We start from the raw sequence: 128,805 nt of genomic DNA, 5'->3' as shown, positions 1-128,805 counted from the left end.
AGGGTGAGCAGCCGCGCAGCCGGTGAGGCGCCGGGCGGGAGGGGTGCGCGGGTCCCTGCGTTACAGGCACGCGGTGAGAGCGGCTCCCGAAGCTGCCCGCGCGTCCTCTTAAGAACCGCTATTAAGAGCGGGCGGTGCGCGGCAGCCCGGTGCCGGCGATGTGGCGCTCAGGGCCGTTCACCCGGCTGCGCCGCTGACAGCACGACGCTGCGTTTTCAAAACTCAACGGCGGCCGCGACCAAGCCAGTGCCAGACGCGGCTCAGCGCGGAGCGGCGCCCCGGGTCGCGCTGTGGGCAGCGGGGCGGCCGCCGCGCGTCGCGCCGAAGAGAAGCCCTGCCCGGCGACGTTGCCGTGCTCCTGGAAGCGCCTCCCGGTGGCGGCTCTCACCCCGCGGATCCCCGCGTCCTCCGTCGAGTTACTGAAATGCGAGCGCGACCATCCCCCGATTCCACCGAGCCAGTGCCGTATCGTACACGTAGTTGACTCGATGCCCACTCCCAGAGGGCTGGATGCGATTTGTGAAAACGCCACCAGTCACACAGTAACTAACCGTTCACTTTGCTGTTGTATGAACATCCATGCCGTATGCCTACAGTGTACAAATGTTGAGGCTCATGTATTTTCTGTTCATCTTTTGTCGGGCTAGCTAGCAAGTCAGCAGCTCACACTGTGTCCACAAACCTGTCAGAGCTGACTGATAATTTGAAGACTTCACACATGCCATAATAATTAAAAAATCTTAGTTAGAGTTGGAAGAGACCCTTAGAGGCCATCTAGTCCAACTGCCCTGCAATGAACAGGGACTCCTACAGCTCAGTCAAGGGTGCTTGGGGCCCCATCCAGTGTGGCCTTCAATGTCTCCAGGGATGGGGCTTCCACTGCATCTCTGGGCAACCCGTGTCAGTGCCTCGCCACCTGCACTGTAAAAAACTTATTGGATCCAAACTAAATCTCCTCTCCTTTAGTTTGAAACCATTTCCTCTTGTCCTATCACAACAGACCCTCTGAAAGAGTCTTAGAGCCCTCCTTCAGATACCGAAAGACCCCTCTCAGGTCTCCCCGAAGCTTTCTCCAACCTGAACAGCCCTGGCTCTCTCAGCCTGTGCTCACAGGGGAGGTGTTCCATCCCTTGGATCACTTTTTTGTGGCCCTCCTCTGAACGCAGGTCTATGTCTCTCCTGTACTGAGACTCAGCACTCCAGATGTGGTCTTACCAGGACAGAGCAGAGGGGCAGGATCACCTTCCTCAACCTCCTGGCCACACTTCTGATGCAACCCAGGATATAGTTGGCTTTCTGGGCTGCAAGGTCACAATGTTGGCTCATACACAGCTTGCCTTGTGCAAACACCCACAAGTCCTTTCCAGAAGAGCTGTGCTCTATGCTTGACATCCAGTGTGGCATGGAACACAGTGTGCCTCCAGGTGCCAGGGCCCATATGCACAGAGCAATCTGCAGCCTGAGACTCCAGGCACCTCCCTTAGAAAAGTTCCATTTTTCCCATGGCTGAGCTACTCAGGTGTCCAGTCACTTTAGAAACTTGCAGGGACTGGCAGTAGATCATCATTTAGATGTCTAGATTCCATTGGTTCCAACAGAAATCAGACTCCCAAGCATTTCTTACTAAATGAGGGGTTTTGCAATTCAGAATACACTCATTTTTTGGTGTTAAACCATAATATACTCTTCCACAGTAGTGTGGAGCTGAGGGTATAGCATTCCTAGTAAATGGCAACAATGAATACACTCCGTGTATTTTGCATTTTATTATTGTCAAATACTTAACTTTAAACTGAATGTGACTTTACATGATTTACATGGAAGGCAGGGAAGATGCAGTGATCTGCTGTCAAAGCAGTGCTAATTGCTCCTTCATCAATGTGGCAAATACACTGTGTTTTATAATAATCACAATGCATATTTCTGCTTATATCTGTCTTTAAAAACTTACACAAAGGCACTTGAATTAGTAATAAGCAGGAAAGTTATACAATTCTTAAAGGTAGGCACCTAAAACAATATATCTCAATGAGCCCATGTGTGTGTAGTTTCATTTCCATAGGTACTGCACAGAATCACAGAATTGCAGGGGTTGGAAGGGACCTCAGGAGATCACGGAGTCCAATCCCTGTTCTACAGCAGGCACCTTACAATACGTTGTAAAGGTTCATCATAGAATTGCCACAGAGTGACTTGGGTTGGAAGAACTTTAACAGTCACCCAGTTCCAGACCCCTATCATGGGCAGAGCTGCCACCCACCAACTGGCCTTGAAAACCTCCAGGGAAGGGGCATCCAGAGCTCCTGTGCCAGCACCTCACTGTCCTCAAGGTGAAGAATTTTTTCTAATATCTAACCTAATAATATCTAACTTATTTTAATTTAAAGCCACTGAATATGTTGAACACAATCACGCTCTTGTTCAACACAATTATTTCCATACTCAGTGATTGTAGTACCAGCCCTAACAGCCTTGTTTTTTGTCTGTGTATCCACAACTTTATACTTCAGGACTACAGAATGCTGCCCTAAAATATTCAGGTACAAATATTGTGTTAATAAGGAAATTATGTTGGAGACACTGCTGTTCAAAATCCCAATACATATCAAATCCTGTCTTCAATACTTCTTGCTGGCTAGAAAGAAAATCCTTTTGCATTCCTTCTCTACATTCCTGGGCAACTCTTCAAAGACTTCAACTGCCTGTTTTTCTTTCCCTATTTACATAATGGTTTGACATCATGAAGAATATATTTCCTATTCTCTGGGAGAAATTGGGGCCACCATCTTTTTGTGTAACAAATTATGTTCTTTTATGGGGGTACCACCTAAAGATAAAACACCTTTTTTTTTTTTTTTCCCCCAACTCATTTTACATGGAAAAAAATAACACAGAAGAATTCTGTGTATGAGTCATCAGAGTTTTGTATGGCACAGTAGGACCAAGGCAGGCAATCAACACAGTTAAACACAAAAAGAAACTTACCATTTCAGTTAGAATATTTCTAATTTCATTCCACCTCCTTCTTGCCTTTTTTCTTTTGGAAAGACTTGAATTATCCTTTCCAAGCTTCTTCTGGAAATCCTTATTACTTAATATAAGCTTTGTGCCTATTCAGATTGATTACTTCCTTTTCATAATTACACAAATGACACAGCAGTAGCTTTGAAGAAATGTCACAGTGGGCCTGATCCTAAATGTACATTCACTTGTCAGGATCCATTCACAGTAGGAAAGGAAGAACCACTTTCCATCATAAAGGACTTCAGAAATGATTTTATTCCAAGATGGTTATTATCTTACAAGCTAAATCCATGACAACACAGTTTTAGGAAATATATACTTGCACATACACATTTATTTGCTATGTTTTTCTCAGAAGGCTGTAAAGACAGGATTTGTTTTCTTTCCTCCTGATTTAATAATTTCTGATAAACGAACAATTGTCTAGCAGTATCAAATCTACATACTGCAAAAGAGAATATGTCAGGCATGTGGAAGAACTGTAGTTTCCACAACATCTAGGTTTCTGTGCTCCTGCTAATGTTTATGTTGAAGAAAAGTCCCTTCTGAATCTCTGCGGATTTTTCCTGGAAGGCATAAAACTATAACCACTTTAATGGCAGTCTTGTCTTGTTACTATATATCTTTGGTATTTTTGTTTCACCAGAATTAGAGCATAGGGATTTTTACTGGTAGCTCCAACATAGCTACATCAGAAGCTGCTTGATGAGAGAGAAGATGTCCAAGTAGTAAATAGTATCCACTACACTATACGAACAGGGTTGTGGCATTTTTAATTTTCACCCATGGAAGAAACAAAGAAGAAAAAAAAAAGTCTACTTCTTAAGCAAGATGTTTTTTCTTGGATGGTTCTAGTTTGTGTTTCAGTTGAAAACAAAATGAAAAAAGGTTGTCAGGCAATAACTGGAAAATTCAGATACTAATATGTGACATATATGAGAGACAATTCCCTTTTCTGGACTTTCAGTTGGTACACAGACTCACACACCATACGCATCTCTATAACTCAGGATTCTACAGGAAGGAATGTGTCCTCTGGTGTCCTTCATGCTGATGTTTATTTCTTATTTGTTTGGATAGACAAAAGTGTCTTCCTCTTGACTTAGAATAGGAGTAAAGCAATAAAACTAGTACTGAATGAATACATACTGACTTGGTGTATTGCACATAAGCGTAATAACGGAAATGCTTCTAGCACTTGACTTTATTTGCTTCTGTCATCTTTATCTGAGACCAGTTAATTGATTAATGATTACAAACTCCTGAAGATTTAGGTTCAAATTTGGAAGAGAGAGTTACTTAACGTGTCAGCTGTGAAGCGGTGTTGCATTTCAGACAAAAAGAAAAAATGTTTCAAAAAACAGCAATTGTATTTAAGCTGAAATGGGTTACGATACAATTATAGTAATTTTAAAAATGTATTAATTTTACAAACTTCAATATAAGCCCCACTTATCAGAGGCAGAATCAAAGAATGATCCTGAGCCACTGAACTGACAAATTGGTGCAACCACTTTCTTCATTTTGGATCAAAAGTTAAAACAACCATTCTTTGATCTCATCACAGCAGATGGATGCAATTATGCGCATATAAAAGTGCAGAGACTCTGGGTCAAAGACATACAGAATTACAAAGGTGACAGCAATTTTCTAGTATTTCTGTGTAGCATTGTTAAACCAGAGCTTACCATGGAACAATTATACAGCTGCAGTTTCTCTTTTGAAAATAGGAGACACTTGTGACATATTCTTAACAGAATGTTACTACTAAGGGTTTATGCAAGCAGTCACTGCAATGCTAGAAATCCTTACACATTTTATGTCTGCTGAGATACCTTCTGTGGCTACAGGCTTCCCAGTAGGCACCAGACCCATATTCAGATATCTTCACACATACTGTATAATGCATGCTGTGATGCACAGATCCCAGGTTGCTGTCTTAGAAGGAAGATGAGAAAACATTTTGGTCTGGTGCACAGCTGACTTTGGGTGCCATGTAGCTGTGCTAGTGCAGCACTGTATCTGACCCAACAAGGGACACATTTCACAGCCAAACTCTTGTTGATTTCACACAAAGCTGAAAAGAATACTGCCTTTCTCTATTATTTCCTAAAGGAGATAGAAATGTTTTATGCCATTAAAAATGAGAATATTTCCCAAGTTACTTGGACACATTAAATTGCATTCAGTATTTCAAATACAGATGTTTAAAGTTAACTTTTCCAAATTCACATTCTATGACTCAAATATATGGGCCAACTTTTACGTGGGCCTTGGTTTTAAAAGTTTAAAGAAAGCAACTAGCTGAAACACCTAATATCACCAACGATAAAGGAAACCACAATGCCTTTTAAATATATCATCACTCAGAATTTCTCTTTATTTGAGATCACAGAATCATAAAGCCATAGAATATCTCAGGTTGGAAGGGACCCATAAGGATCATTGAGTCCAACTCTCGGCTCCACATTGGACCACCCAAAAAATCAGATCATATGTCTCAGAGCTTTATCCAGATGCTTCTTGAACTCCATCAAGCTCGGTGCTGTGACCGCTGCCCTGTTCCGTGCCCACCAGCCTCTGGTGAAGAACCTTTCCATAACACCCAACCTGATCCTTCCCTAAAGCAGCTTCATGCTGTTCCCTCCTATCATATCACATCACCAGAAAGCAGAACTGCACTGTCCCTCTGCTCTCTGTGAGGAGCTGCAGACCACTGTGAGGCCTCACCTCAGCCTTCTCTGCCCCAGACTGAACACACGTAGGGATCTCAGATGCTCCTCATGTGTCTTCCTTTCTAGATTCTTCACCATCTTCACAGCACTCCTCTGGACACTTTCTAATAGTTTTATGTCCTTTTTGTAAACTACACAAGCTCAGGTCACATCACTATAGCGCAGAGTGGGACAATCACTTCCCTTGACCTGCTAGCAACACCATGGCTCATGCACTCCAGGATAAAAAAGTGGAGGGGCTACTACTGCTTAAAATGGCAAAGGTAGAAGAATTAGATGAGAATTCTCCAGGAAATAAGACTACTTCCATAATGCCACAAGACAAAAAGGATTTCTTTCCCACTGTCCATTGCTCTACCATCCCTTTTCTCCATAGTTAGGTTTGGGAGATCAGTCAGCAGGATGGATGAACCACAGAGCCCAGTGGAGCAGCTGTATCCAATTGGACAACAGGATATCTCTCCTGCTAGGGGCATTTATCTGTCTGGCCAGCTTCTCAGAAGCAGTCTTCTTAAAGGCTGCTCAAAATAAAGCACCTTCCAGATGTGAATTCCTTCTAGTAGCAGCCACAGGTATGCCATACAAGCCTGTCACTGTGGAAGCCACATCCATCTTCCTGCTGCTGCAACAAGCAGCAGGACCCAGTGCCCTAGGAATTTAACATCATCACTATGTTCACTTTGGACTCCATCAGTGACACATTCACACAATCTGCTGCTTTTAGACGCACTATTCATCGAATGCCATGTTTCCATTAAGGGGGAGAGAACTTTCCTGATGCTCTCACTCTCTCATGGCATCTGAACTTCCCTGAATCAACATTTTTGACAGAATCACATAACAGCAAACACAGCGTGCTAGCTCCTAACCAAGAAGACACTGCAAGCATAATCTGAGCACCGGGGTACTTCTTTACACTGAACTGTGCTCTAATCCAGCATGTGAATTAAAAACAAAAGCAGTACATTTGCTTCTTGGAACAGATATCCAAGCTACCCAGACAAAATCATAGATTCTTGTACAGGGGTTATTAAGTAAACAAGGTACCCAATAGTCTGTATTTTTAAAATGCAGTAAAACTGAGCTTTTAATGCAAGCAGTTCTTCAAAATAAATAAAAAATTCTGGGCTAGAATTGTGCTGGAAAATAACACAGTTCTGTTCCAAGCCAGATACTCTGATTGCAATCTTAAGATGCTCATCTGAACTGAAGCCGAAACTCAAACTGAACCTACAGCTGATCTTACACATACGACAAAGAATATGTATAAGCTGCTTTGTAGTGCCAGGAACTAATGGCAAAATACTCTCATTGGGTTGGCTCTTCTCTGATTTAGCTACATAGGCTGGACAAGCGCCAAGCAGCCCAGTCCAAGAGCATGCTTGTTTTGAGGTTTTATTGGCTTGTACTTTTCTATTCACAAATCAAAGTGAAAATAAGCAGTTCAGCTGGTAACATATTAACCCACTACTCAATGGAAAAGATCTTTAAGAGCAATGTCTTCATGTTTTAGAAAACAATATAAAATGGTTTATAACTTACCACCAGCTACCTCAGAGGGAGGTGGTAATGACAAAGGATAAATGTAAAAAGGAAGTTTTGGCTGTGCACATTATTGTAGTATATAATGTAAAAATAAATAAATATGTAAAAAATAAAGGCCTCTAGGGACTCATAAGGAAATCTCTTTGGAGTGGAAAATCTTGTTGAGAGACCTACAAGGAAGTATTTAGTTTTTTATTTCCCCAAAACAATGTAGCCTCTAGAGGAAATACTCATCTTATACAAAGAAACAGTCAAATTCTGGAGAATGCCTGAGTTCAGAGAACCAGTTCTGGATTTCCAAAAGGGTAGCAAGGTCAGAATCTGATCACACATGCAAAGACGTCACTAAGTAGTAACTTTATCTAAATTGGTGTGCTCAATTCTTTGCCTGTCAGATCTCCTTGCTGGAAATAAAGCAAAGATTTAAAGGATTTATGGGACTGCCCTCACTCTGCAACAGGTTCTTTTCACGGCCATTATATCATATATTTAAGCAGATCATTGTCCATGGTAGGAATGTATGCATATGATAATCATTGTGTCTCAGTCGTTGACTACTTATTCTATGGTAGAGAATAGTTACAGGAGTATTAGAGAGGCTGAGGATACTTTATTCACATTTTTTGGGCCCAGAACTAGAGAACAACAAAACTGTCCTGATTCTGCATATCATTAGAAAGTGATTGAGATGCTAGAATGGCTTAACATTACCCTAGGGAGAAATTTATGATGATAAGCAGATTTATTTATCAGTGACAGGTACTGACATACACATAGGGTCTTAGCTGTCCTCATCTCTAATGAATGCATCATCATTGTCACTACTAACGTAATTACAGCCCCACTTAATAGATGGGGAATTGAAACAAAAAGAAATTAAACAGGTTGCATAAAGAAATAAAACTAACAAAGTTATAAAAGTTTTGCAGTAGAGCAAGTAATTAAACCCAAATAAATCCAAATGTTTAGGGAAAAGTTAGGCCCTAAGGGGGGAAAAAAAAAAAAAAAGGAAAAATTGAAGAAATGGGAAAAATCTGTACTCAGAAGTAGCACAGAAGAACAGAGAGATTGAAATTTGGAGCCAACTCAACAATAAGAAATGCCTGTGAAATATGAATTTCAAGGAATATTGCAACGTACATGAAATATATTATGTATGTATTTGCAGAAGGTCTTAGCAGCTATGTAGTCATATATCAGAAATCTAAACAGAGTTAATGTGAGTAGAAGATAGATGTTTCTACACATGATAAAGTTGTAAAGCAAGACTGCTCAGCATGTGGATGTTTGGGAGCCAGACAGTAATCACAGCATTACAAGAAAGCTGGATCTAATGTTTATGAAGGCACTGTGGGAAGCAAGGCAGAATTAAAATGGGGTGGAAATGCTTTGCCATTGGAATGTAGAGTTTCAGCCTCTACATTCTTGCCATGGAGATTTCAGAAGTCCTTCCATACAAGCTCTGTGTGGTCCACTGAATCCAGCAGATCTTAGCAGCAGAGCAGCTGCACTCTGTTTATACTCCTCCTAATTGTAGGCACTGCTCAGTGCACAATGAACTTCCTATCAGAAGAGTTTCCATCACCAAATGACTTTAACTCCAGATACTTTTCCATATACTTACCATTTCAGACACAGTTCTCTAGCTCTCCAGAAGATACAAATGAAAAAACACGGTGTCCTCATCAACTACATATTCCATATTGCATATTCTAAACTGATCACAGCAGTTATTTTCATCTTCTTCAAACTGCAAACATATACAAATACATGTGTGATACATATATACTCTCTTCATACAAGTATTAAGTGAGAACAATTTTTTCAGTGCATCACTGATCATTGCTCGTTTTTTGCATCGTCCTCTGACTAGAACTATTTGAGGGTAAGACATGGCACCACTACCTATTAAAATAGATGCCAGGAGGCACACAAGTCTTTTGGGGGTGTAATTGGGTCACAAATAATCTGCTTTCAGAGTCAGGAAGAAGGGAAAAATTCCAGAATTTGCTTGTTCTAAAGGCCTCTCTTGAATTGGAGTAAGTTTCACAGATACTCTATAGTGCCAAGAAAGTTTGGGTTCAAGCAGTGTTCAAACTGCTATAATAGATACCAGCACATTTCAGTACAAGTGACAGTATAAAGAATGAATGAAGGTTCCAGACTGCTGTTTTCAAATGCAGCCAGAGGAACTGTTAACACAAGGGAGCTCAGAAAAAAAAAAAAAAAAGCCATCAGAAATATTGTTCTAAAAGGTCCTAAAAGGTCCTTGAAGGATATAAAAATAATGAGATGGAAAGATAGCAAAAAAAAAAAAAAAAAAAATTATAACCAAGAAAAAGATATAAACACAATAGCACCTCAGGAAGTAAGAAGGCATGCTTCACTAAACATGTGAATTTATTCATGTCATAGTCTTCTCTTATTGAGAAGACTATTATATACTCAATTACAATTGAGCATATGAAAATAAGTGTGAATATTCAGAGAACTTGCAGAGAAAGGCTCACACCAGGTCTTAGTTTTCATCTTTGCATTGATGGTTCAGGTGAAAATCAGTGGATTTCAATGAGAACATCAAAACTAAACATTTGTCTTGTAAACACTGAGTAACTTTAGATGAGTAGTCATATTAACCTCAGTGTCCATGACTGGAACACTACTTTAAATTACTCTTCTCGCAGGATTCTAGCCATAACTAATGTCATTTAAATAAAGAGCCTAATTGTTTTATGTTTATGGAAAAAAAGAGTGCTAAAATAAAAATTTGGTCTGTCAGCAAGAATGAATGTATTGGGAGGACCAAGGGGACTGATATTAAACCACACTTCCCTTCACAACAGAAGCATCATCTGCCATTGTTGTTTACTCTATGCAGCCTGACTCTGGCTGAAGGGAAGCAAAGAAGAGTGGTGACTCTGTGCAGCACCCAAGGCTACATCTTTAGATCTGTGTCACAGTTCTGTCCATACAAAATTTGGCCCTGAGGTTTGTACTAAGCATAGGAATTCTCAGTATTGCCCTTCACTTCAAATTGGAAGCTACCCATAAAACAAATCCAGTTTCAGAGCTTTCTGAACACACGGCAACAAAAACCATTATTGGCATATTTTGTAAATTAAGCCTTTTATTCATGACATTCAAGTGCTGCTTCACTTTCACCCTTGGTTGCAGAGCTGACTAGCCTACAATATTCTTGAAAGAGAATCATAGAGCATTATTCCTATAATTCTGACATATCTGTACATCTGCAATTGGCAAAATTGTATAGGCATATTACTCTGAGTTGAGCTATCCAAGAAATTAAAGTTACGAGATGACTACTAGGACATTAGGCAAGTTGATAGTGAAGCCTGTAAGATTAATCCCTCGTAGCCCAAAATGAAATAAAATGAAAAAAGAAAAAAAATATATTTTTTGCAAGTGGATACCTTTATATTTCAAAACATAAAAAGTACAGTTGAGGCATAAAACAATATAAAACGCATTCTTAAATGCACTGCTTGAATTCTGCCCAGATCTTGCTCTCATGCACTGTGTATGTGAAAGAATGCAGTTTGTTATCTTGACATCATTTGTACCCCAGTCTTGTACCATAGCTTGCTGTAGCTGGCAAAGTTTTATCTTGACTAAGGAATTTCTCTCATTTTCTGAAACATACTAAGAACTCAATAAAGCTGGAAGCATAACTACTCCATCATACTCAAAGAATAAGTACAAAACTGCTCATTGGAGTAATTTTTTGTTTTTTTTTCAGAGAAAATTGAGTGTAAATATTATATGCCTGTGAAAAATATACACATCTCTGCAATCTCTCCACACCCAAATAACTCAAGAGGAAAATGCTGCTAGAACTAGACTGAATATCTTACCTCCACTTTATTTTACTGTAATTTTGTTGTAAAATGAAATATGAAAATTTAAAATGCATAAAATGTACATGAAATTTTTTTCTCTTCTTTCCTTGAGCTTCCCACCTCTGAAATGGGATAAAAATATTGCAATTAGCATCTGAACAGTGGCTCAAAACATAACATTAGATATTATTTACTTCCCCATACTAGTTTTGAACCATAACTGTGCATTTGATCCCATATTCAGGATGTCACAAAGTGGTGCTATGAGTAAAATTAGATCCTGTCTATTACTTTGTTCAAGCTTTTGGCCATAGAACAGGAATACCTAATATGGCAATTCCCATGTGCACCTGTGTTATTATGCACTTCAAGCCCCAAGATCTCTGACAATATGCAAATGCATTTCTAAGATTACAGAAAAAGATACAGATGTTAAACAGACTTCAGCAGAACTACATTTATTTACAGCAGCTGAAGATCTTTCTAAAAGCTTCGTGTAATCATTAATCAGCAGTTTTTATAAAGTATTGAAAATATTTATCTAAGTTAATATTGGGATAGACTGTGCAAGTTTTGTTCAAAAATCAATTCAGTATTAGGATATTTTAAATGTTGCTAACAAGATAACAAGCACATTTCCTTGTGGCCACTCTCTTCAGAAATTCCACATCACTCCCAAAGCCAACAGCAGCTTCACAGACAGGAGCAAGGAAACCAAATGAGAGCTTTTCAAAAATAACAGACCACAAAATACAGAAAGGAAATATTTAAAACGAACTTGCACAATATTAAAAGCTTCTTCAGATTCCTTTTATCTTAGCCAGTCATGTCTAAACAATCAAAATCTTCTTCCAGTTTTCATTCTTACGTGCTCAAATCCAAAGTCAGATTAATAAACCAGTAAATGTATAAGTAATAGGAGATTGCTCAGACAGATAAATGACTTAGCAGTGTCACTCAAAAGTAAAAGCAAATGACAGAAATACCGAAGGAGTAGAAAGAAAATTTTCTCATGCAACATGCAGCAGGCATCAGGGCCTTCCCCCTCCCTGAAGGTCTGAATATGTCCCCTAGCTCCACGGCAGAGCTTCAGAGCTGCATGCCAGCATAACCCAGATGCTGAGCCTCACTGAGTTTACCATGCAGCCTCCCCATTTCCTGACTAGACCTTATGACATGCAGGCTTGACTTCTGCCTGCATCCAGATTCACCACATCACTGGGGATAGATGTGTCTGACACTGACCACCCTCATCAGCCTTCCTGCCCAGACACTGTGGCATTTCTGCTGTATCTGCTCCTTGGCTGCATGTGAAGCCTTCTTTCTACCAAAGAAACTGCTGATTACTGAGCAACCATGTACCCTCAGCTCCATCCAGGGAATGGTGATCTCAAGTACTCAGGATCTCAAGGATGCGAGGTTTATTGGTGTTTGAATTACAGCACACCTGGTCATAGCTACGCTGTTGGATGTACAGCAAACAGAAAATATGTTACATTATACATCTGAACGTTCTTTTGAATATGTACATATTATCTTCCAAAAGGGCTAGGACTAAAAAGGGCTTTATCTGTCTCTTTCATATTTAAGTCAGCCTATGCAAAACCTAAACGTCTTTCTGCTGTCAGATAAAAAAAGCTGCAGGTGTGAAAGGTCCTGACCATAACAAGAAAGCTGAGGATCTGCATATAGTGAGCAATGCAGAACTCTGCTGTTCAGGACCTCTCAGTGCCTAGCAAGTAGAGACTGAGCCCAGTGGCAGGACAGGGTGGGTGACTAGCTCATGGGTGTCTAACTTTTTGGCTTGCCTGGGCTGCACTGAATCACGAAGAATTGTCTTGGGCTGGATATACATAGGTCACTCTGGAGGTAATGCCTCCGATGTGAGGCATATATTTCCATGAAAACTATGACAGATAAAAGGAGCACAATAACGCTATTTAATACAGCAAATTCTCAGCTACAAAACACTGTTTTCCTTCATAGTCACCACCATTAGCTCTGTATTTTCACCAGTGATCAACAAGAGCCTGCAAGCTGCTCTTATAAAAACCAATACCAACAGAAGTGACCCACAATTGCGGTCGCCACTGCTGAAACACATCACTCACTGCCTCACAGTGCTCACATCCACTGTTTCATCCTTCATTTCAGGAACTGGAGGGTGGTAGTCCTGTCTGTCAGCAAAATCCAACCTGAGATCTACTTTTATGCTCTTTTGTGTAATAGGTAGACCACATTAAGACTAGCAGGAAATAACATTGGAAACACCTCCCAGAGGCATCACATTTCTTTCAAGTTTGACTAGTGAAAACAGATTTGACAGCATAATCTGCAGCTAGTATGAGTGGCTTTGAATTAAACCCAATTATAACTCTGGCACTGATGCTGCCTTAATGACTCCCAAGTATTTCTTTGGTAGGAAGACTTTGGAAGCTGAGGATACTGCTCAATGGAACTATTCTAAATATATCAAAAAAAAAAAAAAAAAAAAAAAAAAGCCAGACTCCAGGAGACCTGCAAGCTGGGAGACAAACAAAAACATATTCATGAATTAAAGCAAGTGCGTAAAGATTTTCTGCTTTTTTTTTTTTTTTTTTTTTTTTTTTTTTCTGCTTCTGAAATCTGAACACAGAAGAAAATGGTATTAAAACAGATAAAGACCATAGGACAGTAAAGGGCTCCATATGGTTTAGATAGATCCCTTTCTTGTCAAGCCAGAAATGACCACCAATTGCCAGCAGTCCATCAGCCTCCCTTTTTCTTGTCCTTCTTCCTATAGAGCTCAAGCACTGATTACAATAGCTCTTAGTGTGTTAAATATTTGTGGGATGTTCAAACCAGGGTGATCCTGCTGCTATGTGTTGTGAAAGTGTTTCAGGTTATGTTTAAGATTAAACAATTATTTAAGAATATCATCCAGAAATCTGCCCCAAGGAAATATAGTTCTGAGAGGCAGGGAGTGTAGGGTGGTATGAGCAGGCGTCTAGAGCAGTAGGCACCCTACAGCGGTTTATACCTTCACCTCTGAACAACTGCAGACTCATGAAAAACAATTGGAATAGTTGGAAAAAGTCTGCTGTTACCTTGGTAATCCTTAAGAGATACAAATCTATGCAGCATGCTGGGGCCTGACCCATGCCTACCAACCTCTGTTCAACACTATTCAGCATCTTCAAGGGGTAGAGAACACTTCTGAATCTGATGACAGTACAGCAGACTCTCTAACTCCAATGACAGACTCTGCAGGAACTCCAATTTCCGCAACCGGTTCTGTGGTTGCTCGGAGCATTGTGACAGATCCTAGTGTCACTCCAACCTTCATGGTGAGCGCTGCAATTGCTCCTGCTACAGATCCTGTGTCTGCTTCATATGTTGCGATGAGAAAAAGAAAAAAATTCCTCCTGAGGGAGATGCAACATGCCCAGAGATGCAGTCCTGTGGCTGCTCCACTCCCTACGAAGAGTACTGTGGCTGCTCCAACTCCTGTGACAGGCCCTGTGTTTGTTCTGACTTTTTTGACAGACCCTACAGTTACCCTAACACTTCTCACAGGCCCTGCAGGTGCCATGACACTCACAATCAATCCTGTGGTCACTCCAATTCCTCCAAGCCCCATACTGGGTGCCGAAATGGCTGCTGTGGTTCAACATGGCAGACTGCTGAGCACCACACAGTTGTTCACTCACTCCTCCACTTCCCAGAGGGAGGGGAAGAGAAATGGGGGGGAAAAAAAAGAAAAAAAAATTAGAACTCATGCATTGAGATAAAACTGTTTCGTAAGACAGAGAAAAGGATAGCAGTTACAACGGATATATAGAGAGAGAAATGTATATGGCAAGTGATGCACAAGCAACTTCTCGCTAATCCCCAACCAATGCCCACCTAGCTCCTCAAGCAGTGAAAGAAAGAGATGAACTTCCACCCCTTTCAAATTCCTTTCTCTTCATGTCATATGATAAGGAATACCCCTTTATATGTTTTAACTGAGCTGTTCTAATTCTGTTCCCTCCCACCTTCTTGGCCCTTCGCTGAGAATGGCCTTGATTCTATGTAACAGCGCTTAGCAGAAACTATAAACATTGCTGTGCTATCAACACTGTTTTTCTTACAGAACGAAAACATAACATCATACTAGACACTCTGAAAAAAACAATTCCATCCAAACTGAAACTAGGATACTTAGGAATGAAACAGAGCTGAAAGACGCCCAGAGAATTTTTTTGTTTAATATACTTCTGAGATAGCCTTTACTTGCCTAGGCAAGCCCTGCAAGATGCCAGTTTCAAAAAATAAATAAATAAAAGAAGAAGAGAAAAGCTGGTGCCCAAAAGGCTTATATGAAAATAAGAAAAACAATTTTTTTATATAGGCAAGGAAACAAAATGGATAACAAAACAATACAGGAGCACACCAGATGCATCCACATGTCCACCATCTACCTGCTGCAGCTGGACTGTACCACGCAGGCCCCGCAGCATGCTAGACATCACAGAATCACAACCCCCCACATAAATGCAATGAAGTGAATCAGGAGCCTTGCAGAAGGCAGTGCTTCACAGGAGTTCATCACTTAGACTATGTCCTCTAAGCCTTATACTTCAGGTTGAAGAAGCCTGAATGATATTAATACAGGCTGTAGCTTACAACATCTTCGGGAAACGTGATGGATATGTGGATCAAGGGGTGGAATGCAATGATCCTGACCAGGACACTAATGTACACAGATGAGTCAGTAACTCATACAACAGTAGACTCCAATAGGTGCAGATCTGTGCTGTACTATATGTTCAGAACAGACCTGTGTTGTGCTGCACAGATCTCCTAACCAAAGGATAACCTCAGCCAGCTCATCATAACAAGCGTTCTCTTCTATCACATCTCTGGAATATATTACAAATTCTCTTATCCTTTTCAACTCAAGATGTAATGTTTCTATATGTGTTTTTGGATTTAAGCCAACATTTAACTCTGAATTTAAGAGCCCAATCGACCAGAAGACAAATTCATCCCACCACCACCCATATGAAAGCCTGGACCAACAATGCCCACATAAGCCAGCACCTGGGCCAACGGACAACTGAGGTTCCCCAGCCCTTGACACCAGAAGCAGACCCAGAGAGGTGTGGAGGTCAGGTAAGCCACATCACACTCAGTCTCTGCTCACACAGCTGCCATAAGCCAAATACATCGCAGCAAAGTGTTGTGGTGGCATGACACTATTGTGGCTGTGCAGCACATTTATGGTGGCATGGCACTGTCCTCCTTCCATGGCACTGTTTAAAGCCAAGATGGATCTATGTGGCTGCAAGCAGGGTCAGACACTTGCCCAGGGCAAGTTGCTGCTCAAAGCCAGCTGTCCAGCCACCCACCAATGGATCACTACCTGTTCCACAGAATCACAGAATCATAGAATTGCTCAGGTTGGAAAAGACCTTCAAGATCATCAAGTCCAACCATGACCTAACCATACTACCCTAACAATCCACTGCTAAATCATGTCCCTAAGTACCACATCAGGTTTTAAACACATTCAGGGATGGTGACTCAACCACCCCCGAATGTGGGGATGCTTATTCCAGTGAATAGGGGAGCCTATTCCAGTGCTTAACAACCCTTTCTGTAAAGTTGTTTTTTCTGGTATCCAACCTAAACCTGGCACAACTTGAGGCCATTTCCCCTCATCCTGTCACCCATCACCAGTGAGAAGAGACCAACCCCATTCACACTGTAATCACCTTTCAGGTATTGGAAGAGAGCAATAAGGTCTCCCCTCAGCCTCCTCTTCTACTAACTAAATGGCCCCAGTTCCTTCAGTCTCTCCTCACAGGGCGTATTCTCCAAGCTCTTCACCAGTTTTGTTGCCCTTCTTTGGACCTGCTCCAGCATCTCAGTGTCCTTCCTGCATTCACCTGCCCCAAAACAGAACACAGTACTCAAGGTGAGGCCGAGTACAGGGGCAGGATGACTTCCCTAGTCCTGTTCACCATTTCTGATACAAGCCAGGATGCCATTGGCCTTCTTGGCCAGCTGGGCACACTGCTAGCTCGTATTCAGTTGACTGTCCATCAGTACACCATGGTCTCGTTCCTTCAGGCAGCTTTCCAACCACTCCTCCCCAAGCCAGTGGGATTACCTAGGGTTGTTATAGCCAAAATGCAGGACCCGACACTTGGCCCTACAGAAACTCATACCTTGGCCCATCAATCCAGTCTATCCAGGTCCTTCTGTAGTGCCTTTCTACCCTCCAGCAGATCAACACTCCACATTCCCTTCCAACTTGGTGTTGCCTCCAAACTTACTGAGGATACACTCAATCTCCTCATCAAGATCACTGATAACAATGCTGAATAGGAGCGACCCCAGTACCAAGCCCAGAGGGGAAATCACTCATGACTGGCTACCAACTGGACTTTACTGACCACAAATCTTTGGACCTGGCCATTCAGCCACTGTTTCTCCCAGCAGAGCATATGGCCATTCAAACCGCAGGCAGCCAGCATCTCCCTGAGAATGTTATGGGGGGCAGTGTCAAAGGCTTCACTAAAGTCCAGGTAGACCTCTTTGACAGCCTTACCTTTATCCACTAAGTGTGTCACTTTGTCATAGAATGGAATCAGGTTTGTCAAACAGGATGTATCATTTGTAAACCCATATACTGACTGGCCCTGATCCCCTGGTTGACCATTAATTGGTCCATGATGGCTCCTGAGATTATCTTTTCCATAACCTTCCTGGGCACCAAGGTGAGACTGGTCGGTCTGTAGCTCCTGGATCATTGTTCTGGCTGTTTTTGAAGATGGGCATCACATTTGCCAGTCTCCAGTCCACTGGGACAACCGTTAGCCAGGACTGTTGAAGGATGATGTAGAGTGGCTTGGCAACCACATCCGCCAACTCCCTCAGCACCCTCGGTAGCAATCCATCCAGCCCCACGGACTTGTGAGCACCCAGCTTTGGGAGCAGGTCCAAAACCATCTCATCATGGATCATGCAGCACCTATTCTGATCGCCATCCCTACCTACCAGTGCAGGGGGCTGTGTTCCCAAGAAGCAACAAGTCTTGCTATTAAAGGCAAAGAAGGCATCAAGCACCTCAGCCTTTTCCTGATCCTTGGTCACCATGTTCCCCACTGCATCCAGCCTCCTGCTGTTTATGTATTTATAAAAATACTTATTGTTGTCTTTCACCTTAGTGGCCAAGTTCAGTTCTAGCTGGGCTTTGGTCTTTCTAATTTTCTCCCCGAAGCCCCTCCATGACGAACTTCAGGCTCACAGCCGCCTGCTCCCGCACCACCACGGACTCGAACCCACCTCCCACTCCCCGCCCTTCCGCTCCCTGGGCCGCCCAGGCGGAGCAGCAGGCCTGGCGGCAGAGCAGAAGAGCCCGCCCTCCGAGCCGAAGCGCAGGCGCCCGTAGTCACGCAGGCGCCTTTCGCTGCCGGGGCCGCTCGGGGCCCTCGCCGGCGTTCGCCTCCGAGAGCCGACCCTGGCGCTGGGCGAGGTGAGGGCAGCGAGATGGGCAGCCGGGTCGCAGCCCTCTTCAAGAGTGCGGGTGCGGAGCTTGTAGTGGAGAGGCGGGCTCCTTAGTGGCCTGGAGCCGCCCGGCACAGAGCACCGGCCTCGGCTTTGGGTGGGGGGAACCGCCCTTCCTCTGGGGCGGCGTGCGGGGCCGCCGGGCTCCGCGTCTGCCTGACTACGGGGCTGACGGCGCCGAGGAGCGAGCAGTCGCTGATGCTGTCATTACTCAGCGCTTTTCTTTTCTGAAGTCTTCTCACGCTTAGAAGCGCTGGAGTACTGGATTTGCGCCGTTGTCGTGTCTTTGGGCTGTTAGTGGGTTCTGGGGTCCAGATCAGGAGTGCTGCTTATTCTTGTGCCTGGTTGGCGTCTGTCCCCGTGAGTTGCCTAGACTCGGATTGTAACGGGCGCCAGAGGAGGTGAGCAACCCTCTCACATCCTGTGGTGCCCAGTCATTGACATGTTGCTGTATTACATTTGGAGATGGGTTTGTCACCTGTAACCCACCTTTGTCTCTCCCTTTGCCAGGTGTCCCTGTGTGTGTTGCTGTAGCTGACAGGACCAGCACAACCGTGTTTTTGACAGTACTCCATTAATACAAGCAGTGTGAGTCCTTGCTGGTGGGTGCCTGTGTTCACTCTGTTTTGGTTTGAGAGGATCACTGGTTTGAAGTGGGAGTTCCTTCGTAATAAGCAAACCACAGCAAATATAAGAAATGTAGTCAGAATGGAAGTTCTGTGTTCTGTTATTTAGTTTAGCTTAACTTGTAATAGTGACTTGGAGTAAACTTGTAGTGTGGACCAAATCTGAACATGTAACACCAAGGGAACCCTTCTCTGGTTCCAGTGTGTAAGTATTGCTTATCCTTTGCGTTGGGATGTTTACCATGTCAAAAACTGGGCTCATGAGATCCTCATGAAGTTCAACAATACTAAGCACAAGATTTTGCCCTTGGATCAGGGTAATCCCAGGTGCATGTACAGGCTGGGAGAACTCACAGGGAGCAACAGCCCTGCCGAGAAGGATTTGGGAGCTGTGATGGACAAAAAGCTGGACATGAGTCAGTGGTGTGCTCTTGCAGCCCTAAAGGCCAACAGTATAGTGGGCTGCTTCAAAAAAGGGGTTGCCTGAAGGGAGAGAGAAGCAATTTTCACTTCTGAGGCCCTTTCTAGAGTAATATGTTCAGGCCTGGGTCCCCCAGCACAAAGATATTGAAGCTCTTGAAGCATGTCCAGAGGAGAGCCTCAAAGCTGATGAGAGGGCTCAAACACGTCTCCTACAAAGTCAGGCTGAAGGAGCCAAGCTTTCTGAGCCTGGAGAATAGAAGAATCCAGTGAGACCTCTTTGCATCTTTCCAGTACTTGAAGGGAGTTATAAGCAAGATTTTTTGCATGGTTTAATAGTGATAGTCCAAGGGGGAATGGTTTTAAACTGACAAAGGGAAAAATTAGATTAGATGCTGGGAGGAAATTCTTTATTCAGAGGATGGTGAGGCCCTGGCAGAAGCTGCCCAGAGAAGCTGTAGTACCCCATCCCTGGGGAGGTGTTCAAAGACAGGTTGAATGGAGCCCTGGGAAACCTGACCTGGTGGGTGGCTAACCTTGGGCCAAGGAAACAAACAGTCCTTATCAGGTCAAGAATGTAACTTCTTAACACTTAGCATGGCAGGCTTCTGGCCTAAAAGGTTTTAGGATTTGTAGTGGCCAGTTTATCCCTGCTGGCATGAGCTATTTTGGCGTGGCTCTAGTAACACATTAGGAGTTGTTTGCTGTGAGAATCTGCAAGATTTTGTAGCATACCTGTTTTTTATTTTTTATTTTTTTTTTGTGGGCAGGGAAATGAGACATTGATCACATTGAACCTTTTGCAAATGAATGGATTTTATTCAGGGTGATGTTGCTTCCATTGAAAGATTGTTTTGTGTGCAATGCTAACAATCTGTCAGCTGTAACACGGAAAGAACAGCAGTATTGGAGTTATTGCTGTTAAGGGAGATTCTGCAAGGTGTGGATATTTTTGAGAGGAGCAGAGGGTGGTGGGGGTTGAGGCAATACTATCCCAAATTTTGTAGAGTAAAGCTCTAGAGGGCTAGTAGGCCAGAGATTTGTGAACTACCATGACCCTGGCCTTCCTTTCTTTTGTGGTAGAAGGCTGATAAAAATAGGAAACACTTCTTCGTTGTTGCTTTTGCATTTCTTGGGATGATTCTGTGGCAGTTAAGCCATTCATGGGAAGGAGAGAAAGGTGTTGCAAGAAATACTGATGTTTATTCTTACTTATAGTAGTGGCTTGGCATGCTGATTGTCAGCTGTTGCTCCCTCTGAGTTCTCCCAGCCTGCACACATGTCTGGGATTACCCTAATCCAAGGGCAAAATCTTGTGCTTGCCATTGTTGAACTTTATGAGGTTCTCATGAGCCCAATTTTGGCATGGTAAACATCTCAGTGGAAAGGACAGTGGCCATCTCTCTTAAGTGGGAGGAAGGAGTTGTTCAGAATTTCATTTAACTAATAGCAAGTACTCTCCAAATTAAAGTACTTAAACTTAGAAAGGGAAGAAATTTCACCTTTTTGTTTTATTTGTTTTCACTGCACCTATCTTGTCTTACTCTCATTAGATTTTACATCTTCAGTGCCAAAAACCAAGGCAGAAGGTTGAGAAAAAAGGCTCTGTGGCAGCAGTGATGGTAGTGTTAGTTTTTCTTGATGTTTTTTTTGTTTTTGTTTACTTAACTCTGGTTTTTGGTAGTGGTGAGATTCTGTTTTATAAATCATATTTGGAATTGTCTGCAACAAGATTTTGGCTGTTGTCTCTTCAGTTACTGTTGAAACTTTATATTCATGGAAATGATAAATGTTATTTTAGAGTCTTCCTTCTGTGAATGGAATTTGCTATGGTACATAGTGCATTCACACATTTCCAAAGTTTGATCCTGTTGTTTGGAGAACTGGTGCCAATGTTCTGATTGCACTGCACCAATAGCATATGTTGAAATTGGAGTACATTGTATGCATATTTTGTCTCGGTTCTTTTTGCAGGTGATTAGAGTTAGCTCTTCAGCAAATGCTAGATTGTAGTATTGATTTATTTTTTTTCTTTTTTTAAGGAAGACTTCTGAAATGACTGAAGATGTGTTTATAACAAATGCAACAAACAATTTTGTTGTAGCAGTGGTGTGCAGCAAAGTAAACTGAGTTCTGATTCTTTGAGTTTTGGTTCCTGTGTGCTGGGAGATGCATATATATTCAACTTCTAGAGAAATTTGGCTTTTTTTTTTTTTTTTTTTTTTTTGTCAACTGTTCCAGTCTCTAGTTGCAATTCTGATATACGGTCTTACAGATGGATTTTTGTTTTATTTCTGTTTTTGCATGAGGTACTTGGATGTGGGGAGATATTTGCCTTTTAAATCATGTTTGAAATTGCACACTCCTGAGCTGTCCCATTTTGAAGTCAATGAGATTTACCCTAAAGAGCATTCTTAACTTTATACTTTCAGAGTTTGCATATGCTGTGCTGTATAGAATTGTATTTGATCTATCTTTATGAAGTATTGGTCATTCACTCTTCACGTGAGAGCAAAAGGTGTTCAGGATTTTAGCTGTTTTCAGGTTTAAGCTTATAAAGTGAGGTAAGCTAATGTGGTACACTTAGGAGATGAAATGTTCACAGCTGCTGTTTAAGCATGTTTAAGCATTGTGCTGTTAAGCATGTTTTCTAGCAAATATCAAACTGTATTGCCCAGTCCCAAGCATATTTTTTGTTTAATCTGTGTTGCAGGGTATGAGTTAGTGTCCTATGACAGAGCCAAAATGTCGGATGACATCAAGAAGCGGTTTGAATTCCCTAACGCAGTTATTCAATCACAGGTAATTTTATTTTAAATGTTAAACAAATGGAATAATGTGTAAAGAGTTTTTTTCGGTGTTCTGCTACCTGGCTCCAAGGAGGTTTTAAGAAAGACCTTTAGCTTCAAACCAGAAAACCTAAGTAGTTGTTATACTTCAGATGCAAACAAAAGCTAATTGCTGAGTCTGTGTAGCCTGAACATAGTACATAATCACTCATCGCTGTAAAGTCTCTGCATAAAAATTAGAAAGCTTCCAGTTCTGGAAAGTTTAAGTAGGGCCAAATGCTTTCTAGTAGCCCTGTCAGTTGGAGAGAAGCAAAGAGTTGCCAGACGTCATGTGTGAGTTGGAAGTTCTTGACAATACTTCATGCAGCTGTCTTTAGGATTGATATATTTTTTCCTCCTGTGTGATGACAGCTGAACTACTGCTGTCTTGTCTGACCTTAGAAACTCTGTAGAGATTCAGTATGATCAGCAGACAAAATGCCTTTATTTTCATATCATATGAATAAACATCTGCCTTTAACTTTCTCATTTAAATAAAGTGTTTTTCATAGTATCTTTAACAAGCAACAAGGAAGAAAGTAATAACCTCTATTTCCAGAGGTTCTGGCTTCCACTTCTATTCTGTGACCCCTCAAAAGACACTGACATCAGCTGTCCAGGTATTTTTCTAGCTGTCATCAAACATCTGCTCTGCAGATCATGTTACCTGTATAAACAAGGATTGGCAAAGTGAGGGACTTGAGCAGGGTTTTTTAGAAGAAAAGGTTTTACTGATGGATCTTGGAATGTGGTGGGCTAATCTGTATTTTGACTTTACTTTATGTAGCTCACAGAAGCCCCTTTTTATTGATAAGCCTTTTTGTCCAGTAAAATGGAACTTAAATTTTTAAGGACACAGTTGTTTATTTCTGAAGTTTCTGATCATAGAATGGTTTGAGTTGGAAGGGACCTTTTAAGATCATCTAGTTCCAACCCCCTACCTGCTATAGGCAGGGACGCCTCCCACTAGACCAGGTTGTCAGAGTCCCATCCAGCATGGTCTTGAATGCTTCCAGGGAGGGGGCGTCCACACCCTCACTGGGTAGCCTGCTCCAGTGACTCACTACTCTCACAGTAAATAATTTCTTCCTATTATCTAAACCCCAGCTCTCAGCCTGTCCTAGTAGGGAGGTCCTCCAGTCCTCTGATCATCTTCATGGCTCTCCTCTGGACTCACTCCAAAAAATTCATGTCCTGTTTGTGTTGGGGCCTCCAGAATTGGATGCAATAATCCAGGTATGGTCTCAGGAGACCAGAATAGTGGGGCAGAATCACCTCCCTTAACCTGCTAGCTGTGCTCTTGAAGCAACCCAGAATACAGTTGGCTTTATGGCATGCAAGCACACACTGTTGGCTCATGTCAAATCTTTCATCAACTGACACCTCCACATCCTTCTTTTCAGGACTGTTTTTAAGCCATTCTCCACTCAGCCTGTATTTCGCTTGGGATTGCCCTGACTCAGGTGCAGCACCTTGCACTTGGTCCTGTAGCATTTCATGAGGTTGGAATGGGCCCACCTTTCAAGCCTGTCTAGGTCCCTTTGTAAGGCATCCTTCCCTACCAAGCTGCACCACTCAGCTTGGTTTCATCTTCAAACTTGCTGAGGGTGCAACTCAGTCCTACTGCACACACTGCCTACAGAGATGTTAAATAGCACTGGTCCCAGCACTGATCACTGATGAAAGCCACTTGTCACCGGTCTCCACTTGGACACTGAGCTGTTGACCACGACTCTCTGAGTGTGACCATCCAGCCAATTCTTTATCCAGAGAGTGGTCCACCCATCAAATCTATTCTTTTCTGATTTGGTAGCCAGAACGTCATGCAGGTCAGTGCTAAATGCTTTGCGTATGTCCAGATATGTGCAATGAGGTCTCCTCTGAGCCTCCTCTTCTCCAGACTGAACAATCCCAGCTCCTTCAGCCGCTCCTCATAAGACTTGTGCTCCAGACCCCTCACCAGTTTCGTTGCCCTTCTCACTCCAGGGCCTCAATGTCTTTTTTGTATGAGGGGCCCAAAACTGAACACAATACTTGAGGTGTAGCCTCACCAGAGCTGAGTAGAGGGATGATCACCTCCTTGCTCCTGCTGGCCACACTGTTTCTAATGCAGGCAGGGATGCTGTTGGCCCTCTTGTTCACCTGGGCACATTGTCAGCTCATGTTCAGCTGAGCATCAGCCAACACCCCCAGGTCCCTTTCCTCTTCACAGTCATCCAGCCACTCAGCCCCAAGCACTGCTTTCATTCGCCAGTTCACTCAGAACCCATGGATGGATCTGGTCAGGTCCTATGGACTTGTGCATCTTCAGGTTCTTTAGATGGTCTCAAACCTGATCTTTTCTTACAGAGGAAAAAGAAAAATAATAGAAGGCTCACTTGTTCTCCAAAAAGCTGTTGTAAGGCTGTGATCTGAGTGGGCAGGCTATGTTACTGCTCTTTCATTGAAATAGCTGCACAGAAGCAAAGACCTGACTTAGTTCAATTTTCTCATTCTCATTCTATTTCCATAATAAGCTTTTTTGTGCTTTTTTTTTTTTTTTTTTGTGTGTGTGTGTGTGTGTGAAGAATGGCAGAGTACACATTGAAACCTTTGAGAAGTGCAATCTTGTAGTCTAGGAAGGTGTGTAGATTTATAGTGGCACTGTTCTTAGAAATGTTACCTGCTATCTCAGAGTTCGTCATATCAGACTAATGGCCAGCCTTTGAAGGAATTGCAGATAAATCCTAAAAAGAGAAGAAACCCGGAAGCATTTAAAGTATTTTCCTGTATTTTTATACACATAACAGAAACGTTAATCGTGTGGTTTGTGGTTTTTTTTTGTTGTTGTTTTTTGTTTTTCTTTGTTTCCTCGTTTATTTTTGTCCAAAAGTAAATATCTGTTCTTACCATTGGAGAGCAGATGGAGCTGTTGTTCTGGTTGTGTTGATAATCTGAAAAATTGTTTTTTTTATGGAGAGCCTGGAAAATCAGTCATCTTGGTTGGGTTTTTTTGCCACTGAATAGCTTTATGAGAAATACAGTTAAATCCAAATGTTTGATTTAAAGTAAATCAAACATTTCTGAGTGTAATTGTGCTGTCAGGTATGCTAAGGGTTTAGGTTGTGAAACCATGTTTTCCTAAAGCAGCGCTTCAGAACTTCGCGTGTTTCTGATCTGTGTTCAAATCTACTTGCTTTCACTAAGCAAGTTCAAGACTTGCTTTCACTAACTTGAGTAGTAAAGAATATAATAATGGCCAGTGCTGTAAACATAGGTCTATTACAGCTGATAAAATGTCTGCAATTCCTGAGTACATGAATAATCCTAATCTTACAGGAAGCTCTATAAAAAGATGCACTTATTTCTGTTTTTTTTTTTCTCTAGTGAAGAAGAAAAAAATAACATTTGATCTGCATGTGTTTTTTATTTTTTATTTAGGCAGTGGGCCATCTGATTGCTGCAGTACTGAAAGAAAATGCTTCTTCAGAGAAGATCAAGCAGGCCTCTCACCAGGTCTGTGCCATTCTTTGACTTCTGCCTTCTTTCCCATCCATGAGTGCCTACATTTTTCTGTGGATTCTTACTTCCTATGTGTTACTTTAATAAATTCTAGAAGTTAAGCATGCTGACACCATGTGTTTGGGTGTACAGGTATAACTCAGCCTTCAGGGTCAGAAGGCAGAAACCTTAACTCTGCATAATAGCAATATCTCGCTCTGCTCAACCAAAGAGAGTTTTGAATTTATTTACATTACCAGAAGTGACATGTGGTGAGATGCTGCCATTTTGTTAACAATAAATAAATAACAGCAATACGGGCATTTAGAAAGTATATACTTTCTAAAGTATACAATACTGTACAATACTGTACAATAGCTGTATTGATGTTTTCTTATATATTAACTATGAAAGAGCTCACATTTATGTTAGAGAGCATGGTGTAAAAGCATACTTTTAATTAAGTCAAGCTCATGTAAGTATGAATCTATCTTATTAACCAAGAGCCATATTATGCAGTGCTGGTGTTTGCAGGTGTCAGAGCCGTGTTAGGGAGGCCCTAGGATTTCCTCTGTTTTTCCTCTCCGGTGCTAATTTGTACTGAAATGAGCAGGAAAAAAAAGTGTGGATTTTTTCTTTGTCTGAAGTCCCATACCCCAAACTAAGAAACCCAAAATCAAACCTCAAAAAACTTTGCTTTTGATGTAAGGAAATGTTTGAGGTGTGTAGTTTCTCTACACTGAGCACGATCATATTTCTAAATGGGATTCTATCTTGAGCTAAAACCTGATTTCTCACCTCTACTACCCTGTGGAAGTACTGAACTTAAACATAGCAAGACTTTCTAAAACAGCAGGAAGCAGAATGTAGCTCCTGTTAACATTGTGTGCCCTTTTTTTTCTTTCCTCTTTTCACAGGAGAATTTTGCAGTATTCAGTTGTTTTAAATGCTTTTAAATGTTTTCCTTTCTCCATTTGGAAACCACAAAGTCAGCAAACCAACTTAGAAATGCAAATGTGGTATCAAAATAAACAGTGGGTTTGATGGATAGACCTTTGTCTTTAACAACAAGTGGAGAGAGTGGAAGGCTTCATTTGAAGAATGAAGATGACTTCCTCCTCTGTAGCTAGAGGAGGCATATGAACAGCTGTCTGCACTACACTGTACTATAGACACAGTTTGACGTAGCAGTTCCTGATGTCTGTAATTATATATTAACATTTCTAAGGAGAGTAGAACTGATGTGAGCCTAATCTCACAGGCACAGCTGAAAATCCCATTGTGTCTTATTCTTCTGTACATACTGAAGGCAGTGTGTCTGGGGACGAGAAACATGAGAGCTATCCTGAAGTAGTCCTTTACTAGATGAAGAATCTGTATTCCAGCTTCCTCTTCTACTCTAAGGCTTGAGGAGAAGCTTTTAAGCAGGTTTTTACTTACAAGTGTGTTTGAAATGAAAGAAGATGTCAGCCTTCTTATTGCTTGTCTCATACTTTTAATTTTAGACTCCTGCTCTGAATTTACTCTGGGAGAAGTGCTGCAGTGAGAATGTTGCCTTGAGAACAGCTTGCTCTGAGGGTTTGGTGGCACTTGTTGCAGAGAACCATGCCGAGCTCAGCTATGTTCTTCATGGAGCTGTCAACCTGATTCCTTCAGCAAGGTGGTATTTGTTTGTCTCATTTTGTGTCTTTTGCCAACTACTTATAAATCAGTGTTTTTTTCCCTTGTAAGCCCTATGGAAAAGAAATGGCTCTGTGAATGACTGTACTCAAACAAGTATTCATGGCAGTGAATTGACAGTGCCCTACCATCCTGCTGCAGGACAGTTTTCATCTTGGCAGTCACCATATTGGTTTGACTCTGAAAGAACTCACAGTCTCTCCCACACATGCAGGTGGATAGCCTCAAAAATCAAAGCACTTCCTGGATTTGTTCCCTCTGTCATGGGGAGGAAAATGGCAATAATTTCTTTAAGGGAAAGGGAATACCTTCCTAATCTGCCTGTCCAAATAACTGGTTGTTCACATAAACCCACCATCATTGTCTGGGTAGGTATTAGGAATTACTCTCTGGTGTTTCCACTTCTGCTAAAGCAGAAATAATACTTAACTATGCAGCTATTACCTCTTAGAAAATTATGCAAATATAACACTTACATGTTGTGATGCATTTTTAGGTAGTCAGCACAATATACTGAGAGAATGCAAATCTGGGGAAAATATGTACAATGTACAAAACTTAAAAATGAAAAGTCAAATGATGACTTGGTAAGTGTTATCACTCAAGTCACCCAGCCTTAAAAAAAACTTTGGGGGACTTTTGTCTCTCTCCATAGTGTCATTTTTAGCCAAAGCTAAAATGAAGGCTGTTCCAAAAGTAACGCTTCCTGTTTTATTGTGTTGGTCCAACATCAGAGGCAGATGTTGGTGATATGGCAGTAGAGATGGAACCCTCTCACCTGTATTCCATTACGTTTTATTGCCACGTGATAGATGGAAGCGAGGAGCAGTCTGACAAAATGGTGTCTAACATGGAAATGTGTCTGAAACAAAGATGTGGAATCCCTGCATGCAGAAAAATTGGCACTCAATGACGTTCATGAGTACTTGCTGAACGTTTCTGGAGGCCAAACAGTGGATGTGAGTCAGTGAGGTAGTGGGTGGTGCCTTTCAGCAGTGGCAACAGTGACACTGGGTCACTTTCACTGGTGCAGATTTTTATGAGTGCAGCATGCAGTCTTTTGTTCATTTCTGGTGAAAATGTTGAAAAACTGAGTTTTGTAGCGGAGATCTTTCTCTTATCAAAAAGTATCTCTTTGTATCTGTTGTAGTTTCCATGGAAATAAATAGGAGGCATTACTTTCAGAGAGATCTGTGTAACTAGTGCTACACCTGTGATGTATTATGCTGGTGAGCTCAGTGCAGAGGTTGCAGAAACCATGCAATTGAAGATACGTTTTACAGCCCTTCTAAACTCGCAGAATCAATTTTAGGATGAAGTTTCTCACGATCAATCTGAGCCCAGGATGAATTTAGCTTTGATTAAACTGCAGTGAAATGATGAAGAAATCACTTGCTTAAAAAAAAAAAAAAGAAAAAAAAAAAAAAAAAGGACTCAAGCCTTGTGGCTGACTTGCTTAAAGTTGAATTATGTGTAGCTTGCTGTGATGATGAGACTCTGTGTTGAGTTTACAATAGTTGGTTATGAATCCCTGTGGAACGTTTTGTGAATATGTTCTTACAATGTAAATAATTTCTGCAAACCACTGCACTCAAAAGGATCTGCAATTTGGGAGCAAGGGAGGGATCGGTATTGTTAACAAAGAAGCAAAACCACCTGTGCTTTAGACACTGGGAATCTGAGCACTTTGACATAAATGATATGAGAGCTTCATTAGCTGTGGCTTACAGATTAAAAAATGTTTAATTCCTGTTCTGCTAGGGATTGTTAAGAGTATCACCAGTATACAGGGAAGTTTAAATTTTCATACTATTTCTGCTTTAGGATAAAAACTGCTAGAAGACAGTATTTTAAACTGAATTGATCTTAAAGACAAAAATGAAGTACTGAAAGGACATGACTCTGCCCCAGTTCCACTCATTCTTAGATTTTTCCACATGTTAAATCACCACAAATGGTTAGTTGCTATGGTAAGTGCTGGCAAATTACCTAGGAACCACTATACATATATTTTTGACATTTTTTCCTCAAGCTGCCACAGTTCAAACCACATCCTCTGCAGACTGCAAAGCAGGATTTAGCCTAACCACAGAAGTCCCTGGGTTTGAAATGTCTGTAGCCTCAGGAGCTGATTAAAATGATTGTTTCTCATTGGTTCTTTTTGGTGCTGATGCCTTTTTTTTTTTTTTTTTTTTTTTTTTTTTCCCCCTCTCAATTGTTTTAGAGTCTTAGCCTGCTGTTTCTTGTTATTTCCAGCCAAATTTTCATCCAGGTTTGCTCTGGGGCTTTGCACAGCAGTGTGCACAGTATCTTTAAAAGAAAATAAATGTGAGATACGCAACCAGAAAGGCACATGGAATTGCTGAGCACATTTCAGTGTTGGATGAAGTTAAGTAAATGTTTTATTGGCAGAGACTACTGATGTTTTGCTCTTTCTTCCCTTCCTTTTGTTATGATGAATTTAGCAGGGGCTTAGCACACCTAGTGGTTTTTATTTTGTCAGGTGTATCAAATTCTACATGCTAGGAAAGACATTGTTTGAGATGCATCCATTGCTTATCTGCATTGACTTTTTACGTGGTTCTCAGTATCTGCTTATTATTATAGCAGGAAACTATTCATGTCTCTGGTGCGTTATTGTACTTGTCTGGTAGACTCAGAATTCAGGTTTCCTCTGATGCCTCTAAAGTGTAGACCTCATGGAGAGTTACATTTGTGTCTGAGTCTGTTTGTTTATACATACTTTCTGGTGTATATGCATAAATATACACTCATATATATACGGATATACACGTGCACACATTTTACTTTGTTTTTGATGTTCACCTTCAACTTCCTTTGCTTTTGTTCCGTAAAATAGCAGTTTTCTGCCAGTATGAATCATCACAGCCCTTTCTATTATAGAATAGATAAATCCTGTGGACAGTATTCAATAATGAATGATCATAAATAACCAGAATGTTATATTAAAAACCTATTCAGCAATAAATTATTGTAATCTTTAAGAAACTGTCAGAGGGTTTTTTGTGTATTTACATTTTCACAATGTCCTTTTTACCTGAGGGAGCACTGCAGTGAATTCTTGCAGTATGGCATAGCAGCGTGCTACTTGAGTTCAGGATCTGAGTGCAAAGCCTCAAGCAGGTGTTCTTCCCCCACCTCCTATCAGGGAAATTCAGACCAGCAGTACTGAAATATCCAATCAGTCTAGCCCATTCTCTTACTGTTTTATTGTTTGCTTCTCCTGCACTGCATAGTTGCTCTGTTGATGTTGGGGGTATGTCAACAGATTGATCTTTAAATGGCTCAAGCCTTATTTGATCATTTTTCTCTTTCTCCCCATGCCTGTCCAAAAGACTCCCCTCCTCTGTGTGTTAGGCTGGCTGCTCTGGGATCTGTAGGCCTGCTGCGCTCCTTTGTTTTGGTTGCTTGGCAACAGAATTCTGCTGAACCTCCTATTCTTGTCTACGGTAGATTTCTGTGTTTGAAGAGCCAGGTGTCATGGTAGCCACTAATTTTAATGATTACAGACACATTTTTCAACTGATCCATTTTTGGAAGAAAACAAGCAAGCACAGTGTGTTGGTTTTTCAGCATTGCTGCAAAGTGTATAAAAGACACAGAAGAAAGCATATGCTTCTTTGCCTCTATCTGGAATATGAACCAAAACATTTTCTGGTGGAGGCATCTACTGTTGGAATCTCTGTGGGATATTCCCTGGTGTACTTGCCAGCTTACGGAAGAGTTGCTCTTGGTGGTGTTAAATTTTATAAAGATCTGGCAGTTAGAAGTGATATTTATTTGTAATAGTTGTCCATTGTCTTTGTTCTGAGTTTTAGGTTTTGATTCCAAAAGCATTCATAAATATCAAGCCTTGCTGTTTTTGTTTGTTTGGGTTTTTTTTTTGGGGGGGGGGGGGAGGAACTACATCACCCCCTTTTTGATTTTACGTGGGCCTAGCCTGTTCGTGCAAGCTCTTATCTTTTAATAGTGCTAAAGTAAAGTCTCATTGAGCTTTGACAGAAATTACTCTTGTTCAGACTTCTTGCATCACTTAAAAAGTCTAAATTTAGGTTGATTAAACTCAACATTTAGGAAAGTGTTTATGGAGCATACTGCACTCTATGCGTAACGGTTAGTATTAAGTATCTCAGTTTGCTCATCTGCTGAATGAGAATGGTGGTTTCTGTTTGTACTGTTAGAGGCATATGTGAACTTCATGAAATGTGTAACTTCATGTTTCCATCTGGTCCATTCACTGCTGGAGAAGTGGAGTTACAGATGAAAGAGATTTTTCTGACTTTCCACTGCTAGGAAATAAAGACAGTAACAATAATAATAAAGAACAGTAAAACAACACTAGCCTCTTTTTTCCGCCCTTATTTTTCACTGTGTGATAGAAGGAACTTCTTGTATTTGTTAGGTGACGATCTTTTATAAAACATATTGTTAATTCTTCCTGTTCGTTTTTCTTCAGCTACTGTTTTAGTAATGGAAGCAGTGAAATATATGATAGCATTTTCTGGATGAACCATCAAATAATAAATAATGACTTTTCCTCTGTGTCTACATTTTCACTGTGTAAAACGTGATTCTTCAGAATATATTTTGGATTCTGTGAATAACTGGGTTGGGTGTGGTGTGATCTGGTTTGAAAGATGTGGAACGCTGTGAAAAAGAAAACAGAATTTTGAATATCATGCTTTTAAACTCAATCAAGCAGTATCAACCTTTAGATTTGTTACTGTCTTTGCTGGTCTTTTTTATATTCATTATCATCATCCCTTGAAAATGGGATAAATCCTAACAGTAAAAAATACTTCTTGTTTCTTGTCCTTTCACTGAAAGCAAACCTAAAAGTGTAAGAGGAGGGAAATAAAATAGTTGTATGCAACAATCTCTTGAGATTTAAAGTCAGGATAAACTAGATATCTCAAGCATTTTTTTCTAAGAACGTATGTTTTAGTGTATTTAGATGCTTTCTCGTGGAGATGAGTAAGCATGAAATTTGTGTATTACACTGAATGTTTACCTGTCCATTTGCATGCAGAGAATCACTAATTTCAGGCTTTAATTTTTTAGAATACCACTGACCATTAAACTGGGGACAAAATTGTGCTATTAAGATCAGGTGGAAAGAAACCATCACAAGTGTTAATTCACACGCTAATAATTATCTGCTATATTGTTCATTTCCTGAAAAACAGAAAGACTGAAAACAAAGACATGGATATACAGCCTGCCTAAAACTGTGTAGACAGGTGTAAAGAGGTCCATAAGGAGAATTCAGTGCTTCTTTAGTGTCAGTTTTGTTACTAGGTTCCTTCTTTTTTTTGTAAGAATCAAATAACTTGATCCACACTTGACGATGTTCTACTTCTTTTTGTCAACAGGAATGTGCATGGCTTAGTAAAAACTATTTGGAAACTACTGCAAATTCAAGCTACACAGCTGGGAAGAGATGGAGATGAGGCTGTTCAGAATTTGTATGGAATCAGGTTAGTTTCAATTTGTTTGAAATAGACTCCTTAAAAACATTTTGTAATAAGGGTTAATACTGGCATTCAGTCCATTTGTTTGTTTGTTTGGGTTATGCTAACCAATTCTGGCCAAATTTGATAGGGTAGTGTCTGTGCAAGGGAGTTAACTGCTGCATGTTTCTTGAGTGATTCAAGGGACAGCTAGCTGGGTACAGCTGAACCTGGGTTCATTTTTAAGCTCAGCCTTTGTTATCTGTATGTGTGCTTATCAGCTGGGGGAAGACGTTATTCCATGCTCACAGCTGTGCAGATGCATAACAACATAAAGCAGTTGTTTCTGAAGAAAGAGTTCTCAGCAGTTACAGTTCTCACAAAACAAAATCTTTATTAGAATACTGTTATTAATACAATAATTTGTCACAACTGTCTCTGTACATTTTTTAATGTGTTCTAACAGTCCTTATGGTACAGGGAGAGGTATGTCCTGAAATAGTAAGTAGCAACAAATGAGATGGGAAAAGACTTTTGTGAAATGAATAATATTATGAGGATGTCTGAATGTCGCAGTATTATTGTCAGAGGTGATACTTTGCTACTTTCTTTAACCAAGCTTTGAAAATTCATTCAAGATCTTATTTGAGAATCTCACTAGGATAGATACAGAGTATGAGCTGCTTTCTTTTTGCAAAATATGAGGGAGTTAATGCTTTAGTAATAGTTCCAGCAGAACTGATCTTCATCAACTTCAGACAACTCCTCCATAACTTAGAACAGCATATTTGCCATTTCCCTGAACCAGTAATGCACCCTTGTGGCAAAGAAGGCCTGCAGCAGCCAGGGATGCAGTAGGAATAGTGATGCCAGCAGGCTGGCAGAAGCAATCCTTCCCTCTGCTCAGCCACGGTGAGACAGATTTTGGTGCTATGTCCACTGCCAACTTACCAGTGCAAAAAAAAAAAATGGAACTTAATGGTAAGAGTCCAGAGAAGACCACACAGATGACAGAAGGACTGGAGCACTTTTCATATGAGGAGAAGCTGAGAGAACTGGGACCCTTCAGTCTTGAGAAGGCTCAGTGGTATCTTATCCATGTGTATATGTTCCTGATAGAATGTATGAAGAAGACATTCTTAGACAGTAGTGACTGCAGACTGGAAAATGGGCTCAAATTGTAACACAGGAGATTCCATATTATTCAAGAAAATTCTTATTTTTTTGGTACTGTGCAGGTGATCAAACACTGGAACAGGTTGCCTAGAAGTGTATAGGGTCTCTGTCCTTAGAGATGCTCAAAACCCGACTGAGCAATTCTGGACAACCTTCTCTAGCTGCCTCTGCTGGAGCAGATGATTTGGAGTAGATGGTCTCAAGAAGTTCCTTACAACTTAAAAGTAGTTTTTGACTCTGCTTTTTCTTAAAAGTTTTAATGAATTTGATAGTACAGAGATAAAATGAATGCTAGAAGCTCAAAAGGGGCAAAGGAAAGTTTTGTAACAAAGAACCAATACTGGGGCTTGTGCAAATATAGTAGCATGGTGATTGCTAATGGTGCTTTTATTTTAAGCAGACTGAAGACCAGTTCCCTCTCATCTGTTTTTATTTTTTTTTCCTTCTATAAAGATGAAGTTCTTAAATGTTCTTACTGTTAAAGTGGTTGCCATGTTAAAGTAGATGATTTCAAATGCATCTAGAGCGACTAATATGAAGCTGCTTGCCCTGCAGTAGCAGTCTTCTTGAGAGGAGATCTTGGTAAACTCCTCCAGCTCTAGAGAAATTACGAATCATTTTGATTTTAGCAATTACTCTTCTGTCTTTTTATGCAGAGAAGAGATATTGTCATGGCATGTTGTATTCTAATGCTTTAAGAACATAAAATACACTGTTTGGTAGAGGAAAATCATGTATTTTCCTCAGTATTTAATTTTGCTTATGTAGAATGGAGGAGACTTTGGAGAACTGGGTGCACTTACATAGGTCACTCTGAAGGTAATGCCTCCTATTTATTTCCATGGAAATGACAATAGATAAACAGGGAGTAAAATAATACTATTTAATAGACCACATTCTCAGCTACAAAACGCTACTTTTTTCAACACAGTCACCAGTATTAACTGTGTATTTTTACCAGCTGTGAACAAGAGCCAGAGTGCCATACTCTGTGTGACTCTCTGGAATGTGATTTGTCTTTTACTATTGCTGCTGAAATCCACCACCCAGCATCTCACTGTGCCAACATCAACTCTCTAATCTCCATAAACGTTCTGCAAGTATTGATGGATGTTAGTGGATGCCATTTTTTCTGCATGGAAGAATTCAATTCCATCAATTTCCTCCACAAGCACTTCTATGTCAGATAATGTTTTGTCAGAGTGCCTCTCTGCTGCCATCTGTTGCACAGCAACAAAATGTAATGAAATACTGGCAGGAAAGTTCAACCTCTGCTGCTATACCAACATCCACCTCTGGCGTTCTGGGTGAATGTAGTAAAAATGAAGACATTAATTTTGGAGCAGCCCTTGTATTATACTGTCAACTGTGCAAGAGTATACAAAAATCATCAATGAATAATGAAAAAATACAAGAATGTTCACAAAAGTTCATGATACTCAGTCTCTCTTGGAACATTCATAAAATAATATTACAGGCTAATGGATAGATTTTTTTTAAAGCCAATCTCAATTATAAATAATAAAACTACTTACAGTGCATCTTCTTGTCATGATATAATATCTAATTCTTGAAAAGAATTGGGAGAAAATAACGTGTTGTAGTTTGCAGGATTTTGCGTGGTTGCGTGTTCTGATTTCATTTAGGAAAGCCTCTGTAGTTTGAGAGTTGTGACTCTACACTTCCTTTAAGCAAATCAACCTTGGAAAACTGAGAAGGGTTTGTTTGTCTCTGCTGCTGAAGAAAGCAGGAAATGTTCCTTTTAACCTAGTAAATTGATAGGAACTGCCTCATTTATCACTTAGCTTTGGGATTCCTAATTGTTTCCTTAAGCTGTGTAAGTATCGCTGTCTTTTTGACAAACTGGTACTTCAGGGGTTGCTAAATACCAAATCAAACATGCCATTCAGTATATGTGAAATAATTGATGCAACTAAAATTTAAATCTGGGATGGTCTGATTTTTTTATGATGAAGTTGGAACCAGCTTTAGCGAGTCAGAAGTAGTGAGAAAGTAGTTGTGACTGTGAGTGAGAACTGTACATTCCCACTGGATTAGGTCTGTCTCTGCTAGCATTAAGTTGTTTGGTGGTTTTTTCGAGCAATCCTGAAGTTACTGCTGAAGAAAAACTTCTCAGTACACATCTTTTTCCAAATGCCCATAACATTATAAAATAGAACTTCTGGGGGTTACATATTTTGACGTTTCATTATTAATCACAGTTAACTATGGAGCTTAACAGGTTTATTTTAGCATTGAGCTTGTGCATGAGAGCACACCAAAGTTGTTATAAAAGCTGTTTTTTATTGGATGACAAGCCATCTTTATTTTGGGCTTGGTGTGTCATGTGTGCCTACTTCATGGCATTTTGATTTTGGCATTGTAGGAGTACTTCAGTTACTGATGACATAGTTTTCTCATTAGGAATGGTAATTAAAATATGACAAAGGTATTGAAATAAGCAGATGCTGTAACTCTGTATGTCTATACAGGGCTGTGCTCTTTCAAGGCTCTGGCATAAGTCAGTACTGTTTCTAACCTGCTGCCTGAAAAAATGATTCTTTTCATGGCGTGCTAGACTCCAGTGCTAGATAGCCAACAAATTGTCTCTTGAATGCTGCAGTCTTCGAAAGCTGCATTGCAGCAATAACCTTAGTCTTTAGAATTTCTGTACACAGACTATAGAAGATTCTTTAACTCCAGTAAAATGGAGGAGACATCTGAAGACCATGTATATAAGTAAACAAATCTTAGGTAAATGAATATGGGGATTACCACACCTCCGGCCCAAAAATGAGGACCAGAGCTGTAATGTGTGCCTACTTCTCAGTTAATGCATGTTTTCTGAACACACTGCAAGTAGTCTGTCACAGTGGTCAGTCTCACAGCAGTCCCTGTACTTTGAAGTTACTTATTTCCTGAACAGAATCACGGATCTAACGAAGAAAAAATTATTTGAGGAGCAGAGGGAAAATCCAGTATAATTAAACAAGCAAACAAACAAAAAACTTCTGTGCTTGAAGAATTGTTCCAGTAACTGATTTTTTTCTCAGTGAAAATGCATTCTCTTTCTATAGACAAAATTTGCCAATTTCAGTTCCCAGCATCTAATTATTGTTTGCTAGTTTCATCAGTCTTACTGTATTGGCACTCACTAGATGACATCTGAAGTACTGTGTTCAGTTTTGGGGCCCCCAGTCCAAAGAAGAAGCGATAAACCTGAATGAATTTATTGGAGGGCCTGTAGGATAGTGAGAGGGCTGGAGCCCAGAGCACCAACTGCAGCTTGGTTAAGCAGCAATCCTGTCTGCATGCTAGTCAAATAGGGCTCTTTCAGGCCTTCTGGGTGGTGTAAGTGGCAGTCAGTCATTGATTCTGCAGACTTGTGTGGGTGGTAGGAGGTCTGTCTGTGAAGAATAGCTGAGTGTGATGCCTTGGTGATCTTTTCAAATCAGCAGTTGTCACAAGGCTGGCAATAAAGAGGAGGATTGCAGGCTGCTGTGGGACCTTCTGAAAAGAAAAGCTGGTGAGGGCAGTCAGTTGAGAGCAGATTTAAAGTGTTCAGTTGAACAAATGGTTGATTTGGTTTCAGTCACTGAAGATTACTACCTGTGCTTAAAAGACAGAAGTATGTTGTAGTTCAATATGTTGTGCACACTATGTGGAACCTACTGCTAAATGTGCTGCTACCAACTCAAATCAGGTGACACAACACTGTTGATCACACTGATTTTAAAAAAAAAAAAAAAAGAAATAGAACTGAGCCAAGAATTTTCAGATTGACTTTTTGTTTAATTCTCTTCTCCCAGGGATCCTAGAAAATGCACTAATTTCATAATGTAAGTCTTGGGAAAGCAAGTAAAGAGGGTTGGTGATACCAGGGTATTAAACTGTCCATCTCTGCAGCTGCTTTAATTTTGAAGCTAGTAAATTTACACACTTTCTTTCTGCATTATAGATCCAAATGTGATTTCTCTGCATTTCAGGAACAATCCTCATCCTTTAATCACTGTCCTTGAAAATAGACCTGATTGCTGGCCAGTTCTACTTCAACAGATAACAGTATTTTTCCATCAGTGTTCGGAGAGGTAAGTGAAAGAAGAAACTGAAAAGTAGGTAACTCAATTGTCAGCAAAATTTTCTTCTTCAAGTGAACTGCAATTGTACAGACTTGTATGTATGCAATATAAAGAGTTTCTTTGGAAAAAGATAATTGTGTCATTAAATTTTGTAATGTAAAGGTTAAAAATAGAACAATAAGTAACAATATAATCCATTAAGAATCTATTTTTAATTTTTTTCTTTACTTGCCTGCATTGGTAACATTTTTGTGGATGTGGAGAAATGTGTGCAAAGTTGATTAAAAAATTATTTGTATTTTTTATTTTGTAAGCAGAGTTAAAAATAGAAATCAAATAAAATTAGTTAAAAAAAAAAAAAGATCCACTTTCTATGCTAGAAACCACAAATACTGTAGTTCCGCTACTCATGGAAGAAGTTTACTAATCCCATTAAAAATTGTAATCTGCACCATGTTTTAGCAAGTAGAGTTTTAGAGGGATACAAGAATGATTTGTATTTGCCAAAATTATGACTATTTAGTCAAAGATGACAATTAATATATCACGTGTGTAACTGATCTATGCTAAACATGGATGGTGTAAGATAAGCACAGGAAGCTATATCTCATAGGAAAGATGAGGTATTTATATTTGGTATATGCTTCTTGATTTAAAAAAAGGAAAATCAATGGCATAGTCATACATTTAACAAGAAATAGATATCTAATCTGCCCACAGTTTCAACATTCTTTCATGCTTATCTCCAAGGAACTTCTCCAGTAAAATTTTGGTGTAAGATACCAGAGGAGCTGCCTGGCAGGCAAATGTTTTAAATGTTTTTGCAACCGTATGCATTTCAGATAAGAAGAATCTCCTTTCTCTTGTGTAGAAGTCTTCTCTGGAAGACTCGTGTAAACAGATCAGAGTAATATTATAGTGAAACTGACTTCTGTATTATGCTAATATAAATAAGTTTATTGATGTTAAAATTCTAGTAGATGTAAGCTATATGATCAACAGAGAGACATTCAAGTAAAAGTCCAATTTAAATAATTGGAGTATTTTTTAAATATTATTTGCAGACTTGTCTTTCCACTCAGCTACTAAATCTGAGACTCACAAAGAGTCTCAACAGAGGTCTGACTGTGTTTTTTTGCTGGTATGTTTCAAATTCAACACCTTAAACTTTCTTACCACTTTTGGTGCAAAAACGTCTGTGGACTGGAATTCCAGACTGATAATATGTTGACATAGATTTCTTACGAAGTTGCGCTCAAGCTCTATCAAAGCAGAGTCTTGTTTGTAACTCATCCCTAACATTGATTTTCAGAATATTTGCTAATGTGTTGACCAGTACAGAATCACAGAACTGTAGGGGTTGGAGGGTACTTGGATCATCAAGTCAATCTCCTGCTAAAGGAAAGCATACAGATGCAAGGCCATGCACCAAGCCATGTTCAATTGCTAAAGGTTCCTGTCAGTCCGCTTCTCCAAATTATCCAGGTTCCTTTGAAAAAATGTGCTTACCAATGCCTTGAATGCTCTCTCCTGGTTGATATCAGCAGTAAATTTGCAGAGCGTACTCCATCTTATCACCAAATCATTAATGAAGACTAAGGAACACTGAACCCACTAATTATTCCTGTGGAACACCATCACTTGACAGCCTGATGATGCACTTTGCATCACTGATCATTACACTTTGAGCCTAAATGTCTAGCTTGTTTTCCATCCCCTATAGAATCCACTTACCCTGGTGTATTTCACGAAATTTCTGATAGGGAGACAGTGGATGACTTTATTAAAAGTCTTGGTAATTAGTCTTATTTGACGAGTCTAATAATAGACTTACTTGACTGGTCTACTAATGTCAGGATCAACTGGCAATCCTAACATGGTCAAACTGAAAGAATTTTTTGCCAGGAAGCTGCATTGGTTAAACTAGCTGTTGTTTCCTGTAATTGTTTGGGATTGTTGCCCAGGCTGGATGGGACTTGGAGCAACACGATCTAGAGGGAGGTATCCCCGCCTATGGTGGTGGAGTTGGAACTAGATGATCTTTTAGGACCCTTCCAACCCAAACCATTCTATGATTCTAATAACTGAGAAGGAACTGATAGCTGTTTTTAGTTGAAATCGGATTTAATAATTAAAAAAGGATAATTCTGAATAACGTTTTCCAAGTACTGTTTCATTATGGTGCAGTGGACTCTCATATAATTCACCACGGAAAGTAACTTTCTTGAATTCAGGAAAAGTAGAATAAAATGAGGAGTATCTTAATGTTCAAGTATATATCAAATCATATTCCTGAGTGAATACTTAGTCTCTTACAAATGCGTTTCATTGTGTGGTTGCTAGATAAGATCTCATGATAGATAGTACTTTGTGATAGTAAATCATGTGGGGTTTTTTCTTTGTTTTGTTTTGTGAGAGCTAGTAATGTTTTTCTTAACGCCTTTCTGTTAATTGTATCCTGTGAATTACTGCAGACCCAGGGAATGTCACCTTACTTGGGTTTCCCTTGGAATTCATTCAGTTTATGGTAAGAAGTACTCTTGGCAAACTTTTTTTTTTTTTTTTAACTGCAGGGCACAGAGTTCATGTGTTGCTATAATGGCTCCATTTCTAAGATACCTGTACTGTGAACCATCTCAGTTACGGGAATATGCTGAACTGCGAATGGGCTTGCTTAGGATTTTACTTCAGCCACGTGGTCCAAAGCATAAAGAAGCACCCTGTGTTCTGGAGCATCGTATTCTTCAGCTCCTGTGTGATTTGATTCCACATCTTCAGGTAAATTTGTTGCCAGACCCCAACAGCAAGGACAGTGCTGTTACTGCCTTTCAAGTGAACGAATACAGCACTATCTTCCATTTTCTGTATACCTGATTCTGCATGGTGGTAAATACTACTACCGTTTCTTTTGAGATGTATGTTAAAATCTTAGTTACGTTATAGAGTAGCGTAGAAATATCTGATTGAAGAATATTTCTGTAAAAATAATATTTCCTTGCTGTATGAAATCCCCATACAATGTATTTGGCTGGTAGGACCTCATGAACTGAGTTAATTTTCTGCTGCGTTTGAAGAACAAGGGATTTTTCTTATCAGTCACTTTAGGACCTTAAATTCTTAAGTTCATCTGTTGATGTTGTGGATAAGTTTTATTAAAGATTCCTGAATTTTGTTCTCTGAAGCTTTAATAATAACTGCAATGAAAAGACTGTAGACTAATACAACTAATTTTAAACTTGAAGGAATTCTCCATAAATAAGGAAGGACAATTAAACTGGGATGTGTTTTTCAACTACCTCTCTATAGGTTAAAGACTTGCCACAAGTTACAGAAGCCTTGTTTTTTCTTCAAGAGCTATTCCTCAGCTTGTTGCGCTTTCCTGTGTTTTGGAAAGTTCAATTATCCCAATTTTGTCTGCAACTGATAAGCTTCTGTGAAGTGTGTTTAAATGTAACAGGAGAATGTTCATCTCTGATCTCCATAATAGAGGACAACTTTGAGCTCTTACAAGAGGTAAGAGTTGATTTTTGTGGAAGGAAATAGTCATGTTAAACTTAAAGGCTGTCATGCTAAAGGCAGGATTTTAAGACTTTGATATTTGGCATTCATCTTTGAGTGACCAGTATTGTTTGGAAAGCTGATTTTTTTATTTTTTTTTTTATTTTTTTTTTATTTTTTTTATTTGTTAGAAACCTTCTGAAGGAAAAAAAAGCGAACTGATGCTGTGTATATAAGCCAACCTTTAAACATATGTGTTGGTTTAAACTGAGTATTGTGTTTGTAGTTACTCACTTAAAATCCTTACTGTGTGCTATTTTTATTCTTAATTGCATGTTCTGTATCACTGCGTTCATTAAAAGGCAATAAGAAACTCCTTAGAAAATTATAGTTGCTTTTCTTGTTTGTCCCCTTGAAAAACAAAGATAACTTGAACCTTTTTCATTTTTTCCCTATAGGTGTTTCCAGTGGAACAGTGTGTAATTGGACTAGCACTTCTGCTGCTGCAAATGCCAGAAAGTCAACAGAAGTCTATCTTGAGTCTAGGTAACGTTATTCTGAAAGAAGAATCCATGCACTTAAGACTGTATTTATTTCTGTTTTGTGAGAATAGGCTCTGCACTCCCCTGCATTTAGGTTGAAATGTGAAATATTTTATATAAACAGGATTTTCCCTTGATTTGAAAACTAAAATATGATCTGATGGCTCAATTTTTTCCACTGCATTGACTTTTTCCATGAATACTGTATTCTATCCCTTTTTATTGAAGCTTGTTTATTTCATTTTTAAGTCAATAAGAGGATATTTTCAGTGGAGAGTAATACATTCTGAATGGTTTATTTTGATAGATCTTAAGAGAGTAGGCCTGTTTATCTTCTTAATGTTTGTCTGAGCTTTTGACTAACAGTTTTGATTAATTGAGTTATTACAGTAAAAGTGAAAACACTACATTCCATTATTGAATTTTGTGCAGCCATCAAGTGCTGTACAATAAAGAACAGAAGAGTAGAGTCTCTAAGTAGAACGTTCTACTGAAAATAAAAGGGATTCTCCAAAAGTATTGCCTCCTTTATTATTACATTTTCACAACACAGTAGTGGATGTTAGATCGCAGTAGAGAGTGAAGAGAGTGAACCTTCCCAACAATATTCCATTACGTTTTGTTGTTGTGTGACAGAAAGACAGTCAAAATAGAAATTGAACAAAATAGCATCTGACATGGAAGTGTGTATGGAGGAAAGGGATGGAATTGAACTTTTCAATGCAAAAAAAATGGTATATCTTGACATCCATCAGTACTTGCTGGATGTTTATGGAGACCAAACCGTGGGTGTGAGCGCAGTGAGGCAGTGGGTGGTGCCTTTCAACAGCAACTGTGGATCACCTCTGTTGGTGCAGATTTGTAGAAGCGTGGCATGCAGGCTTTTGTTCATTGCTGGTGAAAATGCAGAGCTAACAGTGGCGACTGTGTGGAAAAATTTTTGTATTGGAAAAGTTTTGTAGCTGAGGATTTGCTCTATCAACTAGTGTTATTGTGCTCTCTGTATCTGTTGTAGTTTCCATGGAAATGAATAGGCGGCATTACTATACACTGCGTAATTCTTGGAAGTGCAACTTTGTTTGACCAGCCTGTTTCCTAGAAATGTTTGTATCATGCAAAAATACAAACAATATTAGTTCTTTTTTCCCAAGCTAATTGTCTTTTTGTCCCCACTATCTTCAATAGCCTACAAGCTCCTTTCCTCTTCAGAAAACATTTCAACCACAGCCCTTGTTTTGGTGATGCCTCTGCTACAAATCTTATCTTCTTCGTCAGTTGGAGACTGCTTACAGGAGGGTGATTCTGGAACTACTAGGCAACAACTGGCTGCAGATCTTTTGGAAATATTAAAGAAGGAAGATGTAAAGAATCAAAAGGAATTGGTAATATTCTGAGTTTCTTTCGTTGTTGTTTTTCATTTGTTTTTATTTTGTGGTACTTATAGGGGGTACATCTAACACTTTGCTGCATTATGTCTAGCTGACTGGGAAAAAACTTTATATCTACAAGTTTGTTTATGTAATACTGTTTTATGGAAATATTCTACAATGTGTATATTGCGTAACACTCAACTACTGGTATAATTGAATGACGTCTTGCGTTCCTTTTAGAGACCACATAAAGAATTCACCTGAAGTATTCATTTAGTAGTTCAGTAATTTAGCATTCATTAGTAACAGGAATTAGTAGAAAACCACATTATGTACACTTATTTTGTTTATTCTGTGTAGCTGTATTCCTTTCCTTACTAGCTAGTTATCCCGGCTTTTTTTTAATGTGTGCTAATGTTCTCCGTCGATTTACTTCTGCTGTTTTTCACATATAGTAATTGTAGTGCCCAAGAAATGTATTAATTTATCTTTAAATTAAATGCTATATCACAAAGCTATCTGATGTGTGGCGGCATTATGCTTCCCAGTAGTGAAGAAGAGCATCATTTAAATGAAGCTCTGCAGTTTTACAGAGAACTGGTTGCCACTCAGAATAATCTTCTTTTCCTTGGTAATTTAAAGGTGTGTGAGCCTGTCCCACTGGGGTCTGAATTCTATTTCAAATTTAAATTTGGAGATTTCTTTTCAAATACTTGAAGACTTGCTTTTTAAATAACTGTTCTTCATCTAATTACTACATGCCAGTTATTGTCTTGATAATAATCAAGATTTCTGAAAACTTTGTGTTTTCTAAGGAAGCAGAATTATAAGGAAAAAGATGCTTTGTCTTGGATTTCTTTACTGAAGAACTTTGAACACGTGCATTCTATATAATTAAGACAGATTATTCTGCAGGAGCTTTATATTTATCATTTTATATATGCAATTTAATATATAACATACATATATTTCTCTATATAAATAGCCTTTTTTAATGTGTGTACTATATGTATATATATGTCTTTATATATACATACAAGTAAATTAAATAGCCCGAGTCAGGAGAAATTCTCACTTGTGTTTTACTGCTTTTCTTCTTCTAAACTTAATCTCCCATGATGACAACTGTAGAACATGAATTCTGAGAAATGAAACAGTTACAGCAAAAATAAGTGCAGAGTAAGATTAACATAAAGTATGGTTTTTTAGTGAGTGCAGTGAAAAGCATGAGAATTTCCTTAAAATATATTTATATAACGTACGTGTAATGGTGAGGAACATAAGCTTTTAATGTACTCCAGTTTTATTGTGTACGTTTTCATGAGGACACAGCATTGCAGTTACCTACAGAAACAGGAGTGATGGATTCCAAATAAAGGGGAAATTCGTGAGTAGAGTAGTAACGCATTCAATCATCCTAAATTCAAGAATTAATGTAAAGGATTGTAAAGAAATGTATTGTGACTTATTAATTACACTTATTGCATTGGGATCCTCAGTAACAGATTTGTTTCAGATGATAGAACTGAATAACTTACTATTTTTTCTTTGCTCTTTTGTGATGTTTTACTTGTTCATTTGAAAATTGTATGTTTCATTTGTTTTCAGATGTCCTGTGAACTCCTATTCCCCATAACCAGCTCTTATTGTTCATTATACACTACTTGGAAGATTGTAGAGCTCATGAAAGAAAAGTCAGCAGTTACTGACTGGTTATCTTCAGTGAGGTCATTGCTGCCTGTTACAACTCAAGTCCCTACCCACATTTTTCTGCTACTTGCTTATCTATTGATCCAAGAAAAGGGAGACTGTCTTCGTGATGTACTACAGACTACTACAGAGGTAGCCAAAGCTGATTGTTCTCAGGTAAAAACTTAGTATTATTGTATTTTCTTACAGGAATTGGGGTGGATTCCCAATCTCAAGAGGTTCAAGTCTGCCACAGCTTCCTGCTCTCAGGTCCAACCGGTCATGAAATTGAGCATGCACTCCTAGTAGCTACACACAGAAGGCACGTGTGTACATCACGTATCTGTAGCTGTATGTATGTAATGCAGACACACTGTGCACTCTCATGAACTTCAGCAGCACTAGTGGCTTTATTTTGCTCCCCTTTCCTGCTGAGCACATTGGCTGTCAGCTAATAAGGAATACATGCACATTGTGTATGTATGTGTAGTGTGTCTATTTCCAGCAGCAGGGCTCAGACTCTCAGGCACACACAGCTGACCTCTGAATCCATCTCCCCAGTTGCTGGCATCTGGACATAACAGCCCGTGTGGCTGCAGCTCAATTATAGTTGCTGATACAGACTGCCTTCCAACCAAGCACACTGCCCTGGCAATACACATACATATACATGTGTATCTTCAGCCATGCACTTAATATATGTACGTTCACATTGTGTACTTGACACACACAGCTCACCAGACCACTCCTAGTCTTTGTCTGGCTTTTCAACTTGTAGAATTTTTTGCTGTGTGCAGTAACCTGTGCATTATGCCTCCGTGTTAGGGTGTTTTCCTGTTTTCAGGGTAAGGAAAAAAAACTGCTTTGCTTAGTGGTATTACCTCATAAGGATGGAATAAGACACCAACAAGTTGAAGAAAGTCTACTGAAGTGTTTCTGGCTTTTGAAGGATCTTCATCCTATAAGTTACAGGAGGACCACCAAGTCACTTGTGATGTTTGTTGTATTACGTAGTCAGTACAGTCTTAGTCTCATTCACTATTGAATCCTAGTCAGATTTATGCAGTATGCTTATGTTTGTGCATAACTTAGGTAAATGCAGACATATGGCTTTTTAGTGTAGATAAATAGGTAGATTAGAAATCACCAAACAGAAATAATCATCTTGTAAAATGAAAAAAAAAAATGTGGGCAAGGGAGAAGTGATGTTTTGAGTGTCAGATATATCATAAGGACAAGTTTTATTTGCTTAAGTTTTCTAATTGCTTTCTTTTTCAAATAGCTTTCATACTTCTGTAGCACAAAAGTTGCAAAAAAATTACAGCTTATGAGTATGCACTTAATGCCTTAAGGCACCAAGAACTGCAGGTCTGGGATGTGCTTGCTATTGAACATCTACTGAACTGCTGTGCTAAAACAGAATGACTATGCAGTGCTTTTGGAAATACCTGTAATTCCTAAGCTGGAGATGTCTTTTTAACTTGATGCCTTTAACTTGAAGCTTCACCTTCTTTGCGTTGCTCACTGATAGCTTTCTTAAGTATGCCTTGTAAATTCTCTGTCAAGCTCTCCTTCATTTTGTTGTTTTCTTGTATGGGTGTGTTTCATCTGCAACAGCATTGAAACAGATTTGGGAGCATGTGATTTCTTCATTTTTTTTTCTACCATTGTTTGAACTTTTTTGCATTTTTTAACTTGTATCAAATTTATAGCATTATACTACTTCTGTGTTGTAATTAATCTTGGTGGGCACTAATTATCTTATTTCAGGGCTTACAAGTTAATTAATAGTTTTTTGTGTCATGACCCTTGAAATTCAGTAACTTTAAAGGCTAAGGATTTTATGTTTTTTTTTTATTATTATTATTATTAGATCCTATTTGAAAAGTAATTTTGGCTCCAATACAGACACATACTAACAGATTAAAAGGTCTGGTTTTCAGTCTGGAAAAAATTGCAGGCTTTTGCTGTGGAATTACTCACCAGAACTGTAAGCATTATGTGGGAATAGAAGAATGTGTGGAACGTATTTATTTACATGAGCTGTAAGATCACCACTGTGGTGGGGAGAAAAAAATAAATAAATTGTATTTAAATCCTAGCTAAACCAACTAAAAGCCTTTGGATGTATTGTTCTGCAGTGTAGCTGGGTTTCCGAGTAGTGAGTAACCTCCAAATACGTTCAACTCATGGCATTTCCTTCTGCAGCTTGGAGAAACAGACACGATCATTTAAAGGGACTAATTAAAAAGGAAGGTTTATGTAGGTTTATGTTCTAAAATGTTTTGTTGTGGTGTCTGTAGCTATAGCATTGACTTTTCTTTTTTGTTTGAAAGTAAATAATGGATGCAGCGTATTAGCAAGAGGTAAAGTTAAAATTGCATACTAGTAACTCCAACACAGTTGTGACACTTCCAACCATAAGTAGCCATCCATTATATTGAAAAGGGTTATTGGCTAATCCGCTGTTTTAGTATACAAGTGTAGTATGTGAGTTAATTAGGGAGATGTTTAGCTTCCTTCATTTTATTGTATTTTGGAGTTCCTGTTTTGTCCTGTACATACTGCTGTTATTAAACTAATGCTAGCAAGGTAGTATTTCATCTTAGTGAATATAAAGATGGATGCAGATTCAAAATACTGTTGTACAAAGCCTGAATCTCAGTATTGATATTTGCTGAACTCTTCAAGAAACCTGCAAGACTGCATAATTAATGCTTCCAATTCAAAATAGGAATGGGACCTAGCTCTTAGATAGTTTTATTTTTGAAATATTTGTTTGTGTGCTTGGTATACTCCTTAAATCATGTGTAGAAGAGCTGCCCTGGGTTACAGGTCTGAAGTGGATATAAGACGCTTGCTGCAAGGTAGGCCTCACTCCTCAAAGTTAAGTACCAGGCAGAAACATACTAAATGAAGTTGTTTATTGTTTTGGGGTTTTTTTCCCCTTTGTTTTTCCCTCCCTCCTTCCTTCTCTCCCTCTCTCTTTCCCTTCTTTCTTCCCTTCTTCCTTCCTTCCTTTCTTCCTCCCTTCCTCCCTTCCTTTCTCCATTTCATGATTCTTTCTTATAACGATTGCTACTTTCTTTCATAGGGATGGAATCTTTCTATAAAAGTACAGATGTAAAATCCTTCTGTTGTACTGTACTGTACTTTTTCATTCCAGAGGACAGCTCAGTAACATAAAACAGAATAATTAAAAAACAAGAAAAAAAAAAAGGGGTAATTACAAAGGACACAAGCACATCAGTATTTTATAGCATTGTTCTTAGAACAAAAGATTTTTTTCGCAGACAGCACATACCTGAAGCTCGTTTTTGCTGTTCTGTGTAATGATTGACTTCCTTTTAATTTGTCATAGGTTTTTGTTTGGGTTTTTTTTTGCCTCTCTATTTAAATGAAAATACCAATTCTACATATTATTTAAAAACTTGTAGCAAGACATACTGGATCACAAAGGCTCTGTCTATGACAGGAAGAAATATGCATGGAGTTTTTTAAAGTGGTAAAATTCCAAGTAACTTATTCAAAGAGTACAGTTTCCCAAAGGACAGTAGTGTTGCTTCTGGTCACTAGGTAGAATAGCATGCCAGTATTTTCTGAATGAGGATGGTGTCAAGCTTATTCACTGAGTTGTTGCTTAATTATTTTCAATCAAGTAGAAATCCTCAGGACTTAACAGGTGGCTTTGCAAGTTGTAAGTTAGAATATTAAGAATGGATTTTCTGTGGTGGCAAGTTTAAATTATGTCCTTAGAAGTGCAGGTTAGTTTTCTGGAGGATGTAGTTTTATCTGAGTCATCCAGTTCACAGCTATAAGAAGCCTTTGTAGATTACAGAATCACAGAATGCTTGAGGTCAGAAGGGACCCTGGACATCATCTGGTCCAACAAACCTCTTCAAGCAGAGTCACGCAGTACAGCTTGCCCACGGCTGTGTCAGTATGTCATTTGAGTATTCAAATGCATGGAATCTTCACAACTTCTCTAGGCAACCTGTATCAGTGCTCAGTTAGCCTCGCAGGGAAAAAAAACTGTTTCTTGTTGTTCAGACAGAGCATCCTGCATTTCAGTTTGTGCCTGTTGCTTCTTGTCCTGTCATTGTGCACCATTAAAATAGACCTCGCTCCATTTTCATTGCATCCTTCTTTCAGGAATTCATGTACATTGATATCATCTGCTTTCAGCCCTTAGTTCCCTAGGCTACTACTTGTCCAAGCTTTCTCAGCCTTTCTGTGTGTGAAGGATATTCCAGTTTCTTAATCATATTTGTGACCTTTCACTGTACTCCAGTATGGACTATGGAACAGGACCATAGAATCATTTAGGTTGGAAAAAAACTTCTGTACTGAGTCTAACCATGAACTTGACCTCTACCAAGTCCCATCACTAAACTACATCCCTTCATGTCATATCCACACAACTGTGAAATACCTCCAGGGAGGGGTGCTCCACTGCTTCCCTGAGCAGCCTGTTCTAGTGCTTGACAACCTTCTCTGTGATTATTCTCCTAACATCCAATTTCTGAACTTCCCTGATGCATCTTGAAGCTGTTTCCTCACATTTTATCTCTTGCCATCTAAGAAAAGAGATTGACCCTCCTTTCTGATAACTCCTTTCAGGTCATTTTAGAGAGCAATGAAGTCTTGCCTTCTTAGCCTTCTTTCACTTCAGCCATTCAGACTCAAGAAGTGTCCTCAAGTGGAACTTCATGGGATTCAACAAATACAAGTGCAAAGTTGCCACGTGGGTAGTGGCAACCCCCACAGTCAGTATAAGTGAGGGGATGTAAGAATAGAGTGCAAGCCTGCTGAGAAGGACTTGCAAGGTACTGGTGGATGGCAAGCTGGACATGAGCCAGCACCATGCCCTCACAGCCCTGAAAGCCATCTGTATCCCGGGTCACATCAAAAGAAGTGTGGTCAGCAGATTTAAGGGAGGAGACCCTGCCCCTCTGCTCTGCACTAGTGAGACTTTACCTGGAGTTCTCAGCACAGGGGCGACCTGTTGGACCTGTTGGGGCATGTCCAAAGAAGGGCCGCAAAAATGATCCAAGGGATGGAAGGCTTCCCCTATGAGGACAAGCTGACAGAGCTGGGGCTGTTCAGTCTGGAGAAGACCCCAGGAAGACCTGAAAGCAGACTTTCAATATCTACAGGGGGCTCTCTGAGAAAGAAGTGGACAGGCTCTTTAACAGGATACGCTGTGGTAGGGAAGGGTATATGGTTTCAAACTAAAAGAGTGGAGATTTAGATTGGGTATAAGGAAAAAGACTTTTACAGTGAAGGCAGTGAGGCACTGGAACAAGTTGCCCAGTGATAAAGTGGATGCCTTGTTCCTGGAGGTAGTCAAAGCAAGGCTGGACCAGGCTCTGACCAATCTGATTGGGCTGTGGATGTCCCTGTTCACTGCAGGGGGATTGGGTTGGATGACCTTTAAAGGTTTTTTCCAACTCTCAGGATTCTGTGATTCTTTCAAGCTGTGGTGATGTGTCTACATCAGAACTAAGAGGCCTTTCATAGTGGTGAAAAAGTCCTTCCTGGCAATGGAGAAAACAACTTCTGCCCAGATGCAATTATAAGGGATAGTTGAAACTTCATCATATTTTTTTGTTTCCTTAATAATCATCAGAAGTCCATATGAATTAGAAATTGTTTAAAATGCAAAACTTAAGCCATCGTTTGTTGATTGCCTCTAACCACGTCACATTTCATTTGTTGTCAGGGACTGCAAGTGATGAGCTCTGGTCTTAGAAATACCTTACTGAAAAATAGGTTAAGTTTTCAGATTTTTTTTAGTAGTACTATATAAAGCAATCAGAATAATTAGCAATATAGCTGCTGCTTTGCTGGAAAATATTTGGTAAGTCAGAGAGAAGGTGTTTCCCTTCTTAGTCCTTACTAATATTTGGGTCTCCTTGGCTGCACTTTCTGGAGTTAGCACTATCTGCAGCAATACCACATTCTAAATATATGTATACATATATGTGTGTATATGTATATATATAATGTTTTAAAGGATCTTAATGCTTTTAAAAGCGGAAGCTATGGTCTGGCTTAGTTCAATTTGGGATTACCTGGTATCTGTCATGACCCTGACAAAGTTATTTTAGTTCTGTTTTTGCTCAATGAGTCCACAGAGTTACTGCTATACTGCACTGCAATGAAAAGGTTATGTTGTTTCTTGTAGGTGTAGCGGTCTCCTAAGACAGGAGGAATTTTTCTCACAGTTGAAGTATTTAATGGGAGACAGCTAAACTCATGCATAGAAGGAATAATTGATATTCTGATAAAGGAAAATGCAAGGACTGTGTGGTGACAACTGTCAGTACATGGCAGAAGAGTGCTTCAGGAACTGCTATATTTCTTTCTATTTTATTCCATCCGTATAAATAAATGATGGTTTGTAAGGAATGGGGAAAGTAAGTGGTAGAAGAGTGCTTAGAATGCTTTAGTATTAAGAGAAAAGCTAATCACAACAAAATAGTGAAGAGTTTTGAGTTTTCCTTTTCTTGGGCACTTGCCAAGGGATACTGTGAAAGGTAACATGAAGCATAGTAATTTGGCCATTCTGAATAGCAGGAGAGTCAGAGGTAAGAAGTAAGATGAAGAGATAAGCTGTTAATCAAAGTTAAACAGCCACCTTTATTAACTTGAATCTGTTCATTTGGTATTAACACTTGAGCATCCAGTTTCAGTGCAAACATGAAATGTAAAGAAGGGCTAGTCAAGTAAATACAGATATACTATGAATTCCACATCTTTAATTCATGATCAAAAAAACTTAGACAAACAGACCTCAGAGTTTAAGATTGCAGAAGGTAAATGAAGTATTTGCAGGACAGAATAAAAGAAGTGTGAGCTTTGCAGACAACCTGTGGAATACCTCCTGCACTACAGTGGGATATATAAAAGTGCAAAGGCATCACAGAGAGGGTCATAATATAAAAATAACTGTGTGTTGCTTTTCTTGTTGGTGGTTTTTATCTTTTTTAAGTGGTCAGTGTAATCTGTAATACTGCTGCTAGTGATATTCTGTTTTGTGGCTTAGATGATTAGTGTTGATAGCTATGAATACTGAATGGAAAAGCCAGAAGTGATTGCAAAATTAGAAAAATTGTGTTTCAAGACAAAATGGACTCAGAAAAGGAAAATGTGTATTTAGAACCTTATCCGTTGTTTTCGCGAACGGGTTCACTGCTACATAGCAGGGTTCACAAACAGAATCTCCATTTCCCTACTGGATATTGTTTTTATATGGAGTCCATAATCTTAGGAATAAAATAATGTAGCATTTCAGAAACAGATCTAGGCTTAAAAATAGTATATAACTTCTTTTACAGACATTATTCCAGCTATGCCTTGTTTCTGTTTTACCTTTTTCTTTCTATGAAGTCTACAGAGGACATTTGTATATGTATCTCCTCCTTCCTCACTAAGTAGTGGCGTGAAATCCTTTTTGTGATGCATGATGAGATTCTGGGCAGCCTGATCTGGTGGTTGGCGACTGGTTATGGCAGGGGGGTTGAAACTAGATGATCATTGTAGTCCTTTTCAACCCAGGTGATTCTGTGATTATGATGAGCAGTTGTATTAAATCTGTTTCTAGCTGATTCATTTTGGAGTCATGCTCTGAAATACTGGAAGAAAGTCCAAAAATCTTTTTAAAAGCTTGGTGAATTAAAAGTAGTATGTTCGCTTTTAGATTGTTTTAAACTAAATCACTGCAAAGGCTGCACTGACACATGCTGTTTATTAAATACTTAATATATAATCAGATGAATTTTCTTGTGCAAAAACAACAAAATTACAGTATGTGCTTACTCACTGCACTTCAGGAGAAGAAATTAAATCTTCTCACTGACAGTTTACTGGTGTGAATAGTAACACAAGTTTGATTAAGATTATTAATGACATTCTAAAGGGTGTTTATTCTTCATGGTCTTTCAATGACTGGAATGAAACAATGTAGGAAAGTCAATCTAATGATGCATTATTTCATTTACATTTTTATTCAGAAGGAGACCGTGTTTAAGAATGTGTTGAAATGGTTTGGGCTTGCTCGTGCAGTACCTGGCCATATTGTTGGAAGTCTGATTATGTTATCTTCAGACAGCATCTGTTAGGGAAATATTGTGTTGTAGTCTGATCTTATGGATAGATTCTTCATTGTCAGAGCTGACTGATTAAGATCCTGGTGGAGTGCACGTAATGTTTCAAAACCTAGCATGCATCTTCTTAAAAAGTGCTTCTGTTTTTTGAGAAGGATATTTTTACAGCCTTTATTATTAAAAATTTATCTTCAGTTGTGCACTGAAATGAATGAACCAGTTTTACAGGTGTTTGTATTGTACCATATTTTTGTCCTGTGACCTGGAGCAAGAAATACCAGTGTGCTGAATGCTGATGAAAACCTAATCACTGCACTGTCTTGCCTGCTGGAGAACTCAACTGGTGCTGCCTCCTTACTAAAGTTCAGCCCTACATGTTCCAGAAATAAAACATGGAATACTTTGCAGTGACATAATTTGTGCCTTTTTGGTTCACTTTTTCTGAGTTGCCTGTAATGCTCTCTTAATGTCAAAATTGACTCAAAACTGCCTCCAAGATAGGAGTTAAGCCAAAGTATGTGAGGTATGAGTTAATAAGTGATACTCTGTTTTTAGTATGTAAAATGGAGATAGCATTACTGATATATTTGAAAAAATCTTGGACAGAGCATTGTTTACTATTTTCTGGAGTATTTTTGTTCTATTGACAGAAGGGCTGTATAAGGGATAGTTCCCCTTCCATTGAATGCAAGAAAGTGTGAAGGAACTGAAAGGGAGAAGAATTGTTGTCTTCTATCCCCATTTTTTGAAGAAAAATTGTCCTATAAAAAGAAAAAGAAGATAATTTTTAAAAATTCAGATCACCAAACAGTCATAGTCCTGTTAACAAATGAGAGTATTTTATCTCATATGTAAGTGAGTGAAGATAGAGGCTGTTGGCATACATAGGCATGATTTTTGAGATGCTAATTATTATTAATAACAAACCCCAGAGTCTCGAAATCCTTTGTCAGATTGCTAAGGAGCAGCTGGACCCAACGGCTGCATCCTCCAGGAGCAGTAAGTGCAGGAGGCATTGCTGACAGGCATCGTGTCTCTCTGCCTCCACAGCTGTTTCCTAAGTGCTGAGAGCTAGTGAATTGTTGTACTGGCTTTTTGGAGCTATTTAGCTTTTGATGAAGATTTTGTATAAATATAGCACTGAGAGTAGTCCCAGCGTTGTTTATCCGTTGCATGAGAGAGGGAAGAGCAATTCTGTTTTTCTCCTGATCTTGTAATGTGAACATAACTTCAGAAGGAGCACACTTGAAGGACAGAGAATTAAAGGATATATGTATCTGGCTTTTTTAGCTTTAAGTGTTTAATCATTCCCCAAGGATTCTGTGTATTGAACTTAGTGTAGAATAAATTTCTTAACCATAAAGATAATGTGATCTGAAATGAAGTTGTTGTCACAGCTGAGGTAGGATAGGCTTGGTCAGACTGACCTTAAATGGTTTTTAAGTAAAATTAAGAATATTATTTCTTTTCAATGTCATTTATTTTGCATGTCATTCAGTCTGATTGCCACATGCATAGACTGCTGCTGCTGAGAAAAGTGCAGGAAATAGTCTTTTGGATAGAGAACTAACTAAAGATGCAGTGGAGCATGGTAAGAATCTGCTTCTGGCAGCAGTGGTAAGAAGACGATAGGACAGAACTTAGGTAAGGAGTTTAAGTGTTATAATGACATCTGATAGCTTTATTACTGATACAGTCTTTGTAGAGCACAGCACAAACCACTGACAGCATTAATCAGACATGAATATTGTTTAAAGGAACAATAGAGCTCTTGGAGTTGAATGTATTCCTTGGAGTTGAGTGTATTCCAGCCGTAAAGATGCATGCCAAATATTCTGTGTAATGTTTTCAGAAAACTGTTCTTCCCTATTCACACATGGTGCAAAAGCAGTGTGGAAGACTGTACCTCAGTGAAAGAGCATGCAATGAATCTCTCTAATAATTTGGTGACTTAAAATAATGGTGGAGGTTTCTGCCATTAGTGTTACCGGTTGCCTCACTTAGAGGTATGTAATGTTCACCATTTGTGCATCAGCAGGGTTTTAGCTAAAGATTTAAGTAACAGTAAATCAGTGGATTAATTATTTTTTCCTTAATGCTAAAGTTACAACAAGTGCCCAGAAATAAATGCACGTATGTCTACCATACTTCTAACTTCAATTTTTTTTTCCAGTTTTTTTTTTTGCATAAAAATTCTCTTTTCATAAGATTTGACTTAGCCTCAATGGATTCTTGATTTGAGGATACTGAGTGATTTTCAGGTCTTACTATACTTCATATTCTAATCAATTTATTAGTCAGTTTTAATTTTTTTCCTGTGTTTTAATGAACATCCTTTTCTCTTAGGCAGTGCTGCTGCCCTTTTCACATCAGTCAGCTGAGGAAATACAGCTAAACAAATGATTACTTTGGAAATAGAATGCGAGTAGAAGGCAATTAATGAAATTCTGTGTTTTGAATGAAAGTTCAGTTTTCTGTTTGTCTGTATTAAGGCAAACCTTACTAGATTTTGACTGAGGCTAGAATTAATTAAACTCTGCCGCATGCTGATGGACTTGGAGTGAATTAATTCCTACACCATTGTATTTCTAAAAATATTGTCATAACATAAACTACTTATGATGAAGTATTTATTAAGTACTGTAACAGCTTTGGATAATGACTGGGCTTCTCAGGGGCATTTAAACTTGGAGGAATATTCTGATTAAAGCACATGTAGGAGTATAAATACAGGATAGTCTCCAGAGTCAGTGGACACAGGGATCCCACTTAGTACTTGTGCCTGAATTAGCTGTTGAAATGTGTTGTGAATAAAATTGAATGAAAAGATAATGGGCTTACTATGAACAGAGAAATAAATGATACTTTGGAAAACTATGGAAGAGGGAAGAACTAGGTCCTCAGCTTAAGTCATTTAAAGTGTTGTTCCAGAGTGGTGCTGGTGGGTATACTGTGGAGTGACTCCTTTAACTACTGTGATGTAAACCAGTGTAATAGAACTGAAAGCAGGGATTTAGAGGATATTTACTTGTTATATGAGAGAATCAAAGAGCTGTGATATATGTTGCTTCTCAGAGAGTGTGTTATTCTCAGAAGTTTGTTACTTCTCTTTATACCTTTGCCCATTTTTCTGTCTGTTTATTCTAAATGAGATAGTTTTTTGGTCAGAGAAAGGCAAATTGATTTCTGAGAAACTTGCAAAAAGCCAGCAGCTGTTCAGGTGAAAATTAGGTGTACGGTCACTTAAATGAAAAGAATTTTATCTGTCTCATCATCTGCCTTGAATTGTTTGGTAGCTGGTGTCACTCCAGTGTTAATAGTAGTTTGGAAATAAATTTATCCGTGCCTACCAATGCCTTTGGCTGCTGTGGTCTGCTGAGGCAAGGATATTAAGTTAACCATGAGAATGTTGCTTAAGAATGCTGGTTAGAAACATTTATGCTGAGGCAAACTACTGCAGAGTACAGTATAAAATCACATCCTTTGGGTGACAGTGTTTTTTGAGGCCATCTGTTTTACCATTAACTATAAAGTAATAAAGATGTTTGTTATAGATTCAGGTTTTAGGGAGAGTAAACAAAAACAGAAAACCCTACTGGAAATTAGAGATGCTTGAGCTAAAAAGGTCAATCTGTCTCTTACAGTTTTGCATATTCAGAGATGCTATTCTCTGCTACTGCCTCTTATACATGTATTGGTATGTACTGTAAGATACATAAGGGGAGATAACAAGTATTATCCACTTAATTATCTAAGAAACCCTGAAAATTACTTTAATCATTCAGTAATGAATTTCATTCTGAAAATAATTCAGAATACATTGGATTTTGAAACATACAGTTCTAGCCTAAATTGTTATGAAAGCATCTGTGCAGATTTGCAATCTATTGTTTTCATAAATGTAACAAATGTTGTGATGTGTAAGACAAAACTTAATTGAACCACTTTTTTTTTACATGAGGGTGAATTTACTGTGGAAATTTAAGAGGAAATGGGAAACTTCTTGCTATTAATACTCTCAAATTCAAGAAGTAGAGGACATATGAATAGCTGTAAACATGCAGTTTAAAGTAGCTGAGTTTTCTGTTGAATTTTAATTTCCCGTATGGAATGAATTCTTCATAGATTGGTTTGTGTAAATAATCATTACACTTCCAAAAGAGAACATGGTATGGCATCACTACAGTATATGCTGTAATGAAACCTGCAGCATTTGTATTTCTTTGTGATATGGTACGTTCAAATAATATTGCATGGTGATTAAGGGATTCCTCTAGAAATTTACACGTTAAGAAGATTCACGTAACAAATTGATAAGTTAGGGCTTACAGATATTACTAATATTTCTGTAATTCCCTTTTCCAACTTTGAGCCAATTAATATTTGCTAATTATGAGAGTCTTTAAAAATATTCTCCTGGATCTGAGGATGAAGGTCATTGTACATATTTGGATCCAGATCATAATGGCATTCGTTTTTACCTGTTTTTCTTGCAAATGTGAGACATTCATTAGCATTCTAGATTATTGCATTAGTTACAGCTGAACATACATAACAGTGTACTTCTAAGATGATTACATAGAAGAAATAAGTTACAAGAAATAAAAAATTAAACTGTGAAATTTTTCTTTGTTTTTATTATTACCAGAAAGCAAAATAATGCAGAAAGGTGGGAGTTCTTAATATAGTCTTACAAAGTCATTCTCTTGTATGTAAGACAATTACCAGTTGGCAGCCTAATTCTGAAGTTACTTTCTTCTTTTGTTTTATTGTAGGTCCCAAGTCTTATCCCTGTTCTGATATTTATATTGGGAAGACCTTTGGAGCCTGCACTTTACAGGGATATATTGTATACTTTGCCTTCACTTGGTGTACACAAGGTCAGAATGAAAGTTCTTTTAGTCAAATGAAAACTGCATCAATAAGCAATCATTTATTTACCAAAAAAAAAAAAAGTGATTTAGGCTGAGAAATCCATAGCTTGCTTAAAATAATAACTGACTTGCAAGCATAGGCATTACTTTGTAATATTTTGGATGGAACATGCCGTTTGAGTAAGGTGAAAAGTATGGTATGCTTTTTTGTCTGTAGCATATCGTTATTGTTTTTAGATAGCCTAAAAAGATGTTCTTTAATTCATTGGTTTCCAGCCTCTTTCTGCCATTGCTGTTGGACAGTTACATAACTGTGATAGTTGGTCCAAATAATGATTTGTAGATTTGTGAACCTTCTTGGACATTAAAAAAAAAAAAAACAACCCAGTAACTTTTGGTTAACAAAATCTCTTACAGGTTTGTGTAGCTCAGATTTTACGATCCATACACATGCTGGGGAGCACACCAAAGCTTAGAGCTGTTACTCTGCGTCTGATGACATCTTTGTGGGAAAGACAGGTTAGAAAATTCTTGCGGTGTCTCTGGGTATAACTGCAATTTGTAAACTTCATTTCTTCTAACCAGGAAAGGAAATTTGTTTTGGAGCATTGCTTCCACTAATAATCTCATTTTCAGCAATATAATTTAAATGGTGAATGTGGTGCCTTTATTGATTATGTTTTAGTGAAAATTTCAGTTATGCATAATTCAGGAAAGCTACTTTTCATTTCAACAAGAAGAAAATTATGATTTTTGAGAGGTGGGTTTCTGTTTAACATAACATGGTAACAACAAGACTTTAATAAAAAGGCAGTAACTTGCTTCTTTGTTTATGAATCAGCAATAAAGATAGCATCTGCAAAAGTTACTAAGATCTCATTACTGCATTGAACTCTGATGGAGAAAAGCAAACTGTGGTATGCAGTAAAAGTAGAATTTAGAAATCAAGTAAAACTGGTAGCAATCAAAAATCTTGTCACCAAGATAATTTTTATGTTAAATTACTTTTAGGATCGAATTTACCCAGAATTACAGAAGTTCTTGGCAACATCTGATGTACCCTCTTTGTCAGTTGACAAGGATGCTCAATGGGAAAAAGTAATTGCTAAAGCTGCCTGTATAAGAGATATTTGTAAACAGAGGTAAGTAGAAGAGTTTGTTATCAATCTTATGTCTTTGTATGGGAAAACTTTTTCAGATAAGCTGCATAATTATTTCTAGCTAATCTGTTTGACTAATTATGGCTAATGCTATGGCTAGTATTTTTGTAGTTGTACAAGACACCGACGCACGCACTGTTAATCTCAATTACTTACATATCATGGATTTAAAAGGATGTATAAGTAATTTTAAAGTTAGTGGAAAAGACCTATCTTCATTATAAACAAAACAAGGGTCCTGCAACTGATCCAGAACAGAAACCTAAAGCATACCAACTCCAAATTTTAAAAAAGAGTAATGCACCACTGGAAGAAATATCTATGTCTTTTGATCTATTCAAAGAAAGATTAAATACTTTTCTAAAAGTATTTTTTTCATCACACACAAATTATGGGTCTTTATTCAGATCTAGTACTGGCTGTGTAACACAGTAATTAATTATAGAATTATAAAATGGCTTGGGTTGAAAAGGACCACAATGATCACTTAGTTTCAACCCCCCTGCTATGTGCAGGGTCACCAACCAGCAGACCATGCTGCCCAGAGCCACATCCAGCCTGGCCTCCAGAACGTCTCCAGGGATGGGGCATCCACAACCTCCTTGGGCAACCTGTTCCAGTGCGTCACCACCTCTGTGTGAAAAACTTCCTCCTAATATCTAACCTAAAACTCCCCTGTCTCACTTTAAAACCATTCCCCTTTGTGCTATCACTATCCACTCTCGTAAACAACCATTCCCCCTCCTGTTTATACTCTCCCTTCAAGTATTGGAAGGTCACAGTGAGGTCTCCTTGGAGCCTTACCTTTTCTAAGTCAAACAGTCCCAGTTCCCACCTTTCTTCATAAAAGAGGTGCTCCAACCCTCTGACCATCTTAGTGGCCCTCCTTTGGACCCGCTCCAAGAGCTCCATGTCTTTCTTGTGCTGGGGCCCCAGGCCTGGACGCAGTCCTCCAGATGGGGCCTCACAAGAGCTGAGTAGAGGGGGACAATATCTCCGTCTCCCTGCTGGCCACCCCTTTTTTAATGCAGCCCAGAACACAGTTGGCCTTCTGGGCTGCAAGCACACACGTCCAGCTTCTGGTCCACCGGGACCCCCAAGTCCTTCTCCACAGGGCTGCTCTCAGGAACTTCTTCTCCAAGTCTGTATAAGTACCTGGGACTGCCCTGGCCCAAGTGCAGCTCTCTGCACTTGGCCTTGTTGAACCTCATTCGGTTCACTTGGGCTCACTTCTCCAGCCTGTACCGGTCCTTCTGGATAGCTTCCCTTACCTCACATTTATCAAATGCACTGCTCAGCTTGGTGTCATCTGCAAACTTGCTGAGAGTGCACTCAATTCCATCAATGTAATCTTTTAGAATACACAACATTCTTACAAAAAGACTTCCGTAGCTTATCTACTTGGTTTTTCATTGCAAACTCTGTGTCTGCTGATCTACTTCTCTATCACTCCACCTTTAAAATTCCCAACTGCTTCATTCCATTTTTCTCCTTTGCATTCTAGTTTGTCTGTTTTTGTTATCACTTTTATATAATTGATACTTAGTAAATTTTTCTGTACAGAGTACAGTTGTTTATATGTGTGAATACTGCCCTACTGCCCTATATCTTTGTGTTTTTTCCTTTAGGCCATACCAGCATGGAGCAGATATGTTGGCTGCAATTTCCCAGGTGTTGAATGAATGCACAAAACCTGATCAAGCTTCACCTGCTGCTATTGTCTTACAGGGTCTTCAGGCACTTTGTGAGGCTGAGGTAAAGTCAAATTACCTTATCAGTGTCTTGCATGTTTTGCTTGTGGATAATGTTACTTTTCCCTCAGTTGATTTTTTTTTTTTATTTTTTTTTTTCACAAATACGGCTACATAGAATTCTTCTCTCCCCGCATTACTTGACTTTTCCTGTGAAAAGTTTTACTGTTTTACTATGAATTTTCACTGCAGCAGGCAAGGTGGTTGGTTTAGAATTTAATCAGCATGATAGTTTGTGTCAGAAACATTCTTTCAGGCATTTTTCCTTCAAATTTGAAAAAGAGCAGCTGTGTGGAACATAATTTTGATTAGATGGAAAATATGTAAATCATTTGTCATATCTTCTTACTGGGCTGTCCTTTTGTCTTTTATTCACACAGTTCATCTGGTGTAGGGTATCAAATCAATTGTAGTGAAATCACTTGTATTATTTGTATTTTAAAATAATACATTCATTACTAGTAATGAGGATGGGTGAGCATCAGAATGTGTTACTGTCTCCATCCTTGGAGGTTTTCAAGTTGCATTGGATAATATCCTGAACAACTGTATTTGATCTCATAGTGACTCTTCTTGAAAAGGAGGTTGAACTAGAAAACTTCTTGCCAGCTCAACCCAACTGTCAAGATCCTATGATACCCCTGAATTAGGAGCCAAGATTCTTCCTTTTCAGTGATAATCCAGATGTGGTGATGCAGATGTGCTGAGAATCATCCTCTAAACAAACTGTGGACTATGTAGGCTATGTCTAAGTTAGTGAACTATCACAATCACAGAACTAATAGTACCCTACAGGAGTATGTGATTACTTATTCACTGCCAAGCAGCGATCTTATGTTTGTGTGCTTCCTGACTCAGTGCAGTGTTTACCACAATGAAAGTGGTCCAATAAAAGAATGCAGCCATTACCGCACTGTACATGTCCAATCACAACAGTAGTTCAAGAGCAATACAGAAATGGCAAGTGTTCCATAGACATTATTATTTAATATAGTTACGTTTCACACAATAGGTATTAAGAACCATTTCAAGAATGAAAATGCTAAGCATACTATTTTAAACCCTATTCCAGCATTTTTGTGGAAGTGGTTTCTGATTGTTCCTTCAATCCATATTTCTTTGTTTTATTGATCAAAAAGAAACCAGCATAGCAGAGGAATATAATGAACTGAAATCTTATGTGAGAACAAATTATATTGACTGAGTTTGACATATAGATGTAATTGCAAAGCTGGATGTAGTTTAAAACTACTGTATTGCAGTGTTTCTGAGGGGTTGATGCTGGGTCCGGTCTTGTTCAACATCTTCATCAATGATCTTGAGGGGATGTGCATGGTTCTTGATTTTATTCTGGGTAATATCTGCAAGCTGCAGAAGTCATAGTTGGTTAGGGCAAAAAAGAGAGAAAGAGATTTTCTGTTGCATATCAAGTGCTGAAAGTGAAAGGGGAACGGGTTCCTCAAAGGTAACTGAATCTCATATAGACTTTGGATATGAGTATTTAATTTTTAAAAAATGTATGTATTTGAAGATCAGTTAAGCAGATACATAAAACTAAGCATACTTTTTACTGTGCTGTAACACTTCCCAGTTCGTGTTGAACTTGAATAAGAATTCTGTTCTGGTGTCTTTTTCACTGCCTGCAAACAGTTTTGGGCCACTCATTACAAGAAAGACATTGAGGCCCTGAAATATGTCCAGAGAAGGGCAGCAAAGCTGGAGCACAGGTCTTACAAGGAATAGCTGAGGGAGCTGGAATTGTTTAGTCTGAAGAAGAGGCAGCTCAGGGGTGACCTCATCACTATCTATAATTCTCTCAAAGAAGATTGTGGTGAGGGGGGACTCAGCTTCTTCTCCCATGCAACTAGCAATAGGACTAGGGAAGAGAGAATAACTTTCTGGTTCCTAACATAACTTCAAAGTGAGATTTGAAAGGATAAATTTTTCTGAGGACTTGGAATGCAGATGACAAGACTCCAAATCCATAATTCATAGAATAAAAAGTCGTTCCACATGTCCGTTCAGACATGTTTCACAATTTTAAGTAACGCTTGGAAGTGTGATATTATTGACATCTGCATTTTCTCATAGAATTATTTCATTTTCTTATTTCTGATTCATTTTTGTTTAATTATCAGCTGTTTAAAAACTGGCCTGCTTAGCACAGGTCTTAGTATTGTATTATTGTTTATTTTACTTTGAGTTCTCTGCAATGATTTCTGGATTCCTGCACTTTTATATTCTTCCTTTCTGTTCTACAAATTTATCAGGATTTATTGTGTTTGAGCACTAAGGACATTTTGTTTTGGAGCTTTCTCTGCTTTCATGCTGTTAGAATTCCATAGACAGCTTGCTGTTAAGCTAAAAAATGAAGTAAAATAATTATAATGTACAAAGACAAATTATGCATCTGCATCTTTATTTGTATTGCTGCAGTTGCCCTATTTTTCCTACAGAGGAGCTGCTTTATCTGGTAAGGGTTCATCTAGAATTATTGTATACAAGTAAATTTTTAACATGCTTGTAGAATTTTTGATCTGTTTTTTTTGTTTTTTTTTTTTTTTTTTTTTTTGTTAATACAACTTACATTAATTCATATTTACAAGTGATAAGAAAGAAAGCAAATTCTAGAAACAAACATTGTGCCTTGCAGGTTGGAATTGCTGTTATTAACGCTGCCTTCCACTTTCCCTTCAGGTTGTTTGTATTAATTCTACATGGAATGCTCTGTCACCAAAGCTGAGTTGTGATACAAGACCCCTTATTTTAAAAGCACTGAATGAACTGTTTGCTCTTGTTCCCTCATTAACAGTGAATACAAATGAATATGAGGTATGTACCCCAGACTACACTGAATCTCTTCTTTCTTTATATTGTTGTATATGTTTGACAAATACATGTATATTTTTGCCTATCATTAAATTGCAGCCCCTCACAATACACATTCCCATACCATTTCACAGCTTTAGTTTGCATTAATGAATCCTCACAGGCTGTTTTTGTAGTTCAGGCCAGTACCTTTTGTCTTTCTTAATTCAGTGCACATTAAAAAAGCAGACTGTGTGAAGTAACTTGATTTCAATTGCATTCTTGCTTAAAGAAAAATTAAATGTATGCATTGTCTACTTTTATAGAAATTCAAAGCTCAAGTTCTCAGCTTCCTGTGGAAAAACACGCAACACAAGGTAGGTGACAACTGAAAATGTTAATTCTGGATGTCTATGTTAGTAATGGTGTTAATAAATGGTGTCAGCAACTAGGTATTAGATTTGATACTTTTCCATCAAGAAAAGTTATCAGTTGTTTTGTGGAAGCATTTTCTTCTTGTTGTTGAATGTTTAAACCTGTTATTGAAGCAGTGTGATGTACAAGAAAAATGGTAGCTAGCTGCTAGTCCTGAGATTTGCAGCTCCCACAAAGGATTGACCCACCAAAGTAATTTGAGTCCTGTGATAGGCTTCAGCATTGACATAGTAGAATTCCTTTGGCTAAGCCAAAACTGTGATAACTAGCTAATTTGGAAAATGTCTAAAATAAGATTTTACATTACTTAGGTAAGTACAAAATGTAGAGATTAATTCAGACCAATTGCATGGGTATGTACACTGGGATATTGTAACTGGGAATGTTGGGCTACCATAGCCATAAAGTTAGTAGAACCAAAGAACTTTAGTTTAAACGTAGCTTGTATTTCTACATAAACTACACCTACAGTAGTAGTATAGTAATCAGTATGATGTCAAGCCTAGATAACTGGTTTTATTAGTGTGCATTTTATTGATAAAGTACAAAGTAATTTGGAGAATATCTCAGGAAAGCACTACTGTTCAAAGAAAAGAGTTGGTTACTCTTTTTCAGCATTCAGTGGTTAGTGGATAGGCTTTTTGTACAGGAAATGTTTGGTGTGTATCAGTGCTGTTTGCTGTGTTTGTGATTTTCATTTTTTTTCCTGCTAATTTTTTAGGATGCCATTGTAGCTGTTTCAGCCTACAAATCGCTCTCATCATTTGGCTCTGACGAACATACAATTCTTCATCTTCCTGAACAGGTAGCAATGTTGTATTTTTAGTAGTAAGGGACATCACTTGTATTTGTTATCAGTTTTATCCTGTGAGTGATGCATCATCTCTATGAGACAACTGAGAGTTTCAAAGTAAAGAGTGAGAATTCCTGCTAGTGCAACGATACTGGTATGATTAGCATAACTAAGGCTTATGAGAGGGAAAACTTGCGAGTAGGAGCTAAGCAGTCAGAAGGTAGTTTTTCTTGTTTGAGTGGTCAAATCAGCACATGATTCATTAGGCACCAGATTTGCACTAGATGCTCTTATGATAATGTATGCAACTGAGTCTTTACACCAAAGAACACTCATGAACACTTCCATCCACTGCAGTAATACTCATGCTTTCTGCTCTTGTTCCTGAAATGGGCAAGTCGATTTGAGAAATAGGTGCTTGTTTTGAACTGAGCTGAAAACTTCACCAACATTAGTTCTATACTTCTACAGCATGGCATTTTGTTTGTTTGTTTGTTTGTTTGTTTTGTTTTTTGTTGATTAGAAACCACAGCCAGAAAGTATTTGAGATCACTTATTAGACATCTTGTTGAATATGTAAAGGACTGTTAAAATCTGAAACTTCAGTCCGATCGGTTGAATCAATAACCTTACAAAATGGAACAGTAGAAGGAAATGAACGAATAAGATTTTCTTTGTGAATTATTTTCTCTTTTAGAAAAACATTGTAAGGTGGCAAAGTTTACTGGACTCAGAACTCCATTGGTACTTCATAATATAGTGAATACCTCTGTGAGATTTTAGTTCCTGCATTATTACAGAGTGGGCTCAGTTTGGGAAATATAACTGCATATTATGAAAATACAGAGAATTAAAATAAAAAAAAAAACATTCTTGCTGTATATAAATCAGTTGAAAGAGTTGAGCACAAGCCTTGCAAATGAAAAACATGTTTGCAGAGAAGAGCACAGGACAAAATAAGGAAAGTCTCCTACCACTGTTGTAATGCCGTTTCTCTTCTGTGGTGATACGTAGTTCCGTATTACTTGTACTGTTACTTCACAGTTATCAGAAAAGAAATATATTTCCATTAAACACACTGGAAATATTTTGCAGTTCTTCAAATTCTGAAAATTACATCAAAATATAATATGCAGAACATTTTTAGTATAAAGTATAAAGCATGGCTTATTTCTGTGCTCGGAGAAGAAAAAGAGTAATAATTAAGTTTTAATAATACTGTTTCAATCTGCAAGCACCAAGACTAATTTTATTACTGCAGATATCATGGATTATATATTCATGTGATTTTTATTGACCAGTTCTGCATTTCATTCAGGTAGAAGGAAAGCTTTAATTCTTTCAGCCCCAGTTAATGAAATGGATTGAAATTAATGAAATAGGAACTTTCCGTATTTAGTTGCTGTTTTTGATGTTTGAAATCATGAAAGATAATGAGGATTCAGAGATTTGTTCTGATGCTTCTATTTTTAATCTTCTAGGCACGAATGGAAATGAACTCAATGGAGGAGACAGATGTGAATGAAGATGAGGAAGAGAGGGAGGTGGATCTTTTTGTTCCGGGTTCTTCGTATATCAAGTTGCTGTCTCTAACACCGGATCCTGTATTAGGAGGTACAGTGTGTTCGGTGTTTAAGGTTGTTTTGTGGATTTGTAACAGCAATGACTGTACATGCGTTTGGCTTTCTTGTAATAACATCATGTTGAAGCACAGGCTGTTGTTTTTTTTTTTTCTGTCAGCTTAAAACTTCAGAGGAAAATAAGACCTGCAACTCAGTCTGAGGAAGACAGTGGGTCATAGGTCCTGGTGCTGGGGAAAAAAAAAAAAAAACAAACACTTCCAATGCTTTTTAAAAATCCTTATTTATAATGTCTAGTCCACTAGAAAAATACAGTTGCCCATGATGTATTTTCTGGTGTCCAAATAGCCATTGTCTCATTACAGTGCCAAGAGGAAGGGCTGTGCAGGCATTCTTAGAGGCAGCTGTCTATTTTAGTCTATGACAGATGGAGGGGAAAAAAAAAAACATGATATTTCCTGATATGAAATAGATTACATGCTTTTTTACAATATGTAAGTAAAATACTAAAGCAATGCAATATGCAAAATTCATTCAATCAGTGAAGATATCAGTGCTATGTTTATGTGTATGAAAACTGAAGTATCCTTTATGAGTTGTTTACCAGATGATACATTTGTTTTGACAACTAGGGAGTTGAATCACCTTTAGTATTTGTTGGTGGGTGTTTTTTTTTTTCTTTTTTCTTTTTTTTTTTGAGTTCACTCAATTACCATAGTTAATGCTATCTTTCACTTCCAGTCTTCATTTTCTAACACATGAAGTTAACAGAATGTTACTGAAATTAATTTCAGCTTAGTAGATGAAGGACCTATATGCTTTTCAGGAAAAAAGATCTGTTACTCAGGCTTTCCAGTGAAGCCTTTGCTTGGGTGCATCAAAGTTTAAAGGAAATATTTGCTTCCATTAGATACCCCTCTTATTTTTTGTTGTTGAATCCATAAGCTCTCAATTGCATTTTTTACTTCTTTGTCCCTCCCTCCTTGTTAAGTCCTTGCAAGGGGAAGAAAATCTTTAAATTTTTTCAGCATCCACATGCCTCTTCCTGAAGAGATAGAATCATAGAATCATAGAATCACCAAGGTTGGAAAAGACCTAAGAGATCATCCAGTCCAACCGTTCACCTATTCCCAATAGCTCCCACTAAACCATGTCCCTCAGCACAACATCCAGCCTTTCCTTGAACACCCCCAGGCTCGGTGACTCCACCACCTCCCTGGGCAGTCCATTCCAGTGCCTGACCACCCTTTCTGAAAAGTAATACTTCCTAATGTCCAGCCTGAATCTCCCCTGCCGTAGCTTGAAGCCATTCCCTCTGGTCCTATCACTAATGACACGAGAGAAGAGGCCGACCCCCAGCTCACTACAACCTCCCTTCAGGAAGTTATAGAGAGCAGTGAGGTCTCCCCTGAGCCTCCTCTTCTCCAGGCTGAATGTTCCCAGCTCCTTCAGCCTCTCCTCATATGGCCTGTGTTCCAGACCCCTCACCAGCTTTGTTGCCCTCCTTTGAACACGTTCCAGGGCCTCAATATCTTTCTTGCAGTGAGGGGCCCAAAACTGGACACAGTACTCGAGGTGCGGCCTGACGAGTGCTGAATATAGGGGAACAATCACCTCTCTGCTCCTGCTTGCAACGCTGTTTCTGATGCAAGCCAGGATGCCATTGGCCTTCTTGGCCACCTGGGCACACTGTCGGCTCATGTTCAGCCGAGCATCAATCAATACCCCCAGGTCCATTTCCTCTACACAGTCCTCCAGCCACACCGCCCCAAGCCTGTAGCGTCGCCTGGGGTTGTTGTGGCCGAAGTGCAGGACCCGGCATTTGGCCTTGTTGAAACTCATCCCATTGGCTTCAGCCCAGCTCTCCAGCCTGTCCAGATCCCTCTGTAAGGCCTCGCTACCCCCAGGCAGATCCACACTTCCAGCCAATTTGGTGTCATCTGCGAATTTACTGAGGGTGCACTCGATGCCCTCATCGAGGTCATCAATAAAGATATTGAAGAGGACAGACCCCAGCACCGACCCCTGGGGAACACCACTCACGACCGGTCGCCAGCTGGATTTGACTCCATTCACCACCACTCTCTGTGCCCGGCCCTCCAGCCAGCTCCTTACCCAGCCAAGAGTGTACCCGTCCAAGCCTCGGGCTGCCAGCTTCTGCAGGAGAATGCTGTGGGAGACGGTGTCAAAGGCTTTGCTGAAGTCTAGGTAGACCACATCAACAGCCTTTCCCTCATCCACCAGATGGGTCACTCATCCACCAGATGGGTCACATCTGCTATGGTAACTGCAGTTAAAACACAAGCTCCAAAAATAAGATGGTCCTGGTTCTGGCAATACTATTAAATTGCGGGATTTTCTTTTGTTTTTCCAAGAGTTCTCCCACTCTGTGTGAGGAAAATATCTGAAACTGCAAATCTACAGGATGCATTTCTGCAACAGAGCTGAGAAAAATTAGAAAACAGTAAAAGTAAACTTTCTATGGCCATTAGTTAGAACATGCTGCAATTCCAATTTACTACAGTGAATTCTGACATTTTTCTCTGAAGGATGTTGGTCTTATATATATAGTTTCCCTTCCTGCTATAACACAAAGACTTATCAGATTTATTACTGATCAGATTTACTACTACTCTGTTATCATAAAATCATAGAATGGCCTGGGTTGAAAAGGGTTATGAAGCTGATTTGGAAAAAAATATTGCTAAAAATTATGTAACCATCATGAAAATAGGAAATGTAAATGTTAGAAGCTCCAGTATAAAATATTGTATTGGAATTGGAAATATATTCCAAGCTCATATAGGTATTTCTGGGTCCAATGAAGGATATAAGTGAATTTAGTCTCCACTGTTTTCAGTGTAGTCAAAGCAAGGCTGTATTTAGTTTGGGAATTTGTATGACAAAGTTTCAAGCTTAGTTGTTATAAATCTCCTTAAAATTTAGTTATATAACAAAAGCACTGACAGACTCTTGAAGGTACCAAGTTTGCAATGTTCAGGTATGATGCCAACTCTTAGCTGCAGTATAGTAACACCGTACAGTTATGTACATTGATGGTACAGCTCGGAAACACCTTTTTGCTAACATGTGCCTTCAGATCCACTATACAAATGAATAGTAACATTTTATTAGTTCTGTAAATTTAGAGCCCAGCTAGACCACAAAATGCATAACTTAAGCACGCAGCACTCAGCATCTACTGCTATAGTTATAGAAATCAAGGTAATACTTCTTTTACTGTGTATTCCTTGAATGCACAGACGTTATCTTTCCATGTACTCTTTTTGCACTCTCTTTTTAAATCTGTTTAAAAACAGTGAAGTTTCAGAGACTATATTTTTTACTATGTTCTCACTTGTTCTTCTGCCAGACTGTGTCAGCTTTAGCAGTGTAAAGGTAAAAAGATACATTTCAGGAATAGCTCAAGGAATAGTTAAGGCTGTTTTTCTTCTCCATCTGCACATATGATAAGACTTAGTGCCATTTGAAGTGACAGTGGCAGCAAATGTGGTTTCAGAGAGACTTGCCAAGGGTTCTCAGTTCCTTGACCATGAGCTCTCATCTGAATATCATTACTAGATTAGCAAATCTGCCTTGAGGCACAAATGTCAGTCATCTTGGGTTTTTCATTATTGGTTTGTTTTCCCAGTTATCAACTCTGATGTCCCTTTTATCTCTGTTCCTTTCCTTGCGATTCATCTAGCATTTGAAGAATTTGCAACATCTCTAGTCAAACAGGAGATGACCAACATGCCCCGAGGTGTGTATCATTCTGCTTTGAGAGGAGGGGCCACACGCACAGACCAGGGGAAAACTGTGGCAGGTGTTCCAAATTTCTTGTTGAAAATGTATGAGAGGAACAAACAACCAGGAATGACGCCAGGCCTTGCAGGTAGGCTGTTCCTCTTTTGGAGTTAGGCAGTTATGCACACTTTCACCCAGTTATTTCTCAGATTAGAATCAGAGTGAATCAGTTTAAGAGACGGTGTTGTCTTAGGTTGCTTGCCTATGATTACATAGGCTGGGTAGGCTCTTGGATTGTTGACTGTATTTAGTTAACTTTCTTTTTGAGTTTTCAGCTGTCATATGCAAGACTTCTAAACTATCATGAGTATTTTCTACTGAAGTTTTTTTTTTCTCCTTCTCTCTTTCTTTAAGCTGGCATGTTGTTGTGTTATGACCTCCCAGTCCATATGGGCAGAGATGGCAAGCCTATTAATCGCTTTCTGGCTAGCAGAGGACGCAATTTCCAGCAAATGTTGGTAGCCCTCATTCACGAGGTAAGTTGCTGGCTTTTTTTTTTTTTTATGCCTTTCCATACATATTGTGCTTCCTTTACACTTGTTTTTTTGTGATAATTAGGAAGTAGCTAAAGCAGTGACATGTGTGAATGTATCATAATTAATTAAAGGTGCTGTGAGGGACATTTAACTTTAATTGAACGTTTTTGAGTGTTTACTGCTGTAGTACCTCTTCCAAAATCAGAATCAGCAGAAATTGTCCTTTGCCTTTGTCTGACTTGCGGAACTACTTAGGCTTGCCTATACCTGCTGTGTCTCACCACTTCTAGTTGAATAGAAAGACTGAGCAATGATGGGATTCAGTGGGGAGATTACATTTATGTCTTGTGTTTAAGAAACATTTAGATGTTGTACTAAGGGACATGGTTTAGCTGGGAAATATTGGTGGTAGGTGGATGGGTGAACTAAATGATCCTGGTGGTCTTTTCCAACCTTGGTGATTCTTTGATTATTACCAACACTTGCTATTCTATCCTGACTCTTCAATGTTGCAACTCCCTGAGCTGTTACAATGCCATACAGTTACACAACCAAGGAAAGGCTTGAGTTGGATGGGGACCTTAAAGATCATCTAATTCCTTCCTGCTGTGGGTAGCTACTACTCACTAGAACAAATTGCCCGGGGCTATCATAGATTATGATTTTTTAAAGAAATGTAAAATTTATATTCTGACTTAGGCAGAATACCCATAAATAAAAACAGTGTATGAATAGCTTGGCATTTTAAAGATAATTTTTTTTCACCCACAGCAATACCAGTTTCTGTTCTATTTTTCAAGGATAGAAATCTTGAACAGTCCTATGATCCCTCCTCTCTCTGTTCTATGCCCAGGGAGTTTTGTGCTGTTAGATATTATTTGACTGGAGGCTATTTCACATGAAAGAACACAGAATGCTTTGTGTGTTGAGACTGAAACAACCCTGTGTAATTAAAGGAGATGTCACACTGCACTTGCTACAGAAGTTGGAAGAAGTGGAGTGAATGTGGTATGGTTTGTGGGGGGAATATGTCTGGGTGCTGATTTTGGTCCGTCACTATCGCACAACAGGTCTGGAGCTCACTTGCTGCAGAGTTCCTTAAGGATATCAATGAACTGCTGAAACAAAACAGTGTTATTCATAAATTATTATATAAATAACTATAACAAGGGGTTTTAGTTGGAAGCTTGCGAGCAAGGAGTTTGAGATTACTGTTTGCAAACTGAAAGCTTGACACTGAGCACGTGTGTATGCAGTGGAAAATCTAGAGAGGCTGTGTTCTGATCCTGAGATGTGTCGGCTTGGCTCTGTCTTGGCTTTGCCCTCATATCCTGACTCCTGACTGTTCACATTATATTTCTACTGGTACTCTTTTGGAGCTAACTGGCTAGTTCCATCCCTAGCAAACCTGTCTTTAACATAGCTTGTCTAAAGTTTCTAGACAGATGCTGTGTACTATGCTGAATTTCGCTTCTTTTACCTAGGGCAAACTTCCGAACACATAATGCACATAAACCTGATGCGCATAATGTCTATATCCCATCAGTGGGCTGGGATACAGCATCTCATCATTTTGAGCCCTCTGAACTGGAAAAAGAGCCACAGAAATTAATAAACAGGTCTTTGAACAGAGACAGATGTCAATCTGCAATAGATGGTCTACAATCTACCTACCTACCCAGCCACCTTGTATTTCTTTAATGGAGATGATGGGAGCAGTTTATGCTTCATGCAAAAAGCTTATAAGACAGGCTGCTTTTGGCACGCAGATGTTGTAAATAGTGGCTTTGACAGGCTGAAGTGGTGCAGTATTTTTAAAATGCAGAAGGAATATGGTCTGGCCTTTGCATGTTCATCGGTATTCAAGTGTTTACTATTCATTGTAAATACGATGGTTACATTGCCATAATAATAACACTTGCAGACATTATTGCACAGTTGAGCACTACTTGTGTGTAGTATAGTGATAAATATGCTGCTTAACAAATAATCATGTTAGACATTCTACGTGCTCACAAAAGAAACAATCCCTGTTTTTGTGTTAAGCATGCTATGATGATATACACCTTGGAACAGCTTTTTCTATGTTCCTTCTGGTTTGATTTTAATATAATCGAGAGATCCAAGGACGTATTTAAACCTTGTCCCTGAAGCACTTCAGATGGTAATTCTAGAAAGGAATTTTCTGCAGTGTATTCTTTTGTGCCTAGATACTTCAGAGGATGTTATTCACGTTATGGACCATTTTGTGCTGGCTTCCACTAATGAATTTACTGAATGTTTCTCCTCCAGTGATGAAACAGTGTTCAACAAGTAAGTTTGTTGACAGGTTTTTGATAACCTCCTCTTCAGTCCATTGTGGCTTAGAGAAGAATGACAAGTATTTTCCCACAAAGGAAGACAGGCAGGAGTGTTTGGAAGTTTACACATACAAGAATGTTAAAAAAGAACCTCTGAGCAAGATTTGAGAAGCAAAGAGATGTTGCAACACTACTTTGTTGATATGGAAATGTAATGCTAGCTGTATTTATGAGGTCTCTGAGGCTACATTTTATATGTCCTTGTGTGAGAGGAGTGTTTAAATTCACACAGGCATTTCACTGACATGAATTAAGTTTCAAACACATTTCCATAGCCACTTATTTGTTAGTGAGATGAGCTGAATCTAGGGACCAGTGAGTAGGTGGACTATCTAGGTGGAAACCTATTGTGCTTAGTAAAAGAACTCATTGGATTTCACTGTATTTCTGCCAAAGAACAAATTTTAAGATGGGTCATAAATTTTGATATTTCTGATTCTAGACCCTGCGGTTTGTTCTTTAAATAGTGTTATCTTAATTAGATACCCAAGAAGTGATAGAAACAGTCTTTGATTCACTGATGTTTTGTGTGCCCTCTGCTACCAGTGTCTCAGTGCCAAGTGAGCAGTGTACAAAGATTTGTGGCAGCGTAAAGATGATGGTGCTGAAAGAAAACTCATGCATGTCATGATGTTTACTTTTTACTGAGAGTGCACTTTTTAAGCATGCAGACTGTTTTCATTTGAAATTACTTTCTGGTGTTGCAGAAGAATGTGATATGTGTTCAGAAGCACTCAAGTACTGCAGTAGTATCTCCTGTTGTTTGTCAGAGCTTCCTCTCTGTATTTTGGTCAACACAGTCTTTGCTTGCGTGTCTTCAAGCTGATATGTCCATCTGAAGGTTTTAAGCATCAGTCAGCAGACTCAGATGACTAGCTCCTTGCTCAGGGTATTTCTCACTGCCTCAGTTATTGCTAGTTATTCAACACTAGCTGTTAACCACTGTGTATCCAATGACTGAAGAAAAGTAAGGAGGAAAAATAAAGACAGCTGGTATCTTGTACTGAATACTGAGTATCAACACAACTCTACCTGCTAATCTTTAACACTGTGTTCAGTTACTTGAGCGTTCTTTGTGTTGTGGTTCTGTTTTCTCAATCTTTCTCTCATGCACTATAAATTCATTAAATATTTATTAATTCATCAGTAGTCGCTTAGCAGTTCTGCTGGTCATCAAGCACATTGCAAATTTTAGACAAGATGTGCTACTAATATGTTTCAGATGAAACTGTATTGAAATGCAAAAATATACATAAAGCTTTCTTTTTCCTGTGTGAGCAGATTATGTGTCTTGAAGGCCTGCTCTTCCTCAGACAAATATGGATTGCCTGATGAACCTTATAATGTTCACTCAGATTTTTCTAGTTTCGTGCTGAAGTCTAAAACAGTATCAGAGTAGAGACAAAGAGTGAGATTGGTGTTTCTGCAGATGCTGTGGGAACCTACGGCAGTTCTGACTGGACCCTTTGGTCGTCAACATGCTGAATAACTTGATAAGCAGAGGTGAGACAGGATGCATGAATAAAATTTTTGAAAAAAAGCACTAGTGTTAATGATGCATTTAAGGATGTTTTTTCTGCAGTGTTCATGGGATTTATGGAGAAGTATGTCATCTCTTTTACTTTTGGATTGTATTCACTTGTATAGGTGTATTTGTAGTTACTTTTAAGTTGACATGATTACAGTTGGAATGAAGCCTTAGCATAGAACCATATAAAGAAATAATATTATCTGCTCTGTGTGAATCATGAGGGGCATAAAGCAGAGATGAAAGCAGAACACAGATAATTAACAAGCAAGGGAAGTTTATTTACTTATCTAGGTTGATTATTCAGAGGATGCCACTGGAGACGTGACAAAGAAGAGCTTTACATGCTTTGAAACATGGAGTATTTTACATATTGAACAGTGGCTAGTCTTCATAATAAATAAAGAGGAATCTAAAGAAGAAATAACAATCTTGCCAGGCTTACTCCCAGCAGGCTACTAGCTCTGGATGGGTTTTTGTCATCTGAAATCTGGGAATATAAGTCTCTAAATCCAGTGTGGTTAGAAACTGGCATTCCTTTATTCCTCACGGTTCCTACCAGGCGACTTGACAAGCAAGCTTGCATGCTGACTTCAGATTCTACCTCTGAACAGTTAAGGCATACATATGCAGTACATAGGCATAGATATTCATTCTTTTTCAAGGACTCATAGATATGTGCTCATGTCCCTTTGGGCATGCCCAGGAGTATCTAGGGTGGTCAAGTACCCACCTAATTCTTCCCTGTTTTCCACCATCAGCTTCACCACCTTTTGACTAATTTTTCAGCTGCATCTCTCCAGTTTGGAGAATTTCCATTGCTTACTAGGCCAGAGTGAGCAACCTTGAAAACAGCATATGTGGAATCTGAGGAAGATGTCCTTGCACCTACTGAGGCAAAAGATAAAGTATTCTGTTATGTCTCCAGTGCAAAATTACTGAAGAAAAGACTTCACCTGCTAAGGTTGAAATGGCAAGTTTTAGAACTACCACTTATGGATCCCTTTTGCTAAACAAATTGATCTCTTGTTAAACAAACCAACCTGTATCACTTCACACTTTGTTTAATCATAGTTATAGGGCGAGTTTTTCTGTAAGTCAAGGAGTCTGGCATGTTTTTAATTTAGAAGTGAAAAGTGCAGGACTTAAACAGAGGCTGCTGAAATATATTCATCCCATCTCACCTTAGGTTGACAAGTTTACCTTTCTGTTATTAAAAGCTTGTTACCCCAGAAAGAGCTGAGATTTTCTGTGGAGTCCAAATGGCTGTGATGGCATTTTTTCATCATCTTGGTAGAGGCAAATACTAGGAATAGTTGAACAGCATCAGTGAAGATCAATTCTCCATAGTCATGATAGAATATAAATAGACATAACAATGCAGTTTAATTGCAGAGGTTATCGTTTTTTGTTTTGTTTTTTTTTAATCTGAAAACACAGGTTTGTAAATAAAGACACCCAAATAAGACATTCTTATTTTAATTGAATGTTACTGCAACTAAGGTGGTCATGGGGGGAGAGAGAGATTGAGAGAGAGAGAATGAAGATTATGTTTATTAGTTTTGCTACACAGTATTGTGAATTGATGATTTTTGATTTTATAAGGTCCATGTTGGGCAAATTAGGAGAGAAGATACATGTCATTCAGGAGTCTGAGATTTACAAAAGAACTGGTTTTTAGTGGCCTTGAATTTATGGCCCTCGTGTTTAATCTATTGCTCTACTTACTGTTAAGCTACCAGTGACTAGAAAATGGATTGTTATTGAAATTCAGATTTCATTTCTGTTTTTCAGTATGTATTGAGAATGTATTCATGTCACTGTTTGCCTTAGCACTTACTGAAGAGAGCAACCTTGGGTTCTTGTGGATTGACTATGTACATTCATTAGATTGTATAGTTGTCTGAGTCATTCATTCCAGTTTTGTGAGAGGCTGCCATACCTATGTGAGATTTGGAAGTAGACAGGGACAGTTGCTGCATATTTATTTAAACTGTCATTGAGGTAGTATTGCTTTCCTCCAGTTTGTTTTAAAATGGTTCTTCCTAGGAACCTAGGACCTTCCAATTCCTTGTTTTTTATTGTTAACTATTTATAGGAGATTTGAAATGTGTGCTTTGACATAATTGTATCAAACCCAATTATTTTTTTGATTCCTTTTCAGTAATCACTCCTGTATTTAGGTTGTCGAGTATTTGTATTTATTTCACATCTGTTTAAAGCTCTTAGAGGCACCTAAGAGGTACAAAAGTGATGGCAAACATAAACTGTTCCATCATCTCTGTCGTGTGTGCATTTTTTGCCTACAACTGCTACAAAGTGTTTTGCTTATTGCTATGTATGACTACAGTGCTCTCTCTGGTATCAGTTATATTATGAACAGTCTGAAGTATTGAATGGCCTGGGTACTGAAATTGAGAAGGAACTTGGTGTGGATAAAACCAGGAAGAGGAGAACAAAAAATATTACCCATTTTTATTTCCCACAGGAATGTATAGTGACATGCACATGTTAGCAAAATTTTGCCCGCAGATCACAGGTTGAAGAACATATGTTTTGCATATGTTAGATTTAATATAACCATTTCTGTCCTTTCTTGTGTGTTGCACAGGTTAACATTCAGCCTTCTGAATGGCACCGCTCTATACTGCTGCCGCAGTCTTGGTTGGGATTTATGAGCCGAACCTACAGTGCAGTCCTACAGGTAATTGTGAGGTACAGAATACTGTGCATATTAACACTCATTCAAGGTGCACGTGTCTTCATTTCTTCCAGCGAGAGCATCCATGTGATTGACAGCAATTTAAAAGTGAAGCTTGAAGAGTTTAATAACATTTGTGGAAAAGGAAATAAAAACTACTCTTCAAGCAGCACAGCCTGAAATTACTGGAAGAAACATAATTCCTGTTTACAGTTCTGGTCCTTGCATTCTTGTTCCTGTGTCAAGTTCCCATACAGTCAATTCCAGTTGCAGTTTACTTTTTAGAATGTGAAACTTCAGCTAGAACTCTATCCTATTATTTTGAATAGGAATTTTCAGATAACATTACCACTTAAAGGTTGGAAGATATTGAGAAATTATTAACTAACATTGCATGCTGAATAAATGTGAGGAAATCATATTGTCTTTTACTGTATCTTATATTGTGAGAAAATCATCTCTTGATTTTTCCAACCGAATTAATGATAAGAAATACCTTTAAACTTCTCTTTCATTAGGTTAACTGATGTGGTATCTAGAGCAAAGCAGTCATTTGTTCTTCTCAGTAGGAGAATAACGTAAAAACTTGTAAGAAATAACTCCTTTTTAGAAATCTCCCTCTGTAGTACTAGAAGGGCTTATTGATTTATATTTCCAGGCCTTGTCAGCTATTTCCAACATAAGCAGATCAGACTGCTGAGCAAATTCAAAAAGCTTTACCTATCCATTTACTGTGGAGTAGAACATACACTTCTCTAACATTTTTCAAAACAACTTTTACCTGGGATATTTGGGAACATTTTCTAGACTGACCTTCATTATAAAGGAAGCAGTGCTTTTTCAGATTGTCATTTTAGGTCTTAACTACAGAGGGGGCCATTGTAGCTTGCATATAATTACTTGCTTTTTCTGCTTCTTCCCCTCTGACTCCATGAGAAATCTTGCATTTACCAGGCTTGTTTCTGAAAGCTTCTCTAGGATTTCCTGGCTTTTTTTCTTTTTTTTTTTTTTAGAGCAACTTCTGAGGTCTCTCAGTAATAATCTTTTTTTAAGCTGAGATCTAGTATATTTACTTCTTGTGTTTCTATGGTATATCTTACCTGAGCTGACTCAGAGACTACAATACAGTGTGACTAGTCTGGGTCATTTTTTGGAGGAAGGGGTTTGTAGAGTCCATGGTTTGTTAACCAAGGGTAAATTGCTCTGTCTGCAGTTTATCAAGGCACTTCCGTGAGGATATTTTCTCTTTTACATGGGGAAGTTCTCTTGTCTGTAGTACGTCTGTTCAAATGTTTAAGCTCTTCTGCCAGTTTAGCCAGTTTGTAAATTCAGCATGTTTTTGGGACTGAACTCGTTTTCATTGTGATCCCACAGGTCTTGATTTAATCTTGATCTTAAGCCAGTGTTTATTTGTTTAAGAAAATTGTAATAGATTTAAACACACTATAAAGCCAAGGAATTTCTCATCAGAGATTGTGCTTCTGCATTCGAGAAGTGTTTGGACAACGCTCTCAGACATATGGTTTTATTTTGGGGTGGTCCTATGTGGAGCCAGACGTTGGAGTCATTCAGTGATCCTCCAACTCAGGATATTCTATGATTCTGACACCAGAAGACAGATATTATGCAGATATCTACTTAGTCAGTGTGTCATACCTTTTATTTTAGTCTCTAGTAGTTGGAGAACACCTTTCAAGGGACATCAGGATTTACAGTGTTTAGTATGTAAGAAACACAGCTTATATGCCTACGTTTTTCACTTAAGACATAATAACCGAGTAAGAAGCAGCAAATGATAACCCAAACAAGTTAAGCTGTAGTTGTATCAAGGTTTGAGAATGAGGGTAAGGGTAAGCTGCTTCGTACATTTAGATAAAACTTCGTAGACACATCATATCAACTCCTTTGATGTAGAGAAAAGAAAACTGAAGTAAAAGAAGGCTGAGGTCATAAGAAGGAAAAGGATGAGGAACTTTTTAAAGTAGTGAATCAAGGAAGTAATATTTTGCTTTCATAAACTGTTTTAGGTATAGGCTTCTATATTTAATTCTCTGCTTGTACATATTCCACTCCCCAGAGGTGCATGTTTCTTTCCACAAACTAAGTGAGCAATTGCTCAGTATCTTTGATCATTTGACATAAAGAAATACTTCTCCAAAAAAGTGGCCAGGTGCTGGAACGGGCTGCCCAGGGACATGGTGGAGTCACCATCCATGGAGGTGTTCAAGAAACATTTAGATGTTGTACTGAGGGTTCAGTGGGAAATATTGGTGAAAGGAAGGGCTTTTCCAACCTTAATGTTTCTATGATTCTATGATTCGTGATATCTGCATTATTTTTTTTTTCTCAGAATGAAAAATCACAAATTCTTGTACATAAGATGTTGTGTATTACAGTGGGGTCTCATATCAAAAGCAATTGGTTAATTTGAGAGTTAGCCCTCAAGTAAAAGGTTAGTTATCTAGGTGTTTCCTGAAAAAGTCTTATGATTGACCACCTAAGATCTACTTCTCTTTTATGCTGTGATTCTGCAGGGAAGGCAAGCAGAGCTTGAAATGCAATTGAAACATGGAAAAGAGGATCCTGAAGATGTGCAATACAAGCAGTTTACAGCATGGCTCTGGTAAGGAATTGCCTGCCTGTTAGAATGCAGGACAGAAGAGGACTTGAAAGCCTTTAATTTTGCAAATTTAACTGTTTGTATAAGTACTAATGGAAAAAAAAAAAAAGAAAGAAAAATATCCCTATGGGGGAAGAAAAAAAAAGTTACCGAGGGACAGTGAGCAAGGATGCTAGTATTCACAAGTTCAGAGGTACCTTCCCTTCTTTTTTGTTCAAAACTTTGCAGTGTGAGCAACTGGAAGGATGAAAATTGTATGTATCATATGTTGTGTTAAAGTACAGAGATTATAGAAAAAAGCAAAATTTTGATGTAGAGATTTTGAAAGCTGCCTCCCTGAAAATGGATTTATGTAAGAAATGTAAGTCACAGAGTGACATGTGATAACAAACAGACCTCTCAGTTCATACAGTAAGCTGAAGATACTGTTTAAAACTAAACATATGATGCACGCTCTGTTCTATATACTTAGGTACTTGTGTTTCATCCAGCTCCAGTACCCATTAAGTGTTTGTGTTCCCTCCAGATTTAGCCCACCTGTAAACAACTTGATATAAACTAATACTTAACATAAACATAATTTTGCATCGATATTTAGATTGGTGTTGATGTTTCTAAGTGCATTTGAAACAGTAGGATAAAACAGCATATGTAGGAGGAAACCGTGACTGAATTGCCTTCAAAGGCTGAGTGACATGACTCAGTCTTGAAAATGTAAGTCCTGTTTTATGAGGCATGCATTTTTCTTTTTCTGTCACATTATTTCACCTTCAGTTATGTGTTGTGAACTTGCAACTGGAAGATATATTTTTGTCTAAAATGACAGCCATGAGCAGGATGTATGGATTGGTGTATGTTGTGGTACACAAGATCTTTCTTCACCCAAACCTGACAAGATAGAAGGCTCATTCCATCTCTGATTCTGTCTTAACATGAATGCAAAACTAAGCAAAGACAGAAGAGTTGTGTATTATAAAATAATTAGTCGTTTGCAAGAAACTGTAGCTATTCCTATTGCTTTTGTTTAAGTAGATCCAGATTACTATACTCCCTAGCAGCATAACTATCCATAGTCGTTTTCAGGAGAATAGTAAGTATTGTGTAGATTGTTACAGTTGTTTGTTGTAAAACATACTTATTTATTGTGCCAAATTATAGTGCAGTGATTTGGAAATGTCTTTGTGACAGGAGATTTAACAGATTTATTGCTACTGTATAAACCTGCCTTTTGAAAAAAAAAAAAAAAAAAAAAAAAAAAAAGAAATTTTGTATGGTGGTCTACATGAGCATGAAGGAACATGGAGTGGTAGGTGAGTGCTAATACAGTTTTAATACCTGTGATTATTTTGCAATAAATTTTCTGAACCATGTGAAAAAGGACACATGTAAGGCATAAATCAACTGAATTCATACTGTAGTGTAACAGTGGTTTGAATTCTTTGTTTCTCTTGCAGGGTTAGAGATATGTTGACAGATGCCATCAAAGGTGCTTCAAAGTAAGAATGATTTATTTACTAGAGATGAGAATGAGTTTTTGTTGTGGTAGATAATGTAAAATAGTTCCTGTATTTGTCTCTCTGCCAGTTTCATATTTTCATGTGGCTGGTGCTCAACAAAGAAGCTCTTGCCCACATTGTTCTTTGAGCATTTTATCACTGACTACACTACTAGAAAGGCTGATGCCTAATGCTTTGGGTAAAACTTATGTACAACTGTATACACTATTAGTCGCTTCTTTTCTAAATAGCAAACTCTGCCTCCAGTTCCTTAATGCGTATAAAAGTTGGCTGGTCTGTAGTGGAGCGCTGGCTCTTCAGAGCTACGCTGCTTCCAGCTATCTTTTCTGTGCCCAAATGCCTCCAAAGACAAGTACTTATGTGTTTTCAGATTGTGACAGGCTTGTTAATTTGCTATTAGAATTGACACGTGGATTGAAAACAATATCTTAGCATTTCTTCATAAGAAGGCTTGACTTGCTCCTATCACTCTCCATTGATAGCTGTCTCCTTCTGCATGCCCATGGTTAACTGGAAACTGGCCATTTACACCAGATTGAGAAAAAGTGTTAGAAACAATCATTCCTCAGAAGAGCAAGTGCTTAAAAAATCTTAAATCATAAAAACGTAATCAGCTGAAGAATTGCCATGAAATCTCACAGACCATTTCAGTGTTAGTAGTCTTGTAAATGTAGAAGAGACTAGGTTTGGAATAATACTGTGACTGATACTAAGACTAATACTGAACCTGTCTGAAGGTTCAGGATGTTTGAATCAAGACTTGAACTTTTTTTTCTATTTTTGACTTCGCATTGTTCTGATATTCCCAGCTGCTCAGTTTCCTTGCCTGTCAGCTTATTTTGAGAGGAGTCACTTAAAGAAGTTGAGAGATATATTTGATATTTAATCTACTCAATAAATACATGTGTTAAGGTATTGGAAAGAGGAATAAAATAATAAACATCAAATATGTAATAATCTGTGTCTCAATGTGAAAACATCAATTTTAGTCATAAACGTTCACTAGCAAAACTATTTAAGGTAGTTGCATTTCCAGTTTTGGGAGAGGGTGTAGAATTTTCTTCAGGTAACAGTGGAAAGATTTCCAGTGCATAGGTCACGTCTCTAGGACTTCTTGTGTTTACTGATTTTAAGAAAATACTTAATTGAATTGGTTCTATATTTTCAGTGAAGAGTAAGACCCCTCCTGTGTCCCATTGTTAGTATGATGATTTGTACTTTCATTAAATTCAAAGCATTTGGCTTTTATGAGAATATAGATTAAGCAATTACTCTTATGTACTTCATGAAATATATATAGTCTCTTAAAATTTGATAGCAGCAAAAAAGTCTGTAACATAAATGAGGAAATTGTTTAAGGGAAGAGATTTAGGAGTTTACAACAAACTTAACTAAACACTTAATTGTAATTGTTTATAGGTATCTCTTATCTGAGTACCTAATTATAAATATTTATTGTTATCTGTTGTCTGTAAGGAAATACTTTCAATGTGTGGAAAAGGTCAGTGACATTCCAGTAAGATGTCTTTTATAGGAGAGAAAATGTAGAAATCCAGAGTATATTTTCATTGTGAAAATGAAATATTTAGATCAGGAACAAATGCTTAAATTTGTGGATTAGGTGTTTATGTCTATAGCAAGAGTTGAGGAAGTTTTTGTAAATGCAAGACTAATGCAGAATATATAACAATTTATATTGTTCTAGTGTAAGGCTTTCAGTGGTCTCCTGAAGGTGTATTGGTCGTTTGCTATTATGCTATATTTCTGAAAATGATGGAAAATGGATATCTTTTCATGAAACTGAATATAGTTATTTCTATATCATATTCTCAAGTGGCAGATTTTTTTTTCCTGAATTCTTTAACAGTAAAAGTAAGGTTTGCACTGTACTAGATGTTCATACTGTCCATCATATGAATGTTTCATAACATTGGAAAGTCATTCAAAACTTTTTTTAAGTTTTCAGTGATAGGGCTCTACTAAATCTCCTTAAACGGATGCTGTTTTGGCACCTAACAGTCTCTATTTGAAGAGCTTTTTTTGTCATCCTATCTAAAAATGGTACTAGCTATGATAAATGTGTTCCCATGAGTGCAGTTGATCTGCAAGATGGCCCTGGTAGCACACAGCTGTTTGTATATATTATATGTTAAGATGAAATATGTTAAACATTTCTTGAGCTAGAAAAGAGCCCAGTGAAGTTGCTTGGTGCAAAGCCCTTCTGTCCTGAAGACCTGGTAACTTAACTTTCCTTTGTTGAGATGCTTGTTTGGTTGCCTGCATGTCTGTTATGCCTCTTGACTGTTCTTTGCCTTTTTTGTGTCTAGGGAAAGCCCAGTGGTGAAAGGAAACTCTATTTTAGCCTTGACTGGTCTTGCAGCTGCTGTAGCCAAATATGAAAGCAGCCTTTCCTCAGACACTGAAGGCATGCCTGAGGTAAGTCAGTCTGGGAAATAAATTTTTTTTAGTGGAATGTAGTTAAATAATATGACCAGGTATGTTTGAGGATTCAGTGAGTATGAAGTACTTCATGTGTTGAAATTCAGATTTCACACTGTTGAGTGATATTGTGATCTTGTAATTGCTGTGTGATCTGTGTGAAAGCAGCTTGGTGATTTCAGTCAAAGCAAGCAGGCAGCTTCTGCAAAGAAACATGTGCTAGCTTTGTCATATGAGATGAAGGCGTAGTGAACACTGGAGCCCAACCAGACTCTTTTCTTAGATACTAACTTGTTTGGTCTTTTTTACCTGATGTCTTTGGAGGGCGTTTTGAATGAAACCTTTGGCTTGGCTAATGGTAAAGATTATTACACTGTCACAAAATGCATATGATTTATATGAACAGTTGATCTCAAAAAAAGTGAAATGACTTGTGTGGAAATGCAAAATATGACTGCAAGGGAGAGGTTGAGCTTTTTTTCCTCATTTTGTAAAAACATGTCAATAACTCATTCCCATGCTGAAATGCTACACGACTGACTCCTTCTGCCTCAGAGTTTGAGACATTTTTTACATAGTTTGGGTACTTGGGTAGCCATTCATCTTTATTTTGTTCCTACTGTTATGACTAGTTAACATGCTACTCCTTACACCTGAGAAAAATGCACTGTTTTGCCATAGTTTTTCCCCGAAGTTATTTGTTTTCTACCCAGAGTGAAACAGCTTTTGAACCACGTGTAATAAGTCTATTAGCAGAAAAATGGATTACACTTCAAGGTTCCATCTTTAGGTAGAAGCAGTTGAACTATAGATTACTTATGACATGGATAAGTTATAGCTTTTGTGACAGTGCAAACTGAAGTTGCTGATTGTTTTGGGCTGTGTAGGGTTTATTTTTCTAATATCCTCTGTTACTGGCCAAGCCTTTAAAAGAACGTGGGGAGAAATAGTCTTGTTTTTCAGATGTCCTTTGACACCTTGTATGTAATAGTTACTTCATTAGAATTCAGGTTTTCCTGTCGGATTTTGGTAAGACATACATAACATAGTTAGCCTAACCATTCTTGTAGACTGTCATACTTTATAACCACACTGCAGTTACTTCACTAGCCATACTGAGTTTTTCTAGCTACATTAAAATTATGTTTTAGTCTGAAAGAGTTCGTGAAGACTTCAACTTGCAGACAAGCTGTCAGAGTTCAGATTTATGAATGTGTTTTGTTGTTGTTTTTTTTTTCTTGATGCTGTTGTGGGGATCTCTGGCAGCTGCTTGCTTTAACTGAATAATCTGTTCAAAAGTGGTGTCTGAAAGGTCGGTGTTGTCAAATAAAACATGCTGTGCATAAGGGTAACAAAATTTCATTACGCATGGATCATAGCTGGAACATCAGCTGCTGAGCTTCTGTTCAGAACCCAATTTAAGAAAAATTAACAATGACTGTTTGGGTTTGATATTTTTCAGACTGTACCAGATTTTCTTCCTATGCAGCAATGGATTTATATGGTTATAGAGACTCTCTTTAGTATCGTGAATAGCCGTTATCGCCCTAAAGGACAAGTTTTCCCGTGGTTCTACCAGGTATGAGCTGTGGCATTGAAAGCAAGAGCGCGTATGTGTATTTTGTACAGGGAATTCTTTGTCTGGAGTTTTCTGATTCTGTTTCCCTGTAGCAGTTAGAATCACAGAATGGCCAGGGTTGAAAGAGACCCCAAGAATCATCAAGTTTCAACCCCCTGCCACAGGCAGGGCCACCAACCTCCATATCTAATACTAGACCAGGCTGCCCAGGACCCCATCCAGTCTGCCCTTGAACACCTCCAGGGATGGGGTATCCACAACCTCTCTGGGCAGCCTGTTCCACCTCCTCACTACTCTCATAGTAAAGAACTTCCCCCAGACATCCAATCTAAACCTTCCCTCCTTGAGCTTAAAACCATTCCCCCTAGTTCCAGCACTATGTCTACCTATGTAAAAAGTTGATTCCCCTCCTTTTTTCATAGGGGAGGTGCTCCAGCCCTCTGATCGTCTCTGTGGCCCTCCTCTGGACCCTATCCAACAGCTTCACATTTTTCCTGTATGGGGGGCCCCAGACCTGGACATAGTGCTCCAGATGGGTCCTCACAAGGGCATAGTAGAGAGGAGCAATCACCTCCCTGTCCCTGCTGGTCACCTCTCTTCAGATGAAGCCCAGGATACCATTTGCTTTCAGAGCTGCAAGAGCACACTGCTGGTTCATGTTCTGTTTTTCATTCATCAGGACCCCCAGATCCTTCTCTGCAGGTCTACTCTCAGGGATTTTTTCTCCCAGTCTGTATACATACCTGACATTACTCTGACCCAGGTGTAAAATCTTGCATTTTGCTATGTTGAGCCTCAGTGGGTTCACACAGGCCTATCTTTCAAGTTTGTCAAGGTCCCTCTGGAGTTGTAATATGGGAAATACAGATGTAATGTAGGCAAGTCAAACAACACTTTTCTTTTTTTTTTTCATTTCAGTATGTCATCTTATAAAATCATTTGAGTTTTCCTTGAGCTTTTGTTTTTATTAACAAATAATAAAAATCATATGAGAAGATAATACTGCATAAATGAAGAATGTTTTGAAAGCAGCTCTGGCACATGGCCCCTATCATCACTGCTAGGGGATACATCATCAAACCAAATGCAGTGTTAAACATTAGACTGGCTGAATGTGAGGAGACTCAAGTAATTGTTTGGCATTAAGCAGTTTTTTTATAACTCCTGCTTTTGGGAACAATACTGTTTAATATATACTGTTATTTTTTAAATGGGCATTTGAAGTGGCTCATATTTCACTTATAAAATATATATTTTTTTAAATACACTGAATGGATATTTGTTTTAAATTCCAGAAGTACTGAATGTTACTATCTGAAAAGGAATTTATTTCCTCCTCAGGAAATAAAAAGTAAATCTTCTGAAAATCTTTTTCTAGAAATCCTATTCTGGTGAAAATACTGCTAGTGCTATAGCTCGTTCCTGTGCAGCCACTGCTTTGTCTCTTCTGGTGCCAGTTATCGTTGTATCATGCAAGGAGAAGGTTGAGGAAGTCCTGAACATGCTGACCGCCAGGTTACCTGGGAAACCAAATGCTGATGAGTCTCAAGCTGTTCAAATCCACATGGGTCTTGCTTTGGGGATGTTTATCTCACGTTTGTGCGAAGAAAAAGTCAGGTAAGGCTTACTATGTGTAATGTGGGTGTGGAAATGACTTTCTACTTTTTCCTGCCTGCAGCTTTATGTTCTAGGGAATATAGTAATTATAGGTCATAGGCAAATGTTTATGAGGTGTTTTGCAACATTTCTTATAAAATGTCTTTTATTATAATGGCTTTTTTCCCCCAAACTCTGTTATTTTGGATATTTTGCTGGCATTCCTTCAGAGTGATTGATTAATTTTCATTATATCCTTTAGGTGCATATGCAACCTGACAGTTGATTGCTTACATATCTTTAAAGTGTACCAGATGCTCTGGGAGGCTTAATTGTAAAATAATTTACAGATCTTACTTGTCCCTTTCAAAGTGATATCCTGTACACTTGAGTAGTATGCACTTGCATCATGTTACCTATGTGAGGGCAGAGCTCCACTGTTGAAAGTCTAATGGACTGTCTTTCAGATGGGTTGCTGCAGCAGTGCTGAAGATTGGCCTCACTGGCCTAAGGTCACAAATTTTAAACGATTCCAGAGCATCTGAGGTGTAGCTTTCCTTCTAGTACTAGTCCACGTAGTGACTACTAGGAAGTTCATCTGTCTGTGTACACATAATGTTTAACTACTGCATTATCAAAAGTATCAGAAAGATTTGTCTGTCAGTTATTAATTTACTCTATGAAGTTAGTGTTTCTGAAACAAATGTGCTGTTAAAGATCATGCAGCATGACTCCGCACTGATTTTCATTCTTTGGTGTCAGCTTCCTGCATCCAATTCAAGAGCCAATGCACTGTCCATGAATAATTAAAGTCAGTGATGACAATTGAGATACTAACAAACATTAGAATGCTCTTAAGTGTGTAACAAACAACATTAGTATTTTGGTGTATATCAGCCTTTATTTTGTTTTGTTTAATTTCTTTAGTTTGGTGTTGACATTTATCTAAAAAAAAAAAAAAAAAAAAAAAAAAAGGCAGCAGAACATTAAAAGGAGTCAAACAAACCTCTTATGAACTGAAACAAATCCATTTTTATTCTTCTACTTCACTACCTGATTTCAAAACTCAATCTCAAATACTCTTCCAAACACTGACTGGCACCACATTCTTGGTGTGTGCTGCAATAGGTAATATCAAATCATAGAGATAATTTTTATTAAACGTGCCTGTTCATAAAGACAGCAGTGGGTATGTTTTGCAAGGGGGAGTTCCTATGACATCTTTGGAATGAGAGATAGACCTTTCTTTGATTTATCAGTGTATTAGGCAAATGGATAGAGAGACAGACAGATTTCCAGAGTTAATACCTTAAAATATAAATATACATGAAATCCTCTTACAAATAGCTACCAGTCTAGCTGAGTTCATGTTTTCTCTATTATTGGCCTTCATTCACTGTATAAAAATTGTCTTCTTTCACTTTATAAACTCCTGATGCTAGCTTTCTTTCTGAGTTTTGTACCAATAACAGGCACTGACTTAGGTCTAAATATATTTGTATTACTTGCATAATTATATGAATAAGTTTACCTGAAAGTAACACAAATGGCTGGTTTTACAGTCATTGCTTACAGGCCAGTGTGAGAACCCATTACAGCAAGAAATATTTTTATTTAGTGACATATTCCATCTTAGCAGAAGGTTAATGTCCTGTATGATTTGAAGAACAGAACCATATTTCTATTTTTTTTTGTTTTTTTCTGTTTTGCAGTGAGTTACCTGGTCAACAGATGAACTTAGTTCTAATGAAGTCCCTAGATGCACTAGAAGACTGTTGTTTTGACTCCAGTCTGGAGTACAAGTGAGTTTGTTACCTTACTGATTATATTTTGTTTTATTTTGAACTCCATTTTTTTTAATTCAAACTTCTATTCCTAAATTTTGTGGAGAAGAACATAGAAATAAGATAAGGAGATTGTTGTTTTTGTACTTTCATAGCATCATGAACTTTTGCAGGTTGGCAAGGATCTTGGGAAGTCCACATCACATTCCCAAAACAGACTCAGCTGTCAGGTTGGACTGCATTACTCAAGACTTTCAGGGTTTGAAATTCACAGTCTGGAGCAGGTCTGACCTGCTTGGGCTACAGTTCCATGGCAGGGCCATCCTGGTGAGGAAAAAGCTTCTCTTTGACTCCAGTCTGAGCCTCTCATGTCTCAACTCATGCCGCTGTCTCTCACCCTTCCACTACACAGCACGTGTAGAGCTGTAAATGTGACAGACTTGTTGTCCAAAAATGGCATTATTATAGCAATGGTCTTTACAGCAGGATGACAGGCACAACTGATTGTGGGTCGTATGCCTTGGGTCAACCTTATGTGTGTGTTTCAACAGTTCTCAACTGGTGACACTGTTTTATTTTAGTTTTTTAAATACATACTAAGTTTTCTGAGAATTTCTTCTGCTGTAGAAATCAGGGAGGGCTCTTTTTTTCCCTGAATGCCAGCACTACTCATTTTCTCTCCTACAGCTGCTTCATAGTCAGTTATGTTCATTAGTGTTCCAGGAGAGATGACAGACACCCAGGGGTAGTTCATCATCCTACCATGATGTGGAAAACGTTTCTGCCACCTTGTCACAGAGACTTGTGCTGGTGTGTGGTGGAAGGCAAACCCAAATGTGGTATACCTCCTGACTCTTTAAGAAAATGTGTTTTTCTATCCAAGAGCATGCTTCTCTAGAGTGTTGACACATCTCACATATTGAAAGATACTGAGAAAGAGGCTGTAACATTTTTTCTCCTGCCTTGAGTCTTTAGTTGATAAAGAGGTTTATTAATGTGCACAGTATGCAAGCTGGAGATACACAACCACTCTTCACTGATCATGTCAAGTCTTGAAAGGAACATTGTTTACATATACTATTTCTTTGCCTGATTAAGAGAATTGTCATCTTAAAGAAGTGCTGTTTTTAATAAATAATGAGTAAAAGGAGTCATTCTTTTCCTGCACCAATGCTATAGCATGGCAAGAGTTCACTCAAGTCTGTAAGAACCTGTTTAAATCTAAGATACTGTAGCACTCTAAATAGTTTCTTGTTCAAAAAAGTGAGAGTTCACACTGCGAGAGTAATGCTCCTAAATCAGTACTCTGTCTTCAACTGCAAGCAAGAAAACAAATGAAATTCATAATATTTTAAAAGGGCAAAAGTATTTCAAATGGTTTCAAGTGGCTAAGCATATGTTAATATGGTACATCATCTACCTGGCCATCTAAGGTATCTTTTAACACTGACCCACACAACATCTTTATCTCTAATTTGGATAGATATGGATTTCAGTGGTGGACTATTTGATGGATAAGAAATAGGTTAAATGGTTGCAACTGGAGGACTGCAGTCAGCAGCTCTATATCCAGAGCAATCACGAGTGATGTTCTCCAAGGGTCCATTCTGCAGTCTGTGCTCTGCACCATCTTTATAAGCAGCCCAGAGAGTGGGATTGAGGATACCCTCTGTAAGTTTGAAAACACCAAGCTGGGTGGCACAGTTAGTACAACAGAAGGAAGGGATGCCATTCAGAGAGATCTGGACAGGCTTGAAAAATGGGCTCATGAGAACCTGATCAGGTTCAAAAAGGTCAGTACAAGATGCTGCTCCTAATTTGGAATGATCTCAGTTGCGTACAGACTGAGAGAAGAACTCATCGAAAGCAGCTCTGCAGAGGACTTGAAAGTTCCAGTGGATGAAAAGCTGGACGTCAGCCAGCAGAATATGCTTGCAGCCTGTGAGGCCAGCTGTCTCGAGAGCTGCACCAGAAGAGGGGTGGCCAGCAGACGTGATTGTGCTCCTTTGCTCTGCCCTCGTGAGGCCCTGCTGGAGTACGGCAGCTAGAGTGTGGCTCCTCAAACAAGAAAGGTGTGGAACAGTTGGAGTAGGTTTAGAGGAAGCCACGAAGGTGATCTTCTACAGGTAGGGGATGAGGGAACAGGACTTGCTCAGTATGGAGAAGTGAAGGCTCTGGGGAGACCAACCTCTTTGCAGTCTTTCAGTACTAAAAGCAGGCTTTTAAATAGGAGGAAGGGAGACTGACTTTTCATGCAGACTAATAGTGATAGGACAAGGAGAAACAATTTTTAACTAAATGAGTGAAGAGTTAAGTTAGATGTTATGAGGAAATTCTTTATACGGAGAGCAGTGAGGCACTAGCATAGACTGCCTAGAAGAGCTGTGGATGCCCCATCCCTGGAGCTGTTCAAGGGCAGGTTGAATGCAGCCCTGGGCTGCCTGAGCTGGTGGGGGGCAGGGGAGTGGAGCTCAATGATCTTTAAGTTCTCTTCCAGTCCAACCAGTTCTGTTATTCTATGAAGTGGTTGTGAAGCTTTGCCACACTTTGGTCCAGGTGTGTTTTTACAAGGCATCATAAGCCACATCAGGCTTCCAAGCAGGTTGCCAGGAAGAGTCATCTTCCTTGAGAGACAATAAGAAACACCTTGAACTAGGATCTAATCATCTAAAGCTATTGATTGATGCTTAAAACCTTCAGAAGGGCATGTTACCTCGAAAAGACACAGGCAAAAACTGTGTTGCATTCATGACTGCTAACTTCTCCCATTTTTCTCTTGGATCATACTGAATAAATTTTCTCATGTCAACGTCTGTATAGTGAGGAGGGGGTGAAAGTTAAAGGTAGGCTTTAAATTGTGGCAGTATAGCATACATGTAACAAACATGGCAGATAGACCTTGTATTGAACAATTTGGGGTTTTTTTCCTCCTTTTCTATAAACAAAGAAAAACACGATGTGTTGAATATTAAACTCTACTTTTGAAGCTCTAGTTTTGAAGAGTTTTATTTCAGAATAACAGGAAGCAGTAATGTTTTCTGGCTTGCCTTCCAATTTCCTGTAAACAGGGTGAATTCTGTAAGATGTGCAGGACTGTCTTCATTTGCAAGAATATATATTAGAGAAATATTGAGCAAATGATGAATGTTGGTACATACTTGTTGATTAAGGGTGTGGTAAAGAGCAGATTATTAAGAAACTTGAAAATATATTGTAGTCTTCCTTAAAGTTACTGTGCAGTCTTTGATTTTTATGGAGTTTTTTTGCTTGATTTGGATATAAAGTATTTTCAGTTAAAGTTGTCATTAAATTTTCTTATACTACATTTAGAAACGTGTTAAACTCACCTTAGTAACAGGATTTAAAAATGTTAAACTTCCTTCATCCTGAAATACTAGCCATTTATTTTGTTCCAGAATTCATTTGTGAAGTCTTTAATTCTGCAACATAATAGACTGTATCACTCTGTACAGTGCCAGATTATGGTACTGACAGAAGTAACAGTGGATTTAAAGATGTGTCATAACAGCAGGGGTGTATGTCTAATATGCTGGCAGTGAAACATCTGGAACAAATTGGGAAATCAGAGATACCATATATATGATATACATATACATGTATATTTTTGTATATATATATGTATATATACACATGTGTACATATGTATATATATTTGTAAATCACAAGGAAGATGGGCAAGTGAAAGAGAGATGCACTCAAGTATAATTTTGGGATGAAAAAGGAGTAAAAAAGCTCAGAGCAGCTAAGACATAGCTAATCTTCTTTTTTTTTAATTCTTCTTTTTAAGCACTGGATGTATTTTGGGAGTGGGACTTGTTCTTTCATTTCTGAGTCACAGTAGCCAAACAGAATCACGAGTACACGTTTCTGCTTCACTGCGAAAACTATGCGCTTACCTGGAGAGCAGTGAGGATCAAAGCAGATGGGTCCAGGAGGTATGACTTATTTTAGCACAGATTTCCAATTTTCATTTTTCTTCCTTTGCCTCCTTTAATAACTCAGCTTTTTACTGAAGCTTTTTACCTGTAGTGCTGGTATATTTCTTTTACAATATCAGCCTGGTTTTGTATCTGTTGAAGAAAACAATTTTAGAATAACCCATAATGCAGCACAAACACTAGGGAATTGACTGAAATGGTTAAAGATGTTGTTCTCTAAAGTGCTACTCATCCCTTCTACTAGAAAGCAAACAGCAAGTTATTCTCAGAGCTTTAATATTTCCTTCTGCAGTATGCGTTCTGCTTCCTGCTTCGAAAGCTGTTGTTATTGCTATGGATATGTTTGCTGTTCCCTTTTTAATTTGTGAGCTGTTCTCTTTATGAGTTTTGAAAACTGAAAAAACTGTGGTGCTATATTTGAGTGTATGTTTCAGTATCATTTGCCAAGATATATTTCTGCTAAGTTTCTGCATGGCTCGTGTATGAGTGAGCTTATTACCTTGCTGAGGTAAAGATTGAGAAAGAAAGCTCATGCAACTGGAGAAGTTTACAAAAGTAAACAAGAATCAGAATAAATAGCTTTTTGCATACACATGTGCGCGCACACACACACACACACACAAAACCCAACTCTGTATTTTCACATCCAAGCTCACAGCAGCTGAACAGCAGAGTTGCATAATCCTCGGTTTTATCAAGGGAGTTCGCAGAGTCGGAGTTGGGAATAGCTTCTTTCTCCTGAGAGTCTTGAAGCATTTTACTGAACTTAAACTTAGTTCAATGAGCAACTTCTGAGATGAAATGCAGAAGTTGTTTAACATCATGAATTAACTATAGATGATACAAAAATTACCTTTATCACTTAAAAATCTGTTAGATATTGCATAGGTAATTACACCAGTTAAATTTCACCAGTGCTGTAGGCTGAGTACTACTACGTATGAAAGTTCAGAGGCTAGAAATGGCTGGCATACGATCTTGTTCTTAAGAGGTAGCTTTGGCCACATGCAATAAGGGGTTCAATCTGAGCATTGCTTTTTGAAGTCAGAATTGTTGCTAATTGTCTACCAGGTAGGAGTTCTTCAATCCCTATATACATTCTGTTGCATAGCATTGGTGCAAAGTAGGGTAAAAAATTGGCACAGCAGCCTCATTGAAAGATCAGACTTAATTTCTTTACTTTTCATATCTAAGGCTAAAGACAGAAAAATAGTGTCATTTGTGAGACATGAGGCTAATGTCATATATTTTTCAGGGAGACTGTATATTCTTCTGGCCTGGCAGGCCTGTTTCCATCATGGATGGGATGCTGTGGATTCTGATAAATAGTAGTTGGATACTTGTGTGTAGGAAAATAACTACATTTATGAAGATCAGAAGTTGGCCCTACAAAAAACAGAATTACTTCTAAACTTATTTATACTTGTTTAATGGCATAGATTAAGAATCTTTCTTAGAAGGAATAAACATCTGAAAGTATAAATTGAAAATAGCATGATATTTTTTGTCATGCTGCTGCATTCCTCTGTGGTTTACAAAAGACATCTCTCCTTAGCCTCCATTTCTTAAGAGATAATCTTGTCAAGTATGTGCTATAGTGGCATTGTATAAATCCTGTTGCAAGTACTATTCATGGCTCTGATGAGACAGTGAAATCACCATTCTTTTTTCCTATTTGTGGAGTCACGAAATGAAAAGACTTAGATACCCATCTTACAGAAAGAAAAGCATCAAAGTGTAGAGTGAGTTTTCTCAGTTCCTGACACTGGACAATGAAGACAGCTATTGCAGAGTTTGTAAGGGATTGTGCTTAGCTGCCTTCGCAGAATCACAGAATGGCCAGGGTTGGAAGGGACCTCAAGGTGAATCTCCTTGAAACCATGAATCTCCAACCCCCCTGCCACTGCAGGGCCAACCAACCTCCCCATTCAATACTAGAGCTGCCCCAGGCCTCATCCAGTCTGCCCTCAAACAACTCTAGGGATGGGGGCAGTGGGCACTGGTGCCCAAGGCACAGTGCCTTTGGCACTGCTATCATAGCGTATACTTTTTCTTGCCCAGAGGTGATCTGCAAAGACAACAGCAGACAGATTTATAAAATTTGTTTCTTAAAACATTTAGTCTACATTGTAAAACACCGCACTTTCCCTAAAGAGACATTATGTACAAGTACTGTGTAAAAGCAGGTATGACTGAGGAATGCAGTAGTAATGAAGATTGGAACAGCAGCAGCAGCAGACAGTGCTTTCTATTTGAACTGCCGAAGAAGAATTCATGACATGGTCTTAGTGTTCAGTAACTAGGTAGCATAAATCCTGCCTGAGGTTTTATAGATAGCCTCCTTTTCTGCTTGGTTGTTCTGTACTTGTTGTTTTTGTTGGCGCATTTGTTTTCTTCTGTTTTTATTTTGTGGGATTATTTGATATATCCTGTAAAGGAGACATATTGTTGCTGTCAACAGCATTGGCAGCATTGCAAACTATGAAAACTGTTGCCTCCTTCTGTTTGCACTGAAATTGAATAGTGCTGCGTAACAGAATTTACTTATTATTTTCAGGTACTTGCCTATTCTGTTGCCTGTTCCTGTGTCTCTGCTTTCAGTGTAGGAATCATAGAAGCAGCAGAGGCTGAAGAAGCCATGAACAAGCTGCGGACCTTAGTGGAAAAAAATCTGCAGGTGATGATTCAGAGTTTGGGCTTTTTTTAAGTTCCCTTTGTCTCTTACCTATTTAATACCTGATTCTGCTATATCCAGACTGCTGCCTGAAGAAAATTGCATTAACCTACTGTGATCATTAATGAATATTTACTACATTCTGCATACCATACAATTACCTTATTATTTTGTCCACTAATGCATTATCTGCCCTTGTGGTAGCAATCACCAAAGACCGAAATAATAGCAGACTGTATATATTTTATTATATGTAAAAGAAAAGTTGGTACTTTTAAGATCTTGATGACCTTAGTTGCCATTTCTTACCAATTCCTGTCTCATTTGTAATATTTTTATTAAGAAAACACATCAGCTGTGCCCTTTTGAATTTTGTCTTCTCGAAATCAGTTAGATCATCATAACCAGAGCCACAACTTAATCCAGGTGTTCTAAAGTTACCTTCAAAAATGCAAAAATAATCTCCATATTCCTGTACTTGTTCTTTTTTGTTAAATGTATGCCAGAAAACAAAAAAAAAAACAAAAAAAAAAAAGAAAAACAGAACCTTTTAGCATCAAAACCCACTATTAGACTGGTCAATTGTTTTGAAAATTCACTTGAAAAATAAGGAGTCAAGGCCTTTGTAATTCTTTCAATCTTTGTATAAGAAAGTCTGTTCTGGAATAAAGCATCAGAGCAGACCATGCACCAAAGATGAAAAAAATCTAGTGTTATTTGGCAGGAAAAAATACTTGAAATTTGGAAGCATCCGGTGTTGTAGATAAAGGACTTCTATAAGTCTGTGGCTTCGGTAGAGAAATAATAAATGTTTAAGTAACTTTGCAGTAGTAAATACAGAAAAGAGTATTTCTTTGGGAGATTTGTTTCTTAATGTCTGCCTTTCTCACTTTATAGACATCTGGTTTTGCTTTAGCTCTTGGTACGGTTGTTCACGGTTTGTCAGTTTGTGGCCATGGCAAAGCTGAAGACTTGAGTAACAAACTAATGCCAGCCTGGATAAAAGTTGTGATTGCAGAGGTAAAGGAGTTTTAATTCATATCCTAGGTTTTTAAGAGGGAGATCTTGAAAGAAGAGTAGAGACATAATTTTCATCCTGGAATGGTTTAGGAAAACTTGGGACAATCTGAATAAGCTGTTTGATCATACTTGGAATTAAAAATATGGCTTTAGACGATTCACTAGAAAAGAAAAGCCTTACTTCTCTTCTGGCTGTTTGCTTAATGGGAAATGGTTATTGGTAGGAAGTCTTGGAATCTTTATTAATGTGGAAAATTATCAAAAGATAAAATGTTGGTTATTAATTAAATTAAGATACCTGGTAAAATTAGGTGTTATTTAACAAAAATAGACTAGAAAAATGGAGATTACAGTGATTCAGTTGTTTTACATTTACTCCCCTAAATGGTTATTTTGCTAAGTTATAAATTGCCAGTAACCCATTTTTATGATCTGGTAATTGCTTTCTTTATACTCAAAGGATGAAGTGACTACAGTGCAATTTTTAGATTGAACAGACAGTATTCAGACTGTGTAGATGAACAGGTCCAGGGTAGCTGAAGGCCCCCTCATCACTGGTGCTGTAACTGTGTAGTGGGAAAATTGAGATGCATTCATTAGTTCTGCTTGCCATTCTGCTTCAATCATTTTAATTTCTCATTATTAAAACACTTGTGTAAAAGCAACCTCTAAACCTAGACCTTAAGGTGGGAGCTGAAGGTGAGTTTCAGTAAAGAAAAAAAATCTTTTAGAGTTCAAATTCACTGGCACATTTTGTTGAACATCTACAGTGCCAGAAGAAAGTGATTCTTTAGGGAAAAATATGTGACAATTTTAGATGGAGAAAGTGGGTAAGGAAGTCTCTGCATAAAGCCTTTCATTCAGCAAGAAAGATGAATAATCATTCAGTATGCTGGAGTCTGACCAAAAAGACCTAAAAGTATGGAAGTGGTAACAGTCATGGCCTTGTATTTGAAAGAAAATCCCTTTTGCTTAAGGGAAGTAAATCTGTTGTGCTACAAATTCAGCTGTGGTGCTGTGTGAGCCCAAAGATTCACTGACATGACCTACATTTCCAGGGTTCTCCAACAATGCAGCGTCTGGCTGCTGTCAATGGGCTGGTTGCGCTGGTGGGTTCTGAAGGAGGCATGATACAGGTGAGAACATACACACAGATGGTACTTTTCTCTCTCCTAGAAATTTGATGAGAAGACGAGATAGAACGATCTCTCCTGCATCCATACAGGATACAGGTCATGTACCAGGGCATCTAATACTGAGTTATGCTGGGTATGAACCAAATGGGATGAATTAGTTTGTAGATTGGAATCTGATCCATTTTTCCCATCATATGGCTCATAGGCACTATCACTGGAAATAAGTTTACTGTTGTGTAGGCTTTCCCCTCTTTTCCTCCACTCCCCCACAAAAAGCATGTGTGCAAATATAACCCGTCTTCTCAGTATTCACTCTCTGTTGCATTGTTTCTTTTCTTCTAAAAGTTGCTTTCTTTTTTTCCCCCATTCCTTTGGCAGCTAAAATCTGAAAGCATCCAGACCTCCCAGTTTCAAAGTAAGCTCAATGAAGTCATCAGAACCCTTACACAGGTAAGGAGCTAGTCTATCTTTCAAGCTTTGGATAATGCACTAGGGTATCTTGACACTGTGTCCAAACAGACCGATTCTGTTTGAAGGAATGATTTAATGTTTGTGTCCAGCTTGACTGTCTAAATATTTGTTTATTGTCTGAACAGATAATCAGTTTTTCGGGGCAGATTGGCCTTCAGACAAATGCAGCAGGACTTCTTGGACACCTTCATATGTCCTGTTTATCTTCTACCCAAAGCAGGACATCTGGTGAGATGCTGTATTATTGCTGCTTGAAGATGTCAAATAGCAGTAGCACCTAATTAAAAAGATAGCAAAGGCCACAAAGAATGCTACAGACTTGGCACTGCAGGCCTTAATATGACATGATGGCTTTTAAGTCAGAGACTTTATGGTTTTGTGTGCCAGACCTAGAGCTTGAAACATGATGGAATTAGTGTGCTGAAAGGGATGCTCTCCACAGCCCACCCTGCTATCTGCTTTTACTTGCAGTATCAAACTAAGGTTCTCTGTTATGCCAGTCAAGCTTTTATATTGCTTCTGTCTTTATTCTTTAAAAGCATTGAGGATAAATTTTAAATAAGTTTTACATTATCCAATTCATGACTTGAGAGCTGATTGAATCTGCTTTGTTTTAGCACTTCATAACATTTCATAAAGAAACAGCTAACACTCAAAAACTAACAATGAGAAGCTTTTTCTTCAAGTCAGTAGTAGAGATTTCTACTTAACTGAAGCAGAAAATTCTGTCAGTACCTTTCTAATGTGACAATTTACACAAGTTCACATTCTGTCAATATGTCATTGTATGATTGGATTTTCTACTTCTGATGTCAAAGTGCCTGAGTTTAGATAGACATGGAATGTTTCTGTTTTTTTAAATTCCAAATGGAGCTTTAAAGCTTACTAAGGCCTGACTTGCTGCGGCTGTTACATTTAAGGAAATTCTTAGCCCTGGCTTTTCAGTTGGTTATTGAATTTGTTTTTCAGACCTAACATTTTTCACAAAGACTGAGTTTAAGTTGCCTTTACAGTGGGAATGCCCATGGATCTATCGATAATCTTTTGGTCTAATGGCATTGAATCACCTGCAGACATAGTGAGATCAAATATAGCTCCGTCTGATATTTGTATTTACATGGAAGATGGAAGTTCTACTTTCTGCTAGCACATTTGAGTATATAAATGTTTTTTTTGTCTTCACAGTTCCTCCAGATTTTAGCTACTTGCCTGAAAGCAGCTTTATCAGGGCAGCCATTGACTTTGCCATTGAAAGTGGAAAAAAAGGTAAGAAGGAATTAGTGTAATGCCTAGGAAATATGCTATGTCTTTAAAATACGACCTTAACAACCTGCTTTTATTCAAGAGAGCTTTTCTAAGCACTGATTTGAGCTACACTAATGCTTCACTATGCTTCTCTAACATTCGCACTCTAAACTTCTACGTGCAAACTCCTTTAAAACAAAAAAATGGAATTATACTTAACAGAATTGTATAGTGCTGTCTGGATTTTTCTGTATTTTTAAGGCTTCTACCTTTCCCCTTCCCTCTGCCTATGCCTTGCAGGCATGAACATCTGACCACTTTAAACATTAGCATGTATCCTCAGGTATATTTTTTTCAGACAGGCTTTCTTCTGTCCCTTGCTATCAGGACTCTAGATTAAGAATCTGTATGACATTCTGGTATTTAAATGGATGAGTATCTACGCGTGAAAAATGCAAAGGAACCTACTGAAAGTGTGCTGTTATGTGTGGAGTGCTAATGAAAGATATCTGTCCAATTAAGCAAGATTTGCTCTTAATGAAAGTATAGATTGCTTTGCTTTCAGGAAACTGAGTTAATTCACCATGTTTAAGTAACTCAGTACATAGTAAAGGTAAGCATGTCTAGCAGTTTTTTATGTCATGCATCTTTGAGTTGAGATGTCAGCAAAGTATCAGAAAACTTGGCTGTTCGCCTACTAAGAAAAAAAAATGCAAAAATTCTACCTTACTAAATGCAGAATGTCTGTAATTAACTTATACATTGATTCAGGGGAGAGGAATCAAAAAGCTTCTCCAAAGCTGAAAAACCATCTTTGTCAGGTTACTAGCATTAAATACAAATCCACTAATTACAAACAAGAGACAACTAATTCTTAGATACCGGGGACAAAAAACAATGCAAAAGTAGCAGGTAATTTTATGATGTTCTCTAGTTCATCACTACAGACTGGCCTTCGGTGCAGCTTGAGTTGATATAGTACATGCACTTTTCTTCTGAAGCATTTAAACAAACATAAAGAATTCAGATTGAAAATTGTGATTGAATATTCTGTTCCAGGCCCTGAATCTGTTCCAGCTCAGCTGGTGAAAGTAGCATTGGCACCCATTGCTGTAGTTGGAGGAAGTCATCAGTATCCACCTGTAAACTGGGCATCTGTTCTTTCTCCTTTGATGAGGTTAAACTTTGGTAAGTTTTGTCATTATCTGTTGTCATTTGTATTTGCCACAAGACTTCTTAACTAACAGAGTTTTCATAAACTACGTAACCTGTTAGGTGCTTCATAAGTTGAAGTGTTAACCGTGCTCTCAAGGGCAACTTTCTAATATTTGCAGGCATATATCATAATGTTTGCAATTGTGTTGGGCCTAGGTTGTTGTGATATAAGAAGAGGTTAGAGAACAGAACTAAGTGGTTTGGAGCAATTTGGAAGTTCTGTTAGGATACTAGTGGATTTGGTAAGAAGAACCCATCAAAAACTGGAAATGGTCTTAGTTCAGTACCCACTGAATGCAGTACCATTGCCGGTGTTAGAAGATGCAGGTAGATTTATCACAATTTTGAACTGAGCACATCTAGCTATCGCTACTCTGAAATATAGTATCTACTAAATGGCTCTGGCTAACAGGGGAAAGCATACCCCATCTTTTCATCACAACTCTGGATTCTTTGTTTCTAGGAATCTTTTTTTTTTCATATTGAAGAGCAGTTTTGATCCTGAATGTCCTGATTTTAACAAGAATAATTTTCTTCTTAATAGCTGTCATGGTGCTGTGGTTTGGATTCTGCATAAGAATAATGGTGACAATACACTGATGGTTTCACTGTTGCTAAACAGCACTTTCAGTTCCTCAGACTGCTCTGTCAGCAAAGATCTGGGGGTGCATTAAGAGCTGAGAAGTGACACAGCCAGGACAGCTGCCCAATCCAGCCAATGTCACAATATAATATTATGCAGAACTAAAAAACTGAAGGAGTTGGCCAGTGGAGGGCTGTTATTTTTCAGGGATTGGCTAGGTGTCAGTTAGCAGGTGGTGAGCAACTGCAGTGTGCATCATTTGTTCTGTATATTCTTTTGTCATTATTTTTATTTTCCCCTCCTTTTCCATGCTGCTGAACTGTCTTTATCTCATCCCCCAAGTTCTACGTTTTTTCTAGTTCTCTTCCCCATCCTACGGGGGTATAGTGAGCAAATGGCTGTGTGACATTTAGCTACCTGCCAGATCAAATCACAACACTGAAGTATGGGACTGGGTAGCTTTTCTCAAGATATCTGCTGATGTCATTTTTGGTTGATGTAAATGTCTCTGACTTTCACTCATTTCCTTAAAAAACACCTACTGTTCGTAGTTCCATATTCCCTTGATTCTGTTGAGTTTTGTTTCTCTTGATTTATGTAGTTGTCATTACTGGCCTTGCAGATTGTTTTTTACAATGAGGCTGAGCAAGAGCTGTTGCACTTAAATTGAGTCCAGAAAACGTAAAGTTTTGCTTATTTTTCTCTGATGCTTATTTTATTTATGCAAATTACCTGCAAAAGCATTAGAAATCACTGAAGAGTCCAGTGTGAAACAAGTACTTGCTGGATCTAGAGAAGATTTGGCAACAAATGAAGTGCTTTTACTGTTAATTGGAACTTTTGTAATCTTTCAGTGGACAGTAGAATCTTTTGTAAGAATAAGTGAAAGAATTTCCTACACTGAACTGTGCAGTGCATGCTAATGCAAATTTGTGTGCAACCTTATGAATAGCTGAAACTTTTTAAATTCTTGGGAAATTTTTTTATTCCTGTTTTTTGCTCAGGACTCTGACTTTTGTAAATGAGGGGAATTCCAAAGGAAATTGTACATCAGTTTTGTGGCAGTGTTTTTATTAACTTCAGTCCACATGATAGTCTGTTTTCAAATATAATTTCTCTTGATTCTTCCTCTGTGTTCCTGTGGAAGTTGCACGCTTTTTTACATTATATATCTGTATGGAAATAATCTTCTTGTGTACTAATAAACATTACTCAGCTTGTTTTAAAAAGCATGATGCAGTACAGTTGACCTAGCAGTCAATCTAGAAATATAAAACTAACATAAATATGTTGAAATAACTATGTCATGAATATTTGTCTGAAAAATAGACTGTATATTCAATTATCCTGGATTTTTACATGACTGTTATTTATGAACATTTTTACAAAACTTAAATGCTTCAGAAATTCTACTGTGAAATTTATCTGTAAAGGTATTGCAGAAAACAGACTGCTTTCCTGTTGTAGAAAATTTATTGCTGTTGAGCAGAAACTGTATAATGTGACATAGGTGGGATATGTTATTCAACAATCATTAATAAATTATTATGATTTAGTACTCCAAGCTAGTGAGCCAGTTTTGAATTGGTTGACAAAGAATCTTCTAACAGTTTTATCCTTTCAGAGCTCTGCAAGTAACATCACATTTAACGTAAGATCTTTTAAAGAGCCTGAATCTTGAATTACTTGCTTGCTCATTCATGACTAGTGAACTGTGTAAGACATGTGATATGGATGACCGTTGCCTGGAGAAGAGAAGGCTGTGGGGTGACTTCATTGTAGCCTTCCAGTACCTGAAGGGAGCGTACAAACAGGAGGGCAGTCAACTCTTTACAAGGATAGATAAAGACAGATAAGGGGAAAAGGTTTTAAGTTGAAGGACAGAAGATTTGGGTTGGATGTCAGGGGGAAGTTCTTTACAGAGAGAGTGGCGAGGTGCTGGAGCAGGCTGCCCAGAGAGGCTGTGGATGCCCCGTCCCTGGAGGTGTTCAAGGCCAGACTGGATGGGGCAGCCTGGTCTAGCATTAAATGGGGATGTTGGTGTCCTTGCCTTTGGCAGGAGGATTGGAGCTTGATCCTTGAGTCTCTTCCAACCCGAGCCATTCTGTGATTCTATGACCACTTCAAAGAACATTTGAGTATCGCAGCACCTATTTAAATTTTAAATGCTGACAAGAATATCGGATGAATAAATGCCAGTATGATATCTAACATTTTTGATTTTGTACTGCTTTAATAATCATGAGCTACATGGAAACAATTGCATTGCTCAAACTCTCTTGAATATATTTACTAGTTACTCTACTAGGAAACAGGCTGTACTAGTCACTAAGAGGTCTCTAAGAAGAAACTAATAAGAGGGATTTCATAAGTTTTACAGCCTCCATGCACTGTAAAGACTTCTACGTGTTAGACTGTAGAATTTTCCAGCCAAGCATCAAGAGTATTAACAGTGAATAACCTCTGTTCTGTGACATGTTATATAAACATACATAGTACATGGATGTTTATAAGCAGGTACATAAATGTTAATTACTCTTACATTTAGCATGATGGAAAGGGACTTATTTATTTTGCAGATTAATCTTTTTTTTCTTTCTTTTCTTTTTTTTTTTTTTTAGCAAGGATCATTTAAATTTATATTTTCTTTCCATTCTCGTATTTTTCTTATAAAGAAAACTGAAGGGAACTTTCAGCAAGACATCTCAGAATTTGTCCAAGCGTGAATGGGGAGAGGAGCATTCTACAGTGAACGTGCTGAAAACTCTTAAGTAGCAGTTCTGTGAATGGAGTTTCATCTGCAAGTGCTCAAGTAGAACGATAACCTTCAGTTTATGAGTTGAAAATAAATTCAAAGTTAAAGAGATTTATTTCCTAACTTCTGTTTTGTTTCTTTTAGGTGATGAGATAAAATATCTCTGCCTTGAACTGGCTACGACACAAGCCCAATCATCTCAAAATGCTGCAATGCTTTTGGGGATGTGGGTGGCACCTCCTCTTGTTTACAGTCTCAGTGTACGTATGTCAGAAAATCCGTGTGACTTCAGCACCTCTTTCCTAAGAGATTGCTCAGGTAGTAATGAAGTTTAGAGTGTTAGACTGTGAAATGACTGGTAGGTTCAGAATTCTGCAGAAATAATAGTATTATTATATTAATAATAGTATTAATAATATTAATAGTATTAATAATAGTATAGTATTATTATATAATTATAATTCTTCTTACCAAATATATATTATATTATATAATATATAAATAGTACTATTTAGCATCTATTTGTAATGATAGTCTAGAGTATCTTGTCTGGGACCTTCAGGTTCAAGATGAGCTTAAGATACGCAACATGTTTTTGTTTTGATCGTGTAAGATCTCTTTCATTTCCTGCTGCATTTCTGATAACCTAGACATGTAAGAAGGCATGGCATATAGGGAACAAAATTTTTTTTCAGTATGTCATTTGATAGACTTAAAAGAAGTCCTACTTATTTGTCCAAAATCTTGCCTGCTTCTTCTATCAGCATTTTTTGATTTAGTGAAAGATGTTACTTTTTAAAAACTTAACTCTGTAGATAACTACAGACATACCTATAGTAGAATCAAATTGAGGCTTATCCCCTCCTACAATGCAGTTGTTTTTATGGAGGTTCAATATGGACTCCATCATATAGTTTCTAAAAACTTTCTGAATCTCAGAGTGCACTTGACTGTGCAGTTCCATTAGTTTATTCTAAATGAGGAATAGGTTCAGGATGATCCTCAGTAAATCCAGTGTGGATTTCTATGATCTATTCCAGTTCCTTGAGGGATATATTTTGACTTGTGATTTTAAATTAATCTCCACAGAGAGATAAACACAAAAAGCAAAGTATTTGCTTTCTGAGCTCTAGTTTCTGAGTGCAGTGTTAATTTCAGGTCACAAAAAGGACTCAGCCCCAGGATATATTCGTTTTTATTTTTTTCAGTGTAATTGCAGTTTTCTTCATTAGCCAATAATGTTAATAGTATTAGGTCTGTCATACTAGCATGCTTGGCTGCCTAGGCAAGGTCTGTATGGGTTGTGTGGGAGTGCAGTGCACAGCATACAGGGAAACCAAAATTTTTCTACCAGTATAAAAAGGTCTTTAGTAAGACAAAGTTCATTGAAAAGAAGTTCCTCAGTTTTGAAGGAAAACAGAATTTTGCCATGTTTGAACTCATTCTAGTTCAAGCAATCCATAAAAAGAGGGAAGAAATGAGTAATACTTATGTAAGAGATTTTATTTAACTGACTTAGAATGCTTTCTGAAGTGCTTTATTTGAGGTGCGTTTTTTCCTTTTTTCCTTTTTAATTTAATACTTTATAATAATAGTTGAATATCATGTTCCATCTGAACTTGGAATAAATGTTTCCTCAGAAGAGGGGTGACCAGCAGGACAAGGGAGGTGATCGTCCCTCTCTACTCTGGCCTCATGAGACCTTAGTTGCTGTACTACATTCCAGTCTGCGGCCTACAAAAAAGATGTGGAGCTTTTGGAGAGGTTCCAAAGGAGGGTCATGAACGCGAATGTGAGGGCCGGAGCACCTCTCCCATGAAGACTGGCTGCAGTGGCTTGGCTTGTTCAGCCTGGAAGAGAGGAAGCTGCAGGGAGATCTTATTGCGACCTTCAAATATTTAAAGGGAGTTTATAAACATGAGAGGAATCAGTTTTTTACACGGGTGGATAGTGATAGGAGATGGGGGAATGGTTTTGTACTAAAGGAGGGAAGATTTATATTATATTATACGTCAGGGAAGTCTTTTTCACTAAGAGAGTGGTGAGGTGCTGGAACAAGCTGCCCAGAGGGGTTGTGGATGCCCCATCCCTGGAGGTGTCTAAGGCCAGGTTGGATGAGGCCCTGGGTAATGTGATCTAGTGTTTGATCTAGTGGTTGGCAAACCTGCCTGTGGCAATGGAGCTGGAACTTGGCGATCTGTGATTATAGAGTTAGAATACGAAACTAAGTGAAGATTAGATCCTGTTTTTAGCACAAGAAGAAATTATCGGAGCCCTTGAAACATACTAATTTATATCACATGGAAAAAAATCACTTACTATTTAAAAATTTGTTTTGGTCTGTTAGATGATGAATGATACCTCTTCATCTGTAGATGGCTTTTGTGTAGTACAGGAAACACCAGTGAATTGAAAGCCAATTCCAAACATCAAGACCAAACAGAAAGACCTAAATGCAGTGAAGGTAATTAATCTGGAAATCACAGCAAACTTTAAGACACTCTCACCTTCTGTTCTCTTCTTAGACAAAAACACAGAAATACCTTTTCACGTCCCTGTCCTTGTGGATGAAACATGTTGCAGAAGACAAGCTACAGGCTTTTACAGAAGTGTTTCTGATACAGCAGTTTGAAGTGAACCGCACAAAAAACCCAGAAATTTGCCAGTGTGTTTTACAGGGACTCATGCAGGCAATGAAAATTCCAAACCCTGCCCAGTACTGCTGGGACTTTTTGTGCCAGGCTACTGAGAAAATATTTGAGCTTCTACCAAATGAAATTCAGGTAAGGAATAATGTATGAGACATCTGAACTTTGACTGGTTATTTTTACTGATGTAAAATCCCATCTTTTTGCACTGACTCATCAGATTTGAAACATGAACTAGGATGTAAAAAGTTTTAGTGAGAGCAGTTAAGATTCCTGCATATTTTCTATTTGTTACTTTCAAATATTCTGTTGATTGAGTTGTGAGGGCATTTTAATACAGTTTTCCCTCTTAAATAACTTGGTAATGGGAAAACACAGTACTGGTACTGAAATAAATGGTACTGAAACAGTAGTAGAGAACAATCAGAGATGTTCTTTCTCAACAGAGGATTCATCATCTTGCAGTGTTGTAAAGAACAACCTAGATACAGAAAATACCTGCTAGGAAGGACAGTTCTAAAAAATGTTTAATTTAAAAAAATATATATTTTTTTTTTTTTTTTCCTACGTGAAGTGCATTTAAGTTGTCATCGTGATCAAATTTAACAAAGTTCTCAGATACAGTGGTTTTAATGAAGAAGAAATCTGGTGGTAGATGTCCAAATGTGCATTTTCGTTTCTGTTGCAGAGAAGTGAACTGGAGATGTATGTCAGTGTAGCAAAATGTATCTCAGAAATGACTGATGCAGAGATTGATCGCATTGTCCAGTTCTCTAAGGTAATGATAGTTTCCTCCTGATCTTTTATCACAAAATTACATGAAATGAGCATATATTACTATTTTTCATCTTGTGTTTTAGCTGCTGAAGAACATTGTTTGTTTAGTGTATCCTGCATATGAGAGTTTTGGCACTACTCTGCAAACATCAGAGAGAAGCAAAAGTAGTCCGTCCACATCCAAAACTTTGTTAAGGCAGCTAAGTACTGCGGATTTCACCCCAGGACTTTGAACAAGACTGTTATTTAGAATAGGAGTGGTGTTAGATTTTCTGAGTCCAGCAGTGCAAAATGGACTGTAGCCTTCCTGTGTTAACATAACTACCAACTTGAAACAAACTGTAAATGCATCCTAGTGAGAACTGTTGGATTTTTTCTTTTGTTAAAAAGTGAAGTGCTTCAACTGAACTGTCTTTTTTTTTGTGACTTAATATGCTGTATTTGTATTCATGTTCAGAGTATTTCCTGGTAGACAAGATGGTTGAAGATAACAATGGAAACTTTCATCTGCTAGCTCACCACATCAGCTAGCAGGGGAACTCTTAGCAGCTGAAAAATACTATATGCTGAGGAAATAACCTGTGTGGAAGGGCTTCATGAGTTTAGAGAGGGTCTTTATGAACAAATATCCATGACACAATGCCATGCTATTTCATCTGCTGGCAGATTCACCGATCAGAGAGAGTGAATCGAGCATTTAAATAGGTTAGGGAAGCTGAACTGTCATTTTCTTGAGTTCTTATTTCCACACAGTAAAGAACAGTTTGTGAAAACCTCTTTCGTCACAAAGAGAAATCTATCATGCAGAAAGTTTTGGATCTCAGGAGCTGTCACTATGGTTCATTTCAGTTTAAAGGGGAGTGTAAAACCTAAAGCAGTATGGAAACAATCAAACTGTACTGAATTGCCCTTTGCTTAATTATTCAGACGCATGTAATTAAAACAGTATGTGCAGTCTTAGGTTTCATAATTTGTATGAAAGAAAAATAAGCCTGCTAGATAATCAGAGAATTCCCTCCCTATTTTTATAGAGAGAATTCCTTCCCTATTTTTCTGTTTCCACAAAACAAAGTATATTATTTTGATTTATCTTTTCTTATTGTGTTTGCAGAACAATATGGAGAAGACCATCTTCACCAAACTGTATTTGATTTCTCAAGGCAGACTGCCTTTGAAGAACTTGAGTGTTGTGATTGATACTTGGACAGGCTATTACCAGAAAGAGTCTACAGTATGGATGTTCTTGCATAGTTTCTATCACTCCCGTATTGTGAGCCATGAAAACACTGGTAAGGCCAGCCTTAAATGTTGATACTTAACAACAGTATCATCAATTACTAATGTGTCTGCACTGATATTATTTGTATAATTTTAAGATAGTTGGATGGAATTGTTTTCAAACTTCTCCACATTAGAAACTACTCAATCTTCAGAATCTTTCTGTAATAAGTATTTTTGAAATACTTATAACAAATGCTGTTTTCATCTTTTTCTCCATTTCTTTATTGTTGCACGGATCAGCAGTGAGTCACATATCATAGATAAGTGTGATTTGCTGACCACAGCTGTGACTACATCTTGTGTCTCTCAGTTGTTCTAATCTTTTGGGTAATGTTTGAAATATACATAGCACATCGGAGACCAGTGCCAGCGCAATCCTGCTGTCCTTCAGAGCTCATATCTAAATTAGCACTGTGAGACAAAACAAGTAAGAATGTGTTTCTGTGAGCCTGGCTGAGACAAGAGAACAGCTTGCTCTTTTGAGCTTGTTGTGCTGAATTAATGCAGGAAACAAAATTGTTCTTCCTCCTCCCCACCATAATTGATAGTTATCTAGTGGGTTGTGTGTAGGTTGGCTCACCTCAGCTTCTGATAAGCACTGGGGCTGATGCAAGGGTAGTCACAGAATCAGGCAGTAGGATAAACAAAGAAGAAATGAGTACAAAGGGGGTGAAGAATTAAGTCTCCCCATTTTCATGACTGCAGGACCTTAGGCTGACTATTAACAGATGAACTTCAAAGTATTATGTTGTTCGTTCATGCCTGAGGTCCAAACTGTGATTGAAGAACTTCAACCATTAGTGAGTTTTGAATGAAGTGAGTTCCTTCACTGAAAGAGGAGGCAAAGTGGAAACAGGCATATGTGAGGAACAGCAGGAGAGGATAATGACAGTCTGAAAGCTGAAAATAAGACAAAGGTAGTTATTAGTTTGTAGGAGGGAGAACTGAATTTGGACAGGAGACCGAATCCGTGAAATATGTTCTGTCATTGAGTTGACGCACATTTTAGTTCCGTTGCCTGACTATTTTAATGATCCCAAGGCAAAAACCTTAGGGAGGTTTTAGGTTTCAGTAGTCATGTCTGCAGGGGGGGCTGCTGCTACATGAAATTATTCTTGCTAAACATTTCTTTTTCTGCACGTGTAGTGTGTTGCCTACATTACCAGCAAAGGTCTTATACAGTGTAAGTGCCTGTATGCCTTTTGTCAGTGGCAGTTGTGAAACAAATGTTACAGTGGTGTTGCTGTTTGTTGTTCCTCCACAGTTGTTGCCATTGTGTTGATTTTTAAAGAAAAATAGTGCACTGTGAAGTTTAAGTGTTAAGAAGTTTAAATATTCTTCTAGGAGTGATGAAAAGGATGGACTGGCTGCTGGACTTGATGGGCTACATTGGAAATTTAGCATACAAGTCAACACCTGTACAAAATGTTCATCTTAAGGAGGTACACACTGCAAAAATAATCAGCAGATTTCAGAGAAAAAAGTCTTTTTGTTGTAGTTCTTTCTCAGCACTGAGTATTATTCCCTATGTTTTCATATTTTGGACTTTTATTTTCAATTTACATTCTGAATGTGCATTTAAAACTCGTTAAATAACCATAAAATCTAAATTGTGAGCAATGCTATAAGCTAAAGGAAATTGTTACTCTTAACTTGCTGTATGTAGAACAATTCAAGGAAAAATTGAGTTCATAAGTAGAACTGTCTGAGGAGATTAGAGAGTTCTGCACCTGCTGTTTCTGTGGGAGGGCTTGGACAATTTTTGAGTGCTATCATTCTTAGTTATAACTTCTGTTCAGCCGTTAGTCTTCTGTCTTAGGACACCAAGGATGTTACATTTTTTGCATTGCTGCAATATTTGCCAGCTTCTTTAGCACACAAGCCTGACCCTCAACGATCAGGTTACTGTAAAAATGTTATTTGCCCATTTTAATGAGATGTGGGTCAGCATTAAACTAAAGGATGGCTTTAGAAGAGTGTATTTTTGCTTCTCTTTCTGCAGACATTTTAGTTTGATTTTGAGTTGAGAAGGAAAAAAAAACCTTACACTGCTTCAATCCATTGAGAATATTAAAGAACATCTTAGTTCTTACATTTTGAATCTTAGGTGTATTTTCAGCTGATTACTTAGAATAAACCCGCATTTGTTATTTCTTTTTTTTTTCTCCTGTATTACTCATTTAATAAGGTGCGGTTTTACTTTTTTTCCTCTTTAGGTTATAGATTTTCTTCTGTGGCTGTTTGCAGGTGCTGTGGTGGCCTGGGCTGACCACAGTGCACCATTACTGCTTGGCCTCAGTGCCGACTGGTCACCATGGAAGCACCAAACAGTATTACCAGAATTGTTTGAGGATCGTGTTGGCAAGCACCCCGCTGACAAGCTTGCTATGCAGGAGACACTCACTCTTCTTCCCAGCAGCATTTCCCTTTTGCTGGCTAAAGAGCCTTGGAAAGAACAAGTACAAAGGGTAAGATTGCACACAGTGGTAAGCTTTTTCCAAGAGTCAGAAAGAACTCATTCCAAGTAGCCACCTGAAGTCTGAAGTGCCTCTGACATGTGATCTTGTTTTTCTTTATTCACACTAGATATGAATTGTCTCAAAATATTTGACTGTAGCTTCTCAAGTAAAATTAGAGTTACAAAGATATAAGGAACATTTCAAGAATCAAACTCTTGAGGGAGAATTGGCTACTGATAGCAAGTTGGTTTTGTAAACTCTAAAAGGCAGATCCACTAGAGCTGGACATCAACAGTGTGGCAGTGTGGAACAATCGGTGATCTTTGTAATGTTTCACTTTCATTTTATTTTCTCAAGTATTTCATTAAAATAAGTGTAAACAATTATGCTTCATTTGGCAAACCTATTGCAGGTTGCTTATTATTGAGATATATGGCAATATTATGAATCCGTAGATTGATAGCTATAAACACTTATGATTGGTTCCTGCATGCCTCTGTGCCTTGAATTCCCACTCAAGTCAGAGCTCAGAATACAGATGAGGTGTGTAAGTGGGGTGTTGACATGCAAATCCATGATTAGGCTTTGGGGAAGAATTTGACACCATGTTCCGAAAATCATTCCAATAAAGTTGAAATATCGAGTTCTCCTGCAGGCACCATACACTGCTAGGAAAACAGCGACAGTTCAGAAGAGGGACAAATACATTCAGAGTAATGAAGGATTTCCCTTAAAACATTCAGACAAAAGGGTTGTATTACTAAAGACGTAAATAGGCAAGAGGAAAGGGTTTACTGTGCCTTCTTTTCTGCAAAGAACTATTGCTTACATAGTAGGATGGAACAAAAGTACCAAATCCAACAGCGGAAGAAATTACACTAACGGTGAGATGCAGTTTGGTTAGTTTGGGCAGAAGCTTGATTGGCCACCACCTCTGATGAGATCACTGTTCAAATTTAGCAGCAGTGTGATGTTGTTTATCAAACTGAAAAGAATTTGTGGTGTTTAGATACAGAGACTCTTTTAATTCACGTTTTCTTTTTTTTTTTTTTTTTTTTTTTTTTTTTTTTTTATTTTAATCCTTAGTTTATTGACTGGCTTATCAATATGTTGGAAAGTCCTAAAGAAGCATTATCAAAATCTTCTACAAACCTGCTGAAAGGTGAAGTATTTTTAATTGGTTCCTTATCTTTCTGTAACTATCAATAACAGAAAAACCCAGTTATTAGAAAGAGTAAGATGAAACCATGCAATTAGCACATGTAGGAGAGCTATATTTTGTCTTTTAAGGGAACCTTCACAAGTCAGGTAGAGTCCCTATCTATGACACCTCTTTAAAGACTTTGCTATCTTATCTGCTGCTTCTTGTGGTGCTCTGCTGAAGATGTAAAGAACCCAGTGGTCCCAAGGGAGACGTCCAGTCCTACAAGAGTATTCAGTGATAGATTTGTCAATTGTTTTTGAAATTATTTTTTTAAATCAACATAGTATTTGTAAAGCCTCCAATTCTGGAATAGAAATCACAAAACAGCAATTATTCTGATGCATCTGAACTGTGGGGAAGGGAGAAGAGAGAGACGATGACAACCAGAATATTTGTCTAACTGGTGTAGTGAGTCACAGAATGGTGGAATGGGATTATTGAAAAGAAAGATAAATATGGGAGATGCACAATATTTTGATTTACAGTAACATAATTTGACCCTACCTTGTACTACATTGGTTTGAGATATAGAAGTGTGATACAATCTGTGCAAATGATTTTAAGGGGACACCATAAATACTCTCTGGTGAAGGAAGTATACTTTTTCTTCTTCCCGTTAACACAAGGCTCTTCCTTTGAATCACTTGATTTGCTGGACCTAAACACAACTTCTTGTAAGCTGCTTATAAATTGTTAGCTTTTCTAGGATAATTAGCCTTGCTTTTGAACATCTTCAACTTCTAATCACTCTCTGATAAATCTAAAGATTCCCTGACTGTCTGCTTATTTTCAGTGGACTCAAGTTTAGTATAGCAGAAACATGCTAATGGATGTTGGGAAATTTTCTGTAATCAGAAGATTCTGATACACACAGTATATTCTCAATATGCAGTGGTTGAGATGAGTCGAATCCCTCCTGGATGACTAGAACGTGAGCAGTTTGGTAACCAGATTCTGCTTAAAAGCATGATCCTGTGATTGAATTGCACTGTGAATCAGAGAACTGAGCAGAGGATATAAGACCTTGCACTTATGCTTCTGTCCTTACCAGTATCTCCTATCTCCCCTATTCTTGGGTGCCTGGTCACTGAATTGAGGCTTCCTGCAGACGTGGTTGATACATGTGCTGCTTCAAAGTGATGGTCTAATTAGAAAGTGATCATGAGATGTGATTTCAGTGGAGGACATGCCGTAAGGCAGGCGAAAGGTCTCGTACAGCATGACATTTCAGAGGGATGTAGAGACTAGTATATCTGGGAATAGCAGAAGTAGCATCAGAAATTGTCAGGCTAGGAAATGAAAGTCATGAAAAGAGTCAATAAAAGGGGAAGTTAATCTATACCTGTTAGTAAAATGACTAGGAAGAATATTCGCACATACTTTTCAGTCTGGACTGCACATATTAATGTGTTTTTTCCTTGTCTTCACAGTTACACTTCTGGCCTTGAGATCTCTTGCAGAGTTCAAGAAGAAAGCAGTGTGGACTAAAGCTTATGGCTGGTAGCTGTATGCAGCATCTTACCATGTGAAGAAAACTTTGTATTTGAAAGCATAAGTTACTTTCCAGGCATCAAGAGGACTAATTCCAAAGTTGTTTCCTGTCAGAAGTTTTTTTGTTTTTTTGTTTGTATTATTATTATTATTATTATTTTAATCCTCTCTCCTCTCCCAAAGACTCATATGATGAAAAAACATATATTTTTCACTAGTGGGGTCATTCTCCTACGGACTGTCTGGCATGATTTGAGCTGTGCTGAATCTAAACAAGAAATAGGCATCCAGCTGTTTCATTAAGTTGTTTCAAGCAACACCTGGGAGACTCAGAGGCTGGAGTGGTATGTTCCAAGCCTTGTGGAGCAAGTGGAAAAAAATAAAACATTATAAGAATTGTTTGGATGTGGCCTATTTACTGAAGTGTGTTTTAAAGACTTGAATGAGTACCAGTTTTCAACTGATAATGCTTTTTACTAATCACATGATGTCCTTGTGCAGCAGTGGCACCGCAGGAAAGGTATGTAGGATACAGCTCCTGAAAAGGGTGTTACGCATGTCAGTTTTGCAGCAGCTTTATCACGACTGTTTAAATAAGTCAGTGTCTGCTAGGACATGGGGAGCCCCCAGCTCCAGGATTACTGCAGTTTTCCTGCCACTAAACATTGTTCTTGTGTCCTTTGCACAGCTTTGTATATGAGAAGAGCTTTACCCCTGCAGTGTGGGGAAGAGAGGTCTTAAAGGAGGAAAGTTGTGTTTAGCAATTGTCCTCACTAAACAAAAGTTAACTGACAATAACTGCATGCGTACTGGACTCTAATGTCTTGCAAAGCTCTACTGCAAGGAAGCATTATGGCCCTTTATCTGGGAGCCAACCCCTCTAAAGGAGTTCTCTGAATTTCAGGACCAGTAACATTTCTGTGCAGAAGAAATTTTCCACTAATTCGTCGTTGGCATTTCCCACCTAAAAGTGTGAGCTGTAAGGAACAGCCATCGGCTTTTGATGCATTGTTTCAGCAATTGGATATGTGAAAAATTACCACAGTGCTTGCTTGCATTTCTGAAGTAGTGGATGATAATGATAACTCCCTGTTCTGTAGGCCGGCAGTATGTGGAAAAGACAGTCTCAAGGTGAATGCACAGAAGGACTGAAGCCATTACGCTCTTCAAATTAACCTCTAACAAAGCCAAATATTTTATAGGCTTTAGCTGCCATCTTTAGAGTGCTATTGTAAAGTAACTTACAGTTCCACTCATCTTGAGTTTGTGTCTGCATTAACATTCTACTTCAGAAGAAAAGTGTGGCCATTTAAGGGGAATCTGTGGGAAACGCTCATGTGCTGCATTACAGTTTGCATAGTGGAACAGTACACAAACTGCTGAATTGGAGTGTGTATATATATATATATATATATATATATATATAGTGGAAATACTCCAACATAGTATACAATTGTGTGTTAACCCACAGAACTAAATGAAAGCTAGTCAGAAATACAATCCTCTGACAGGCTGAGAAGTTCACTGTTGGGTGCTTGTAGCGTATCCTCTTATGTGGTGTTCCATTTCTGTTGGGCTGCTTTTCCTGGTAACATATGCATAGCCTGTGATGGAGACGGACTGTTACTCCAGTTGTGTGGTGGTGCTGAAGAAACGAGTATTATTTTTATTACTAGGTGATCTCTTTCAAAATAGAATGCTCCTCTGGAGACAGTGACTTTCAAGGACTGAGGCGGACAAGTTAATTGCTGCTGAGGTTTAGATGTGTGACGAGGCAGCAAAGGGAGCTGGAGCTGGAGCTGGAGCTGGAGCAGCCAATAGGTTGAGTTCTTGTGATTCCAGCACAGCTGTTCTATAGGCAAGCAAAAAGAGCATTGAACAGTGGCTTATAAAACTTAAAATGTTTCTTCAATTTTTACATACAAATCCATTTTCACATTTCATATATATATATTTATGAATTTAGTCTCACAGTAAGTTGTATAAAGACAGATTTTTTTTTAAATGTAAGACAAATGTAGATATGTTTCTGTTCCTGAAGTGAATGTTTACGTATCACTTTGTAGCGACATTCTTTCACCCCTGTGTATAGAGATGGCTCTTTGTTGTCTTCATATAGTTATGTAAGAAAAGTGCTTATTTTGTTCAAGGGTTTTCTTTCCCGGAGGTGGAATGAAGCCAGGCAGTATTTGAGGCACTTTTTATTTGCCTGCCCAGTCCTGACCTTTCCAGAAATTACATAAGGTGGAGTTGAAGTTACAGTGTCCTACTGTGATCATACATCGAGGGCTTTCTTCCCTAAATCCCCCTCTTGTCTGCCCCAACTTACCTGTGTACCAGGAATGGAGGAAGTTTCCTGTAAGTAACTTCATATGCTGGAGTTCCTTCTCACAGTGATTTCAAAGAATTGTTCTAAATTCCAGCCTTTTAGCCAGCTATTAGAATCAGTGCAATGGAAGCAGAATATATATTTTTATATTAAAACAAGCAAACATGAATATCTTTGCTGGGTTTGAGCAGGCTGGTTGCTGGATGCTTACCCAGCCTCCTAACCAGAACAGGAAGAAAATCTCAGAGGTAGGCTGAGTTGAAGGCAGGGAAATTCACCATTTACCATCATGAGCAAAACAAACTTGAGTCAGGGGAAGATCAGTTTATTGCCAAATAAACATGGTGTGGTTATAAACAAATACAGAAACATTCCCTCCTACATGCTCAACTTCAATTCTTAATTCCTGTCAAGGGGGATGGGAAAACAGGCATTGCGATAACACTTTGTCTTTTCTGCTGCTTTCTTCTCATACTGCACCCTGCCCTCGTGTGGGATCGCTCCTTCAGCATCTGCACTGGTGCAGGCCCTGCTCATGGACTGTAGTATTTCAAGAGCTGTTCCAGCATATGTCTTCACTGTGGAGTAGAGGCCATCTGGAAAAGGCTGCTCCAGCATTTCCATGGCTTCTTCAGTGAGTCCACATCCACAGCTGCCGTCCTTCATTGCTGCACTTGGAGCTCTGCTCTGTGCCTGGAGCATCTCCTGCTGCACTGTCCTTGGCACCCACAGGGCTGCTTCTCACACATTTTTGCTCCTCTCCCTCACAGCTAGTGTGCAGTGTTTCCAACATTTTCTCAGATAACGTTTCCGCAGAAGCACTACTCACAGTGTTAATAGGGTCACTGGTGTCCTGTGGTGGCTGTTTTGGAGTCGTCTCATACCAGCCCCCTGGCCACGTCACAGCTGTGGGCCTCTTCTCACAGAAGCCAACCACACACCTTCCTTTGTGCGGCATAAACCCAATATAAGGTGTCATGTTTCCTCCTACTGGGTCACTGAATAGTTGGAGGGGATCTTGAAGATTCTCCAGTTCCAACCTCCTGTAGTGAGCAGGGCTGTGTCCCACCAGCCCAGGCTGACCCATCCAGTTTTGCCTTGAGCACCCCCAGGGACGAAGAACCCACAGCTTCTCTGGGCAGCTGTGCCAGTGCCTCACCACCCTCTGAGTATTCTAAGAATTTCATTCTAACTAATACAAATCTATTCCCCTCTACTTTAAAGCCAGCCTCCCTTGTCCTATCCCTATCAGACTATGTAAAGAGTCTGCCTCCTCTAGCTTATAAGCTCCCCAAGGTACTGGAAGGCTGCAATGACGTCTCCCCAGAGCCTATTCTCCAGGCTGAAAAAGCCCAGCTCCCTCAGCCTCTCTTCATAAGAGAAGTTCTTCCACCGTCTGACCGCCTTCACAGCCCTCCTCTGGACCCACTCCAACAGCTCCACATCCTTCCTGTACTATTAACTCTGGTTTTAGCTCAAATGTATTCGATTGAATCACCACGAGGGGAAATGTCTGTGTTGCACTTGGCATATTACAGTGTCATGCAGTTGTGAAGTGTTCCTGTTTTAGCTCTGTCCTTTGAAGTTGCCACCGGTTTTCAGCTGATTATCCTTTTCTTTATGCAGACTGTCTGCATTTGGAGTGGTTTGGGTCAGGCAGAAGTCCAAAGTGAAAGTACCTCTGTGTCTGTAACAACATCCAAATTACTAACTCTTGTTTGCACTGCTTTCAAAATACCCAGGCTCCCCATTAAATTACTGCATGTAGGATCCCATTGCTTAGGTTTGCATATATCCCAGTGGTCGCAACAGTCTGCAGGCACTGTCTGCCACGTATATTGAATAAAAATTACAGTAGGTCAAAACCAGTCTCACTTGTCTGCTACTTAAAACAGTTTGAACATCCTCTTAAGAGCATGGTTTAGAAAGCTGTGCTAACAGCCTCTTTGTAATGCAGTAGTGTTAATTTCCCCTTTAACTCTTCCATGGTTTCCCCTCAATTCCTCGTTTCGCTCTAGCTCAAAAAAAAAAAAAAGAGCCTCAGTTTTCTCCCTCAGCTCCATGAAGTAAAATGCAGGTGATAGGCAATATGGATGAAACATAAGAAACATCCCTATGCAGTTATTTCTGCAGCAAGTACAGTCTGTTTTCTCCTTTTTACAGGGTTTCCTGGGCTGCTATATGTTTGTGACTCCCAAATTCAAAAGACTGTGCTCTGGTTGCTTCCTTACAAGTAGTCCAATAGAAGTAAAAGAGGCGGTAGACTGAAGTAAAACTGGTAGAATTTTGCACGAGGTTTTTTGATGGTTTACCTTCACACTATCAACTCACACTTCTAATGTGTTTGCTGTTCTGCATGTAAGAAAAATCACATCAATGATAAAGGTTCTCTCAGCACAGTGATATGTAGTACCCGGGTACCTGATCATTTGCCCTCATGGTTTACTTTGCTGGAATCTCTTTGGCAGAATGGGCCAGAAGGTCAGGGGTCTTTTGTGAATGTCTGAGGCAATCGGCACATGAATCTCATAGGATGCAAAGCTTCCGGCTTCAGCTCTTGGAGAAATCCCCGTAATAGCCAATTTATATCTAGGAGACACATACATGTTTGTTTAATATAATACATGAAGTGGTGGTGTTGTTGTTACAGAATACCTGATGATGATAAGGCAAGAATTAACACCAAAATAAGGGCTGTTAGTGTAACTGTGGTGAAGGCACTCTTCTACATTTTTTTTTCTGAGTGAGTCCTGAGTCCTCTTTTATTAGAAAAATACTCATTTTTAAAAATCCTGATATTTGATGTCAAAACTTTCAAAAGTAACAAGTTATTCCAAGCTGGTCCATTTTTGAGGAGCACTAGAGATGTTTCTTTTCTGAAGATTCAACACAGCTGGATAATGTGCACGCAAACAGGAGTTATGCATGGAAAATCTTTGTCTCTTCTCTGCCTATGACACGTACTAGCCCTCTAGGAATAAATTTCATACTTCAAAATGAAGTATCAGCTTAGTTTCTTTTCTTTTTGGAGTTGCCTGTCTCTAGGTGAGCTTTCCTTTCTGAGAAGAGGTTCCGGATGATAAAGCACATACCTGAATTAAAACACAAAATGGTGTAAGAACAAGGGAAGGTAGTCCAAAGCACCCTCAGTTCATGTAGGAGAAATAATACAAGCCTTTGTATGGCAACTCTGAACGGTCCCTTTCATGAACATAAAAACTGAATACTACATTACAATGATGAGATTCTTCCAATTAGCCTTAAAGCCAATAACAGAACAAAGGCTTAGCCACAAGGTTAGTTGTAGTCCACATGTTTACAACAGTATATTGTTGTGAAGGAGAAAAAGCTCAGATTATATGCAATTTTTGGCTTTTTTAAAATCCCTCTGATGAATAAATAGGCCTCTGATGAATAAAAAGTCTTAATATAAATGTGAGTATTCACACCAACTGAGAGTAATGAGTGAGGAAGCATAGCACAGAATATGGCCAAATAGGAACTAATTAACAAGAAAACTTCCAAAGTCTGTATAAGGCCAAGATAATTTAAGAACTTTATATATGCATTAAAAATATATATATATATTATCTCTCCAACACATACACATTTCTTGCAAAATCAATTATTTGTGTATGAAAAACATCTGAATTCAAATCAGCTGCGCTTGAGCCATCCTGCAGTACTGTCCACGAGGTACTGCAAAGAAAGTTACAGTTTGTGAAAGAAGCTACGCTGATCTGATTGCAATTTTTAGTTGTCAAGGGCACTACAGTTGTGTTGAGACCTGGCATTCTGAAGGATGAGATACTTACCTGTAAACAGCACCAGCAGGTACATTTTCAGAACATAGGGGAAGTAGACTGAAAAGGCAAATGGAAATGGCAGCTTGATGGAGTATGTGCCAAAGGATTCAAAATAAGGCAGTGATACACAGATCGTAAATGCTGCAAAATAACATGGTAAGCCTTTGGTCAAAGGAAGTAGAAGATCACAGTAAAAGAGATTTATAGGGCACAGATAGCCACGCTGTATGCTGAACTTGCCATGTCGTTTATATGCACAGTTACACATTTTCTCCACGAGTTCAGTTTTGTAGGTCTGAGGTATTACTTTCTATAAACACAAGAATTAGGAGATTTTACTATTCATAAAAAATTCTGCCTCTGCTGCAGTTGTGCTGCTGCCCATATGTTCTTGGTGGGCACATTTCCCAATGCAAGCGTGATAAGTGGCTAAGCATGGCTAAGCTGACAGTGTCAGCCTCAGTGGGAAAAAAAGCAGCACTGTTATTTTTAGGCTAATGCAGTCAGTCTGGAATCTGTGTGTTTTACCATACTCTTAAAAAACAGAGAACTCCTAAAAAGAAAGAAGTCACAGAAAAGACAAGTGACACGAAGGTTAATTAGACTGTACAGAAACATTTATGTCTGCTTTGGCAACACAGAAATGTCTTAGTAACACAAATGACAATTGAACAGATTAAATTTTATTGGAGAAGATAAATAAATCTGTGGTTGGTCCCCCATCGCATCTCCTTACCTTTAGCCAGAACTGAAAGCGGGTAGAGCAGGATGCACAGTGAGAAGTTCAGCCATGTCAGTGGTAAGTAGTGTATGTCCATCCTTGCCAACATGTTGTAAGTGTACCTACAGCAAGAGGAAGAGGAGGTGATCTCAGATGGAATAAGCGTGTTTTTAAAGAAGCATTACTGAAAAATCTGAGGGGGTTGCAGAAGAGTGTAGAAGTATGCATCTGAGAATCTTCCAGAGCATAACTTTAGAAATTCTGTTCAGACTCTCATTCAGGTTGAAAAATGGATAGTTCACAGTTTTCACAAGTGTTATTTGCAGTGCTAACCTGAAGCAGGCAGACAGCAAGACAGCTCTCCAGCCCAAAGTGCACATGATTCCAACTCAGTGCATCAGACAGCAGATTTCAGATGGGCACATTACAAGGGAGGGGCAGGTGCAGCATGACTGCTGGTTGGTTAAGAAAATGCTTATGTATGTCCACTAGAATAGTTACAGCACTGCTAGAGGCTGAACAGCCAGGCACACACAGGTATTCACTCTTCTGTAGTATGGCTGTCCCTCCTCTGGGCCTCAGAAGGGGTCATTGGTACCAAAAAAAAAAAATAATAGTAGCACTCCAGTCTACTGCAGCATTTTGTTCTTAGTGTGGCTGCTGATGCTGATGCCTCCCATGAGGAGACCTGAACGCCTAGGACCTCAGTGTCCAAAAGTGAGCTAAAGATAGCAAGTTTCTGTGACCTATAACTAACCAATGGCTTTCTGGACAGTGCAGAAGCCTGTCCATTCATACTTCTGGCCATCTGAAAGGCTCTTTGCCCTGTGGTAATGCTAGAGATATCTAAAAAAGGTAAACCACTGTTAGCCAGAACTGTTTCTGACGGATAAAGCCAGCATTAAACAAACCTCATACTTCTTCTACTAATTAACTAAACTAATTTTGTATAATTCCTGGACTGTAGGAGACTGGAAGGCTAGAAATGTGTCAGTTTCTCTCAAGCTTACCCTCTACAACTTCTCTCTTTTTAAAATTAGTGTTTCTAAGGCTTAACCTCAATCCAGTGGAAAAAGGAGACAGCAACTCCCTCTCTATATACCTCTCTGGACTGTCTATGACATAAGCAAGAAAGCTCAGACATGGAAAACTTTGCAGTATTTGCCATCAGTGTATCACTAGCCCTAATGCACAGGGATTTATGTCCCTAAAGAACTATGTGCTAGAGTTTAGTAATACTTCAAGACTCATACGCTGTGGGATGGAATAATGTCTAATGCTCCTCTGAATTGCTAGACCACAGCACAGGTGCTGTAAAGTAAACCAGTTAAGATGTCTGAGTCAGCAGGAGTTATTTTATGCATTCACGTTTTAATTGTACACTTGCTGCTTCCAACCACTACATCCTACCTACCGATTAAAGAGCCACTGTTACTGACATGAAGTTGGATTCTGTTTGTCAACAATAATGTAAAATCATCATGTATTTACAGAACTATCATGCATCAACAGGACTGTATAGCCAATATTATTTACACTTTTGACCTCTCCCTGGCTGTGCAGAATGTTTTCATTTGAAATTAAGTTCTACTCTGTCAGCTTTACTAAATTCAAAAATAAATGGAGTGATGATCCAAACAAGACAACAAGTGGCTTATTAACGCGTGTGGTACAAAGAGATTTTAATTCAGCTTCAGACTTTCTTATCAATCCTACCAGCCAGTTTCCTTTTCCAGGTCTCTTGTAATAAGCATTTCTTCTGTTGCTTAAATACGTACTCCCCAGTCAGTCCTCAAAACAGTGTATTCAAAATAGCAGAGGACTATTTTACATGGATAGGCAGTGTGTAACCCATAAAGAAATCAGCTCCTGTTGGGAGGTTATCATGAGGGCTTTGCCTTGTTTGAACGCTTGACTCCATCTTCTCTCCTTGCTGTAAGTCTACAAACTGAGGCTCACAGAGGCTTAAGTAACATTTGAAAAATGTTACTGACTGCAGATATCAAAGCAAAAATCAGCAAGATGGAATTTGCACTGTTATATTCCACCACGGTCACCACACAGATCTTCTGAGATATAAATCCTAAACTGTGTTGTGTCCTTTTTGTCTCTTCTGAGTTCTTCCTATGTGTGTAACTACACCAAAATTCTTGCTCTCTGCAGGAGGAGCTCCTTGGTTTTCCATATAAAGCACAGTGCAATTAAATGTAGAATAACTTTTCAATCTCAAGAATAAGTTCTGCAGGTGCTGCCTTGCTGTGCCAACTGTCTTTGGATCAACATGACATATTAAAACAAATAGCTGTGCTTTTAAATACTAAAACAATGGGATTGTAAATCACACTGGGAAACTGCCACTCCCCTGTACATTGCTAGGATTTTCTTCATTCTTTTTGTTAATAAAGTCCAATCCTTTGAACCAGAAATGTTAATGCAGTGATTTGCTTCTGTAAATTACTCTGTCTCCCAGATATGCCAATTATTATGAAAATTAGTAAGCATCTTATCAAGTCTAAGCTTTTATTTAAAATTGAAAAAAACTTTTTTCTGTCAATTTCAATATAGTAAGAACAAACCACTTTCCCTTCACAGTTTCACCACTGACTTCTTACCTGACCACATCTAATAAATTCCAAAGGAAAAATAAAACACACACAATGTATTTCCCTTGAACTTCTTCCTGACTGTTGATCACGACAAACAACACAATTATTCTCTCAGAGATCTGAAAGGAAAAAAAAGAACTGTGAACTCAGGCTAGCATGTTCAATAACTCTTGTTTCTATGCTGTTTTAGCAAAACAGTATGCTAGACAGCAGTAATGTCACATTCCCAGCTCTGCTTTTCATAGCTTGGAGATCTGAATCTTGAAGGATCTCTCTCATGGGAGATTTCCAAAAATTAGGCAGTTTGTTACAGACCCTAAAATCAGACTGCGCTGTGGAGAGAGAATTCTGCAATTCTGTCAGCGTGAAAGATACTTCAAGGAATTGCCACAAGGAAGTGTGTCACCTGGAAACAAAAGCTTTAGCACAGTAATGAAAAGTTCAACATATCTTTCTCTGTGAGAACTGAAGCAAGGAGAAGGACACAGTGCTACCTGAGAAAGGGACACTTCCAGGAAATGTCACTCGGTGTGAGCTTAGGCACACATATCTGGAATTGTGTAAATACACGTGTGCACGCATACACAAATGTATATACCTAGGTTTACAGACATATACAAACTGCTAAGATGCAGTTCACTTGTACAGGTCATCTGTCTCTTGCACAAATGAAAATACATCCTTCTCTGTCACTACTCCCTTAAAAAAAAAAAAAAAGTAGCAAAACCAGAAGTCCAATGTTTTCGTGTTCAGAAAAGGGAAGTATGTGCTAACACATCACAAAGCGTAAGTAAAACAGTTTCATTTTTAATTCCTTCTTGATCTTTGTGTTAAACTGGAGTTTCCTTCCTGTCCCAGCACTGGTCTCTCACAGGATACACCGAGTGCCATAGAAGAGGGTAAATTTCCACAAGGCAGCCTGGGCATTTAAATAAGTAAGTGAAACAGAACAGATCAGGCTAGCTGAGGCTTGCGCAGAAGCAGTCTGCACATTCACTTCCATTTACTAATAACAGTGACTATGCAGTATCATTAGCACCTGAGAAACAGCAGTCTTTCCCTACATCTCTTGCTGAAGTGTCAGTACCGTCTGTTTTTACTCCCTGAACAGAAGAATACTAAATTTCACTGCTTTGGCAACTGCAGTGACACGTGATATCCTGTCTCCTGGCCTCTTCTCAGTCACCCAGTCTGCAAATGCCATGAGGGACATTCATTTGCACCAGCTTTGTGCCCCTCCCTCCACTTCTGTTTCCCAAGCGCACCCATTACATGAGAACTGTCCTTCTGTTGCAGTGTGGCTTGGCCTTGACCTACCTAATTCTTCTCACAATTCTGACAGTCTGAAACTGTCCCTCAATGAGGCTGTCCCAAATTGGTTTTCCTGAAAACACCTGAGCTTGCTTTTGCACTGTCTGTAATGTGTTATCTCGACGTGTACCCTGCAAATTCTTCATTCAAACTCCACTAAAAGCTTCTTTCTGCAATAGAGTCAGCAGAAAAATCAGCTGTCACAGGGGTGCATTTGCAGCTGGTTTTATTGAAGGTGATTTACCTCCGTCCATGTGCTCCCACAGCACTGCCATTACCACCTGTTCTCATCTCTGAGACTAACTTAACTGTGGATGTGCATAAACATGCACCCCCAGGGATGCATCTAAGGATGTTGTTTACTTACAGTCAGAACAAGCAGTGGAAAAAAAGAAGTGCCACAACCACTACCAAATTATTGCAGCCTTACAGTGCACTATTGGCAGTAGCCCAGCAGGCTGTGGTAGGATAAGCCTCTCTACCGTTTTTTTCCAGTGCATTATGGAAAATATGTCCTCTTCCCAAGATGCAGAGGAAGGCATGGCAAAGCACAAAGGATTAATGTAAGCATACAGATGCTTAAGCTGTACCGTCACAGCAAAAACAGACCAACGCAAATGAAAGCAGAGCCTGTATCCAGAAGTCTGTGCACCTTATCTGGATAGCATGAAAGTGATGCTAACATCAAGATAAGGCAGTTTTTTTGATGGGGAAACAGCCAAGTAAAGATCCACATCTATCTTTACCATAGGGCAAATGCTGAGAGTCACAGTGCCAAACCCTTCTCTGACTCACCCTGTTAATGCTGCCCTGGATAATACTGCACTAATTGCAGTACACAGGAAAGATCACTGTTTTCTTGCTTACAGTTCACATCTGCTGTCTTCTGTGCTGGTTCACAGAAGTGTGTGTGCAGGCTTCCTTGATCTCTGCTTCCGTAGGGATGGGTGTGAAAAGAAAGACCATGTCAGGGTTGGGGAGTGTGTAAACTCTCCAAAGGAAGACCTCACTCTAATGCCAGGCAGGCTTACTGGACTGCTCTTGTCTCCAAGAAATGACATGAGATTTGTTAAAGGATTATATATATAGGAGATTGGGTGCTTTTCAAAAAATAAAATAAAATAAAAATCCTGATTAGTGTACAGATGTATGGATTTAAGCAGGAAGAAAAAGCAGTTACTTGTTTTTGGCAAATTTGATACCATACTGCATGAGCAGCATGAAGAACAGAGATCTCTACTAGTCACTCCATCTCTAATGGAGATTTTAAAAGAGGAACATCTTCACCCTTGTAATATGTCACTTGGCAAAAATGGACTATTTACAAAACTAAAAACACAACTAACTTACTCTTAGTCTTCTACCTTCTGACTGCAGAGAGCTACACTAGTTTCACCATTATTCAAATGTTAAAGATTAGAAAGGTTTGAAGGTAAATTCAAGTCAACAGTTTTACTTTTTCTGATGCATTAAAAAAAAAAAAAAATTTCCAAAACCTAGTTGAACTCCCAACAGAAAGCAAGACCACAGTATGAAAAACACCAGCAAACCACAGAATTACAGGGGCTGGAAGGGACCTCAAGATATCATAATGCTCAACCCCCCTGCTAAACCACAATAGATCGCACAGGTAGGCATCCAGACCTTTCAGAGTAGCATGGCTAGTTCAGAATTACGTAAGTTGTAGAATACAGCCAAGGACATACCTGCAAAAACCTGGGGAAGAGACGGCTTTTATCAATGCCAATGAGGATGTGTAGGATCTCCAGTATAGACAACAACTGACAAAGGCGCATCACAAGACCTATGGAGTAAAATGTGTCGGCCAATGAATCTACAGGAAAAATAAAGAAGAAAATTGGAAATTGGTTACAAAGCAAAAGTCCAGACCAACTGCTGAGTTTGATTCTGCCTGTCGCACCTGGAAATGACAAAAAATAGAATTCATATGGTACCAAAATTTCAGGTAGCAGAAGCAGAGATTTAGGGAGGGAAAAAGGCAGCCTGCTGTGTCTGCAGATTATAGAATCACAGAATCACAAGGTTGGAAAGGATCTACAAGATCATCTAGTCCAACCGTCCTCCCATCACCAATGCTACCACAAGCACTACACCAAACCTTGTAGCTCCTCATCCAGACGCCTCTTGAACACTGCCAGGGACGGCGACTCCACCACCTCCCTGGGCAGCCATTCCAGTGCCTGACCACTCTCTGAGAGAAGAAGTTCTTCCTCATGTCTAACCTAAACCTCCTCTGGTACAACTTGTAGCTATTTCCTCAGGTCCTGTTTGTTGCCTGGGAGAAGAGGCCAAACCCCTCCTCACCACAACCTCCCTTCAGGAAGTCGTAGAGTGCAATGAGGTCTCCCCTGAGCCTCCTCTTCTCCAGACTGAACAATCCCAGCTCCCTCAGCCGCTCCTCATAAGATTTGTGCTCCAGACCCCTCACCGGTTTTGTTGCCCTTCTCTAGACTGTTCCAGGGCCTCAGTGTCTTTCTTGTAGTGAGGGGCCCAAAACATATCTGGAATTGAGTAAATACACGTGTGCACGCATACACGAATGTATATACCTAGGTTTACAGACATATACAAACTGCTAAGATGCAGTTCACTCACATACTCGAGGTGCGGCCTCACCATTGCGGAGTAGAGGTGGATGATCACCTCCCTGCTCCTGCTGGCCACACTGTTTCTAATGCAGGCCAGGATGCTGTTGGCCCTCTTGGCCACCTGGGCACACTGTCGGCTCATGTTCAGCCGAGCATCAACCAACACCCCCAGGTCACTTTCCTCTTCACAGTCATCCAGCCACTCAGCCCCAAGCCTATAACATGCATGGGGTTGTTGTGGCCAAAGTGCAGGACCCCGCACGTGGCCTTGTTGAACCTCATCCCATTTGTCCTAGCCCAGCGATCCAGCCTATCCAGATTCCTCTGAAGGGCCTCCCTACCCTCAGGCAGATCTCACACAGAGGCAGGAAGCAGAGAAAAGAATGGGAGTGTCTATATTTGATGCACTGGCAGACACTGCACAGGATATGTTGGTTTACAGATATCCCTTTAGGATATTTCCAAACATGAAGAAGCGTAAGATATGAGGAGATGCTGAAGTTCCTGCCTGTATCTGTACCCATGATACCTCCTAAATCAGCTCAACCACAAAATATGTATGTTATGTATCCCCAACTGCCACCTCTAAACTATTTTGAATTTCCAGTCATTTGTTTTCTATTTTCGTGCATTAACTTCAGACAACTGAAACTGAAATATGCTGTGAAGTTTTGGGAGATGCAAAGTTGTGTGCAGTAATTACAAACATGTTCCCTCCCAGTGGCTTCAATAGGACTGATACCATAATGACTTGACGTACTCCCATGTAGGTCTGAGTCTAAATCAAATGTTGCTGGCACAGTACTGAATATTAAAAAGCTCAATTTTTGCTGCAGTATACAAGTAAATTGTTCATCCTTTTTAATGAAAAGAAGCAATGTTTTTCTTAATTAAAATTACAACCCATGGTATTGGACAGAGCTATGTATGTCTACATTTTGTTAAGTTTCTCTACACCACCACCTCCTAAAATGTTTAAGGGAAACACAGAGCGAAACCTACCTTTTCCAAACGACATGTACCTGATGATCAT

At 38.8% G+C, this 128,805-nt stretch overlaps 2 protein-coding genes across 2 annotated transcripts in view; one reads left to right on the top strand and one right to left on the bottom strand.

Annotated features, from left to right (window-relative positions):
• Positions 1-22,488: 22,488 nt before the first annotated feature.
• FOCAD (focadhesin) lies at positions 22,489-114,403 on the top strand (the record flags this gene model as incomplete). Its single annotated transcript, XM_079548912.1, has 43 exons — positions 22,489-22,545; positions 25,992-26,066; positions 27,557-27,711; positions 33,125-33,229; positions 38,365-38,466; positions 41,031-41,235; positions 41,764-41,970; positions 42,414-42,501; positions 43,683-43,879; positions 45,476-45,733; positions 58,440-58,544; positions 58,956-59,057; positions 59,550-59,680; positions 61,327-61,453; positions 64,147-64,281; positions 64,584-64,634; positions 65,414-65,497; positions 66,967-67,099; positions 70,772-70,960; positions 71,227-71,348; positions 77,848-77,940; positions 80,472-80,560; positions 82,012-82,053; positions 84,402-84,510; positions 85,976-86,092; positions 87,471-87,709; positions 89,401-89,490; positions 93,281-93,428; positions 95,989-96,108; positions 97,003-97,125; positions 98,184-98,261; positions 98,640-98,711; positions 98,858-98,960; positions 99,918-99,998; positions 101,037-101,165; positions 104,675-104,790; positions 107,056-107,313; positions 107,867-107,956; positions 109,067-109,244; positions 110,581-110,678; positions 111,453-111,704; positions 112,782-112,857; positions 114,330-114,403. The coding sequence occupies 43 exons, from the start codon at positions 22,489-22,491 to the stop codon at positions 114,401-114,403; spliced, it is 5,403 nt and encodes a 1,800-aa protein (XP_079405038.1).
• A 5,325-nt stretch (positions 114,404-119,728) lies between these two features.
• HACD4 (3-hydroxyacyl-CoA dehydratase 4) overlaps positions 119,729-128,805 on the bottom strand; it is a gene marked incomplete at both ends in the record, with an annotated part of 10,881 nt that continues 1,804 nt past the window's right edge. Inside the window, 6 exons of the mRNA XM_079548262.1 lie at positions 119,729-119,811; positions 120,535-120,666; positions 121,262-121,368; positions 123,859-123,971; positions 126,870-126,997; positions 128,775-128,805. The exon at positions 128,775-128,805 is cut by the window's right edge and continues 73 nt beyond it. Of these exons, the coding sequence (XP_079404388.1) occupies positions 119,729-119,811; positions 120,535-120,666; positions 121,262-121,368; positions 123,859-123,971; positions 126,870-126,997; positions 128,775-128,805 (594 nt within the window). The remainder of the gene's footprint in view (positions 119,812-120,534; positions 120,667-121,261; positions 121,369-123,858; positions 123,972-126,869; positions 126,998-128,774) is intronic.

This window comes from Tetrao urogallus, assembly GCF_951394365.1.
Source record: "Tetrao urogallus genome assembly, chromosome: Z".
NCBI classification, from domain to species: domain Eukaryota; kingdom Metazoa; phylum Chordata; class Aves; order Galliformes; family Phasianidae; genus Tetrao; species Tetrao urogallus.
Note: the sequence above shows the minus strand (reverse complement) of the source record. Positions and strands in the feature narration are given on the sequence as shown.